General features: G+C 38.2%; 15 protein-coding genes across 28 annotated transcripts; 8 read left to right on the plus strand and 7 right to left on the minus strand.

The window, feature by feature from the left end:
- Positions 1–15,467: 15,467 nt before the first annotated feature.
- LOC123875935 (protein spitz-like) lies at positions 15,468–17,907 on the minus strand. The gene has a single exon (XM_045922048.1). It carries the CDS (start codon positions 17,463–17,465, stop codon positions 16,818–16,820), a length of 648 nt encoding a protein of 215 aa, XP_045778004.1. The 5' UTR covers positions 17,466–17,907; the 3' UTR covers positions 15,468–16,817.
- A 1,568-nt stretch (positions 17,908–19,475) lies between these two features.
- On the plus strand, positions 19,476–25,592 carry LOC123875919 (general transcription factor IIH subunit 4). The gene is made up of 11 exons (XM_045922016.1): positions 19,476–19,778; positions 19,868–19,972; positions 20,627–20,758; positions 20,995–21,180; positions 21,418–21,490; positions 21,565–21,672; positions 21,955–22,038; positions 22,534–22,724; positions 23,175–23,289; positions 23,924–24,064; positions 24,705–25,592. The coding sequence occupies exons 1-11, from the start codon at positions 19,627–19,629 to the stop codon at positions 24,846–24,848; spliced, it is 1,431 nt and encodes a 476-aa protein (XP_045777972.1). The 5' UTR covers positions 19,476–19,626; the 3' UTR covers positions 24,849–25,592.
- Positions 25,593–26,401: 809 nt separating this feature from the next.
- On the minus strand, positions 26,402–39,836 carry LOC123875909 (cleavage and polyadenylation specificity factor 73). The gene is made up of 16 exons (XM_045922002.1): positions 39,646–39,836; positions 38,840–38,903; positions 38,383–38,480; positions 37,939–38,067; positions 37,619–37,796; positions 37,268–37,357; positions 36,582–36,732; positions 35,756–35,931; positions 30,786–30,915; positions 30,502–30,677; positions 29,846–29,986; positions 29,233–29,341; positions 28,595–28,779; positions 27,706–27,831; positions 27,256–27,378; positions 26,402–26,868 (listed from the first exon to the last, which is right to left on the minus strand). Exons 1-16 carry the CDS (start codon positions 39,717–39,719, stop codon positions 26,749–26,751), a joined length of 2,070 nt encoding a protein of 689 aa, XP_045777958.1. The 5' UTR covers positions 39,720–39,836; the 3' UTR covers positions 26,402–26,748.
- LOC123875917 (delta(24)-sterol reductase-like) lies at positions 31,358–35,206 on the plus strand. Of its 5 annotated transcripts, none has more exons than XM_045922011.1 (4): positions 31,358–31,534; positions 32,308–32,682; positions 33,275–33,542; positions 33,996–35,206. In XM_045922011.1, exons 2-4 carry the CDS (start codon positions 32,494–32,496, stop codon positions 35,141–35,143), a joined length of 1,605 nt encoding a protein of 534 aa, XP_045777967.1. In that variant the 5' UTR covers positions 31,358–31,534; positions 32,308–32,493; the 3' UTR covers positions 35,144–35,206. The 5 variants fall into 5 exon arrangements, with proteins under 5 accessions (XP_045777967.1, XP_045777965.1, XP_045777970.1 ...); XM_045922009.1 differs by having other exon boundaries at positions 32,481–32,682; XM_045922014.1 differs by having other exon boundaries at positions 31,433–31,480; positions 32,481–32,682.
- Positions 39,837–39,934: 98 nt separating the features above from the next.
- On the plus strand, positions 39,935–47,618 carry LOC123875906 (protein KRI1 homolog). Its single transcript, XM_045921999.1, has 11 exons — positions 39,935–40,198; positions 40,335–40,538; positions 40,821–40,948; positions 41,351–41,499; positions 41,679–41,823; positions 42,938–43,147; positions 43,573–43,708; positions 44,278–44,369; positions 45,167–45,448; positions 45,919–46,088; positions 46,357–47,618. Exons 1-11 carry the CDS (start codon positions 40,084–40,086, stop codon positions 47,480–47,482), a joined length of 2,757 nt encoding a protein of 918 aa, XP_045777955.1. The 5' UTR covers positions 39,935–40,083; the 3' UTR covers positions 47,483–47,618.
- Positions 47,619–49,112: 1,494 nt separating this feature from the next.
- On the plus strand, positions 49,113–52,149 carry LOC123875936 (40S ribosomal protein S9). The gene is made up of 4 exons (XM_045922049.1): positions 49,113–49,201; positions 49,927–50,158; positions 50,780–50,966; positions 51,942–52,149. Exons 2-4 carry the CDS (start codon positions 49,936–49,938, stop codon positions 52,114–52,116), a joined length of 585 nt encoding a protein of 194 aa, XP_045778005.1. The 5' UTR covers positions 49,113–49,201; positions 49,927–49,935; the 3' UTR covers positions 52,117–52,149.
- Positions 52,150–65,748: 13,599 nt separating this feature from the next.
- LOC123875934 (pyroglutamyl-peptidase 1) lies at positions 65,749–67,582 on the minus strand. The gene is made up of 3 exons (XM_045922047.1): positions 67,199–67,582; positions 66,469–66,704; positions 65,749–66,091 (listed from the first exon to the last, which is right to left on the minus strand). The coding sequence occupies exons 1-3, from the start codon at positions 67,418–67,420 to the stop codon at positions 65,881–65,883; spliced, it is 669 nt and encodes a 222-aa protein (XP_045778003.1). The 5' UTR covers positions 67,421–67,582; the 3' UTR covers positions 65,749–65,880.
- A 234-nt stretch (positions 67,583–67,816) lies between these two features.
- Positions 67,817–73,180, plus strand: LOC123875913 (dnaJ homolog subfamily C member 2). Its single transcript, XM_045922006.1, has 3 exons — positions 67,817–68,966; positions 69,416–70,195; positions 71,509–73,180. The coding sequence occupies exons 1-3, from the start codon at positions 68,097–68,099 to the stop codon at positions 71,719–71,721; spliced, it is 1,863 nt and encodes a 620-aa protein (XP_045777962.1). The 5' UTR covers positions 67,817–68,096; the 3' UTR covers positions 71,722–73,180.
- A 7,335-nt stretch (positions 73,181–80,515) lies between these two features.
- LOC123875815 lies at positions 80,516–82,153 on the minus strand. The gene is made up of 2 exons (XM_045921860.1): positions 81,236–82,153; positions 80,516–80,683 (listed from the first exon to the last, which is right to left on the minus strand). The coding sequence occupies exons 1-2, from the start codon at positions 82,151–82,153 to the stop codon at positions 80,516–80,518; spliced, it is 1,086 nt and encodes a 361-aa protein (XP_045777816.1).
- Positions 82,154–83,238: 1,085 nt separating this feature from the next.
- On the minus strand, positions 83,239–86,004 carry LOC123875920. Its single transcript, XM_045922017.1, has one exon. It carries the CDS (start codon positions 85,608–85,610, stop codon positions 84,324–84,326), a length of 1,287 nt encoding a protein of 428 aa, XP_045777973.1. The 5' UTR covers positions 85,611–86,004; the 3' UTR covers positions 83,239–84,323.
- A 258-nt stretch (positions 86,005–86,262) lies between these two features.
- Positions 86,263–87,747, minus strand: LOC123875929. Its single transcript, XM_045922036.1, has one exon. The coding sequence runs from the start codon at positions 87,575–87,577 to the stop codon at positions 86,624–86,626; it is 954 nt and encodes a 317-aa protein (XP_045777992.1). The 5' UTR covers positions 87,578–87,747; the 3' UTR covers positions 86,263–86,623.
- A 3,350-nt stretch (positions 87,748–91,097) lies between these two features.
- LOC123875915 lies at positions 91,098–93,572 on the plus strand. The gene is made up of 2 exons (XM_045922007.1): positions 91,098–91,543; positions 91,630–93,572. Exons 1-2 carry the CDS (start codon positions 91,415–91,417, stop codon positions 93,211–93,213), a joined length of 1,713 nt encoding a protein of 570 aa, XP_045777963.1. The 5' UTR covers positions 91,098–91,414; the 3' UTR covers positions 93,214–93,572.
- A 1,838-nt stretch (positions 93,573–95,410) lies between these two features.
- Positions 95,411–102,653, minus strand: LOC123875931 (glutathione S-transferase 1-like). Of its 5 annotated transcripts, none has more exons than XM_045922041.1 (7): positions 102,632–102,653; positions 97,722–97,860; positions 97,235–97,293; positions 96,769–96,910; positions 95,963–96,156; positions 95,660–95,757; positions 95,411–95,577 (listed from the first exon to the last, which is right to left on the minus strand). In XM_045922041.1, the coding sequence occupies exons 1-7, from the start codon at positions 102,643–102,645 to the stop codon at positions 95,486–95,488; spliced, it is 738 nt and encodes a 245-aa protein (XP_045777997.1). In that variant the 5' UTR covers positions 102,646–102,653; the 3' UTR covers positions 95,411–95,485. The 5 variants fall into 5 exon arrangements, with proteins under 5 accessions (XP_045777997.1, XP_045777996.1, XP_045777995.1 ...); XM_045922040.1 differs by lacking the exon at positions 102,632–102,653 and adding an exon at positions 98,347–98,652; XM_045922039.1 differs by lacking the exon at positions 102,632–102,653 and adding an exon at positions 98,189–98,319.
- Positions 98,800–100,928, plus strand: LOC123875932 (glutathione S-transferase E14-like). Of its 3 annotated transcripts, none has more exons than XM_045922044.1 (5): positions 98,819–99,035; positions 99,566–99,719; positions 100,099–100,296; positions 100,461–100,580; positions 100,688–100,928. In XM_045922044.1, exons 1-5 carry the CDS (start codon positions 98,956–98,958, stop codon positions 100,880–100,882), a joined length of 747 nt encoding a protein of 248 aa, XP_045778000.1. In that variant the 5' UTR covers positions 98,819–98,955; the 3' UTR covers positions 100,883–100,928. The 3 variants fall into 3 exon arrangements, with proteins under 3 accessions (XP_045778002.1, XP_045778000.1, XP_045778001.1); XM_045922045.1 differs by lacking the exon at positions 98,819–99,035 and adding an exon at positions 99,042–99,200; XM_045922046.1 differs by lacking the exon at positions 100,461–100,580 and having other exon boundaries at positions 98,800–99,035.
- Positions 101,905–133,742, plus strand: LOC123875904 (epidermal growth factor receptor substrate 15-like 1). 4 transcript variants are annotated; one of them, XR_006798223.1, is made up of 19 exons: positions 101,905–101,985; positions 102,425–102,469; positions 104,316–104,450; positions 110,946–111,044; positions 111,860–112,018; positions 112,455–112,565; positions 113,180–113,416; positions 113,988–114,166; positions 114,608–114,764; positions 123,291–123,317; positions 123,609–123,770; positions 124,584–124,673; positions 124,944–125,141; positions 125,400–125,570; positions 126,301–126,444; positions 126,948–127,037; positions 127,392–127,562; positions 131,884–133,390; positions 133,422–133,742. XR_006798223.1 is itself a non-coding variant. In XM_045921996.1 (18 exons), exons 1-18 carry the CDS (start codon positions 101,959–101,961, stop codon positions 132,718–132,720), a joined length of 3,039 nt encoding a protein of 1,012 aa, XP_045777952.1. In that variant the 5' UTR covers positions 101,905–101,958; the 3' UTR covers positions 132,721–133,742. The 4 variants fall into 4 exon arrangements, 3 of the variants coding, with proteins under 3 accessions (XP_045777952.1, XP_045777953.1, XP_045777954.1); XM_045921996.1 differs by having other exon boundaries at positions 131,884–133,742; XM_045921997.1 differs by lacking the exon at positions 123,291–123,317 and having other exon boundaries at positions 131,884–133,742.
- The last annotated feature ends 8,411 nt before the right edge of the window (positions 133,743–142,153 follow it).

The raw sequence follows: 142,153 nt of genomic DNA on the forward strand, positions 1-142,153 counted from the left end.
ATGTTTGATGAATCTCTTTATTTTGATTCAAATAATGTATAATGTTCCGAAGTACTCTCTCCCCCTTACAAGTAAATACGTACCTACTCTAAAAAATGCCGTAAAGGAATCACATTATCTCGTTAGGCAAAGTAGATAATGTCCTAGAAAAATGAGCTAAAATATTATTTCCTTCGCAGCAACTGAGTCACAGCCCAGTCTAGATGTAATTCCTCAGCTATGTGACAATGTGGGCCCTAATTGGGCACAGCACCGAGGTATATCCGATCTGTACGATACAGTCACGCGATACTGCCACTGGTCTCTCTATATACGCAATGTTTATTACAAAATATACCTCCATAGTAATTTAGCTCCAAGGAAGACCAGCGCTGTGCCTGCGTTCCTGACAGAGTGCAGTCCATTTTAATACCACACACCACGCGTCTCATCTTATTTCGAACTAGTAGATATTATGTTATCTCTGTGGTACCTACCAAATGAACATTTTTTCTTTATTTCTTTCTAGCTGTTGTAGAATCGTTGCTGCTTGGCACTTGGCAGACGCATTCTGGAGTGCAAGCGCAGTGTTGGACGACGTCCAGCCCACTGGACTGATGATCTTAAAAAGGAAGCGGAAAATGAGTAGCTGAGGAAAGCGGAATACCGTGTGTGGTGACGTGCTCTCGACAAAGCCTATGTTCATTGTTCAGCCGTGGACAAACAGGCTGATTGATTGATTGGTTTAGATCCTGTCTGCTACTTCGTCCTTGTAAAATGACTGCCATCGCACAGCTTTCTAATTTCTCCTCGGAAAAGATTTTTTTCAGGATAAAAGTAAGTAATGTCTGTGTTAAAAATGCAAGCTTTTTCTGTATAAAATGACTGTGCTTTTGCTTGTAATCATTACTGTAAAATAATGATGATGTATTGATGAGCTCCGAAGGTTTTCACAAGACATGATGAGCATTAGGAAAGTCTTTCTTATTGTACCTAAGTACAAAAAAAATATGTGGATAAGATTACCTATTTCTTTATAATAATTGTATAACGTAAGTATACCTACCTAAAGTTTGCACTAGGAGTCGATACGACAATAATGCAACGGGTTTCCTATAAAATAATAAGGCACCATAAATAAATCTTTAAACGTAGTGTTTACAAGCTTTAGTGTGAGGCCCTGCCTCCTGATGAAGTGAAAACTGTGTTTCAGGAGGCAGTGTCTTCCCAGAATATTATACAACCTCGAACAGAATAGAATCATTTATCTTCTTCAGCTCTCTAAAATGATCTAGCAATAACAAGCTGTTACATCGCAGAAAATTCCTTCAACACATACTTAGCAGGAAAGTTGGAAAGGAAACAATTGGTAAGATCTGAGGCCATCTGAGATGCTATGTGCAGTTAGCGGTGACGCGGCGTGGGAACGTAGATCTGATGCGAGGCTCCAAGCTGTCTAGATTGGATGCTGAATTATATGCTGACGTAGTCGTAAGTATCAGACATCGGGAGAGTAAGTTTTTTCTTAAGTAGGTACCTATAGTTCGCGACAGGTCGCTTGGCGGCACGGCTTTGGTACGGTAACTAGCCACAGCCGTAGCCTCTCACCAAAAAAAAATTTTATCATTGTTTGTCTGTTTATCTTAGTTTATATACAGTGTCACCCTAGTTCTAATTGTTAAGCTGTGGATGATAACATACCTATTTTACCGATTTTATATGAAGTTTAAATAAAACATAATGTGTTTTTATTTAATATTTTATTGGGTATCAATATTTGGTTGATGCGCGTCATATAATACGTCCATTCATTACCCCATGTGGGTAGACGAGCAGTTATGTGGCCGTAAAACGCGGCGGTTACGTCACTTGGTCCTCACTCCTCACTCCGCAGCCTCCCAAATCACTCGATGGTAACGTAAACGCTTATCTCTAGAAGGCAGCGATATAAATATACGACTAGACGGGACTCTTTATAGTGACAACATGTACCAACGAACCATGGAATTCTCTGACTCAATATCATCATCCATCGCCGACTCACTACTGAGCACAGGTCTCTTCTCAGTATGAGAAGGGTTTGACCATGGTCTACCACGCTGGCCAAGTGCGGATTGGCAGACATCAGACACCTTTGAAAACATTGTAGAAAAAAAATAATTGAGAATTCTCAGGCATGCAGGTTTCCTCATAATGTTTTCCTTCACTGCTAAAGCAAGTTATATTTAAATTCGGAGGTTTTAAACACACATAACCCCAAAAACTTAGAGGTGCATGCTGGGGATCGAATCCCGGACTGCCCGAATAGGAGGCCCAGACGTTTTAACCGCTAGGCTTCCCCATTTGGTATATCACTTTCACTACCCATAGTATAAATTGGGAAAGTGTGTTTGTTTGTTGGTTTAGTCCTTCAATCATGTCGCACGGAGAAACGAAGCGACGTAATTTTTTTACATGGCTATAGATATGGAGAGTGACATACTCGTAGGCTACTTATTATCCATGAAAATCAAAGAGATACCACAGGATTTTTTTATACTAAAACGCACCCTGACGAAGTCGCGAGCATCAGCTAGTTTATCAATGTACCTTGAACATCAAAGGCGAAGCACAAGACGATGAAACATTAGCACAAATATTTAGTGTCATCAACTGAAGCGGAATGGCTGAAACAAGGTTAATACCACATTAATACGCTCGTTCCAGACAGGTCACAGTCGGCAAACAACAATTTACGAGCTGGAATGATATTGTCTGGGCTGGAACTGTAAACAGATTTGCTAAATCACATACCTATAATATAATATTACTTATCTTTACAACACAAACAAAATATATCTTCATTCACAATGGGATGGGGGTAAAAGGCGATCCGAATCCGTGAAAATACGTTCCGCAGTAGTCATTACTCATTAGAACTATTTGTATGGTAGCTTACGCACCAGCTCCGACTTATGGCATACTCGTAGATATTATGTCAAACTTGTCCACTGATTAGCTTGGATTTGGATGCCTAGCCTCTAGGTTAGCTTGCTTCCTTCTTAGAATGTATCATCACCTAAGTACTATCAAGTATGAAGTCAGATTGCAGTCAAGGGGCTTGTAGTAAAAAAAACACTTGTTCCTAAGGAGGCTGTCATCAAAAAAACTCTTCTTACATGGACAATTTCGCTGATGACTTTCAAGTTCGACAACTCATCTGGACCAATTAGTTTTTTATAGCAACGCATGCTGGATGATGCCACTCGGCTGAACAATGGCGTGATGGCGGACAGGTGTCACGTGCGCGAGGATTTTTTCCACCCTTCCTTGAGATCGCATTTGGGGACCTAAAAACTGCTACGGACAGACGCACGGTAGAGTTTTTTCTTTCTTTTTATATATATAACTGACTGACTGATTTATCTAAATATATAAAAGAAAAAGCTGACTGATTGACTGACTGACTGATCTATCAACGCACGCTCAAACTACTGGATGGAGCCGATATCCGATAAGAAAGAATTTTCAAAAAATTCAATCCTTAAGGGGGTAAAATAGTGGTTTGAAATTTGGGAAATTTGTGTAGAAACCTAAAGACCACAGTTAGAAATGGGAGACACCGGCATCAATTCCCGGGCAATTTATAATTTCTAAATGAACGCTGGTCTAAACGTCTGATTGGAGGCTTCGGTCGTAGCTAATTACCACCCCATTGGCAAAGCCGTGCCGCCAAGTGATTAAGCGTTCCGGTACGATGCCGTGTAGAAACCTAAGCGGTATGGATTTAATAAAAACTGCTGTACTCCCTCCAGATTAGCCCGCTTCCATCTTCTGCATCATCACTTACCACGAAGTGAGATTGCAGTCAAGGGCTGTATCTTAATTACCATTGCGCCAGGGAGGTCGTCGTTGTATAAAATAACATGTCAACAAAACCGCACTTGCAATATCAGCATGATCTATATTGGTGCTAGTCGCACGTGCCGCCATCTGGCGCAGGAAGAGGCACTCGAGCGCGCAGGGCTTCGCCACTCCACGCCGATCGACAGCCTGGCGGGCTAAACGAGCCGCGGGGGCTGGCGAAAAATGCGCACAACTGCAAAAACTAACTTTCCAGACATTAATCTTCTAAAATGCAATAATTTGTAATATACAACACGTCAATGCTGTCGTGGAGGCGATGGCTATTGGAACCGGAAAGTCTTTGAGTGGAGACCTTGTATAAGCAAGCGTAGTGTGGGATGCCTTCCAGCACGATGGACTGACTATATATAGAGGCTGACGGGTAGTGGCTGAATGAGAAAGCCTAAGGACCGGTTGTGGTGGTGAACTTTTCTAAGAGCTTAAATAATTCTTGAGTTCTAAATATGACAATGATAGAGTAGTTAAAATGCTCCTTATGCTGTAGTTGGGATTACGATTGAGCGAAAAACTTGGAAATGGGTATTTTTGGTGGATTGCTTAGTCTACAACACCGTCGCAATGTTGCCCGGTCGGTTTTCTGTTGGTATTTTGGAGAGTGTGCTCAGGGACTCCACAGTATTGTTCCACCTTCACCGTTTCTCATCTACCTCAGAACAACATGAAATCGTGTGTGACATCCTTATATGGTCGACATCCGTTTTGCTCGACGTTTCTGATACGAACCGCTAAGGTTCGGAACGTACTGGTGTCCGCGTTTCCTTCCTCACATAATTCAAATACCTTCAAAGCAAGAGTGAGTAGGATTTGACGTCAATCAATTAATGTAAGGTCATAATTAGGCCTAAGTTGGAGCGCGCTTGCCTAGAAGGCAGAAGCTGCCTCTTCACTCTTCTTTTTAGCTTAGGGCAAAAGGAATTATTTATGTTTAAACTCAAAATTGGCCAAAGTTGGCTTAACTGCGTTTAACTGCGCAGCAGCTCGGCAGCGGGCACAGGTGCTGCACGAAAAACTGACGCGACTGGTTTGTGCACTTCGAGATATTGTTGCGGGATCGATCGCCGCATTGTATCGGCTATTTGTACGCGTGCTTGCCACTCCTACAGGATCAAGGTACATTCTAGAGCTAAGTCCTGTGCGTGAAGTAAAAACTTATACATAATTTGAACTCCCTACCTACTATGACATAGAGGAACCTAACGTAGCAAATTGATCAAAAGTCTTCAAGATTTTTGTGGTTCTTTTTAAGATCCTAATAAAGATCTTAAAAACGGTGGTCTAAGACAACAAGATCCCGGGCACGCACCTCGGACTTGGGAGTTACATTCTAAGCAATTAATTAATATCACTTGCTTTAAGGCTGAATGAAAACATTGAGACGAAATTTGCATGCCCGAGAGTTCTCCATAATGTTCTCAAAGCTGTGTGAAGTCTGCCAATCCGCACTTGGGCAGCGTTGTAGACTATGACCGAATTCTCATTCTGAGAGGAGACTCGTGTTTAATAGTGAGCCATGGATAGTTTGATGACGATGAAAGGTCTTACGATATTATGTTTTCTGAGATTAAACTCAAGATTTTCGTCATTTCTTATAGGTGGCCAGCCATAATATAAGCTTAATAATAAATTAATTAACTGAATCTACTGTAAATTATAAGGATTGCAAGAATTCGTAGAAGAAATCGAAGTATAGTTGTAAATGTTTGAGTCTTAGTAAGCTTCAGTATTTTTCAATGTGCCTACTATGAGCACAGAACATCTTAGCACTATAAAGGAAGATACAGTTTACTCAATTGTGGATAAAGTATACCTATAAACAATAGTGGCTGAATGTCTCACGAAAGTGGAGCATCCAAATGACCCATTTGTCATGCAAACCCGCCGCCGCCGTTTGTGTGCTAATGATGAAATCATGCCGAAAATTAACCAACTACAATAATTCAATAAAACATCCGCAAACCAGCACTTCTGGTTAAAGCGGCGGCAGACGTGCCAACAAGTCATGCCTCACCCTTTTTTTATAATAGGTGTTGAATGGAGTCGTAGGTTAAGCATTCACTAAGCTAAGTTCAAAAAAATTTACTTGAGGTCCAAGGCGGTTAAATGGTGACCCTGCACCGGAAAACGCAGCGAGAAGAGCCCCATCTAGGTGACCAGACCAATCTTAATCGAGTGGATAAGAGCTGTGGTACTTGGAAATTCTTTCAATGTTTACATGCCCAGCCGTAGATATCTAAGCGATTGCGACGAGGCGACTGAATAATGAGTTGGATCAACTTGCCACTTAAACAACAGACGTACGTAAAAGCTGACTGATAGCATTGGAAGTTGGCATGTCTGTAGATGCTACAGTAGCCAACATAATGGATTCTCCGGTTGGGTTTCACCAAGCGACTATCACCGCTGGGTTTAGCGTAACACGGTGCACTATGGCTTTACCTGTTATGGCTTAGAATGTTCGCCACTGGGCCACGACTATCTATGTGCCTCTGAAACATTAAATGGATTTTGATACTTAGATGTTTCCTAACAGACAGATGAAGAAACAAGGCTCCTTCCATAAGAAAACGAGGAAGGTAGCTGTCAAAGAGGATTAGATACGTATTTTCAAGCTTGCCACAACACTTATGTGGCATCCACAACACTAGCAATTTCATTTTACTCCCTAATGATGCGCAAGCAAGAATTTATTCCGGCTACTTTTTCCATCTTTATGAGTTGCAAGAACCCATGCCTATTGATAGCCTCGTATACGTGTGGAAATGCATCAGCTAATCTGTAGGATTTGGATATTGTTTGCTGTCAAAGTTTAGTGTTTGGAGGACGGCCTATAGGCACTTTAGGTCGTCCTCCGATGAAGCAGGTGATACTTTGTGGAAGTCCATTACTCACACGTAAGTGTGTAGAGTGAGTTTCAGCTTATTTGTGTGGTCTAATGTTATAGTAATACACTTTGCTTGCTTGTTTGTTTTGACTTTTGCCTGCAGTAGCAAGAGGGCAGGCGGTGAATAGCGCGTATTTCACATTGTTCACCATACAGATTTTTCTGGCTTAGCAGATTTTAGCAAATGGAGCTTGTTGTTCCTTCTGTGCCGCTTCTGTAAGCAGGTCGTGGCCCCGCGGTTGCCGGTGATGTAGTAGGAAGATTTTCGCGCAGCATAATGACAAAGTGGGCCGGACACGTAGGCATGTTAATTGGACGCAATGGCCACTGCGCGAGCGCCATAAAGGAAGCGGTGTGGGCCGAGCGACGCTGCGTCTCTACCCGCCACCAGCCTGACGGAGCTGTGGAGCTGTAGCCTGCTTGTTTGTTTTCTGTTCCGTCATATCTACTAAACAAAGTTTTATTATTATAATCATAATCAACACATCGTCGGCTCATTAGTGAGTACGAGTGTCGCCTGATAATGAGAAGGGCTTGGCCATAGTCTATCACGCACAGGCTGGACGTCTAATGCGGATTGGCAGACTTGACTTGAATATTATAGAGAACTCTCAGGCATGCAGGCTTCCTCACTGTTTCCCTTCACCGTTAAAACAAGTGACATTTGTGTGCTTAAAACGCACATAACTCCGAAAAGTTAGAGGTGCGTGCCTGGGACTCTGCCTACCTACCTATGCAAAAAAATCTCTGTTAAAACTTAGAGTCTAAACCTCCCTCGGTTTAGGAGGTCAAGTAATGCTGGTGGCAGGCGACACTCGATGTGTTCATTCACGGTTCCGCCGCAGACCTCATCAAATACTTAATGTTTTATTTCCTACGTTTTGTTCGAATAATGGAGACGAAACGTTTCGATTGTCTGCCGACGTACCTAATTTGTGCAAATTAATTCACTTTGCTTATCTTATTTGGTTAAGGAATTAACATAGATGCACCACTCACCTATTTAAAATACTGTTTCTTGACTTATATCACCACCACCAGCGGCAAATTTTACTCAATTCGAGGCTCTGGTGATGGTGTTATAATTATAATACTGTTATAATATAGCCAGACACAAATGGTGGTCTAAAAAACTTTTTTCTTCTTTTTCTCACACCAACAACTTGCAACAATTACGACTATAACTTATGCGAATTCACTGCAGTATGGTTGTCCATTACAGGTGCACTTAGGAAACTTTGATCAACTTTCAACTTTCGTGAACTTCATCAACTTTGATGAAATCGCTCAACTAGAAACCTGGACCAACTCGTTGACACAAACACGCGGACGAAACCGAGAGCAAAGTTAAGTCTTATGATTATTATTAGCTTATTTGTTTTATAATGTAATTTTACTTAATTTTATCGTCGTCGTCAACTGCCATTGCTAGACATAGGTATTATGGATAGGTACTAAATTACTAACTAAAGAGCGAACCTTATTTCGCACGCATTCAACATTATTTTGTATCCAAAAAACCGAAGTCTGTGACAAATTTTTCGTCGAATTTTGCTTCAAGCATATTATTTATAGGATTTTTTTATAAGAAAGACAGCTACTAGATGAATATAAATTATATCTTACTATGCGGTCTAAACTCTAAGTAACAAGAGCCGGGAAAGTTAAAAATAGGTACATTGCCTGCATCGGCTTCGATTTTCGAACCTTTAACTTCTTATGTTCCATCGCGTTCACTCCTCTCAGCCTAAGAACAGTTATTTAAATCTCTAAAATTGGATTTACCTAAATGTTAATTGCAACCAATTTAACCTATTTTTTGGGTTGCATTTAGTAAGTATAATCTGAGGCGGTTCTGCTTGGCTTCCCTCGAAGCATGTCGAGTATTTGTTGGCCGTCCGTCGTTCCTCGTTACACAATGTTAGGTAATTTACCACATTGCTGCCGATCACAACATTAACAAAAAAATATGACGTAGCGCTGGATTATTCATATTCTTTTTTTATCTCCGCTTTTCAACACATTAACCTAATTATTTTATGTGAGTAGAGATGAATTACAACTAGGATTATACGATTGCGTATGTGATAGTACATTATTTATCATTGAATAACTACGTATTATAAGTGGGTATAGATATTTCAAGTTTGCATTATACTTACATAGATTTTACCTGTTATAATATGATGAAAGTGTTGTGAAACTCAAGAAAAACACTTATTACAAGACAGTAGAATCTGCTTCGATCTGATGGTAAAGTCACAGGTAGTCTTGATTTTGCAATAAGTTTTCAATTCCAAATATTAAAGCAGTTAGTAAATTAGATTAGCGCGATAAATAGGGCAATATTTGGCTTAATTAATAAATCTTTTTAATTTTATTCATAGTCGGGTTAAGTTTTGAACTTTATAAAATTTATTATAGCAATAAACAGCTACTTTTCAAAGTATATTATGCCGTAAACTTTTTAATCCCTATTCGACGCGTCGACATCCTGCCCGATTCCAACAAAACGCTCCTCCTTCATAACTATAGCTGTTAGTTTAGAATTGAACTCCGAAAAGGGCTTTAATCTACATCGCGCGTCTATTTCGGTCGTTGTCCATCCATCGGGATCTCGTGTTCGGGTATTTCTGGCGGGGCGCGGCAGGTTTTCGGGGAATGTCAACAAACAACGGGCACTCATTCAATGAACTCTATGCATGCTACGCCGGTGGCGGACCGGTCTGAGGGTACCTATTCATAAAAATGCAGCGGGATCTTCAATGGACTGCCGAGTGTAGAGCGTGGTAGAGCGCCGAGAGACGAACGTACTGTTTTCTTGGTCCTTTGTGTTTTGTAGGGATTTTGGATGAGATTGGAACGGTCAGTTTGAGAAAACTAAAGACTATATTACTTATATTATGTAAAGACCTTATTTTTGCGTAGATTATATCTATTGAATTTAGGAAAATATCACCTTGATATGGATGTCAAATGAAAGGGACAGATGGGTTTTGTCTGATTTTTGATTCCATGGAACCCTTGCGTTTCTTAGCTGTTACCAGAAGTTACCCTGTTTGTTACCAGACATAAAACAATTCCGACAAAAAAATAAAGATAACAAAATCAAATAAAATACAAAATAGGCTATAGATCGATTTAGAGTCATTTTATGAGCAAACTAGGTAATGTCTGCGACTTCGTCCGGGTGGATTTAGATTTTCAAAATCCCGTGGGTACTCCGATTTTCCGGGATAAAAAGCCTATGTCACTCTCCAGGTCTTTAACTGTACCCATGCAAAGAATCACGTAAACCTTAAACCAACGAACCAATAAACAAGAAAACTTTCGCATTTATAATGGGTAGTGGCGTTGCTTCTGGATAGAGACTAAAGTACCTTTCTTTGTAATGGTGAGAGAATGATTAATATTGGTTTATCAGGCGTTTATCGATTACAAACAAAAAACAGATCTTTCCTCTTTATAATATTACTGTAAAGATAAAAAAACAGTAAGAGTAGTAGAGGATTTTTTCGCATCCAATTTTGTTTAGTTTCTCTACACATTCCTACTCTTTTCGCCTTACTGGTTGATTCAAAAAGATATAGCCAAGTACCTAGTTATACTTCCTGACCTAGTTTGGGCCTGTAAGTTATTATTTTATCAAAATAGAACCATAGATTAAGTATAAAATGTAAAGCCCTACATTGGATTGCATAGAGATTAATACGATAGATTTGTACGCTTTCATTTGCGTGTGACTCGCATAGATTACTGTCACGTGCGACTCGTATCAGACCGTGATTTTCCCCTGTTTTTTTTTTGTAAGAAATAAATAAAATCTACCTACTCAATTAATGAGAAATATAAAGGGTTACTAGGAAACATGTCACGATCACTTTAAATGGGTTAAAGGGTTATAAGACGATACACTTTGCATAAGCACTTTAGGGGTCGTTTGATAGCTAAGTCCTTTATCCTTTATCGGGATCATGACATACATATTTCCTTGTAACCCTGTATAAACACATACCTACCTTTATTACTTAGTTATTGTATTCTACTTGTTTTAACTTTTTACCAATCGGCGAAAGTTTGTGTGTATATAGTTATGTGTGTATGTTTATTATTGTTACTCTTTCACGCAAAAACTACATTTGGCTGAAAAGAACGGAGGTAGATTATACCCCGGATTACTACACATAGACAACTTTTTATCCCGAAAAATTAAAGAGTTCCTACGGGAATTACTTATAAAAATCTATATCCATGCAAACGAAGTCGCGGGCATCAGCATTTCATATATTAAAAGCCGTGATAGTTTTGTGGTTAAGACGTCCGCCACCTATTCGGGAGGTCGGGGATTCGATCCCGGGCATGCACCTCATAACTTTTCGGAGTTAATATGTATGTGCGTTTTAAGCAATTAAATATCACTTGCTTTAACGGTGGAGGAAAATAGTGAGGAAACCTGCATGCTAGTTCTCAATGTATTTGTGAAGTCTTCCAATCCGCACTTTGCTAGCGTGGCAGACTACAGCCTAAAACACACTACAGACTACAGCCTGGGTTGTTGATGATGATGATAAAATAGAACAATTGAATTTTGAAAACAAACAAAATTGGTACCTACTAAGTAGGTATACATTTATCCAAGATTGTCTAGAGACAATTACCTGTTTTGATTTACCAAAAGAGATGAATTAACTCTTGACCATTCATAAAAGTGTGTGATAATTTAATAAACGTTATCTATAAACTGATTTAAATAACCAATGCTATTGCACAAGATACCGAAACCTGTAGGCGGCAGGTCGAGTCGGTAAGTGACGTGGACGGTTTACCCAACCACTCATTAAAATATTTGCACAACTTTGATTTTATTGATAGAAACATTCTACCTATGTACCCACAAGCGTACCTAAGACGATATGAAAGCGGTGATAGCCTCCTAAGTCCTTATTCAAGGATCTGGGACCTGGGGTTCGATTAAAGGCATGCACCTATGATATTTTACCTACCTACCTGCCTATGTGTTGTATGTGTTTTTTCTGTACTAAGTTTGTGGTGTACAATAAAAGTATATTCATTCATTCATTCATATTTTCCTTCACCGTAAAAAGACTACGGAACCCTAAAACTCACAGTACTTAAAAGTTCGAAGAATTAGAGGCGAATCGAATTGCGGATCCTCCGAATAGGAAGCCGAAGGTCTGAACCACTAAGCCATCACAGCTTTTTAGGGTTCATACCCGAAGAGTGCCAACGAGACTCCATTACTAAGCCTCCGCTGTATGTCCGTCTATCTCTCAGCGGGTTGTATCTCGTGAACCGTAATAGCCAGTGAGTTGAAATTTTGACAGAATGTGTATTTCTATTGCCGCTATAACAACAAATAACAAAAATTTCAATATAGCCGCCGTGGAAATTAAAAAAAAAATATATGTTGTGCGATGGTACGGAACCTTTCGTGTGCGAGTCCGGCTCGCACTTGACCAGTTTTTATATTATAATAACGCACTAATCATTTCTTGTGATGACAAGTGTAAATGGTTTAGGAGCTACGATGCCGCAGACAGTTACACAGATACACACGTCAAACTTATAACACTCCTCTGCTTGGGTCGGGGGATAAAAACATGTTTCAATAACGTAGTTACTAGGTAACTACTTACTAACTACACAGTTATCTACTACTTCAATACCTATTTCTAATTAGCAAAAGGAATCTTTCGGTCTTTATTTCAAAAGCAGGTCAAGATTAAAATGATTATCGAAGAATCTGTATTGGTACGTAAGTTTTGGTATGATAGCCTAGTCGCTAGAAAGCGTACATTGTTATTTGTTACCTATCTTGTAGAGTTACTTGTCTTGTTGATCTGTTGAGGTCGACTGTTCAAATCCTGGAGAGGAAACTTTTTGAAATCTTAAAAAGTTAAAACCCATCGCCGCGGCCCGGTATTTAGCACAGGCCTCTTAAAATGAGAGGAGTATTAGGCCATAGTCCACTGCGCTGATCAAGTGCAGATTGGCAGAGTTCACACACCTTTGGAAATATTATGGAGACTCTCAGGCATATAGGTGATATTTAAATATAAAGCTCCGAAAAGTTAGGTGTGCACAAAGGATCGAATCCCAGACCTTGCCGATGTCTTAACCGCTAGGCTATCACCACTTTGAAATAAATAGTTGTTTGATTTGTCCTTCAGTCACGCCGCAACGCAACGATCGACGTGATTTTAGGGTTCCGTACCTAAAAGGAAGAAACGAATCTTTAAAGGATCACTTTGTTGTCTGTCTGTCCGTCTGTCGTGTCTGTCTAGAAAACCTGAAGGGTACTTCCTGTTGACCTAGAATCATGAAATTTGGCAAGCAGGTAGGTCTTATAGCACAAGTAAAGGAAAAATTTGTTTGTGATTTGTGGTTACATCACTAAAAAAAATTAACACACAAAAAAAATTTTAATGTGTTCATGAACAAATAATTATTTTCAATTTTCAAAGTAAGGTAACCATACAAAGTGATTAAGGTATCATATGGAAGGGCTTACCTGTACTTTCTAAAACAGATTTTTATTTATTTCTATGCATAATAGTTTTTGATTTATCGTGCAAAATGTCGGGAAAAATACCCGAGTACGGAACCCTCGGTGCGTGAGCCCGATTCGCACTTGGCCGGTTTTTTTTTAAAAACCAAAGCAAAATATAAGTATGGACTTGTGAGTGATTGTAACTTTTAAAGACATTAATAAATAGTAGTTTCGTAGGAATCTCTTTCTTTCGAATACGATACAATCTTTGATCAGAAGTGGGATGAAAGGTTTTTTCAGTATTTGTAAAGTACACTGTACAGTAACGTGATTATCGCCCAGCGAGGCCCAGCTATTTATTTCGGTAAGTTTCACCAGCAGAGAACAAATATTTGTCTCGAAGCTTCGATAAACTGTACAATTCAATGCATCTTTGTCCATTCACGGCACATATTATGGCGCGAAGGTAGGTGGAGGTGCTCGGCCGAACCGAATCAAATACATTTTTTTAAGGATTTAGTTTCGTATAATTTTCTTTTAACAAATAATGATCAATAGAAAACTGTATAATTAACAATGTAGCGTCTTAACAGGTATTTCAAAATTATTAGCGATGTAGGTAATATTTTACATAATATACTTTGGAATGTTCATATAGACGATCTCATTTGAACCGACACGAGGACTTAGACATACATCAGAAACAACTGCATACTTGGGTACTGACAGGTCGGGCGATATAGTCAGTTAGTTAAAATTGCCATATGGTCTGGGATAAAACCAAAAGCGAAAATTGTATGTCTATGGATAAAACAGATCCGACTTGTCAGTTTCCAAATATCACTGAAATGGACATACACAAGTACGCTGGAAGAGGTGTACCTTACAATATGACAGTTATTTTTAACAGGCTACAAAAAAGGAGGAACATTTTGTGTGAAATGGTCTTTATGTAGACAAATATCAATAACATTAAGGTAGAGACTAGAGATCTATAGAGCGCCCTTATACTTTAGTCATACTTAAGACACTTTTAAAACGAGACGAGGCGTTAGATCGCTGGCATAATTCTGTCTCGTATTTTAACTGAAACTTAAGTCTGAGCAAATAAATTTAAAGCTAAAATGCTCTATAAATATCGTCTTAGTGCCGAGTACGCTCACAAGACGCTCACTGCTGCTATCAGCGCCAAAATGTCGAAATGGTTGCTTCAAAAACAGATCGGCAATCGCAGGTCCAGCGTACTTGTATGAGTAAGAGGTCAGTACCAAACATGCATTCGAAGACACAGTTTAGAAACGAATTTGCAATTTTTTTGTGTCGCCCTGCAGTGCGAGCGCGGGAACGTAATGACAGGTAACAGAGCAGACAGGAGACAGAGCGAGACACACGCTGAGATCTATAGAGCGAACTTTGACCTTTGCTCAGAATTAAGACAGTTAAAACGAGACAGCGCTACATTGCTGACCTAAATCCTTCTTGTTTTAGCTGAAACTTAAGTCTGAGATCTATAGAGCGTACTTTGACTTTGCTCAGACTTAAGTTTCAGTTAAAACGAGACAGATTTATCTCAACGATATAACGCTGTCTCGTTTTAACTGTGCATTAAGTCTGAGCAAAGTTCAAGTTCACTCTATAGATCTCAGCCTTAAGTCTGAGCTAAGTACGTTCTATAGAACTCAGCTACAAGTTGTGTCAGAAAGGGAAACAGAAGCGGCGCTCGCACTGCGGGGGTTACAGTTTACACCATCCAATGTTTTACGATTTTTACAATAGGCGAGATTCACAATGAGACTACAATAGGGAATACGATAGCGAGGCCGTGCTTAGCAAGGTTTAGAGCAACCGTTAATGGTTATTAGGCATGAATCTATGGATACCTACCTATGGATAGAGCACTCCTAATACCTAAACAAACACCTACTTAATATCTATATCCCACTTCGACAGCCGAGTGAGAGCGAGAGGTGAGAGCGAGGGGTCCAGCTTGTCAGAAGGGTACGACATGTGCCTTCCTATCTTCGATCTTATTTTCATCCCTTTTTCAAAGAGATTAATTAATTAGGAATGGTTAGTTATTTTCAATTTTTTTTACAGCTCAAAGAAATCAACAAGGCAAATCCAACTAAATACCCACAGTTCAAAATTCAGCAGTTAACTGTTTTTTTTTTTTAAATATGTTATATAATACTATATAAGGCGCAGCAGCATCCTGTTTTGTAAACTTTTCTATCTTTTTAGGGTTTTGTGCATAGGATTTGCCACATAATTATCTGGCAATGCTGGGATCAGAACTCTTGCTCGAATTTGTAGTCAAAGTGAGATAGAGATAAGTAAATAGTGCTTCAATTGGTATTAGAAGTGCCTGATCCACCTTTATCATACATTCATGGTATTAGGCGAGTTGGATGCGGCTGATCATGAGTTTAACTAAACAAAGCAGTCAATAAATAAACTTCATAAATATCTAATAAATACCTACACGGGCTATATTTACAAGAAGCCTTCGATGAGGGCACGTCTCAGCCTTTAAATGAATATAATACAGCGCTATCCCACCGGGATATCCAGGTATAAATTAAAAAATAAAGTAAAGCTGCCGGCTTAACACTCGTATTACAAATAATACTGATCCGCTGATGGAATGTGCTGCGGCTAGGAACTGCGCCACGCGGCTCTGCAGCCAATTCATCACATTCATTATACAACTATAGTACAACACCACGCCGGGTGGGCCCGCCCCGGCACAATATACACATGTACACCCGCCCGCCCCGCCTGCACCCCAGCCGTACCGGCCGGTGCAGGCGAGCCGGCCCAGCGGCCCTACAGACCTTTAAACATTTGCTACAGTACAAACAATAACATGCAGTGGAACCAGAGGCACCGCCGCCGCCGCGCCCTTCCCGCACTGTGACACCCACAAACCTCTCCCTCAATATGTGAAGTCCAATAAGAACCATCACACCACAATTTGACAGCGAGACAGCATGGGAGGAACGCGGCTGCTGCACTGCGACATAGTGCCAACAATACTGCCTGCCTATATCTAACAAGCAGTTTACTCCAAAAATAGTTTGAGTTATCTGCATAAATGTGGGAATTTAGAAAAACAGATGTTTCTAAAAGTTTGCTCTGTTGGACCAAATTAAAATCTAATTAAAAACTGGTTCTACATAGCATTATTTTTTAGAAACATGAATTATTAAAAATTCCCACATATTTTTTGGGGTAACTCGGAAATACTTTATGCAGTTAAATGCTTTTTGGATATAGGATGGCAGAATATACAACATAACAGCTCTACTTTGAAGCGAGTAGCATAAGTGTAGGGTCGTCGCTAACCTCACAAGTCCAATACACTGAATACCAACAAAATAATACAGATTACATTTCACAAACACCGAGGAGAGGACTGGAATTTAACAAACGCAACACTCCCGAACGGCTCGGATCCATATGTACAAAGAATTCCTTCCAATAAATTATGAGCTCCGTAAATTAATTATCACATAGATTGAACAACCCCGGGTCCACAGGCTAGCTGTACGCGCACAGCGCGTCGGGCGCGCACAGGCGCGCCGAGCCGCGCGGCGCCACGGCCACCAGCTGCACGGGGCCCGGCAGCGGCGGCGGCGCCTTGCCGCGCCGCAGCCGCAGCCACGCGCCCACGCACACCAGGATGGCCAGGAACACGGCCACCGTGGCGCCGCCCGCGATGGACGCCGTCTCCATGAGCAGCTGGCGGCTCGTCAGCACGTACGAGTCGTCCAGGTCCTTGAACTCGCAGCGCGGGCCCACGAAGCCGCTGCGGCACTCGCAGTTGTAGATGGGGCTGTCGGAGATCACCACGGTGAAGCACGCGCCGCCGTTGAGGCAGTAGTACTCCGAGTAGTCGGGCTCGCACTTGAACGTGGGGAAGGTGACGTTGAGGCGCGGCTGCGGCGGCCGCGGGCGCGCCGGCCGCGCGGGCCGCTTGCTGATGCTGCTGCTGCAGGCGCCCGCCGGCGGCCACGCGCCGCACAGCACGGCCAGCCACCACCACGCTACCACGCAGCGCATCGTCCGCTCCGTCCGACCGGGAGGCGCGAGCGACACCACTTTGACATTGGACGGTGACTTAGACGAAATCCGAGAGGCGATGACATGACCGCTTTCGAATTTCGAACTCGAACCCTTCGCTCGCATCCGCGTCGACGGGCCGCCCAGACATGTTTCCTGTGTCAACTTTTTTTACGTCGACGATCACTCGCTCATGACGGAGGCGCGGTTTCTACGAGCGCCCGAGATATCGCATCGATCCCTCGACGAGCATGTCGCAAGTTTGAACACTGAACTGCTGCGTACACTTTGTTCGTGGCTTATGATCACAAACACACAATGTCCCGTTCGAGATGATACACACAAAATGGTGCTAAGCAAAACAAAATAGCACTGCGCTCGGCGAGTTGTCTATGCGCGACTGACGGAAGGCGTCTACTGCATCCGCCATCTGCCGACGAGAATGAATGCCGTGAACTGGCCGCGTCGCTCTGTGTGCGCGCCGTGTTTGTATTTGGAGTTATACTAGTGTGCGTTAAATGCTAACATGTGTGTGTACACTTTTTTCTTTTGTATGGGACAAAAGAGATTAAAAAAATCCCATTGGTGTAGGCTTTTATACGGGCACTATGTATTTCATGTCTTCAAACTGCATTTTGAACCTTATTAAAATGAAGAAATGAATACAAATTATCTAAGTTAAATAATTTTATAAATCCACTCTCGGAATCATATGTATACCTATTTTCCAAATTGGATTTATAATTATTAGTAGTTTTTTTTTCCGTATTGTATGAATTCTAAAAATAAATGTTTTGTTTAGCAAATTATATTAAACTAACTAGATGATAATATCATGATACCCGCGACTTCATCTGCGTGGATGTAGGGTTTTTAATCCTGCAGGAACTTTTTCCGGGATAAAAAATATAAGCAATCTTCAGATCTCCATTCGACAGCTGAATCCAGTAGTTTTAGCGTGAATAAGTAACAAATATACCAACACACATACAAACTTTCGCCTTATTGATATTTATGATACTGTGTTAAGTAATCATGTGATAATATTTTGTTAATTTACCTACCTACGTAAAAATAAATATGTTAAATTACATAGTTAACTACGTAATCTTTCGAGGGTCGATCTAAAATATATTTAAAGGACTTGGGTAATAAAGTGCATAGTTACTTGAATTTGGCTTAAACAACTACCTAGTACTCGGAGAATACTTTTTATCAACTAACCATTCATCATTGTTTTCTAAATCTGTACGGGGCTCTATCTTTCAACCCTAAAGCCTCACTAAGGTTATTCATCTGTGGCAAAAATACATATTTGATTCGAGAACCCAGAGCTAAAAATCCAATTAAAAACTCTATGATCAATGTTGTCAATGTCAATGAGATGTCAATTGTCAATATAACAAGTAGAGATGGGTTGGGATTCGGTTGGGTCAAAGTACAACTACAATAAATACTAGGGCTTAAAGTATTTGAAAGTATTTTGATCTTTAGTATTGAACAGTTATGACACAGAATCTTCCAAGAAAAAATGTTAGTACTCAGTAGGTATACTGTTAAGATGTGTTTTTTTATTCCCGATAGAATTGATTTTCAAAGTGAAAGAAGGACAAGCATCATGCTTCCGCCTGCTCGTTTGATCGCTATTTTTTTTAAATGCAATGTATGAGTCGAAGGGGGCCTCCTCCGTTTCCCGCATGCGTCAAATAGACCCATACTGGTATTGTTAGATGCGGGTGGTTCGTCTCGCCTCATACGAACTGCTATGGAAATTACGTAAAGTCAATTAAATCAATGTATGGCAATACTAAAATGACAGTAACAACATTCTTCAATAATTCACCGATGAATTGGTGGCACTATACTTATTTTTACGAACAGGTATGTATACTTTGAAGCTCAACCGGGCGATTCAGAACACTTGATTCAGTAAGTTATCGCTCGATAAGATGTATTTTTCAATGAAAAGTACATACTTCTTATCGAACGATAACGTACCGAATCGAGAGTTCTGAATCGCGCGGCTGATCAGGTATAAATACCTGGTCGAGTAAAATACGCCCATCCCTAAATGACAAGTCACGACATGACATTATTTCAATTTATTTCACTTGTCAGTTGTCATTGTCATTTTTTTCTAGTCAGTGTCTCTCTCATCTCGTTACAAAAAAAATTGTATTTTCATTTTGTTTTCATTCATTACTTGTTTTTTTTCTGTATTGCGAAATTATTTGAAACAAAATTCACAGCTTAATAATTAAACTCATGATTTTGCAACACGTCCATCATGTCAGAGTCGTCTAAATCTTCAAAGTCTTCGAACTTAAACCCTTCGCCGACTCTTCAGTGCAAAGATCTCCACGAATATTTAAAAAGTCGCTCGGCTCAGTTTTTGGAAACTCTGTACAATTATCCTACTATATGCCTTGCAGTTTACCGGTAAGAATGTAAACCTGTATAGTTATTGTAACTGGAATGTTATTATAGGTTAGGTTTAACGGTATGCATCGTAATTGTATTTTTTGTAGGGAGCTTCCAGAGTTAGCACGACACTTTGTAATAAGGCTTCTGTTTGTGGAGCAGCCGGTGCCACAAGCTGTAGTGGCTTCGTGGGTCTCACAGACACATGCTAAGTATGAACTTTTATAGCTAAATGTACAAAATAAGAGTAGCCATACATACTACTTGAGTGTTTGATTATTGAATAATGAATCACTGTAAAAATAGCTAGACAAATGCTCTAGTAGTTTACAATTCAAGTGCAGCTCCTAAGAGAGGGATAACTGCACTAGACTAATTAGAGGGATAACCGCTACTACTCGTAGCGGTTGCAACTGCTCAAAAGGTCTAATGCATGACAATAAAAAAAATATAAGTAGTTTCAACTATAGTTATGTGATAATTAGTAATTACAGCTTACATGCTAAAGGAGCTGTTCAAATGTCCGTATCTCCAAGTTCCAACATATAAATATATAAAAGAAAAAGGTGACTGACTGACTGATCTATCAACTCACAGTTGAGGTGAAATTTTGCTTGAAGATAGCTATTATAAGGCAGATATCTGCTAAGAATGGATTTTTGAAAATTCAAATCCTAAGGGGGTAACATAGGGGTTTGAACTTTGTGTAGTCCATGCAAATGATAAAACAATAATTTTACAGTCAACCTCAATCCATTGACCAACCTATTAAATCTTTCAATATATGATTAAACTACAAAGTTAGGGGAAAATTACAAGTTCTTGTACCTTTTTCTTTGTCTCAATCAGTTAAAACAATCTTCCAGGGAACAAAGCAAGGCATGTGAAGCATTATCAGAGTTGTTTGTGTGGCAGGAGGCACCCATACCCGGGGGACTGCCCGGATGGATGCTCTCACAGTCCTTCAAGAAGAATCTCAAGGTGGCTTTGCTGGGAGGGTGAGTTAGATTAGTAATATGATTAGGGTAAGCCTGCACTGTGAAATTTCATCGCTTTCTTTTATGGAAATTACTTGTAGACTAGGTAAACATAGTAATTCATTTATTTAACTATGCACATATTTGTAATAAGCTCTTAGAAGACATTGGAAATGTCTCAATAAGTTCAAACTTTTTATAAAAAGCAAACTTATTAAAAATTCTATTACAAATTACAATATAAAGGACTGTTACAGAGGTCGTCCATGGAGCATGTCATCCTCTCTAGAGCCAGATGGCAAAGCGCGAGACGTAGCGTTCCTGGACGCATATGCGCTGGAGAGATGGGAGTGTGTGCTGCACTATATGGTGGGGTCCGCACAGACTGAGGGCATCAGTGCTGATGCTGTGAGGATTCTGCTGCATGCTGGGCTTATGACCAGGTTGTTACCTCTATATTCATCATCATCTCAGCTCATTGCCGGCTCACTACTGAGTATGAGTTTCCTGTCAGAATGAAGAATTTGAATCATAGTTCACCACACGACTCAAAATTAAAAAGAACTCATAAGGCATGCAAAAAGAAACATAAATATAACTTCTGTCCAAAAAAAAATCTGAGTTACATTAAAGTGACCTATATAAAAGAAAAATTGTTGACATAATCTTCTTTTTTTCAGAGATGCAGAAGATGGCTCAGCAGTAATAACTAGGGCTGGTTTCCAGTTTTTACTGCTCAGTACTGCTAAACAGGTAGAATATTTTTTTCACATTTTAATATTCTGATTTGGGATAAGAAAAATACTATACACATATATTTTATGTAGGTGTGGCTGTTCCTTCAACATTACTTGCACACTGCAGAGAAAAGAAGTCTGAGCGCAGCTGAGTGTCTAGCATTTCTATACCAGCTCAGCTTCAGTACTTTAGGAAAGGTAACTTAATGTTAATAAATTTATTCAAATTAATTTATATATTTTTACTAGCTGACGCCCGCGACTTCGTCCACGTGGATTCAGGTTTTCAAAATCCCATAGGAACTCTTTGATTTTTCAGGATAAAAGTAGCATATGTGTTAATCTAGGGTATAATCTAACTCCATTCCGAATTTCAGCCAAATCCGTTTAGTAGTTTTTGTGTGAAAGAGTAACAAACACACACATACATACACACCTTTATAATATTAAGTGTGATGCATGACTTATTTACTTTTGCAGGATTACAGCACAGAAGGCATGAGCAACAATATGTTGGTGTTTTTGCAACATTTGAGGGAGTTTGGTCTTGTTTACCAGAGAAAGGTAAGAAGTTGTCATTGCTTGTTCATTAAATTGTAGTAAAACTTTAACTCATTTATTTCACCAAATAAAATGTTATTTAATTATTAGTGAAAATAAAACCCAAAAAGCGAGTTGAAGTGTAGTGAAGTAGAACGCGAAATTATTATAATGCATTTACATAATAAAATTTAGAAATTTAGCATAAACTGAGATTCTCTGACACATGTTTCTTTTTTCTTATAGGAAATAAATTGGCTAGCCGAGGTAACAAACGCTGCGCGAGTCCATCTCGCAATTAGCTGGCTTTTTTGTTTAATGTTTTATTTTTATTTTTACAAGCTAGCCCACGACTGTAATCTCACTTGGTGGTACGTGATGATGATGCAGTCTAATATGAAAGCGGGCTAACCTGGAAAAGGTTTTACCCCTACCCCTTTGGTTTCTACACAGTGTCGCATCGGAAAACTAATTCAACAAGATAAAAGATTCTTCAGGTATTTTAATTTCATTTTGCAGCGCAAAGCGGGCCGCTTTTACCCCACGCGACTCGCCCTCAACATTACCTGCGTGAAGGACGGCATCGCGCCGCTGGACACCACCACCACTAGTGGGTACATCATCGTAGAAACCAATTATCGAGTATACGCGTACACACAGAGCAGTTTACAGGTGGCCTTATTGGGACTCTTCACCGAACTGATATACAGGTAATGATAATGACAATTTGGGTCGCTTTTAGCCCATGCTCAACAAGATTTTAGATATAAGTAAAAAATAAAACTTTTGATCTATGCCAATAAACTATACTCTAGGGGTTTTAAATGTTTCAATCCAGTAGACGCACAACGCCAAAAACGCGGAATGCCAAACATTTTGATTTTGGAATTTTACGTTTTTGGTATTTTGCTCGTTTGATAATCGCATAAGTAATCTTTAATTATCGCAAAACGTCACAATATTCATTTAGGCATTTAGTGATTCTGCGTACCGTTTTTGGCGTTGTGCATCCAAATATTTTAACTTATCGAGGTGTTTTATATTAACACCTCGATAAGCATGGTCGCCTCAAAATTTTGCGCCTATTTGGTGGCCCCAGACAGCACCGTAAAGAACCTACTAGAATATTGAGGACAGCATTATTTTGCCTGGTTTGGCAGGTTCCCAAACGTGGTAGTGGGGGTGTTGACTCGGGAGTCGGTGCGCGCGGCGCTGCGGGGAGGCATCTCGGCGCAGCAGATCATACGGTACCTCGAGCAGCACTCGCATCCGCAGGTATAATATATATAATATATTTATAATAATAATATATATAATATAATAATAAAATATAATATATATAATATATAACACGCAACACTAGCTTATTCCCGCAACTTCCTCCGCGTGCTCTACACTAATTTCATACCCCTATTATATCCCCTTATAGGGGTTGAATTTTCAAAAATTCTTCAAGGTTTCTTCCAACGCTGCGCTTTTCGGTGCGGGTCGCAATTCAAGTCTTGGGATCCCAACATCTATCGGTTTTTCGAAATATGTGCCCTGCATATTGGCCACTTCTCTGTGGCTCTGAGCTTTCTTATGAAGCCCATAGTTAGCGACCATGTCTCGGATCCGTATTTCATCACTGGCAACACACACTGTTGGAAGACTTTGGTCTTCAAGCAATGTGGAATTTTGGACGAGAATATATCTCAGAAGTTTAAATTAAGCTATACTAGCTGACCCGGCGAACTTTGTTCCGCCTTAGAGGCAATAAATGAGCAGATTTTGGATTTTATTAAGTTCAAGTTTTTATTATGATGGATGGATATTTGTTTGTTACTCTTTCACGCAAAAACTACTGGACGGATTTGGCTGAAATTTGGAATGGAGATAGATTATACCCTGGATAATTGTCTCTGTTTAGATGCTGAAATCAGACACGGCCGGCGTCAGGACAGCCTCAGTGCTTCCGCCCACAGTCGTAGACCAGATCCAGCTGTGGGAGAGCGAGCGAAACCGGTTCACTTACACTGAGGGGGTTGTGTACAACCAGTTCCTGTCGCAGGTATTTATGGCTAAATTACTGGCATAACGCTTGTTTTTTTGATTCATAGACTAGCACTTGGCTGCAATTAGACCTTCTAGCAAGTGATGATGCAGCCTAAGATGGAGCGTGCTTGCCTAGATGCCTATTCACTCTTGACTTGAATCTACATATTAAAATTGGAGGGGAAAACTGATGATGCTTCCATATCCTAGTGGTTTGAAATAAAAATAATGAGCAATTCGTTTCATATGTGTCCGTAGAATTTCAACTTCGTACGGGTGCAGACTTTGACGATATTAATTGAGAAGGTTCATGCGGTTGAGGTGCGGTGTTACTCAGTTATGCGCTAAAACACGCAGACTTCACACACGCCAGAACATGAAGAACTCTCAGGCATGCAGGTTTCCTCACGATGGTTTCCTTCACCGTTAAAACAAGTGATATTCAATTGCTTAAAACGCACATAACCGTAAGACCTATTCCACATATTAATGCGCCTTACTTACAACCTTGAACGGGAAGCTGGAAGAAATATCTGTTTATAGATAACCGTTTGCAATGTAACTTAATTATTATAACTTCGTAACTACAATTTTGGTACATGAAAAATAAATAAATAATTGAAAATACATATAAATGTAAGGTAATGTATTTGCAGGCGGAGTTCGCAGTGCTGCGCGACTACGCGAAGGGCGCGGGCGTGCTGACGTGGCACAGCGAGCGGGCGCGGACCATGGTGGTGACGCGCGCCTCGCACGACGACGTCAAGCGGTTCTGGAAGCGATACTCCAAGGCTTCCTAACCTGTCTCACCTCTATCAGAGTGAACTACAGTGATAGTGATATGTCAAATATTAGGCTATGGTGACGCGAAATCATAGAAAAATAGGGATGTCATATGTACAAACATTATTTGACTCCTGCCAGTGACGTCGACGCCTCGACGTTTTGTTAGCAACTCCCATTACGTCGGATCGGTAGATTAGCAAGAAACCGGACACCTGACAGAGGTGTTCGCATTACACCGGATCCCACAAGAAAATCAGACAGTCAAGTACTCACCCAAAGTACGGAGACCTTGCAGCATTGGAAGTGTAGACTGCATAGGTGAACAGACATGGAACGAGCTGCAGGGAGCCGGCGCGGGCGATAGGTTAGTGAAGAGTATGAATTATGATGCAACGCTCTAGCCATTCAAATTATTATTGAAAGATGATGGTCTACTGAGATCATCTTCACTCCATTCCGCTTTAGTGGACAGCCAACCTAAGCTGTACTAACGTATTACGGCTTGCCTTAATAATATATTATAGTTGTGATTATGCTGACATTAAGAATATTAATTAAATTAAATTAAATTTTAATGTTAAGATTAAGTAAAGTAAGACTGTAAAAATAATGTAAATACATTTTGTTTATAATTTGGAGTTTCATTTCGTAACTCAGTAATGTCCGCGTAGATTTAGGTTTTTAAAAAATCGCGTGTAGAATTTGATTTTTAAGATAAAAAGTAGCCTGTGTCTCCGGGATGAAAGCTCTTTTTCTAGCAAATTTTCTAAAAATCGGTTAAGCGGGGGATTTTAGGGTACCTACTATGACACCGTCCGCGTGGATTTAGGTTTTTAAAAATCTTTCTAGAATTCTTTGATTTTCTGGGGTAAAAAGTCTGTCCTTCCCCGGAATGTAAGCGAACTCTGTACGACATTTCATGACCGTGAAAAGCCAGTTGACAGAGTGACAGACACAATTTCGCACTTATAATAGTATAGATAGCACAGTTACGGAACTAAGAATCCGATCTTTGATTTCTGGCAGGAAATAAGTTTTATGTTTCACATTCAGGATATAATAAAATAACAGAAATGCATAAGTTATCAATTTAATTATTTCATTTAACTTACATAATTAATATTTACACTTTTGAATTAGTTTATACAAAATGTGTATCAGTACCATTTCATTAAAATCACTAGGGTCAATTTACATTGACAGACAGTAGAATCAAAGCATTAATCAAGAATTTTACAAAATAAAATAATGTTGAGCACTATTCGCTTCAATTTATTCTGCGTCGATGTAAATCGACCCTTAGCATGTAATAGTGTATAATGCGTACCAAATGAGAACTCGCTCGCCATTTTAACTTTTATGTCAACTGTAATGAAAAAAGTACGATTTTAGTCCTTATTTAAAATAAGGTGAACCGTGATATTATGATAGTTAAAATGGCGCGTGAGTTTTCATTTTGTACCGACTATAGAGCTCTTGTGCCGTAGAAAAATTAAAATAATATTTTATTTTCGTTAAAATAAAGTGACACATTCGTCCTACCTTGGTCTGGTTTGTTGATTTTTTATCTCCCACATGAATTATTCCGACATTGATATTTAATAAAGTGTGTCACTTGAAATTAAAATGATGGTCTATTAACTAACAATTTAATACTTTACGCCTTTATACATTTAATCCTTAGAAACCATAGTAATTTTTTTTTTTGTGGAAACCGTTTTTTAATCTTTGGCAAGTAATTAAAAAAGTTTCCAAAAATTAGGCTGTACATATTTCGCTTTGTGGCTTTTCGTTATTGGTTTCAGTATATTCTCGGATTGGGCTGTGCTTAGTACACAAAATGCTTTAAATCACATCGCATTACTCCACTCCTTTCCGCTCCGCGTCCCGGCGCGGGGGTGGAGGGGAAGGTTGTCAGGAGGTGAGCGGGGTGGGGGGCGGCGGAGGCTTCACCGGCGCAAGCGCAGCGTATAGCTTGCTGAGGGCTGAGTATACTGTCCGTTCTAACCCTTCGTCCTCTGTGCATTTCACTTCCTGGAAACAAAGGACTCTACATTATTACACATCATCCATACTTCCATACTAATACTATAAATGCCAGTGCCTGTCTGTCTGCTAGCTTTTCACGCCCCAAAAGTTTAACTGATTTTGATGAAATTGGGTACAGAGTTACCTCACATCCCGGGGATGGACATAGGTTACTTTTATCCCGGGAAATCAAAGAGTTCCCACTCTGCGCGGATCCCCCACTGGATTCTTAAAGACCCTTCCGTTTAATCAATTTATATGTGTTGTACAGAGCACCACCACACCATTCCACGCGGGATAAGGTCTTGTACAGTGGATAAGGCTAGCTTTAAGTTTTATTGTAACATTTTCGATTTCTCATTAAGATTCAATGACAATATTGAAGAATATTACCATAGCGAGAAGGTCGATGTACGCGCGTTTCCCGTCCACCTCCACGTGGAGTTTGTCTCCCTTGAACATCTTTGGTACGGAGTCTTCGCCGAACATCTCCTGCAGCATCTCGATTACGCACTCCTGACCAAAAAAGTTCAAAAAATTAAAATTGAAATTTCTTTATTGCGAATCAGTCATTGTGCATACATGGTTCCCAACGAGTCACGCCAAATGATGTAATAGTGTGACTCGTTGGGAATTACAATGGATAAAAAAGTTGCAACGAATAACACTGTGACACAATTGGATGGTGATGATAGACTAATTATAAATCAATGAATTCGTTTATAATTCTTTTCCTGTTTTCTGATATAATAAAAAAAGAGGAGGTATGGAAATAAGTAATGGGTTGGATAAAAATAATTCGAGATTAGTCGTGAGGCCAGTCGTCCAACTGTGGCACCTCACCTTGAAGTGCATGCGGTCCAGCTTGGGCGCTAGCGGCAGGTGCGAGGGCGCGGGCAGCGAAGACGCGGCCAGCACCGCCGCCACCACCGCGTCCGCGTACATGTCCGACACCGGCGCCGCCTGCCACTGTAACATACAGATATTCATTTTTCGAAAAAAAAAACCGGCCAAGTGTGAGCCAGACTCGCGCACTGAGAGTTCCGTACTCGGGTATTTTTTCCGACATTTTCCACAATAAAAAAAAATCTGTTTTAGAATGTACAGGTAAATCCCTTTCTTATGATACCCCACTTGGTATGGTTATCTTACTTTGAAAATTGCTTACTGCTCTGGATCGTACGCGCATACAATCCAGGACGCTGATTTTTCAGCTGTGACCCGGGTCACGTCATAGTCAATAGAGCTATGAAAGAGGTAACAACCCTCAGCAATAAAAAAAACATTCAAGGAGAAAACAGACAATTTTGTTAATTTTACAAATATGTATAACTAGATGGCGTTATATTACTTAAAATTGCGGTACCATGCCACTAGCGCGCGTCTATGACTTCATGCAGCAACTTGTATGGAGCAAATCGTCGTCAACCGATAGAAATTTTTGAACAGATGCATGTATTAATTTTATGAAGGCATCTAAGGCTACTTTATAACAATTTTCGTAGGGATCTCTAATTTTTTGAAATAAAATATAGCCTCTGTCAACATAATTATTTTGGGTGTATGAAATACCTATTTCATTTATATAACTCACAGCTTACAAACTACTTTATGAATTGTCGTTTTCAATATTTGTTGTTTAAATACAATATAATCTATACTACCCTTGGGATTAAAAAAAAAGAAATGTACACATGAATGAATGGATGTTATATGTATGTATATCTCTAACCTCGAGTGTCACAATAGGTAAGTCTAGTATAAGGTCTAGACACCCATACAGCCTCCAGCGCGAGTCCGTCAGGAACTCGACAGGTCCGGCCAAACGAAGGACGGCGTGACGTAACAACGCTGCGGAACCTCCGTACGACACCGACACTCGCTGCGACACTTCCGACTGAGAAAGCTCCGTGTATTCTAAAAAAAAAAAATATCAAAGGCCAAAGTAGTTTCGTTAGCAAAATAATCACACTATAAGATTATAAAGGTGAAAGTTTGTGTGTATGTATGTACGCTTGTTACTCCTTCACGCAAAAACTACTGGACGGATTTGGCTGAAATTTGGAGTGGAGATAGATAATATCCTGGATTAGCACATAGGCTACTTTTTATCCCGCAAAATCAAATAGTTCCCACGGGATTTCGAAAACCTAAAACCACACGGAGCAAAGTCGCGGGCATCATCATTCTAAAATGTTCACTTTACATTAGGTCTGTAAATAAATAAATCGTAAAAAAATAATACAGCTTTTTGTGAGTTTTATATTAACAATTCCTCAATATTCAAATCCCTAAAACCAGCCAAAGATTGGTCAGGTTTACCTAAATAGAAAAAATTGATTTCTCGAAAGAAATGAAGTGAATACTCACTGTTGAGATCTGAAGGTGCTAAGATGTGATAGTTGAAATTCCTCTTCACCAGGATACCTTGTAATTCTTTGCCGGGTTCGGGCGGCTCCATCGCTAGTGACCCCATCACCTATGGAAGTACCGCCAAAGATTTAAAGAAGGAGTTGGTACTTTACTCTGTTCACACGTAAAAAAGCGTTGACATGTGAACATATACTTGGGAATACATTTGTTCTATTTGGACGCTTTTTAAAAGACGTTAAAAAAGTTCTCGCTTAAATGAGGCCTAGGGCGTCTGGCTACCATGACAATAAGTGTCTGGCAATGCATGACGTGATTTCTATTACTATTGCGAAGGAAATATAAATGTAGTATCCTGTAACTTTGCAATTAGGTGTTGTAAGGTCTACATTTCCTGAGGATGCTCCGGTGTCGGGGCGAAACGTGCTTGGGTGTTGGGATTTGCTGCGTGGTGGTGGTCAGTTTGGCTTGCTTGGTGGCTGACTTTTCCTGCATGTTTATCAGTGCGAGGGCGGGCAGTGCATGTCGCATGCTGCATGTTGCACCATACAGATTTCTTTGGTTTGGCGGATTGTAGCAAACTAAGCTTTTGGCTCTCTCTCTATATCCTCACCTTGGCAGTCTTGTCTCCACGGAAGGTGAGGCACAGCTGCTGAGTGTTACGGGGCGTGTGTATGGCCAGCTTGCCGCGATGTTCCCGCTGTAACGCCGCCTTCAGACGAGACATTTCGTTCTGTTCCCCGTGCACTAACACCTGTCAAGAAACCGAGATGCTAATAAATATGTAAGTTTATAAGTTTGTCTTATTGAAAAGGTGATATATTTGGTTTAAATTGTATTTAGACACAAATTGTCATGTAGTATTTGGTAATAGTATTAAACCGCCATTGCGCCGCCTCAAATACTTCTTCCCAAGAATGTGCAGCAAAAACTAGCGCAGTATCATCTGCATATGACATAATTTGACATTCTCTTAGTCGCAAACGAGTAAGAAAATCAATATAAACAAGAAAAAGAGTGGGCCCCAGTATGCTACCTTGTGGCACCCCATGTGTTACCAGCAGATCATTACTAGTAAAAGAATCTACTCTAGCACATTGAAATGAAAGGTAGTCATTAAATAGTATCAGCTGAAGGCCTCTGATATCGATGCATTCAAGCTTACAAGTAAGACAGAGATACAGTGTCAAAGGACTTAGCCAAGTCTAAAAGATACACATGTTTTGGCCAGAGTATCTTCCACGCACTAGCCTGCACAGTACCACTCACCACATGCGGCGGCTTCAATATGTTGATGAACTCTGACGTCTGCTGGTAGTCCGTGTGCGCAGAGAACGAGATGTAGTCCACCGACATGCGCAGCGGCAGCTTCTGCCCCGACATCGACGTGATCTCCTCCGGCTCCGACAGAATCGTCTTAGCCAGAGTACCTTCCACGCAGTAGCCTGCAAAGGTGAAACCAAAATTCAGTAATACTGGTTTGAGATTCATTGTACTATTGTACGGAATTCTTCATGTGTAGTACTCGCGCTTACCCGATTTTGCTAACTTACCCGCAATAATGACGCCGTTTTTTGGGTCCGTGCACCACGACTCGAACAGCTCCCGAGACAGCCCCGACTGCATCATGCCGGGGGACGCCATGATCACACAGGGGCCGATGTCCTCAAAGTGGTCGATACCCTGGAAATTAGTAGAAATCCTTCAAATCGCAAACCATTTTATCTCATCACTAATATTTTAGAGAGCCTGTGAGGACCAGAATAATATATTAAAGCTTAAGGGTGTCTGGCAATGCATGACGTAAATAATAAATAAATAGCAAAGATATAAATAAATTAGATTTTATACATTGACGAAAGATTTCATACACCTTTGTTAGCTGTTATCTGCCAAAACCACGATGATCCAAACTTAGCTGATCCTACCTGTGTTGGGGACAATGCGCATAGACACTTTCATCTTCTAAGAAATAACGAAGTCTGACCCTCTTAGTCCATTGAGTTCTGAGTACGCTCACTGCGCTATCGGTGCCAAAATGGCGATAATCAATTTGCTTCAAAAACAGATCGGCAACAGCAAGCCCAGCGTACTTGTATCAGGTCAGCGTTCAAGTTGAGTAGATCAACTTTTTAAAGATCGAATGATATTATAATATGTAGAACTACAATCATACATATAAGTAGTTTATCCTTGACATTGCGTCCGAAGCAGGCGAATCTCTGAATACATCTAAATTCTAATCAAGGTCAACTTAAATTTTAGCAGTCGGTATTTTATTTCACGCTGTATTTATCAACTGGTACCTATAATAGTTATAGCTTTTTTGCCTATAGTTCGTAATTAGTTGAAGTTTGTTTCATTTAAGTCGCTTATCGTTGTTTGCTGATTAACATTGTAGTAGCCGGTGCGACATGCAACGCATACCAGCTGTTCGATATTAAAATTATCTCCAGTTATCAATTGAATTTTTCGTGTCTCAATAGTGATTATTTAATCAATGTTTCGCAGTGTCAATGCCAAGGTTTAGTGATTATTATTGGGAATGTTTTTGAGGTTATAACTTATAAAGGCAACCAGTTTCAAGTAGGTACCTAAGTCAGGGTTTATTTATCAACTAAAGTGCAAACTTTCTGATAGTATGTAGGTATCATGTGGTACTTATGCCCAAAACTATTGGTCAGAAGTCAGAAAGCATATATTTTGTTAATGTTTTTTATTTTTCCACTATTTTCAGTTAAAAATATTTCTTAATTGGACTTCTACGTTTCTAAAACACTTTTAGGGGCTATTATGAAAAGCTTAAGCCACAAGGGAAGATATTAGGGGAGAAAAAGCTAACATTTTGATTTCACATTATTTCAGAAGACCAAAAAAATACCTTATAGGTACTTTATTCCCAAGTTACAAATATACAGTCACATTGAAATCGATTTTTTAACACGATATGTTTGCGTTCGACATTATTTATCATGCTTAATAGAAAGCAATGAGATTCAGTTGACCTAGGATGGAGCGCGCCCTAGAGGATCTTATTCACTCTTGCCTTGAAGGTATTCATGTAATATGTTGCAGGAAACACCGACGCCAGAAGGGCATCCTATACCAGTGGTATTCAGAAACGTTGGCCAAAAATATTTTGATGTCAACCACATAACAATGCCACCGCTCACATCATCCTTATTTGGTTGGGGACGGTGAAAGAGAAACAATAAAAGAAAGGAAGAATAAAAAACGATACTTTTCAGATTGTCCACAACCATGTTACCCGGTTGGGTCAGGAAACGGTTAATCCAATGGTTAGAAGACCACCGAGAGTTCGTTGTGTGCGCATTCTGTTTGCCAGCGAGTTTCTTGTTCACTCTACTTCTGCAATTGCGAGCTTTTGTACGAAGACTAAACAGTGACCCTCAACGGCATGACAGTGCGGTGCGGGAAATACAATCAAACGTGAGTGTTCTTGAGATAATGTGATCCTTTCATACTATTTCTTAGCTTTTTCTATATTTCAGTTACGTAGATGCTTAACAATGTTAACGTAGGCGTTAGGCTTTCAGAATTTGATGGATATAGTTAGAAATTCTGTAGACAGGGCACTACTATCATTCCAACACTTCTAAACTTAATCATAACTACTAGGTACTTTGCCTAGAGGATATAGTGCTTAAAGTTGGGTAAAATAGTATATGAATTGATTGGTCAAATCAAGAAATCATTACAGATTACAGTGTCGATTTTCAATCGTTATATTTTTAAAGTGCTGGTCGATTATCTACTGGGAAGCAGTTTCCGCGATTTGTGGAAGTATTGCAGACTAAGATTTGCAGAAATCAGTTTTTTGCGCTTGCAACAAGTCATCTTCTGCAATTTTTTTATATTAAAAACTTCCCGAAATCAACATTGCAATTGACCTAACAATGGCAGCTACTTTTCTAAGAAATCTTGCCAGTGGAGGGTAGACTCTTGGTCTAGATTTGCTATCAGCAGATATGTTCAATAACTTGACCACATTTCATACTTATATTATGACACTTTTTTCAAGGTCCAAAAATGGAACAAACTACCTCCAAAAGACCGTCGCCTTCTGTGCACATCTCGGCCCAACTGGCTGTCTCTAAGCACCACATTCTTCGAGAAGCACCTTCACCACCAAGTTGCAATACCACTATATGACATATTGGAGCTGGATGAAAAAGCAATGACTGTTCGGGTGGAACCCATGGTGACTATAGGGGACATAACGGAGTATTTGATACCTAGAGGGTACTCCTTGGCTGTTACTATTGAATTGGTTGATGCTACGTTGGGAGGTATATATTTGATGCATGAAAATATTTATTTATTATTTATTTATTTATTTAATTAGAACGGACCTTTTAAGTCCAATTACACTAATTAAATTAAGTTACACAATAAAAATAAATTTGTCAAAGTAATTAGAATTTGTAAGTTCCATAATAAAGTAAAAATATGACAAGTATTTAATTATGTTGGACTCATAATCAAATACTTAGAAATATCGTTCACGGCAACTTTTTGTAGAGATACAGCCGTGCGTTTCTTAAATGCTTGCGAATAGATACTGCGCGGGAAATAAAAGGTTCCCAATCACCCACTGCGCAGGCCAAGATTTCCTTTCTTGACGTCAACTGAGTTCCACACAGTGCCATAAAACAAATCTATTTTAGCGTGTGATCCTAGCGTAAATTTAATTTCTGAAGAAAGGTATCTATTCATTGAATATCAACCATTTTCTGTTACAGGTCTTGCCTTCGGAACTGGTATGTCAACACATTCGCACAAAGCGGGGCTTTATCATGAAACCATTACAAGCTATGAAGTAGTTCTTGGCGATGGTTCCCTGGTTACCGCTGCAGCAAACAATGAGCACTCCGACCTCTACAAAGCTCTACCCTGGTGCCATGGCAGCTTAGGGTTCCTAGTAGCTTTGACCTTGAAAATAGTCAAAATAAAACCGTACATAAAAATCAAGTATATCCCAGTCGAAGGGCAGAAGAACTACTGTGATATGCTAAGAAATGTTTCAGGGGCTAACCAAGCTGAACCAACCTACCATCCGGACTATATAGAAGGGACTATATTTAGCAAAGATAAAGCGGTTATTATGACTGGTGATTACTCAGACTATGACAGAAAAATCACGGTAAATTATTGCTCAAGATGGTATAAACCCTGGTTTTATAAACATGTTGAATTTATACTAGAAAAGGGAGAAAAAATTGAATTAATTCCTTTAAGAGACTATTTGTTAAGGCATAACAGACCTATCTTCTGGGTTGTAGAAGACATGATAAGTTTTGGGAATGATCCGATTTTCAGAACATTATTCGGCTGGCTTCTTCCCCCTAAACCAGCATTTCTTAAATTCACGACCACCCCTGGTGTCCGGGCGTACACTTTTACCAAACAAGTGTTCCAAGATATTGTCCTACCTCTACAAGAATTAGAGAAACAGATTGCAGTTGCGAGCGAATTGTTCGAGAAATTTCCTCTACTAGTTTACCCGTGCAAAATAATTGATCACGGTCCAATGTCGGGTCAGTTGCGTCGACCTCAAGGGAAGTACATCGTTCCTCAAACGAACTACGCAATGTATAACGATTTAGGAGTTTACGGCGTCCCTGGGAAGGTAAAAGAGAAGAAACCGTACAATCCAGTTGACGCAATGAGAAAGATGGAGAAGTTTACACGCGATGTTGGCGGTTATTCATTTTTGTACGCGGATATTTTCATGACAAGGGAAGAATTTGAGGAAATGTTCGATTTAACTCTGTATGAGGTTGTGAGGAAGAAATATAAAGCGGAAGGCGCGTTCCCGCATCTGTATGATAAAGTTAAACCTGAGATTGATGTGTTCGCGATAGGCGAAGAGAATGCTATACAAGCGTAGTGATTGTATAAAATTGGTACAGTAAATAAATCGACTCGTATTTTTTGGAACCTCATAACCTTATTTGAGCGTAAAAATTTTTTTTTCTAACTCGGCTACAATAGTACCACTTTTATAAGTGACGCCGATGTACCTGTGCAGAAATAATGTTTTTGAATGTCGCGAAAATATCTCAGCTAATCATAACGCTTATAAAAGTGATAGTACAATACTTTAGAAGCAATTTTTTTTAAATCAAATGATCAATAAACAATTTGTCATCAAATTTATTCTTGACATCCAAAAAAGATTGACCCAATTTGAGTTTAAAAATTTGAGTTCAATCAACGATTGCAGTGAAGTGCTAATTAATTCTTCAAAACAATTCAAAAAAAAAGAAATTCCGTCAGTCCATGTGTCAATCCAACTTCTACATAGTGGGCTAGTCTCCGTTCTAATCACAACGGAGACTTGGACAGAACCAAATTTAGGTTATTATTATTTCTTACAAAGTAGCACCACAGCGTAGAGATACATATACGACTCAGACCTTTATAAACCAAAATCAATCGTTTGGGTACGTAGGTGCTCGCATCGTCTTACTGTAATTATTTACACTGTGGTAGCACTAACCTTCAGGTTGGATATATGGCGGAACACGAAGGGATTGTTGACGGCGATCTGGCGGCGGATGCGGTCGTTCATGGCATTCACGTAGGTCTGATACACCGCCATGCACTTCTTAGCGAGTGACGATGCGTAGTAAATCGGGATATCTTGGAGCTCCGGATGGAATGACCAGTATTCATCTAGAAGGGAATCATCAATTTAAAGACTGAGATTTGAGAGGCACTTTGACTTTGCTCAGAATTAAATTTCAGTTAACTGACTAGTTTTTAACCCCCGACCCAAAAAGAGGGGTGTTATAAGTTTGACGTGTGTATCTGTGTATCTATCTATGGCATCATAGCGCCGAAACGAATGAACCGATATTAATTTAGTTTTTTTGTTTGAAAGGTAGCTTGATCGAGAGTGTTCTTAGCTATAATCCAAAAAAATTGGTTTGGCCATTTAAAAGTTATCAGCTCTTTTCTAGTTTTCTTGTAGAAAAGAAGGTTAACTAACCGTTAGGTTCATAATATTATGTCAATTGACAAATGTAAAGCTGTCAAGATGGACGTTGCCTGATACATAAAATATATTTATTTGAAAATGATGTTTTGGAAAACTTAGATACTTTGGATCGTAGGCGCGGTATAGCTATAATCCAAGAAAATCAGTTCAGCCGTTTGAAAGTTATCAGCTCTTTTCTAGTTACTGTAATCTTCACTTGTCGGGGGTGTTATAAATTTTTAATTTACACTTAGTTCTGAGCCAAGTCCAAGCACTGCTCTATAGATTTCAGCTTTTCCTTGTTCTGTTTTTTCAGTTACCAAACCACTAATAAATATATTTGTACCCAAAATCAGCAGCAACTCCTGCGCACGTCCCAAAGCGAACACGGGAATGAGGCATCGTCCTCCGCGCTGTACGATGTCGCTCACGAGCCCCGTGAACCGACTCTCGCGCTCCTCGCGTTTTTCGTGGATGTGGGTGCCGTATGTTGATTCCTGAACAAATAAAACTATACCGTTTAGACCGTATATTATCAAAATTATCCGCCGGAAAAGTTGCAAATCTACTGCCTGCCCTTCAGACTGTCAGAACGCGCCGGATGCAAATTAGACATTCGAGTCGGATCGGAACAAGATGATGCATGCTGTTTTCATCATGTCATGTGCATGCATTTCAGCGGGGAGGGGCAACGCACGCACAACAGACGGAAACGTTTAAATGCGGAAACCAGCCCAGAGAGAAGAAAGAAAAGTGCATGCATGGATGCATGGTGGAGCGACATTATGCTCCTTGAAGAAGATGCGTCCAATGTCCATCGCAGACTGCGTAAATGGCAAAAGAATTTGGGGAGTGTTGGCCTAGTACTCAACTGAACTAAGACAGACCATCTGACTTGATGGCCCCTCTAGTTTCTCTGAAATTGCTTTAGATGGCGTCGCTCTTCATGTTGGGCCGACCTCCATTGTGGGATAAGGACAGGAAGAAGGAGATATATTTTTGTAAGAATTTATTAAATTACAAAATACTTACAGTAATAAGAACGTCTGGATGTACAGTGGGGATTTCAGCCGCCATTAAATGTCGATCTTCTTGTCTTGAGAAATCACCCGTATACAGTACCTTAGGACAAAACATATACCCTTGACTCTTTGATTTTCCTGGATAAAAAGTAGCCGATGTCCATCTCTAAGATGTAAGCTAACTTTGTACTTTTCAATCAAAATTGGTTAAACCATTAGGCAGTGATAAGGTAGCAGACAGACAGACAAAGACTTTAACATTTATAATATTATATGGAGTATGAACTATGAATATCACTCATGATAGTTTAAACGTTAAAATTGTTTTATTGATTGATATCCTTATCAATGAAAAAATTACCTTAACACCAGCTATCTCAATCATAAACATAGCTGCTCCCAGCACATGGCCAGCGTTGTACGCCCAGAAGCGAACTCCACGGACGTCCTTCTCCTCATGGAAGTTGATGGTCTCTATCCGGTCCATGGAACCTTCCAGATCCGACTCTGTGTAGAGCATTTGCTCTGTTGATATGTTGCTGCAATGAGAAGGTGGAAGCTAGTTAGCACAAAGTGTGACATGAAGTCATAGTTAGCCCGCCAAGTGAGATTGCATGTTAAGGGTAAGATAAATGCTTTGTGCAATTCTATTTATAAATTGGTTAGACATAATATACTCACCTAACTTTAATATAATCTGACACCAGCCACCTGTAAATGGCTTTAGTGGCGTGGGTCATGAACACTCTACCCTTGAAAGAGGTCTTTGTTAGGAACCATGGCAGAGCACCACTGTGGTCCAAGTGGAAACTGAAAAAACAACCAACATGTTATTATTCAGTTACATCTAAAAAACAAATGCTTAAAATAGTCAAATAAAAAAAAAAAAGTTTATTTAAGTTAAAAATATGGTTACATACATGGTGAATATGAATATAAAGTTTGTCATATTTTACCAATTCTGATGTACACATATTTATCAAATTATTAATTAAAATTCAAACTAATAATAATTAAGAATCAATCTAAGGAAATAAATCCATCCATTGACTAATAATAATTAACAAAAAAACTAATATCTATTCCATACTTACTACTACAGAAGTAATACTAGAAATAGCTTACTGTGAGATTAATAGTAAATCCACTTCATCAGCCTCTATTAAGTCCACAAAGGGTAAGGCATCCATTCCAGATAGTCCAGGGTGGATTCCACAGTCCAACTGGAAAGAAATGAATGTTTCTTTTCAGTTTTCTTAATGTCATGTAAGACAACTTGGACTTGGACTCTACTATACAGTGTAGACAAATTATTCATCACAATCAATCCATTGCCGGCTCACTACAGAGCATGGGTAAGAAGAAGCATATCAGAATAAGAAGGATTTTGGCCGTACTTGAAGTGCAGATTGTCAGCCGAAAACATTATGGAGAACTCTGACCCAAATGATATTTAAGTGCTTTTAAATTACATATAACTCTGGAAGTAAAAGATGTGCACCCAGGATTGAACCTCAGATGTCCTGAAATTAGGTTAAAATCTTAACCACCTGGCTATCATGGGTTGTGTTGGCAAACTAACCATTATTTTCTTCCCTTTGAACTCTAACATGATGCAAGACCTGCCCACTTCTTGACCAGCCCCTCTGCAACAATAGTAAGTTATGATGTAACAGGTAACTTAGTATTATTTAAGATATACATATTTGGGATAAAAAGATAATTATGTGTCTAATTCTGACATAAACATTACACAATCTCTAAATTAAAATAAATTTACAGATCTAAATTTCATGCTATCATTTTCCACAAGGAAAATTATAAGAGGTAACAATAAATTAAGAGACGTCATTTTAGTTTGATTTAGAGATTATGTATATGTATAACTAAATTAGGCACAATCTAGCATATTTTGTAATGGGTTCCATTTTAACAATAGACTATTCAAGCACTAATTACATATAGTATTGCTTATTGTGAAGCATGCCATGTGCGATGTACCGTCATAACTATGCTATGGGAATATTCAATGAGCGGACCAACAAATCCCTTACTTAGCAACACATTTTGCACTACCGCTTGTGATGATCAGCAGATGTTCAAGGGCAGCAGTAATCATTTAACATCAGATGACTAGCTGCTCGTTTGCACCTAATATCTAATACATATTATATTAACTAAAGTACAGAAATGAGTAGGTAATTGGAATTGTTTCTCAAGCAAAATCTGTTAACATTTAGTAGTTCCAAAAATAACGAAATTATTACATTAAACCGTTATTTTTATACTAAGTCTTATGTATCTGTTCTTTGTTATCGTATAAATACAAGCAAAAATAAGAGCCGTGGAATTTCATGCTATAAAATAGAGAAAACACAAGTTATTTACAATGGTCTGATTGTGAGTTGATCACTCTCCTCCAGAGGCGTAGGGTCAGTCCCCTTCCTTGGATTAGTCGTCATATCATTAATATTTGATTACACTTTCTTAAATAACAATCAACACATTTGTTTTATCAGTATTTTACAAGCAAAACTATTTTTTGAAATCAACACGCACACGCTTTCCTCCCGGCAAGTCACCCAGTACCCACAGACAATAGATTGCTGTCATCTGTCAATCACTAATGTCAAATTCATGTCAAAAGTAACGTTTTGTTTTTTCTTACTGACGTCACATTGACACATGATTTTTTTAGGTTGTTTTTGTGTTTACTGAAAAATGAAAATTAAACGCAGGTGCCGTGCTTTGAAGTTTTCAATTTATTTACAATATTTTGTCACAACTTAATATCTAATGGTGAGCTTAAGGAACAATTTATAAAACATGTCTAAAAAGAAACTCTTTGATGAAGACTCGGAGGAGGAATTGGCGATCAAAACTGAGAACGCGTATGCCAAAAAGTACGATGCTTGGCGAGAAAAAGAAGAATTGCACAAATGTAAGTGGTTCTTTATCCTATTTCATTGATTTTCAAGCCTTTTAATGCTCATTAGATCCCTTTTTTCTTTCGTACCCATAAATATAGGTAAACAAACCTTTGTCAATCATAGTTCATAACAGCATTGAATTCACAGTGGAACAAAAATATGGCTCAAAAGCTTTGAACTCAGATGCCTCTTCATCGTCTGATAGTGAGGATGAGAGTGATGAGCCAGTGGAGGTCTCAGAGGAGGTGGAGAAGCAATTCCTGAAGACCTTGGCACTGTTGAAGACCAAGGACCCACGGATATATGACCCTAACTATAAGTTCTTTGATGAACAACTTGAAAAGGAAAAAGGTAACAATACACAATGGTATTCTGTTTTTACTTGTTCATTTGATTATGTTGAAAAAGATGTTTTTAAATAAAGCTTATAAAAATATAGTATACTTCGTAATCCTGGGGATCTCTGTGATTTTTCAGGATAAAAATATGCTATGTCTATCCCTGGGATTCCATATATCAAATTTTGACAGAATCCGTCAAACAGTGGTCTAAAAAGCTAGTATGACAGACAGACAGCCAGACAGTGTCACATTTATATGCCCTATTTTTTCATAATATGTTGTTGGTTTACAGAGAAGGAACCAGAAACTAAAAAGTTGACATTTGGTGACAGTGATGATGAAGATGATGATGATCCAAACATTTTCAGCATTGAGAAGAAAGCTGAGATTGACCAGCCAGATGACAAAAAAAGTGCTAAAGTAAGGCAAGAGTTGAATCATATGTTTTCTCAATACTTTCATTACCATTTGAATATTTAATTTTACCAAAATAAACTAAAACCCACCTATTAGAAAGTATTTTTAGAAATTCCATCCCTGGAATAAATAGAGATGAAAGTTTGTATGAAAGTCCATCATTTTTCAAATTTCAAGTTATATATTCTATTAGAATTGGTGTCTCAGCTTATGGGCAAAGTGATAAAGTATGTGTTTCAGGAATTTTGAAACATCCACCTCACCGATTTTCAAAATTTCTACTCAAGGCGGGCCAGCTAGTTTGATTAAAAATCTTTCTACATCTCTTTCATAGCATGATGGTAGACTGGTATGCGACCGCGACATGCTAACTTACTTACACAGTTAACTTTGCATGGCTTTCAGGAAGACAAACTAAAAGAATACCTCACTGGGAAAGCAGAGCATGTAGATCAAGAACTAGAGAGTGACCTGGCTCCGCTGCGGGCTCTGTGGTCAGACCCCAAGATTAATGATGGAGAAGCTTTCCTTAGGGACTATATACTGAATAAAAGGTAAGGCCAAGCTTTTACTTAAATTCATACATATATTGTACATGTGAAATTGTAGCTGTGTCTCTGTCTGATAGCTTTTCACTGCCTGTTTAACTTATTTAGACAAAAGATATTGCTTCCATTCTAGAAAAGGACTAGGAGGATTTAAAGTAGTAAAATAATAATTCTTATATTTGCAGGTATTTAGAAGATGGTGATATAGGTGAAGCAGAAGACAAGATCAGAGATGATGCAGATCTGGAGGAAGATGAGAAACAAGTGGAGGAGCAGGGCAAGTTCGAGCGTGCTTACAACTTCCGCTTTGAGGAGCCTGATGATGAGTATGTGAGTATCTAACTAGAAGGAGACCTGGTGAAACTGAAGACGAGATCAGAGATGATGCAGATCTGGAGGAAGATGAGAAGCAAGTGGAGGAGCAGGGCAAGTTTGAGCGTGCTTACAACTTCCGCTTTGAGGAGCCTGATGATGAGTATGTGAGTATCTAACTAGAAGGAGACCTGGTGAAACTGAAGACGAGATCAGAGATGATGCAGATCTGGAGGAAGATGAGAAGCAAGTGGAGGAGCAGGGCAAGTTTGAGCGTGCTTACAACTTCCGCTTTGAGGAGCCTGATGATGAGTATGTGAGTATCTAACTAGAAGGAGACCTGGTGAAACTGAAGACGAGATCAGAGATGATGCAGATCTGGAGGAAGATGAGAAGCAAGTGGAGGAGCAGGGCAAGTTCGAGCGTGCTTACAACTTCCGCTTTGAGGAGCCTGATGATGAGTATGTGAGTATCTAACTAGAAGGAGACCTGGTGAAACTGAAGACGAGATCAGAGATGATGCAGATCTGGAGGAAGATGAGAAGCAAGTGGAGGAGCAGGGCAAGTTCGAGCGTGCTTACAACTTCCGCTTTGAGGAGCCTGATGATGAGTATGTGAGTATCTAACTAGAAGGAGACCTGGTGAAACTGAAGACGAGATCAGAGATGATGCAGATCTGGAGGAAGATGAGAAACAAGTGGAGGAGCAGGGCAAGTTTGAGCGTGCTTACAACTTCCGCTTTGAGGAGCCTGATGATGAGTATGTGAGTATCTAACTAGAAGGAGACCTGGTGAAACTGAAGACGAGATCAGAGATGATGCAGATCTGGAGGAAGATGAGAAGCAAGTGGAGGAGCAAGGAATTTATAATTTCTAATTTGTCTCTGGTCTGGTCTGGTGGGAGGCTTCGGCCATGGCTAGCTACCATTCCGCAGGCAAACAGCCAATGTCATGCCACTGAGTGATTTAGCTTTCCGGTATGATGCCGCGTAGAAACCGATCGGGGCTACGACTTTTATGAAACTTCCATACCCCTTCCAAGTTGGCCCTCTTCCATCATCACTTACCGCCAGGCGAGATCACAATCTAGGGCTAACTTGTATCGGAATAATAAAAAATATACTCTTTTTCAGCTAAAACGTTTCCCGCGCACTATGAACTATATCCGCCCCAAGGACGACCGGCGCTCGCGCAAGCGCGCGGAACTTCGGACCAGAAAGGAAGAGGAGAAGAAGCAGAAAATGGAGGAGATAGCCCGGATGAAGGCGCTCAAGCTGAAGGAGATCCAGGAGAAGATCGCTAAGATCAAGGAGGTCACTGGCAACCAAGATCTGGCGTTTCAGGTGAGCTTCTGATTCCAATCCCCCTACGTCAACTGATGCCTCCCCAGGTCCGTCGAATTCTAAAGCTCATGACGAACCAACCCTCCTAACCCTTTGACCACCAACTTTTCCACTTAAAAAAATTAAAAAAGGCTAGTGCTTGTCTGCAATCACACCACACAGGAGATGATGCAGCCTAGCGTGGCGCAGGCCTTCCCAGAATATAAAAAATATTAGCAACATATTAGGCACATACACTTATGTGTATTATTTCATACCTGGGTGTATTGTATCCTAATAAAACCTTCCTGAAAGTATGTAAATCATGAAATCAAAATTGATTTATTAGTCTATGAGATTATCTGGGTTATATAATATACATACATATAGATCAAATACATAACTTCTTTTTTCGAAGTAGGTTTAAACACTATGTTGAATCCCAGGAAGCGGACATAGAAGGAGATTTCGACCCGGAGGAGCATGACAGACGCATGAAAGCACTGTTTGATGAACAATACTACGGGGAGGCGGATGACCAGAAACCGGTGTTCCCCGACTTGGATGAAGAACTGGAAATTGGTGAGATGCCTCTCTCTTTGCGACATATTTCTCATTGCTGAGGATCATGACGCTTTCATAGAATATACTATTATTAGTATATTCTATAAGAATATACTACTAATGTTATTAGTGCGAAAGTGTGTTTGTTGGTTTGTCCTTCAATCACGCCGCAATGCAACGGATCGACGTGGTTTTTTTGCATGGATATAATTAACGAAATAGCTAGGCCTGTCACTCCATCCTTGTGGATTTAGGTTTGAAAACTCCCGTAGGAATTCTCGGAATAAAAATCAGTTTATATTTAGGATGCAAACTATCTCTATATAAAATAGGTGAAGCCCGCGACTTCATCCTTGTGGATTTAGGTTTTGAAAAAATTCCGTGTGCACTCTTTGATTTTCCAGGACCAAAAGTAGCCTATGTCCTTCACCGGGATGCAAGCTATCTCTGTACTAAATGTTACAAAATCGGTTAAATTGATGAGGTGTGAAAAGATAGCAGACAGACAGACACTTTCGCCATAATATTAGTATGGACTACCACATTTTTAGGATAAGCTGATAACATTGATTTTTATAACATTTCAGAAAATTGGGAAAAATACGATCACCAGGAGTTCAGTAAAGAAAACAAAGATGTGGATGAAGATGATCCTCATTGCGAAGATGAAAATTTTAATGTAAGACTTAAGGCTGAGATCTAGGCTAGACTTTGCCAGACTTTGACATCTGAGCAAAGTCAATTAATTAGGTGTGCAGAGCAGCAGTAACTGTATTTCTTAATATTGCTGGGTGGTGGTGGAAGGCAGTCCAAATTAAAATTCACTTGTTTTAAACACACTTTAATTAACACGTCCAGACAACGCGGCGGTCAGTGAGAGAAGAGAGAGGCTGAGGGTTCACGTTGTGTGAACCCCTAACAATATTGCCATTTTTTAATACTATTTTAATATTGCACGCAACATTAGGTTTCAATATTCAATCTATCTGTAATTTATAGATAAGTAACTTAGCAAATGTTGTCATTTGACAAAAAGATCATACTATACTATATACTACATAATATTTTTACTATCACCATTTTTGAAACTTGATTACTCAATTAAACATTGAAAGTTAAAACCCAACATAAGTAAATTAAAACAAGAGCAAGGATATTATTACATTTCCATACATTATTTTAATCAAGTTATTGCTGGATTTTCAAGCGCTAAATAACGTTTATCTGAGGAATAATTAATTACAAATTTTGACAGTTTCAGTATTGAAAATCTGCCAAATGTCAAATAATAACTTTAAAAGTCAGTAATTTGACGATTGGAAAAAATCGGCCCTTAGTACATACTACATAATATTCTATTGAACATCTAGTTAATAATAATCAAAGTAAATTCCAGCTGAAATGTTACAATAGTCATGCCTGTTCTTAGTTGAAAACAGTATATTATTAATATTAGTATGCAAAAATATTTCACAGATGGACGCAGACTACGACCCGAAGCAAGCAAAACTGAACCTGCTAGAAGAGTTAAAACGCAACATGGGCAAAAAGCGCCGGAACCGAAAACGCAAATCCAAATTGGCCCAACTTCTGTCGGACGATAAACCCAAGTTTGTGCCCGACTTGCAGAAGAAGTACTCAGAGTTCATGGAGGAATATTATAAGATGGACTGTGAAGATGTCATTGGAGGGGATCTGCCAACTCGGTTCAAGTATAGGGACGTTGTTCCTAATGACTTTGGATTAACTATTGAAGAGGTAATTTATCTTTTTTTAACTCCCAAGTTAGACTGCAATCCCATCTGGGGACTGATGATTTAGTTTAAGATAATAGCTGAGTAATTTTGAAGGAGTATGTCAGTTTTCATTAAACCCATATTTCTTATCTGCTTCTATCAGGTTTGGAAAAAATCAGATTTATAAAATATTATAGGTATACCTTTTTGGACATACAGGATTTGGGTACCCACTTGAAACAAATACAGACATATCGCTATCATCAGAGCGAGAGATTGGACCCCAGTCTCGCTCTCTCTCGGCAGTCGAAGTGGGACAGCGATAATTAGGAATTCTTCATAGTCCTCACCACAAGTTCAATGATATCGAATGAGTCAATTCAATTTAATTAAACTACCTTCATTCTTCAAAAAATAAATTATTTTAATAAATCATTTCTAAAACTTCATAATCAATTTCTGAAAAAATTAATTTTTTTATTTTGCTTGTAGATCCTTCTAGCAGACGACAGAGAATTAACGCAATGGGTGCCTCTGAAGAAGATTGTCAAGTATCGGCCGGAGAATGTGGAGAGAGGGGATGTGAAGACGTACTCACAGAAGGCGGCCGACGAGAGGTTGAAGAAGAAGATTTTGCCCAGTCTGTTTAAGGATTTACCAGAGTAAGTTGTTATAGGAAATGATTGAAGGAAACGAGTTACATTTAAAAATTACAAAAAACACGACTGTCCTGCCAAAAATGAACTTTTATATTAAAAATGGCGCCATATAGATTTTTTTTCAAAAAATTATAGCCAGTATCACTCACTCAGAATGCTGTAAGGATTCTAATGATATCCCATACATCCAAATAGATGCCCTATTCTTTGATGACAATATTATATTTGTAATTTTTAATAATATTGATAAAAATTCTATGTCTAATTACAGAGAACCAGAAATAGTAGTGCCACCAGAAGAAATTAACAAAAAAAGGAAGAATAAGAAGAAAAAGAAAAATAAGGAACAAGATAATCCAGACAAAACAGATACTAACATTATTGGTGAAGACAGCACTGCTAATCAAGACATTGAAGAAAGTGATACTATGAATGGAAATGAACAAGTATCCAAGAAAAAGATTAAAACTAAATATGGTATTAATAAAGAAGGTAATGATAAGGAAACTGTGGAGTATTCTGTAAATTATATTAATACAACAGAAGACAATATTGAGAAACCTAAGAAAAAGAAGAAACGAAAACATAATAGCTACTCAGAAAATGTCTTCGCAGAGTTAGATAGTGGCAAAATCAACCAAAATTACATAGAAGGTGGAAATACACGAAGAATAGGAGAAGAAGAGTCTGTAAATAGTGAAGTTAGCAACGGTTTAAATAAAAAAATCAACAAAGAACTTAACAAAAGTAAAGGATTTGAAGAAAATAAAACGCATAAAGAATCAAGTATTACTAATGAAGTCAACAAAATGAAATCAAAACATAAAAAACAACGAAAAGAATCTGATAATAGTGAAATTAGTAACACTTCAGATATAATCAATAAAAATAATACACAATTTAATAAAAAGAAAAAGGCCAAAAACTCTTTCGCAGTTGATACTGTAACCAATGAAGCTCCGACTAGAGTCACAGACGAAAAAGGTCATGGACAAAAAGAAGGTAAAAAGAAAAATAAACACGAAAATTCTTTCGTTGTTGAAACATTAAATGAACAGAATGGTCAACGTAATCTAATTAATAAACAACAAGTTAAAAACAATGAAGCGAAAGATGCTGATAAAAAGAAAAATAATTTGAAACGTAAATTAGAATCTATTTTAAACACCAACATTCCCAAAAAGAAACAGAAGAAAAATAAAAATAAGCAAGAAAATAATTCGCAAGTTAACATAAGTAAAAGAGATAGTAAGAATAAGTTTAAGAGGAAAAATAAAATGTCCAGTACAAAAGAAAAGTCAAATAATCCTTTGAGCAATTTATCTGATGAAAGACTCAAAGCTTACGGTTTGAATCCGAAAAAGTATCGAAGCTTCTTAAAATACAAGAAATTTTAAATTATTTTGTACTGAACTCACAGTACCTATAAAAAATTGTTGATTATATTGATTAAATTAATAATTACCTTAATTATATCGTCAGAGTTATGTATTTATATATTTCTTATTAAATAAAATGAAAACAATCTTTTTAGTTCATTTATTATTGAAAAAAAAAAACTAGATTCCTAAGTCAATTGTGATTATAATAATATGTATGGATTATGGAAGTAAATTATGTGAATTATTATGGCTATCTATACTAATAAATAAAATTGGAGTGTCTGTCTGTAATTTCGAAATAACTACCGCATATTAAGATTATATGGTTATTTGAACGATATTATAACTGAATCACACGTTTTTAAAATTTTTGTGTCTATCTGTCTGTCTGTCTGTCTGTTTGAAAAGGCTAATCTTGGGAACGGCTGAACCGATTTTGACGGGATTTTCACAGACAAGTAGAGAATTGACCAGGGAGTAACATAGGCTACTTTTTTAACTGACTTTCAAAAAGGGAGTTGTGTTTTTCTACCTATGTACGCCGAAATCCCCGAGATTTCTGAACCGATTTGCGTCATTTCTTTTTTAATCGATAGAGGAACTTTGCGACATTGTTTCATAAAAAATTTGGAGTCCAACTCCTCAATCCTGATGCTGCAGGGGATCTGACTAATCCACGCGGGCGAAGCTGCGGGCATCAGCTAGTAATCAATAAAATGTAGCTATTGCCCACAACGTCTATGTGGATTTAGATTTTTAACAGGGCTCTCTCCGTCACTCGTTTCCACTCGTTTCATACAATCGTAGTTCCAATTTCATTTGAATAATAAGCAACCAAAGTCCATGAAATTTTGCAGACATATTCTAGAAACTAAAATCTGTGTCTGTGGTGTTTTAGATTTTTCTGAAAATATGTAGTTTTAAAATTACAGGGGCTCAAAGATTTGTATGAAAATTTTTAGACCGCGTAACTTTGAAACCGAGTATTTTAACAGAAATCTGGAAAACCACAGACATAGATATTAGTTTCTAGAATATGTCTGCAAAATTTCATGGACTTTGGTTGCTTAATATTCAAATGAAATTGGAACTACGATTGTATGAAACGAGTGGAAACGAGTGACGGAGAGAGCCCTCTTAAAGTTCTTTCATTTTAGTGCATTCTATAGTGATGAACTTTTTCATACATAGCAAGCATAGCATAATAATAATATGACATTCCTGACTTTTGGATTCACAATATTGCCATGCAATATTGATATTGACTATGGTATTCGGTTAGTACTCGGATTTATGGATCAATCTCAATTTATCATTATTTATTTCTCAAGTTGAGGAAACGCATCATTATTATGCTTAAGATATCAGTGGAGCTGTAGAGAAGTTCAGCGATTCAGAACACTCGATTCGGTAAGTTATCGTTCGGTAAAATGTATTTTTCGTGAAAAATACATTAACTTATCGAATCGAGTTTTTTGAATCGCGCCGCCCCGGCAGATAAGATTTTTTAATTATCGAATATTTGAAATTGAGTACAGTGCACAAACGGTCAAGTGATACGTTTTAGTAGTTGGCTACACTGCTAAATAGGAAGTGAGAATGAATTTATTGTGATGAAAGACCATAGACAACGTAAAAGACAGGTGACATTGATGTGTTTGACGCTTGAAATCAAGCTGTCATGTTTTCTATTCTGCCATTTTGTTCTTTTTCGGCGAGCGGCGTTGATTGCAGGTGTGTGATTATTTTATAATTTCGTATTTCCTATTGCACTTAAATATAAAATACATTGTATTCAGAGGGTATCTATTTATATGTTAATGAATAAAGCAAAATATTAACCCAATAAGTTCTTTTATCACAGGATGGAAACCGATTTCAAAACATAACCTCGTTAAGTTTAACCGATGTATTTTTAATTTTAGTTTATTTTGTGGTTTAACGACATGCTAATGTAGATAACTGGTACCTACATAGACATACCAAGATTAACTTGATGAGATGAGTTTCGTTATCCACATGAAACCTACTTACTATAAATTTTGTTTTATGCCTTAATGTAGACCCTCTGCCTCTATATAGGTTGAAGGTTGGGAAACAAGGCGACAGTAATGCCACGTGCTACGATTCCCAAGCGTATTTAATCCAGGTGTCTTTATTCTTGTCCCGGTGCCTGGTATTTGACGTTTGCAACGGCTAGTGGCGACATACTCCCCCAACAAAATACAAATCTACCAAACTATATGTTTGGTTAGATGTTACTATCTATGCTTCTACACGCTCAATACCTATTTATCACGATATGTATTTGAATTGTCACGATGAAATTATTATATTCGATGGATATGGTACATGATGTACCTGAAACTGCATTAGCTCTTTTCAAATCTTAAAAGTAAAAATTATTTTGTGAGCACCATTTGTTGCTTGAAATAAACTTATATTTATGTATTTACTAGCTCGTCATCATGGTTAACAACCGGGTGCCCTCGGTCTTCTCAAAGACCTATGTCACCCCTCGCCGTCCCTTCGAGAAGGCTCGTTTGGACCAGGAGTTGAAGATCATTGGAGAATATGGGCTGAGGAACAAGCGTGAAGTGTGGAGGGTCAAATACACCCTGGCCAGGATCCGCAAGGCTGCCCGTGAGCTTCTAACCCTGGAGGAGAAGGACCCTAAAAGGCTTTTTGAAGGTAATGACTTTGAGGATAACATATTTTCTCATCTGCACTGGTTTTAGAATTGAGCTTGTTGCCATATCTGTACTTAAACTAATATCTAATATTATGAATGCAAGTCTGTCCGTCAGTTACTCTTCAACAGTCCAGGCTTATAGTTAGATACAGAGATAGCTTGCCTCTCTGAAATGAGCATAGGCTAGTTTTTATTCTGGAAAATAAAAGATTCCCAACGGATTCTCAAAAAGAAATCCAGGAGGACTTAGTCGCAGGCATCATTTTATAGAACCTTTAAGTGCAGCTATGTGATGTTGGGCTGTGGTATGTTTGAATTCTGGAAACTTGATTGCTATTTAGGCTGCCATTATGCCAGTAGGTTCCATTAGCCTTCCTTTTCTAACCAGGCTGGCTCTGGACAAATCCAATCTGAACTAAATCTAATATTGTAGCTATTTAATTTGAGATTGTGGAGGTCCCACAGAATTAGCCCCTATATACACTTAAATGATGAAAAAAAATCTGGCAAACCTCTTGGCAGAACAGCCCTGTTGAAAAATATTTTACTGATGATCATAACTATTGGACCTTATACAACTTTTGTTGTATCATCACTAACATAACTATACTACCTCCTAGGTAATGCGCTGTTGCGTCGTTTAGTGAGGATCGGCGTGCTAGATGAGAAGCAGATGAAGCTTGATTACGTTCTGGGTCTCAAGATTGAGGATTTCTTAGAACGTCGCCTGCAGACTCAGGTCTTCAAGGCTGGTCTCGCTAAGTCCATCCATCATGCCCGTATCCTGATCAGACAGAGGCATATCCGGTAACTATTCCATGTATTTGTCAATTTATAATAGGTGTGCCATTTTTGAAGTAAGACTTTCTTAGGGATGTCTTAAGAGTATTTGAGATATTTTTTTGGATACGTAACGTTTGGTAACGTTTGGGTTTCAAATAGCCACCAAACAGAACATCTGTTTTGAGCCTGCCATCTTTATTTGAGATGTTTTAAAGTAACAACTATTTGAGATGATTTTAACCTTCTGAATTACAACTAATGTCCAATGTGATTTTCAAGAAATAGCATGGCGTGCGAAAGAATGATTGAACATACTAGCTTGGGACATAAATTTCAATCATTTATATTCATATAGGGCTGACTTTCAAGTATTAATTGACTTAACTGAAATAAGTATTTTTCCTATACAAAAGTTATTCTGCAGTTATTAAAAAATCGGTCATTATTGGTATTATTTGTAAGCACATTTGATAATAATGATCAAATACAGGTAACGGCGCGGCAGCTCACTCGTCCGCTGCTGACTTTACTGATTTATTCCCAAAGACCACTTGATCGTCAAACCTGTTTTGAGATCAATGTCTTGAAATTTATAAGCTCTTTATGAGTGATGCTCAGGTAATGTATTGCAATTTGCATTCCAATTTAAAAACTAAAGATGATGCACTATAAGATGTCCTTCCCCAGGATGTACCAGCTATCTCTGTAAAAAATCAAGATAAACTATTAGACAGACAGACACACTTTCACATTTATATTTTATATTCTGATGCCCACGACTTCGTCCGCGTGGACTTAGGTTTTTCAAAATCCCGTTGGAACTTGATTTTCCAGAATAAAAAGTAGCCTATGTGTTAATCCATGAATTTTAGTCAAAATCCGTTCAGTAGTTTTTGCGTGAAAGAGTCATACACATGCACAACAAACTTTCACCTTTCTAATATTAGTGTGAAGTGTGATGGGCAAAAGGTCTCTAAATGTGTTGTGGTTGTATTCCAGCGTCCGCAAGCAAGTGGTGAACATCCCGTCGTTCATCGTGCGCCTGGACTCGGGCAAGCACATCGACTTCTCGCTCAAGTCGCCGTTCGGCGGCGGCCGGCCCGGCCGCGTCAAGCGCAAGAACCTGCGCAAGGGCCAGGGCGCCGGCGCCGCCAACGACGAGGAGGAGGATTAGACACCAATCATATAATAAACTATCATTTTACATACCGACATTATTTTATTTCGTAAAGGTAGATCCACATCAATGTGCGTGCGCACGAGCCGTGCATCCAACATGAAAACGTTGATCTAAGGGCCGGCGCACATATGGCGGAGCGCAGCGCAGAGCATTTTTTACAGTCGAAAGTATTATCGACATTGCCCTCATTGAAATAATATCCAAAATCAATTATGCATCCGCGCGTGCTCGCGAATTCACTGCTAGAAATTCGCGTAATGTGTTACGCGATTAGAAAACTTCGCGGGCATGCTCTGCGCTGCGCTCCGACATATGTGCGCCGGCCCTTAGAATCATAGTGGTAGGCCGGGCCGATATAGCCAGCCGACAGGGATGACGGGAATTTTCCTCACATGCTAGGAATAAAAGGTTACGAAACCGATCAAGTGCGAGTCGGAGTCGCACACGAAGGGTTCCGTGCCATCGTACAAAATCTAATTTGCAAAGCGGCCATTTAGAAATTTTTGTTTTTAGCGGCAACAGAAACTGAAATTTTCAGATCGATACCTGTTACGGTTCATGAGGTACAGCCCGCTGACAGCGGAAGCTAAGTAATAGAGCCCCGTTGGCGACACATCGGGCAAGGAGCCCTAAAAATTTGACACTGAAGAAACAAAACTTGATATGTGCTTATTTAAAATTTTCATTTTATATAATTCAACATTTTAAACAGTAACACAATACACTGTACAATTGAATATATAATCCTATATTTTGATTGACTAAAATTCCGCTAACATAATATAGTAATGAAGAACAATTAAACCACCAAAACTGCACCAGTAGAAATAATGCCCTGGTAAAAATTCTTTGGAATGTACTTACATATAATAACAATTATTATAAACATATTTTAATAACAACAGTATAATTTCTTACAAATCAAAAGCAAGGCCTAAATATTAATTTTTGATACATCAATTTGATTAAAAATCTGAATAAGACATTCTTATAGCTATACTCATCGATGTATAAGGATAAGCCATTCCCATATAAATCCGTTTACAAAAATGAGCCTATAAAAAAATAAATATTACGTCATTGAACTCGTCAGTGAATTTGACGCGAGCGTCAACTCTCTATTATTAAAAAGATCAAGGATGGAATGGAGCTGTTTTGTGCAATATTTCGTCAATTTTTTTTTGCGTTAAAAATATTATTAGTGCAGATATTATGAGCATGTAATGAATCTAACAAAGAATTTTCACAAATAATATGTTATAGTATAAACCATAACCAAAAAAACTTCTGTAGTACGGAACCCTCTATCAATGCGGCAGCTTCGCCGTTGCGGATGCGGATGCCCGCAAAATCGCTAAAATATAGCTACGTCATATCATATACATATAAAATACACACATCGTTAAATAGTTAAACACATACATAAACATACATAGTTAAGTACATAAAAAATACATATAAGCATGTATACACTCAAATATACATATATAGTTTTCGCGAGTTGCAACATCCGCATCCGCGTGACTATCCGCATTGATCATTATTATTGTAGATGCAGATGTGGATGCCCAAATCAATGCGTAACCTTCACAATTGCGGGTCAGGATGCGAATATCTGAAACATCGCTAGTCTACTAGTACAAATATACATACATAGTAAAACAGTTAATTATATACAAACATACATAGTGTTGCAGAAGTATAGGGATAGGTTTGAATAATAGACACTTTCCAATTTCACTTCACTGTATTTTTGAGAATAGTTTTCTCTTACAATTATTATTTCTCAATACCCGTCTTTCTTCGATACCTTCGCTATTTATATCAGTTTGACAGACATATTTTTAACGTAGGTAGGTACTAGTTTTCGGAAAGCTATTTGACAAATTACCACAGAGGTAAAAACATGGTGATGTAATAGACAATTAACGTAACAATTATATCAGCTAAATGTAAAATACGACACAATATGTATTGATCTAAATAGTTAATAACTAAATGTGATTTATAATCCATTCCCGCCAATTATTTATAAATAATAATAATTAATCTGATATAGGTCTAGATGTCTATGACTCATGATATAAGGCAGCATCTTGAGGTAGTTGTTAACACTCGGCCATCCTGGAAAGGCCGTGCCCCACGGCCCGCAGATAACATCCCGGCTTTCGCATCATTGGCCACCTGGCAAAAGAAAAACACCGAACAGTAATATGCACTTAAGAGGTTACCTAAAAAAAAACGCTTGGTCAATCTGTTTCGCCACCAAGTGACCAACATTAAAAGGCTAAATAATAATAGTGTCTCACTTAGTCAACCATGATCAAGTAGACATGTAAGAGTAGGATAACTAGCTCCAATAAAACTCGCGCCATTGTTATTATTCATCACAGTTTATTATCAAACTTTTAACCATCTTTAATATTACTTTTATCCAAATAAACCTTTACAAATACTTTTGAATCATCAAATGAATCTACCACTGGTTCGGAACGCCTTTCCTGCCGAGAAGAACCAGCAAGAAACTCAGCGGTTGCTCTTTTCAAAGATTTGATTTACAATAAGATTCGATTTACAATATTTTAACCGAAATTACATTTAACCGTCAAACTTAAACGAACAAATTTGAAAGAAGTTAAGAAACTCAACATTTAAACCAAAGTTACAATTAACTGTCAAACTAAACGGAATAAATTAAAAAGGTAGACAAATTTAACGTGTTATCACTTCGACTGTCGATAATAGAATGCCGCTCCGCTGGACCGCTTCGCTTTTAAATACTATCGTGGCGGTGGGGTTCGGAAACGTCGACGACGTACGATGCGTCATTGAGGATTCTACTCGTCATTCGATCTATGAATTACGTGTCTCATTATTGCGCCGATACGGCCATACTGATCATAGGCGCGTCCCTGCGCCTACTCTCGTCCTTTTTCTCTGCAATAAAGTGCATAAATTAGTAAACCAACATCACACACACATAAACCCTTATAATTTCGAAATCAAAAATGGTTCCTCAACACTCTTATCACGTTAAGAATCTCATAGCCTCAGGGCCTCGACACCCATATTAGCTTTCACGTTAACTCATAGCCTTCACGTAAACACATTTCAATTATCTTGGAACACATAAGTGATAACGTCAGAACCTCATAGCCTCAGCGCTAATTTTGGTTCAGCCTCAGAGCCTCGGCGCTCATTTTAGCCTTGACGTTGACACATGAATTACAAGACAATTGAAAACACATAAGTGATCATCAGAACCTCATAGCCTCAGCGCTAATTTCGGTTCAGTAACCATTTTTTTTGCTTTTTTTTTTTTTTTTTTTTTCACATTTCAATTATCTTAAAGCACAAATGACGTTACAACCTCATAGCCTCAGCGCTAATTTTGGTTCACACATCAAATGGACTTCAAGGATAATTGAAACCCCAAGTGATGACGCCAGAACCTCATAACCTCAGCGTTAATTTTGGTTCAGCCTCAGAGCCTCAGCGCTCATTTTGGCCTTGACGTTTACACCTTCGGAAAGATAGTAAAAAGTGATGACGGCGGAACCTCAAGCCTCAGCGCTAATATTGGTTCAGCCTCAGAGCCTCAGCGCTCATATTGGCCTTGCCGTTTACACTTAAATAATGGAAAAGTACTTAACTTATAAAAGCACGTCAGTCTGCGCGTCAAATCCTCACTTTGCCGTACTATTACGTTTACTCATAGCCGATACGGCCACATTACTTTGTACTTCAAATTTTGGTACGCTTTCCAAACGTTCGTTAATCGTGGCAAACTTTTCTTCTGGTCCCATTGGTTTACTTCGATGAAGTTCACGTCTATTGTTCAGTAATATTCATATTCAGAGGATATTCTTACTTCAGCTTTTACGTTAACATTTTATACAATATTATTATCAGTTTTTTTTTTTTTTTCTTTCTTTCTTTTTTTTTTTTTGCATTGTTTATCTTTTTGTTTGTTTTTTTTTTTTTTTTTTTTGCGGTATTACCCTTTTTTTTTTTAAATATTTATCCTCTTTTTTTTTTTATCATTACTATCCCATTGTTTTTTTTTTTTTTTTGTATCATTGTTTGATAAATAAAAAACCCCAACTCTACCTAGACCGGCTCTTCCACCCCTATACCGGTCCCAAACCGACCATCTAGCCTAGCTACCACAACTAGTACTATGACCTCAACCAACGGAAACCACATAAGGTAACCACAACTCTAAAACCTACAGTAAGTACGACAGACCGTGTCTACTGAGAAGTGTCTCTGACCAGAGCCGCAGAATAATGAATCGGTTTTGATATATACAACACCCAGCGTTACGAATTCATAAAACACCACGGGATTCTATAACTAGATCTGATATGTGTCACCGACCTGTAGAACTCTGATTATAATAACAACAAGTAACTGGGCGACGGTACCCTACACTAGATTGGCTCCATCGTAACTACTATCTCAACCGTCTAATCAACATTTCTAACCAACAATATCCACACGTATGTAAATTCACATTATCTGTACAAATTGGAACGAACTCACCAATTACAACTGCAACTTAAAATCACTTTCACAGTACTGACTCAAGAAGTCCTTTCACTACTTCACTCTGTCGAAACACCACACGTAATGAATGCCGCTCTGCCGCTGGTTAGCGTGTCTACCCCAAAAATCTCCCTACCACTTCACGCCATTTTATCATGAAAATACCCGCGCCACTTGCTATTGGTCGATTCAAACATATCACAAGACTGCCAACATAAAAAATGATATTGCCAATATTGTTAAAGTTGCCACTTGAAAATAATATTGACTATGGACAAACACGATTTACTCAAAACTTTGAATAATTATGGAATTATTAAACAGTAAATTTAATCGAATCACGACAATTGTAATGTTATTATCTGTTCGTATTTGGTTGGTACCAAAAATTTGTAACAATAAGAAGAGAAAAAGTGGATTCGCAAACACATCTCTTTATGAGGTCTGTACTATTTGGTAGATAATAGGAACACATGAAAGCACTTAAATTATAAAATCGATTGGGCGAATTTCATAATTTGAGAACATGTTCGGCCATTCTGCCCATGACAACCTTTTCTCGTCAGTAGACCTCAGATATGCCGTGATTAAGTCAGTACTTTCATCTCTTTTAGGATCGCTTTATGGTGTGATTTGATGTATTCCACTGAAGGTTTGATTAGACATTTTTAGCTTTCTCGTAGAGCTTGAGCTTGATCTTAATATGGGATGGTGTTATTAAAACTGATTTAAATTGTCTGTCAATCGTCCAAGTAAATTACTTAGTAGAAAATTCTTTACAATAATGGCCTTCTTAATGAACCAAACTTATGAACATTCAACAAATTTATGACTACAAGACTCGTATCTTGGTTGAAAAATGAAACCTTAAAAATTTATTCACTACTATCATTTAAGACAAAAAGGAAACTGGGATACCGGTTCTACGTATCGTTGATATTTGGCATTGGCACGCACAACACACGGAAACGTTTAAGTGCGAAACTTGTAATTAGAATAAGTCTGAACCGAACGAGAAACTCGAAAGAAATGGCCAATACGAAGATGTTCCAGTAAGTCTTTAAGATAGCTTGGATTCGGGCTCCAAATACCTAATCGAGCAATCCATGTACCCACAAATGTTTAATCCGCCAAATGCGGCAGTGGTCTGAGAAACACGCGGAACAACTATTAAAATATCAACTTAAAAAAAAAAATTAAAAATCTCTGAGATTAAATCCTACAAAAGATATTCATAACCAACGGCCAAGAAAGACAATTTAGTTTTCTCAACAACACTTCCTAACGGAGCCAATACTTTTAACGGAAATGGAAAATGATCAGCAAATCACCAAAGCCGTTGAGTCACCTCGCACAGACCCGTCAGCTCACCACAGAGTTTGTCAAAGTTATTCGATAAACCTGTATTACGAAGAAAACAACCGATTCTATATGACACAACATCCAGTCAGTAGCTTGGTCCTTGGTAATAGTATTCCACCATAAAACAGAAAACGTTGAAAAGAAGGAACACTGCCGATCAGTGTCTCCCACCATAAAACAAGCCCTTGATCTAGTACGGTATTAAGGATCACTTAAAAAAAACAAAAATACTATGCTATTATGACCTCTCAAAGTGACTGCTGTGAAATTTAAGAATATTCAACGGTTCGCCATTAACAGCGAAATCTACGAATAATCAAAAACGATTTTGAAGACAAAAAAAAAACGGAACTATCCAGAAACACAACAGGAGTCCGATAAATTGCTTAAACCCGTCTACTATCATCTTGGGACCACGAAATAGTAAAGTAAATGTTTTCAAAGAAATACACCTGTGAAGCTTTACAAAACCCCACTTCTGATGTAAGAGTAGGATAACTAGCTCCAATAAAACTCGCGCCATTGTTATTATTCATCACAGTTTATTATCAAACTTTTAACCATCTTTAATATTACTTTTATCCAAATAAACCTTTACAAATACTTTTGAATCATCAAATGAATCTACCACTGGTTCGGAACGCCTTTCCTGCCGAGAAGAACCAGCAAGAAACTCAGCGGTTGCTCTTTTCAAAGATTTGATTTACAATAAGATTCGATTTACAATATTTTAACCGAAATTACATTTAACCGTCAAACTTAAACGAACAAATTTGAAAGAAGTTAAGAAACTCAACATTTAAACCAAAGTTACAATTAACTGTCAAACTAAACCGAATAAATTAAAAAGGTAGACAAATTCAACGTGTTATCACTTCGACTGTCGATAATAGAATGCCGCTCCGCTGGACCGCTTCGCTTTTAAATACTATCGTGGCGGTGGGGTTCGGAAACGTCGACGACGTACGATGCGTCATTGAGGATTCTACTCGTCATTCGATCTATGAATTACGTGTCTCATTATTGCGCCGATAGACATTCATAATTTAAATTAGAAATATGTACATATGATATAATATTCAATAGATTCATTTTAGTTATTACCTACTTCATATTAAAATTGTTATTGATTTTCTTCTTTTTTTTTAATGATTTGCTATAAGATTTAGGTATTAAATAAAAATAACTTTTGATTACCAGTGGGTATGTGATTAACATTGACAAAATATAAGTAACAGATTTCGTTGTAGCTTCCTACTATCCAAAATTGTAGGTACTTAAATGACTATCAAGATAAGTTCTATACAGCTGACGTCATGACTCATGAGACAACTTTATTAAGAAGTTAAAATTGGTTTAGAATTATGATTGGCTCAGCACTTATTAGTTGCTTATTGTGGTGCACGGGAAAAGTTAGGTATCAAATTGTGACATCTTGCAGGTTTCGGTGGTATCTTTCGAGGTCGCTAACATAATACTATTATTATGTTAGTAACTAGGTAAGTAACTGACTTTCGATGCTTTAGCGTTTTCTATTATAAAGATGAATTTGCCACGGGGATGACACCTATAAACCTGGAAAGCAAAACAGTGTCCATATTTATACGAAATTTCATTTCTAGCCCTTTTTCTTTTAATCCGTACTAAACGTTTATTGAATTTTATACTCATTTTTCTCTAATGTATATGTAATTTTCAATTACTTGATATTTTTATAATTATACCTAGATATTAAAAGGTCGGCAGAGGGTTTTGTTTTAGCAGAGTTTATTTTTGGTACTTTCAAATTATGTTGTACATACGTAGCACATATACCTATATTTTTCCCATTCTGAATAAATCATGCAGCATAAATTTTTATCATTGAAAGGTCACACAGATATTATAATAGGTATACAATAAGTAGTAAATAGACTAGATAAGTAAATAGACTCGTGGCGTAGGTCACTCAGACTCGTTCCACAGGTCACACAGACTCGTTGCTTGGGTCACACAGGCTCATTATGTAGGTCTTATAGACCATTTGTGCAGGTATCCCAGATTATTTGCGTAGGAGACAGAGTGCGTCGAATAAGTAGCTCATTCAGATTCGTTGCATAGGTCATGCAGTCTTCTTTGTGATTTCGTACGGACTATTCATAGGAAGATCTCACAGACATATTCTAGGGGTATGCCACAAAGTAGGTACAGACATTGTACTTAAAATGCATTTTTTTTTTTTACTCAAAAGGTGAATTTCTATGAGGAATAAGGAACAAAATAAAGCATAAGTACAAGGGAACAAATCTTATTTCCACAAGAAACAGAAACAGGGTTGATACAAAACAAGGCATCTAGGAGAGCAATTTCGAAAATGAAAGAATGTCTTTTAGCACTTATCCGCACTATTTGAGAATTTATAAATTTACCGAGGTTGGAGATAGTTGGCAAATATTATCATGTCTCAGTTTATTATATTAGATACCAGAATGCAAACTAAAGGAATTTCTTATTTTATAAAACAATATTACTCCATTAATGGGCCATCCATGTCAAAAGTTAATTAGTAATTAATTAGGGCATATAGAGCTTTAGACATAAGTTTTAAAAAAATATTTTATTTTATTCATGACTTTTGTATTTTTGAAACATACTATATTTACTCAAGACAACCATACTGTTGGTCCGACGACATCACCAAGCTTGCGGGGAAAACTTGAAGGAAGCTCACCCAGCCTTCAGAAGAATGGCGTGTACGTGAGGAGACCTACTTATGTCTAACAATGGATAAATAAGGGCTAACAAGAAGAGGAAGTTATTTACTGTAATGCTTATCAACGGTAGTGAAAACAAAGTAAAGTAGTCTTGACTCTTGAGTCTACTAGCCTCTTTTACTACATTATCTATTGTTGTATTTTATCAATCTTCACTCAAACATTCAGATAGAGAAGTCACTCAGATGTTTCGTTACGGAAGTCACGCAGACGTTTCATTAGGGAAGTCATTCAGACATTCAGATAGGGAAGTCACTCAGATGTTTCGTTACGGAAATCACGCAGACGTTTCATTAGGGAAGTCATTCAGACATTCAGATAGGGAAGTCACTCAGATGTTTCGTTACGGAAATCACGCAGACGTTTCATTAGGGAAGTCATTCAGACATCCAGATAGGAAAGTCACTCAGATGTTTCGTTACGGAAGTCACACAGACGTTCCGTTAGGGAAGTCACTAAGACATTCAGATAGGGAAGTCACTCAGATGTTTCGTTACGGAAGTCACACAGACGTTCCGTTAGGGAAGTCACTCAGACATTCAGATAGGGAAGTCACTCAGATGTTTCGTTACGGAAGTCACACAGACGTTCCGTTAGGGAAGTCACTCAGACATTCAGATAGGGAAGTCACTCAGATGTTTCGTTACGGAAGTCACACAGACGTTCCGTTAGGGAAGTCACTCAGACATTCAGATAGGGAAGTCACTTATTTCTTTAAGTGAAGATACTCAGAAATATCTTTAGCGAAGACATTCAGACATTATCTTGATGTTAATCAGCATTTACTGTTTTAGTAATATCATAAGATTTTCTTTCGATTCAAAATTAATAACCGTTGTTTTTAGTAGGTTATCGATATACGATATTATCTAGGTTATATATTCTATAATCGGTGTATTTATAGTATTATGTATTTTATTTAATCTATTAATAGCACTTAAAAAAATGTTTCTGCATATAAAGATAAAGACAAAGAAATCTCATAAAGAATCTTAAAGTAAGCGCTGCCAGCTTAATTTTCTGCATCAGACTTTCATCAATTGCATTAATTGTCGTCAGTTTAGTAATTTTGTATTTGTTAATTTTAATATGTGATTGTGAAATAATAATTAATACTCGTATTTATTTAGTTTTATCGTTCTTCTTGCTAACTACCCACCATAATATTAAGTTTACTTGGCACAATAAATGGCAAACGTTGTGTACACTTATCGTTGATATTCATATCAGTGTATGTTATAGTGCGTAAGTATTTAATAAATGTAGAATATGTATATTTTAATTGTTTCTTATTAAATAAATCAATACTTAAGTTAAATTTTATGCTTGGACGTTACGACGTCCTAGCTCGTTTACGGCAAAATAAGGCCATAATGTCACAATCGCAATCACCTCTAATTGGTCGACGCTCACTCATTCCCGGCTATGTCAATGCATTGTTGAGATAAGAATACCAATCACAGCAATTGAGATTGTAATAATGATTGATACAGTCTTTCAGCAATCGAACAAATTGTCTTCCTATAATTTGTAAAATAAAATAAAATAAATCTATCATACTGTTACTTATAAACTTTTGACCTTTACATAATCCTATTATTGAATTCTATGTACTATACTAGCCAATAGTTAACGTAGTTTGGTACAATAGTCTCTTTTGTATAAGTACCCATTTTTATTACATATGATTTGTCAAAAACAAATAAAATAAAACTAGTAGGTAGCTCAGTTTGTTGTAGGCTCTACTCAGACCTAGCCTAGGCGCGTTTGGAATCCTCGCTTAGTTTTGAATTTAAGCAATTAATTTGTTTTTAACTATGAAAATAGTAGGTAAGTATACATTTATCTAAAAAAAGTTCAGTACATACTGGCACTATCAAAAATTAAGTTTCCGATATAGGTTAATCTGGCTCTATTTTTTTGGTCTTTCTGGTTAGGTATCATCTAGTAATCTCTATTATAATTAATTTTATAAATTTAATTATGTATGTAAGATTATTTGGCTGGAAGTATTGCTGTTTTTCTTACTTTCATTGGGTTTGTCATACAGTCTTTAATTTGCATAATTCACACAGACTTATTTATATAGATATTTGGCGAGTCATTCACCCGTTAGCATGAATAGGTCACACAGTCACTAAAGTTAGCTAAGGATTAAATTATTAACATATTATCCTCACATTTCAAAGTACCATGATGAACTGATGGCCATCGCTAGTTGCGGTTTATCCTAACAAAACAGAGTAATTCCATTTAGACATGAGCCTTTAATTTTTGGACTAGTACAGAGTCTGCTACATCACCTACGTTCATAAGTTGTATACCTACATATTTCAATGCGGTTAAGACCTCCAGAAATGAAATAGCTTAAATTATTTTGTCACAAGTTAGAATGTTACTTACTATTAGGAACTACTCATTTATTTCAATTGTAAAAGATGTTATGGAAGAGCGGGGCCGTCTGCCACAAGTACTAGTAGCAAATCTAGGCACTTACTGGGATGGTCCTAATTTCTATGTGTTCTCTGTAAAATTATTTTAACGAAATAAATATTTTTGTATTTTGTATTTGTATATAACTACTTTATTAATCAGCACACTGAGCTATGGCGGTAGAGGCGGTTGTCAGAATTTTTGTGATTCAATTCATTCCACAGGATTAGCGGTGTTTGAAGTACCTACTTAAAACGCGTATACAGGTTATTTAATTTGTAAATAATAATCTCACAAAAAAAAAAAGGATTTGATGATAGTTTGACAAAATCGATATTTCTCTCATTCAATGCCATACGATCTGTTGCTAAGTGAATTGTATGTATGCGCACCCAAAACCTCCTTTATGATGAAAACTTTAGATACTTATTATGGTATTATCAAATCATTTGAAAAATTAACTTCCAGTATCAATGTGGGCAGGCAAATATTCTATCTTCACTAATGTTAATATTTTGAGAGGCATTTGCATATGCTCAGAAAATTGATGGTTAGAGTGAATATACCTAAAACGACTCACCGGGTGCGGGTATGCTCGACTTTGTTGCTATGGCGACACAGGAGGACGAGTGGCGGCTGGCACGATGCGACGAGTGGCAGCTGGCACGGCGCGGCGAGTGGCAGCTGGCACGGCGCGGCGAGTGGCGGTTGGCACGGTGCGGCGAGTGGCAGCTAGCACGGTGCGGCGTGTGGTGGCTAGCCCGTCAGTAGATTACAGCTGCGCTTCTTGTCCCCGCGTGGCGAAGACGTAGTAAAGTTTTATTCCCCTTTTCTTCATCTTGAAGCCTGCGCCGAAGTAGTAGATTCTTCTACAATTTTTCGATGATGATAAGTAGGTACCCTCAATAAAGTAAGTAGGGCTTGTGGTATTGGTAGACCGTAATTTTGCTCGTAGGTATTTCAACTTCAAGTCCTCTGATATTATAATACACAGGACAGTCCTCGGGTCGCATCTTGAAGATGAGTTTGCGTCGATATAGGCCCATGATGTTATTTTCTAAGAGAGGCGTGGTGTCTTCAGAAGAGAAGAAAAAAAAAAAATTTTCTTTTCACGTTCTTCAATGTTCTGCTCTCTTCTCTTCTTGTGATCCCACTTCTGACTGTTGCAGAAGTATAGGGATAGGTTTGAATAATAGACACTTTCCAATTTCACTTCACTGTATTTTTGAGAATAGTTTTCTCTTACAATTATTATTTCTCAATACCCGTCTTTCTTCGATACCTTCGCTATTTATATCAGTTTGACAGACATATTTTTAACGTAGGTAGGTACTAGTTTTCGGAAAGCTATTTGACAAATTACCACAGAGGTAAAAACATGGTGATGTAATAGACAATTAACGTAACAATTATATCAGCTAAATGTAAAATACGACACAATATGTATTGATCTAAATAGTTAATAACTAAATGTGATTTATAATCCATTCCCGCCAATTATTTATAAATAATAATAATTAATCTGATATAGGTCTAGATGTCTATGACTCATGATATAAGGCAGCATCTTGAGGTAGTTGTTAACACTAGTTAAATACTTACAAACATACAATCATAGTTAAATATATTCATGATCATAAGTAGTCTGTCATACGCGAATAAAAAGTTTTACTTCAAAAAAAATAACACGACTCCATTCTTTCTGTATTCCAATTGTAGGATATTTTTGCGGCAAATATTTAATCATAGCAAAATTAAAAATATACCCAGCTTATACGTTAAATTAATGAGAAAACGATATACTTACGAGTGAAATGTTATTCTATCTTTTTTTTGATGGATTTCCGTACGGTTTTTGCAAGATTTGACCGCACATGACGGCATTTTCGACAGTCAAAAACACGTGCGATACGATAAAGCGTGTGCGGCCGACTGATGCGTGATGCAGAGACTTTTGCCAATTCTCTTTAACTTGTGAGCGCATTTTTTTTCTTCGAAGGGCCCATCCATATACATCGATGGCTATACTATGCTATAATTATAGCTATAATGCGCTATATAGGTATATCGCATAACTGAGTAGGCTCCTGCGGTAGTGGTGTGGTTGATGCGGGAGGGTGACAGTTGTCACTTGTCACAGGTTGACGAATGTCTGAGCTCTCGCGTGACGTCACACCCCTCCCGCACCGCTCCTCTACCGCAGACACCTACTCAGTTATGCCTTATGCCTTTAATAAAATCCATCTATACCTACTTTATGGCTTTCATGTCTATTAGCATGGATGGAAGTATTGTTTACTTGATTCTCCCTTCTAACTGCACCTAAAATTATACTATAAAATCGAGTTAATTATAATACATTCTTTAATTATTTTGCTTAAGTTTTAAGTACAGTACCAGAACCTCCATTGCATGTTTGACATACAAAATTCTTCTAATATTCAAGATCCCTGTCGGCCCCCATACCCAATGGACAAAAAATAATGTCCTTATGAAAAAATATAAAAAACAGTATAGCAACTCATGCATATCTATATAATATTTTTGTATATTTGAATTGATCACTGGATCAATTTGTCCAACAGAATCAGTTGTTGCAATGGCGGTTCTGTTCTATAAAATGATTGTGCGTCGGTTGCTCCATTTACGTAATTAGTATGGCTTATTCCAAGGAACATTTGTTTTGCATCTTTTCTGTAACTTCGCTGGCAGAATCATTTGCAGATACCTGTTCTAAACATAACTCCAATATCCTCTCCAGGGCTTTGGCAGACTGGTCCGAAGAGTAAATATCCATATCTGGCACATGAACGAAAAGTGTTCTAGTGTTGTCTACACTGAGGGATGTATAGTAAATGTACTCACAGAGGTACCTGAAATAGAGAAATTAAAACATCAGCAAATCCATACTCATACTATTCAGACATTAAAGTACAGAAATAAATCTTATCCTGGTTTTTAAGGTTACCCAAAGGGTAAAAAAATTGTGCCCTATTAATGTCACACAGCTGTGTCTGTCTGTGTGTGTGTCATAGATCTCTAGCTCGCAGACAAAATGAGATACAAAGATACAATTTTAGTACTTGGTGTAGAACATTGACCCAAAACTGAATATTGAGTTAGAATTTCAATTAATTATTTTTCAGGGTTGTCCCATACTTACATGAAAAAGAAGCTGGAAAAATGAGCTTGTCAGGTAGAAAATGAATATATTTTTTTATATTAAAAAATACAGAATTTTTTTACATACCTTCCAGCATCTCTGGAAGTGATAGCACTTGTGTCCATCTGTGGCTTATCATTGTAGTCTTTGCATATTTTCTCCACATCTAGTTTAGTGTGTATTCTGATGGCTCCATCTGCAGTACACGATTGGTTGGCAGGGCATTTGTCAAAGTAGTCAAGTTTTTGGTACCCTTTCCTGTGGGCTTGAGTCTCTAGCGTTATGTGGTGCGCTATCTTGGATACACCGACATGGATCATCAGCTAAAACATTAAAAAAGTCATTTATTACAAAAGTCTACAACCTATTTGAGGAGGCTTTACCACTAAAATAATATGCCCTGATTGTTACCCAAAATAGTTATTTAATTTAAACCAAAGAACATTGTAAGTCAATAATCTAATATGGCACATCTGCTTGACCAAATGTGGTACAGTAGCTTGCATCCTGAAGCTACTCAGAAAATCAAAGAATTCCCATTCTATTTCACTTAGATAATAGATCAAGTTGGGTGGATACGGCTGTAGTTTAAAAATTTGAACAAACACCACCAGCAGAAACAACAAATTCCATCTAAGTAAATGCCTGGTAGCAACAATAATGTGATAGGAAAATAAAATAAGTACGCTAATCTTTTATTTGGAAACCTTTTAAATGTAATCCCGGAAGCTCAAACTGGAGTAAAAAATTATAAATATTCGAGATCCCAAGAAGTCGTTAAAAAACCAGATAAGAGCTGCTTATTCTAGGTACTTACCTTGGGAGTGTGTGTTTCCCAAAGTGCTGGAACAAACTCGTCCACGTTCTCATAGGTGACGGGAATCTCCAGCTGCACCAATTCTATATTATGCTTATTCTCTATTTCCTCTTTATTCATAGATCTCACAGCTTCCCAGCTTGCATTCACTGGATGATTCAAAAACGGCCCAAAACCTGTCACTAGTACTATCGGTTTAAAAAGAGAATCTACGTCGTTCATTATTTTGTTAATATCTTCAATATGTAAACGCTTGTAAATAACTAATAGAAGTGGATTTTGTAATTTTGTCTAGGACTAGAGTGCACTGTGCAGCTTGTTTTAGAATCGAAATTGGCAATTTTGAATTTGTTTTATTTTGACAGTAGGTACCTACCTATCTTAGTCAGCTGATTTTGTTTGTAATGTTGGTAGCACGAATAATTTTCGTTTTCTCCACAACTCGTAACCTGTTTTTTGTTCTGACTCGTAACTTTACAACTCGTATGACCAAAATTCATTCACTCATTTCATCTTCGATCTATGGAATATTTATCACAAACATAGACAAAAAAGATTATAATTTCCTATATATCTATGAGTTTTTTCACTTAGTTTTCATTGGTTGGCGATTTTGACGTTTGCATTGGCCATTTGACATTTCAATTTTCATATTTTTCGGAGATTGATGCTCCTGAGAAATAATTCAATGGCGCGTTCTACAATTATTTACAAATTATAATGAATTCTCACAGTTATTTCTCATTTTTGTTTAAACAATAGTGCAATTTTGTTTATTTATTTAAATATTACTAATAAAGTTTTCATTATCAGCAACGTGAACTTGACATATTGGCTGTTTACCTTTCTTTTAGGTTATGTTAGTAAGGAATTCTTTATTGAATAAATCGTTTAAACGATGACCGAGGGGGAACCTGGGAACAACTGTCGAGTTGTAGCAATACCATGCTCGTTCGTGAAGCGGAAAGTGGAATGTGCCGGAGGCGCGTTCTTGAAATATTACAATGTGAAGTGTCACGGGGAAGATACATCTCTGCTCGCATCCAAGTCGAAAGATAAGGCTGAAGGAGTAATCTTCGAGGATGACGTGGATTACCTCCGGAGTTTGGACCCCAAAGAATGGAAGAAGCAGGACCACTATGCTGTGTTAGGTATAAAAAATTTGCGTTACAAAGCTACAGATGATGATATCAAACGCGCGTATCGACAAAAAGTACTCAAACACCATCCCGATAAGCGCAAAGCGCAAGGAGAAGAGGTACGTAGCGATGACGACTACTTCACATGTATAACTAAAGCTTATGAAATTCTTGGTACACCTAAAAGTAGAAGATCATATGATTCCGTTGACCCGGAAGTCGATGATTCTATTCCGTCTACGAGCGAGATAAAGAAAGATGGGTTCTTCAAAATGTTTGGCAAATGTTTTGAGATCAATGCGCGTTGGTCGGAGAGGAAGAATGTGCCTTTACTCGGAGATGAGGACAGCCCTCGTGAGTTTGTAGAGAAGTTCTATTCGTTTTGGTATGAGTTTGATTCCTGGCGTGAGTTCTCTTATTTGGACGAAGAGGAGAAAGAGAAAGGGTCTGATAGGGAGGAGAGGAGATGGATAGAGAAACAGAATAAGGTAGCTCGGGCTAAGCTAAAGAAGGAAGAGATGGCCAGAGTGAGGAGCTTAGTTGACCTAGCATATGCCAATGATCCCAGGATACAGAGGTTCAAGCAAGAGGATAAGGATAAGAAGTTGGCTGCAAAGAGGGCCAGACAGGTAATAATAAGTCTTAATATAACCAATGTAAAAGCATGTTTGAATAAAAAAGCTTCTGGGGTTTCTTAAATAGGAGTGATTTTTCTTTGTTCATGAAAACAACAATACCTAAGCTCTTGTTTTTTTACTATTTATGCCTACACTCTGCCTGTGAGATTGTGCCTTAGTCCTGACTGAGTATGACACCTACCTAAATTATACTTCTATAGTGTACTAATCCTTTCAACAGCAACAGGTATGCATAGTTTATGATTTATAACTACATTTGTGTAGCTTTAGACTACTAAACTAATTTCCCAGGATAAAAATTATCATAATTATGACTCAATCTTCACAAGCTATCTCTGTGCCAAATTGTGTCAAGACTAGTTCAACTGTGAAAAAGTGAGACATAAACACATTATCATTTACAATATCACTGCTTACATACTCTTTTCTCTAAATTACAGGATGCAGTCCAAGCTAAAAAAGCAGAAGAAGAGAGACTGATAAAGGAAGCTCAGCTCGCCAAACAGAAGGCAGACGAAGCTGAAAGGGCAAGACTGGAGGTTGCCCGCGCTGAACGGGAGATACAGAAGAAAAATCTGCGCAAAGAACGAAAATCGCTCCGAGATGTATGCAAAGCTAACAATTACTATGCCACAGATGAAAATGAAACTGTCGCCCACATGGCTGCTGTCGAAAAAATATGCGAAATGCTTAAACTAAATGAATTTCAGGATTTAATTAAAGACTTGGAAAGCAACGGACGCGATGCATTCATCAAAGCTGTGAAAGAATCAGAGGAAAAGTTGGAAGCGGAACGTAGGGCTTTGTTTGAAACTAAAAAGGCAGAGGAACAGAAAGCTAAGAAAACTGCAGCCTTGAAAGCTCCAATAGAATGGTCGGTGGAAATGACTCAACTACTAATCAAAGCTGTAAATTTATTTCCTGCGGGGACAAACCAGCGTTGGGACGTAGTCGCTAACTTCTTAAACCAACACGGTACATTCACGGATGATAGGCGTTTCAATGCTAAAGAAGTTTTAAACAAAGCGAAGGATTTACAAAGCTCAGATTTCTCTAAGAGCAGTCTCAAGAAAGCGGCGAATGAGGAAGCCTTTGACCAATTTGAGAAAGACAAGAAGAAAGTAGTGAATGTAGTTGACGACAGCGGCATATCACAGAATGATGTAGTGCCCAAGCTAGTGAATGGTACAGCTAAGCCCAAAATCAATGGTGATATCAAGGTATTATATTAGTTTCTATAATTCTATGAACTGGCTAACCTGTCCAATGGTGAAGGAAAACATCATAAGGACATAAGGAAACTTGCATGGCTGAGAGTTCTTAAATTTCTTGGTGGTGTGTGAAGTCTGCCAATCTGCACTTTTACAGTGTGGTGGACTATGCATATACCCTACCTAAAAGTATGCTCAGTAGTTATTTACAAAATTTTTGTTTCTACATATGTATTTTGAAATGCATTAAAAAACAAGACAAGCATTAAAAAACTCAATCAATTGTTTAAATCATTGTGCGATGCTTGCTTTAACTCCAACATACAAAAAACATTTTTTACTTTGGAAGTCTATTTTTTGAAAATTTCTATAGGCTTAGATTTTTACATAGATTTTTATTTAAGCTCGCGACTCCTGCAGTCCATCTCAAGAAAGTGACAGTGTTATTTGTGGGAATGAGCATAATCTATACTTTTTTTTTTACTATGAATGCAAAAGTGTGTCTGTCTGTCTGCTAGCTTTTTACGGCCCATCCGTTTAATCGATATTGATGAAGTTTGCTGCATAGGTTGCTTGATCCTGGGGACAGACAGGCTACTTGTCCCAGAAAATCAATGAATCTCTACGGAAGTCCTTAAATACCTAAATCCACGCAGACGAAGTCGCAGGAATCATCTAGTTCCCACAATTTTTTTTAAAAACCTAAATGCACGTGGGCGAAGTCGCAATTTTTTAAATAAAATACCTTTGGTGAATAAAGTTTTGAAATGAGCAACTGTGAAATGTTACACTAGATGGCGCTAGGAGAAAATTTTGTCGCGCGTTTGTTTGATGCCCTAGACATCACATAAGCCATGTGGTTTGAGTTATCGTTCCTCACGATTAAGTTTTCCTTCACCGAATGGTTTATACCATACAATTTTTTAAAACGCTAGGTATGCAAGTCGCATACTTAAGCGTTCAAAAGTAATTCATATTCCATACTAATATTATAAGTGCGAAAGTGTGTCTGTCTGTCTCCTAGCTAGTTTTTCATGGCCCGATTGTTTAACCGATTTTGAAGAAATTTGGTACAGTGTTAGCTTACATCTCGAAGAAGGACATAGAAAAGAGTTAAAGAGTTCCCACAGGATTCTTTAAGGTCCATCCGTTCAACCAATTCATATGAAATTTTGTACAGAGGTATTTTGCGTCCTGGAAATTGATATAGACAATTATTTATCTCGGAAAATCAATGAGTTCCCAGGGGGAAAACCTAAATCCACATTGCACAATAAATTGTAAAAAAAAGATATTATGTAATGTTAAACTTTTTTGTCTAGGAAAAGGAATCCAAAGAGGACCGGCCTTGGACTAAAACCGAACAGGAACTTCTAGAGCAAGCCATCAAAACGTTCCCGGCGAGCACCCCCGAGCGCTGGGACAAGATCGCGGCCTGTATACCCAACCGCAGCAAGAAGGCCTGCATGAAGCGGTACAAGGAGCTGGTCGAGCTGGTCAAGGCCAAGAAACAAGCTGCGAACATCGTCAAATAAATATTGCTCTATTATAACATAAGCCGCACTTAACATCATGAACAAACCGGTTTTAGTTTATCTATATGGGGTATTATCATCATCTAAATGGGGTATTTATCATCATCTATATTGCAATATTGGGTTCATATAATCTATCGTGATAATATAAACCGAACCAAACGCTCAACAAATATCGTGATTAATATTGAGTGTGTGTCATGCCCCTATTTACGCGCGCGATAGACAAAATTTTCGGACATAAAAGTTGCTCGTATTGCATTTTAAGAAAATGTAACTAGAAACATTATTGAGTCCTTCGCGGTATTTCGAAATAATTCGCTATGATTTGATTTTGAATGATATGTTTACGCGATATTCATTTTCTGACGACATAATTTCAAATATTGTATAGAAGCAAGTGTTACTTTGCGGAAATCCATGATATATAAAGAATTAATATGCTATAATCTGCTAAATGAAGCTTGTGATTCTTTGTATGACATAATTTCACCTCTAAAACCACTATAATGTAAAAGCCAAATGCAGCAAGAAGGGCTTCATGAAGCGAACAACAAATTTTCGTGGATGTACTGAGATTTTTTATGATAAATATCGTGACTTTTGTGTTTTTTTTTTAATTCACTGAACGAAAAGCTCTACAAATATCCTGATAAATATTGACCGTATTTTTTGTACAATTATACGAATTCACGAGTATCTATGGTCTATACTGATTCTGTGACATTGAATCGTAAAAAAAATATATTTTGACGCCATACTTGTGACTTGCAACTCTCAATTAAAGACAAAGAAAATCAATTTTTTGTAATCATAAAATACTAGGGGAAAATTATAGTTGAAATAATGTTGTTTCTACTTCATACAGAAATTATGACACGGCGTCGATTCTGATGTCTTTCTCTAAACTAAATTTAGAGTATCTGCATCTTTTTCTTTTTAATATTGCTAAAAAAGGACGCAAGACGAATTTTATAAAATTACTTAAAATTTTACTGCACACTATCCTAAAGATTGGCATCTAAATTCACGAAGTTTGACAATTATAAATTAAAATAAGTTTGTCTGTCCTTTTCTTTTTACATTGACAAGAAAAAGAGCGAATACTGCAAGATTTACTTGCTATCAGACTTAGTAACATTGTGGGTATAATTCTGTTGTATACAATCTCTAAGTAAATGTTAGAGCTATCTTGTTCCGTTGGGACCATGAAAGGAATAGCAATACATTTAGACCTGTCATCTTAGTTTAGCTTTCTGTGCAACAGAATAAGCCACACTTTGTACAAGCGTCTTTAAACAAAATATATATTTTTTTAATTTGTCAACTTTGATTCATCCAAACAAATATAGTTTTATTATATGCAGTAAGAAATCATACGTCATATTTATAATATTGTAATCAAAATTTTTCTATATAATATTACAGCAAATAAATGAAGTTTGAAGTTAGTTCCTCAGTTAATTTTTTTTTTCAGTTTAAAAACTGTAAAATCTTTGATAACACTTACAATATGCAAATTCCCTGCATGTTTAAATGAAATAAATATTTCCACTTATCTTCTTGTTCTTGAAATTCTTTTATTATCAGGATCCTAAGGACCTAAGGCGGAAGTCCATGATATACAAAGAATCATTGATTCTTTGTAAATACTTATAAATGGCTAATGTATGACTCAATTTAACCAGTGTTTTTTAATACCTAGGGCCGAAATTTTTGTTATCTTCATGTTTTATTAGATTCCTTAAAATCAAAATTTTCTGTTATTATTTGTATATAGATTTTCGGACTAAAAGTTGATTGAATAAGTAAATTTTTGTAAAAAAATATTTGAACACAATTGCACCTGCCTTATACCTAAATAAAAATAAATATAATGTTATAAATAAATACATTTAAGTAGTCCATTGTATTATGATACTTATGTAAACTAGAATTAATAATTTAAAAACAATCCATAGTATGTTTTATAAATAACATATCGCCAATTTTTACCCGACTATAAAAATGTTCGTTACAAAGATGTATCATGTATTTTAGCTTTAGCTTGTATTTTCTTTAATTTGTTTTTTGTTGTATCTCGCAAACTATTACGTAAATCGATTTATAAATTATGACGTCATGGCAAAATCCAATATGGCGGACAAGAAAACTGAGGGATAAAGTAGTAGTCGGATTTTAGTTCTTTATCATAATGAGTATTTATTCATCCGAGATCATAATTTGATAAAAATTAATTATAGTTTTAAAAAATTGTAAATCCGCTTTTATGAGTAGCAAACTAAAATGTTACCAAAAGGATACGCTGAGACAAGCAAGCACTAACTCGATGGACTTAGGGTCAGCGCGCATCTGGCGAGGCGTAGCGCAGAGCATTTTACACTGCCAAACCATTAACCACTAGCATTAAAATAATATTGAAAATCAATTGAGACTACTATCCCCAAAAGTAAGAGGGAATTTCCGATTATTATTGGTTGGATCAAGTTACTTTTGATATTATTTAATGTAGAAAAGTAATGGTGAAGGAAACCTCATGCCTCGGAGTTTTCATAATGTTCTCAAAGGTGTGTTAAGTCCACCAATCCGCACTTGGTCAGCGTGGTGGACTATTGCTTAAACTCTTCTTATTCTGAGAGGGAGACTCGTGCTTAGTAGTGAGTCGGCAATGAGTTGATCACGATGATGAAAACTTTGGCAGTGAAAATGCTCTACGCTGCATCTCGCCAATTACAGTCAAAGGCCGTAAGTCGTTTAGCACCTTAATGATAACATTCGCGTGGCACGGTTATGCACATGCGTTAGGTGTGTGGCGTGTTTATAGAAAAAGGTCATAACTGCGACAGGTTTTTGATGCAACTGTTTCGCGGAATTGCTACTCGAATTCTGAGGCCGACCGTACCAATGCGCTGGCTCCTAATATTGAAGAGTTCTTGTTACCTGCCATCCATCATGTCAGTTCAATGGTACCATGTTATTGTAATTTCTTCTAAGTTGTATAACTTTGCAATTGATAGTGAGTGAAGAGTAAGTTAGAGATTCCCTTACATTGTTACAAAATATTACAGACAACACTAATATAAAGTGTGTAATAAAGTCTATAGACAATTTAATGACCCTAAATATTCAGTTGTACCATCCAGAGCCGGATTTACCATGAAGGTTAATAGGTAAATAAGTAGGCAACATGCCTATGGGCCCGGCGCTTTTTAGGGGTTCTAAGGCGAAATTTAAAATGAATGAATGAATAATTCATTTTTAAACACATTTTTTTGCAATACCTTTATTACCTGTGAACGATAAAGCGTAGAAATATTCCATACGCTCCATTATAGCGTACGCTCCATTATAGCGTACCTAAATCTCTGCCGTGGTGGGCATGTGCTCTAGCGCGCATGTCTTCTATTCAAATTGTAGCTCCGTAACTGTCGTTTTGAATCAGCCAATCACGGCCAGTGTCGTATGACACAGCATGAACTAATCAATAGCCTGTTCCGATTTACGCTAATTTAATTGGTTAAGGGACATGAGACGGGTCTGCCCGCGAAATTCAATTTTTTTTATTTTATAAACTAATACGACAACGGAGGCTTATGGCATTTTAATTGCACCAATGGCAGTATCATCCTCACAGGTTTATACCTCCAGTTTAAGAAATTAGCTCTAGTATCGACTAATTTGTGAGTTATAGTAGATACTAGCTAATTTCTCAAACTGGACAATTTCTCAAGTAAAGATTTTTTTATAAATCTATGAGGATGATACTGCTATTGGCGCAATTAAAGTGCCATAAGCTTACTTTGTTGCATTAGTTAACAAATTGCGAAAAACCACATTAAATTTGAATTTCGCAAGCAGACCCGTCGCATCCACCTTTGACAGACGTGAATTTGTGGTCCCTGTTTTCGAATGACAATATTTGTTAGAAACACAGTTTCAATGCTTTGTCGTTCACTGTTTGTTACTTAATCAAAAAATTAGGAGTTCGAATGTTTGCATTGCCTAAGGTCTGTCTGTACACGGTGTTATCCGACTCTGGTACCATTCTGTATGTAATGTATTTAGCTTAGCATTGTGTTCGTGTGTTCCCTTATATCTCGGCAACAATTTACGCATAACTGATTATTGTAATAGTAGAACTCGACTCATATTTTTGTATTGTATTTATTTTTATTTTATGTGAAGAATGAATATAGTCAATTGGAGATTTCATGTTTGTTTTTTATTTTACTTTTGGATACCACCTTCTGTGTTTTATAGGTATATTACAATATCACTAGTGAGATTGTAATATCACGGCTTTGGAAATGTACCTGCGACAGATATACCGTTTCACTGAGACGAGCGGGTTGCGAAGGGTGACATTTGACGTAAAATCAAGGAATCATACGTCACTGTCCTTCTCATTCGTGAGACCCGTGCTCGGTAGTGGGCCGGTGATGGCTTGAGATGATACAATCTGGAACAGTCGACTCTTGATGCTTGACAATAATGAAATTAGGAAAAGAATAGCTGTACTCAGTGTACACAATTTCGTAGGTCTAACAATTGAATGCTTATTAGGAGCACTAATAAGCATTCAACTGTTAGACTTGGCCATTAGCCACTTTTTATGAAGATCTACTTACTCCCTATAGGTATTCGTATTAGATGATACCTAGGTGACTGCAATTTGCGTGGAGTTAGGGTTCTAATTAAAAATCCCCTTGGGAACTCTGATTTTTCGAGATAAAAATATCGTAAACAGGAGGCTATCCAGCCTCTGGGTTGCAAAATAAGTATCTCTGTACCAAATAAATGACACCAGCAACTTAGGTTTTTAAAAATCCCGTGGGAACTATTTTTAGAAAAAAAAATTGGTAGCTTTTAGGTAACCAAATGGCCGTCCCCGATAATGGATGTCTCTGTACCTAAGTACCTGCCTTTCATTAGAATTGGTTATATGAATGAACCGTGAAAATGTAACAGACAGACACACTTGCGTATTTATCATCCGCACTAATATTATAAACGCGAAAGTGTGTTCGTCTGTCTGCTAGCTTTCACAGCTCAACAGTGTAACCGATTTTGATGAAAGGTACAGAGTTAGCTTACATCCCGGGGACGGACACAGGCTACTTTCATTCTGGAAAATCAAAGATTTCCCACGGGATTTTAAAAATCCTAAATCCACGCGGGCCTACGATATTAAATAAATAAATATTTATTAGGAAGTAGGTATGGATGTGTTGCCAACTCACAAATAGTCTTTATAATATTTCCATACAAATTAGGTACGTACCTAATTAAAATAACTTGATTTGGTCAAGTATTTTTTGCGACCCGAAGGCCGTAGTAGTGCATCCATTCGAGTACTAGTAGGTATGTGCATACCTACTCTTATCTACAAGGCCACAAGTTCCGATCCTGGTAAAGGTACATTATTATACTAAGCGGTGATAGCCTAATTGTCTTCGGCTATTCGGGGGATCAGGGGTTCGATTCCAGCCACGCATCTCTAACTTTTCAGAGATAAATGCGTTTTAAGAAATTAAATATTACTTGCTTTAACGGCGAAGGAATACGTCGTGAGGCAACCTGCACACTTGAGAGTTCTTCATAATGTTCCCAGGTGTTTGAAGTCTGCCAATCTGCACTGGGCCAGCGAGGCGGACTATTTTACCCTTCCAAGGGCTTTGGCCCTTCTTACTCTGAGAGAGCTGTTCTCAGTAGTGAGCTGGCAATGGGTTGATCATGATGATATGGTAGGTATTAGAATAAAACTAATTGTTTTGTAATATAATTATTTATTAATCAAAAATAAAATCAATCATCATTGTTCGAGTTTGGTTCGGTTTCATTATTTAAGGCACGCTTAAGGCCATACGTTGCATTTAAAGCTAATCATTGCTTACAGTCATTTATTATTATCATTTATCATTAGGTATAATTGTAAAATGAATGTTTCAAGTATGGACACAATAGTCTCTATTGCTGAGACTCCGAAACAGACTGCTACTGCCTAAAGGTGCCCACGCAGTCGAACTGAACTGCAGCTGAACTGCGCGTCGCGTCAGCGCCCCGCACGATATTCTTCGAGTGCGTGGGCACCTTAACTCTAATACATAAACGTAGCAACCACCTAGGGAAACGTATCGTACACCCTGACGAAGCTACTCTAATTCCAGTCAGAAAAATGCTGTACCTGGTACGAGTATTGACACGGAACTGTAAAATCCGGTGTTTGACAACTAGTCAAATCAGTATCTTTTTATCAAACGTCAAAACACGCGTCTAGTATGCAGCTTGTATGAAATACTGGCAGGTGACGTCACAATGATTCAACTGCGTTTTTTAAAATTAATCGATAATAAAAGGCAGTAGCGTACTTCAGTTTCTAGTATGTCCTACAAATCTATATATTATGCTCTACAACTAGTGACGCAATTCAGTTTGAATTCGTTTTAGCTCCAAACACATTATTTTACAATCAAAACTTTACAGAGAATCTTACAGAATAATATAAGGCTAGGGACAAATACATGAAGATTCCGTGAATGAAAAAATTTTCTCTTCAACATTTCAAGATGTCGCATTGAATCAGAATTTTACTAGATTTGTCTCAAGCCTTATGCCTCAATCCAAAACAGGTGCAAAATTCCGGCCGACAATATTAGTTAGTATTTACCTAGATAGTCCCGAATTTTAAGTCGGTAATCATAAAAGATATAGGTATTATATCAGATTTATTAATTTATATTTTACTACCTTTTCCCGCGACCTCCTGCGCATAATTTGTAGCCTATAGCACTCAGGTACCTAGGTATAATGTATCTGTAGGCGTAGGTATCTATCAGTGAAAGTATTTTCGGCATCAGGTCATTAGTTGCGGAGATTATGCCCTACATCCAAACTTTACCTCTTTATAATAATTAGTTTAGACAACTTACACAACACATTACAACTTGCATTGCTGAAATTCTGATCGAAATTTCGCTTGTTTGGAAAAGATTTAAATGATTGATATTACAAAACTAAAAATTCGAGAGAGCTATAATTATTATATTTGAGTATCTTCTTCTTCTTCTTCTTCTCTCTGGGCTGGTTTCCGCACTTAAACGTTTCCGTCTGTTGTGCGTACGTTGCCCCTCCCCGCCGAAGTCTTCACTCCAGCCATCCAAGCTCGCTCCAGAAGCCAAGTAGACCGCCCAGGTTGCCGAGGGCTTCATGAAGTGAGGTTGGGGATCCCAGATGGCGTTCTCGATGTTCTGCCACGCTTGCACACTCCAGGAGCACGTGCGTCGGTGTTTCATCGACCTCCATGCAGGCCCTGCACAGAGGACTGTCGGTAACACCTATAACGAAAAGGTGTTTGTTTAGTGGGCTATGCCCTGTTATGAGTCCCACCACCTTCCTAAGTTTACCTTTGTCCAGGCGGAGTAGTTTGTTAGTTTGTCGTATATCTATGTTAGGGAAAGCCTCTTTGGCTTGCCTGCAGTCAGTTGCGTTTGCCCATAGATGAGAATGCTCTTTAAGTGTTAGTTCGTGTAACCAAGTTTTATACTCACTGAAGGGTATGGGTACCATAGGCTCTGGCCCTGTCACCTTCAGCGTCGTAGCCTTGCGTGCTAATGCGTCCGCTGCCTCGTTTCCCTGGTCCCCATCATGTCCTTTGACCCACCGTAGGGTGATGTCATTCGACATGGCGAGTGTTTCCAGAGCCTTGTGGCAGTCTTGTATGAGTTCAGAGGTTGTTGAAAATCTAGCCAAGGCTTTAAGAACAGCTTGGCTATCCGAGTTAATGTTTATCTTAAAATTTGTTACCTGTCGGTTTGCCATTGCTATGGCTGCAGTTGTAATGCCTACACACTCTGCTTGGAAGACAGAGTTGTCCTTACCGAGTGCGTGACTTATTCTCATGTTTAGTTCTTGGCAGTAGGCCCCTGCTCCTGTGCCAGTTTTTGTTTTGGATCCGTCGGTGTACACTTCTATTGCATCTTGTGTTGGCTTCGGATCTATGTTTATCTCTGGATTTATTCTATATGGTTTGTCCAGTATGTATTTTTTCCTGGTTCTATCGCATTTCCACTCCAGGCGTGGTTCTTTTGTTATGCTTTGCACTAGAATTTTAGTGTGCCTTGTGTTCTGTTCTTTCCATAGACCTGAGGTTTTCAGTCTCAAGGCTGCGAGCGTTGCTTCTTCTCTGACTTGTAAATACAGGGGCGGGATCCCCAGTATAATTTCAAGTGCTGTTGTAGGTGTGGTACTCATGCAGCCTGTAATGGCGAGGCATGCTTGTCGTTGGAATTTCTGTAATTCATGCTGGGCGGTCGTAAGAAGAGTTCTCGGCCACCATATCAAGGCAGCATATGTTAATGAGCTTCTTACTACCGTTAGGTATAACCATTTCATTATCTTTGGTTTGAGCCCCCATTTTTTCCCCAGCATGCGTTTGCATTGGTTTAGTATCGTAAGCGATTTATTAATTTTATCTTCTGTATGCCTTTTCCAGCTGAGCTTGCTGTCAAGAGTCACACCAAGGTACTTTACCTCAGTGGATAGTCTAAGGCTTGTGTTGAACAAAGTTGGTGGTTTGGTTAGCTCTATTTTCCTTTTGTTTGTGAACAGAATCATCTCTGTTTTCTTTGGATTTACAGTAAGTTCATTTTCATTGCACCATCTTTCGATTAAGCGCAATGCCCGTTGCATGACTTCATATAGTGTATTCTCTAGTTTGCCACTGATTAAGATGGTGAGATCATCAGCATAACCAATGGTGTAAAAACCGCTTGTATTTAGTTTGTTTATCAAGTCGTCAACTACAAGGTTCCACAAGATTGGTGATAGGACACCTCCTTGAGGGCAGCCTCTCGCTACTATGCCTTTTGTGACTCCATTGATGTCTAGTTGTATGATTCTTAGTTCTAATAATGCTCTTATCCAGCTGCGTATAGTTCCTGGCGCCTTGTATCGTCCCAAGGCTCTGTCAATGCTATCAAAGGTTGTCTTGTCGAAAGCTCCTTCGATATCAATGAAGACACCCAGTGTTGATAGTTTGTTTTCTAGGTTGTGCTCAATTTTGCCAACAACGGAATGCAGAGCGGTTTCCGTTGATTTGCCAGTGCTGTAAGCATGTTGATGTGAGTGTAGGGGTATATGTCTTAAGGACCCAATCCCTGAGAGACCGATCAACCAGTCTTTCGAGAGTTTTCAATAGAAATGATGTAAGGCTGATAGGCCTGAAGGACTTTGGCAAAGTATAGTCACTCTTTCCAGGTTTTGGTAGAAAGACCACCTTTACTTCTCTCCAGGCTGTTGGGATATATTTATATGCTAAACAGGCCTTGTATATTATTTCCAGCCATGGTGTAAGTTGAGGTTTTCCCCATTGTAGAAGTGCAGGGAAAATGTTGTCGGTCCCCCCTGATTTAAAAGGGTGAAAGGTGTCAATAGCCCAGCTGATTCTATCTTGCGTGACTGTGTTGTTGGCAAGATCCCAATCCTCGTCTGTGGGATGGTTTCCTATGTTGTGTACCCAGTCTGTTGAATCTACAATTCTACAGCCAGGGAAATGCGTTTCAATAAGCGTTTCGCTTATCTCTTTGTCATCCTTGGTGTACGTTCCGTCAGCTTTCTTCAGCGAACCGAGTGTGCGAGTGTTGTCGTCTGCTAGAATCTTACGTATGCGAGCTGCAGTGTCGTTCGACTCTATGCTTGTACAAAACTTTTGCCACGAGGTTTGTTCCTTTTCTCGGACGCGTTTGTTGTACTTGTATTGGGCTTCCTTGTAGTTGTCCCAATCTTGTTCTTGTCTGGTGTTTTTTGCTCTGTTGAAAAGATGTCTGAGGTTTCTCCTCATTCTTTCCAGATCAGGGCCCCACCAGCTGTTTTTTGACGGTCGGTTTGTGTTGATTTTCTTCAGGGGGCAAGCTTGTTCATAACTTGTCTTAATGTACTCCGTTAGTTTGTTAACGTTTTCTTCGATGTTGTTGATGTCATCGATGTCTTTAGGTTTTTTTGTACCTATCCGTTGCGTTAGCAAGGTTTTGTACATTATCCTGTTGGTTTTCCTTGGGTTTCTCCTTGGTGCGTGTTGGGTTATCATCAGATCTAGCTCATAGCATATCCGCCTGTGGTCGGAGAGCGAAGGCTCGTCGCTGACGTGCCAGTTCTTTACTTGGTCTGCAGCTCTGGTTGACGCTAAGGTTAGATCGATTATGGTTTGGTACCTACTCGACACGAAGGTCGGTTCAGTGCCTTTGTTAGTGATTGTTAGGTTGGTTGTTAGTAGAAAATCTATGAGATTCTCACCTCTTTTGTTGTTGGCTGTGCATCCCCACAGGTTGTGATGTGCGTTGCTATCGACAGAGATAATTAGATCTATGTCGTTGTCCTCACAGTGTGTTGTGAGGTCTACTAGTTCTCTTGTAGGTATTCGGCCTTCTATGGGCATGTAGAGTGAGGCTACGACCAGTGGCTTTGGTGGTAGTCCCACGCCCTGTTGTATTCCGTTTTTTATTTTGACTGCTGTCAGATCTCTGGAACAGTATTGTGTTAGTAATGACGCTGTAATACATATATTTGAGTATAAGATAAATCTAAATTAAGTACTTAAGTATATAAAAATAATATTTCAAAGTGGAAAAAAGAGCACCAACTAAATAATTTTTACTTAACCCTTATTATTTTTGTAAACTTAAATCAATTCTTGAGAAGAAAAAAACAAAAAGTTCTACTGCTTGGAATACTTTGTGTTAACAAGGTTAACTTTATAATATCAGTCTTAGTTTTATAATTTTTAAAATACAATAAATCAAAAAAAAAACTCATAAAAATGATATTCTATGGGATTTCTTAAAATTGACAATTTTGTCAAAACAAAATATCTTTCCACAAAAAAAATTACAAAACATTTTTGTGCAAAACAATTATAAGGTCACATATTAAAAAAAATACTCCAAAATCTAATTTAAAATTCAAATACAATCAGTGACTCACAAACAGAAACATTCTTGGTTCAAATGAAACTGAATTATAATTTAACACACTTTTGAAAGTTAAAAGACCCATGTAATTGGCATAAAAAGAAAGTTCCAACTGAATGAAGTAATTATGCATACAAATTAAATTACCTTACTCTTCAATTTTAATAAAAGATCAAACATCGAAAAAGAGCTCTATATTGAGAGCAAAAGAAATCACAAATTGGGAATGTTATGGAAAATAGTTAAAACTAAAAACTAAACAGGCCTATACTGCCTATACCTTACAATAATTGTATACTTAAGTTGCAAAAAAATAAATGGCTCATTGGTTTAAATTCTGCAGGTACTTACTACAGAGTAGGTACTTAAATAAAGTATAAATAAATTCTTAAGAAATAAATTGAAAAATATTCGAGTTACATTAATATAAAAAAGGCTGGGTACACAAGTTATATTTAAGTGTAAAGTTATAGATTCAAGTCATTTTCAAATGAAACTAATTCAATATTCAATTTTTACAAAACAATGCTTTTAACTGGTTATTTATTCTGTGAATATTGGAATCTATTATTTTAAATCTAATCTTAGTCACACCCTGTAGACAAATGACTATATTAGACATACATGAGTAGTAAAAGTGTATACAAAGCCTTTCTTTTACCACAAAATGTTGGGAGTTATTGAACTTTCATCATTAATTGAACATTAAAAGTTGATATGTATCTTAGTCACTCCCTGTAGCTACATAACTATTAGACATACAATAGTAAAAGTCTGTACAATGCCTTTCTTTCACCACAAATGTCAGGAGTTATTGAACTTTCATCATTTTATTGAACATTAAAAATTGATATACATAATTGTAATCACACCCTGTAGCTAATGACTATCAGACATACAATAATAAAAGTCTTTACAAAACCTTTCTATTACCACGAATGTGGGGAGTTATTGAACTTTCCTCATTAATTGAACATTAAAAGTTTATTATTGTAGAAAAAAAACAATCATCTTTAAACAAAGAGAAAGCAAGAGACATTGAACTTTACTGTGAAAAGAAAAAGGTTGATTGTCCATCAGCAGGGAGGCACCCAGTGTTTATTCAGATGGTAAATTCTAAGAACAACTGTGCCATTACCAAGTGAGTGATTAGTGATTACTAATTAACTGTTTACTGTCTTAGTGGACAACGGAACTGTTATCTTAGGGATGTGGCTTATTCTTGGGACATTCTCTAAGGCTTTGTTCACACTTCTGTCCTATCTAAAAAGCTGTTTACAGTAAAAAATAGTTTAAAAGCTATCCCCAAAAATATGGAAAAGGAAAACTGCCTCTAAAAAAAGTTTGCTACATAGGATTTTTCATATAATTTATAAAACTATAACCAAAACCATGTTATTATGTGCCAAAGAATGATTGATGTCTCTCACATAGACTATCTACTTGTACTTTGCACTATGCAAAGCAATGAATATCATTCTAACACTAAACACCTTGCTCCTATGTAGTAATATAATTCACTCAAAAAATATTTTTAGCAGTTTTGTTACAGCTTTTTAGACAAAGAACTTTGACAGGGCTAAGATACAATAAAATGAGGTATACATTCCTGACACTGCTGAACTATTCTGTGGCCCTTTACTGTATCTTGCATCCCCTTCTTTTCTTTTGCATATCAGCTTGCTTACTCTTTTTCTTAGCCAGCCCCTCAGCTGTTATGTCTGATATGACTGACAACCGTTTTGATGGATCTTGTCTTTCATAGCCCTGCTGTGGTGTAGAATGGTCAGGAGGGTATGTGGAGCTGTATAAGTTGTTGTTTTCACTGACACTGTGTGGCATTGACGTGTTAGGGCTGTTTGGACAGTCAGTCAGTACATTGTCTGTAGGATAATGTGACGCTGGCCTAATGCTCACTGGGTCTGGGAATCGTGGCTTCTTTCCAGTTGAAGGCGGTGGTGGGGGATGTCTATGGTGAATTGAGCTGTTCTGCTTCTCGGTATCAAAAGATTTGGAATGCTTGTGAGATATATTCAAATTAGATCGGGATGTGCCAGGTTCTTGAGGGTAGTATTGTTTGGATATTTCTTTGGATAATAGTGCACTGTTTTTAGACTGGATATGCTCGCGTTCGAATGGTTCAACATAATTCAAATCAGAGTCAACTGATTTGCAGAGACGTAATCCATCTCTAGGCCCCATTCCTTCACGAATCATGTCTCGTGGGTTGCTGTAAGCATCACATAGAGTAGCCTGAGGAGGATCCGGTAGAGGCATTTGCTGGAGCCTTTGCTGCTTTTTGAGTAGAGCTTTCTGTTTTGCCTTTTCCTTGGCCCGTTGCAGTTTTTTGTACTCTCGTTGCTGGAGTAGTCTGGCGAGCTCCCCGTCCTGGGCTTCCACCGCACATTTCATGTCAGCAAGTAAGCCATCTTCACCTTGAACTTCGTGGCTGAGTGCACGGGCTAACCTGGCATCTCTTTCTTCTTGCTCTAGACGCAACCTCATCTCCTCAATCTCAGCTGCAGACAATCCTAGCTCTTCAGGGTTTATGTCAGGTGGTGGGAATGCTTTGGATGAGCATGGTTGAGGTATGGGCGGTGGTTCTGGGTTGTGTTTGTAGCGCTGCCTGCGAAGGTTGATTTCCGCCATTTCCCTCGCGATCTCCGCGTCGATGTCCGCCTGTCGCCTGCGCGCCAGCTCTCGCAACTGGACTTCGTGCTCTATATCGCGTTGCTCATTCAACGCCAAAGGGAAGTCTTCCCGGATCTGCTGGTTACGGTACCTGTTCTCGCAGAGATGAGACGAGATCTCGCGGTCCTGCAAGTGATGCGCCAGCGCACCGTCCGTGCGCACTAGCCACTGCTCCCGTAAGTCGGTCACATGCCCGATTTTGGGCATCGTATCACTCGTTTTTACACCCGACATTGATATTCTATATCATAATCATTGTTTTACACAAATCCAATATTGAACGGGGCTGAACGCGTGCTGCGTAGAAACTAGATAATCACCACGAACTAAAAATTATGTTGAAACTTAAAACACGGGTGTTATCATCGAATACCTTTCACAATAAGTAGAAAACTTTCTTCGCGACACGTGAGAATAAGCATGCACTTTTTACGATTCACAGCGATCTATCTCTGTGTGAACAATAGCTTTGATAATCTACATAATTAATTACTGAACTTGCACCTTGCTATGCTACGCCACTCGAACCAACACAAAATATCCCTCCTCCTCACAACAAATTCAAGAATTCCAATTAATTTTGACATCAATGGCCATGACAGGTGAATTCCTCAAAGTGATGGGCCAATTACTAACAAGCCCAAATCGATTTTAAAATCGATTCAAACTTAAACGAAATAGTTTCAATAGTAAATCTGACCAAAGAGTATGTAATCACATTTCGATGGTCCTGTGCCATAGACAACAAAATTCATCTTCTGTGCGTTCCATGGTTCCGTGCTGTTTCGTCCGCGGTTCGCGGAGCTCCCCAGAAACCCCAAAATTCCTAATCAATCGGAATCGGTGTATAGTGAGTAGGGCATGCAGGTACCTTGTGCAGTGCTCTTCGTTGCCGGCGAATATCGGGCCCGATTCTTCTTGCTTCTTGCTTGAGGCACTTTAGTGTGTTTTGTGGGTGTGGTGGAATGTGGTATTTATTGCACTCTAACCGAAATTAAATTAACTATGCCGAGAAAGGGCGGCGAGCCGCGGCCGATCCAACCGAAAACCGATGAATGAATTTGACAGTGACACTGTCACCTGTCAGACGACAAAACGACAACGTGACTTTGACAGCTGGAGTTGCCGCTTAAATAATAATTACCAAACATTCCCCCGCCCAAGCAGTCTTCAACTGCTTCCGAAAACCTAATAAAAACTAACAACTATTTAAGCCTAAACCAAACCGAAAATAAACCTAATTAAAGCTAATCTAAGGGCAAACGAGACAATTTGGAGATTGCCCGTTGCAAAACTGTACCCTGCGCTACCCGTACATCTGCGAGCCTGACCACGCCGTCCTTCCCAGGATACAACGCTACTATCCGACCGCGGCGCCATTGAAGAGGTGGCGCATTGTCCTCTTTTAGTAAAACTAAATCCCCAACTTTAGGTGGGACAGCTGGGTCAGTCCACTTCAATCGCTGTTGTAGGGTGTGAAGATATTCCAAATGCCACCGATGCCAAATTCTTTGAGATAGTTGCTGTAGCAACTGAAAGCGAGATAATTTATACGTCTTTTCATCCTGAAAGGGGTACTCTGGAAGCGCTGTTAGCGGTTGTCCGATAAGAAAATGACCTGGGGTCAGAACCTCTAGGTCATTTGGGTCCGAAGACAGAGGGCACAAAGGCCGTGAGTTCAAGACTGCTTCGATTTTGCAGAAAACCGTACTAAGTTCCTCGAAGGTCAAAGTTGTTTCCCCAATAGTACGTTTTAAATGCGTCTTGGCCGACTTTACGGCCGCCTCAAATAAACCGCCCCACGACGGGCACGCGGGAGGATCGAAGAGCCAGGTTATACCGCGCCGAGCTAAATCATGACCGATTTGTGATTGATTTTGTTCCAAAAATTTGAAAACTTCCTTTAAATATCTGTCACTGCTCTTATAATTTGACCCACAATCTGACCTAATGATCGCTGGAAAACCGCGTCGCGAGGTCATGCGAGAGAGACAGGCGATGAAGGCCTCCGAAGACAAATCCGAAACTAATTCTAAATGGACGGACTTAGTGGCCAGGCATACAAATACGCACAAATAGGCCTTGGTGACCTTTGGATTCCGCAACTTATGAGACTTTACATAAAATGGACCTGCGAAGTCGGTTCCCACGCCTTGAAAGGGTCTAGCCGCTAAAACGCGGTCTTTAGGCAGATCTCCCATCAAGGGTTGGGTTGTGAGTCCCTTTAATTTGTAGCACGAAATGCATTTGAATGTGATTTTTCTTACCGCTCTTCTGGCCGAGAGAATCCAATAGTCCCGTTGTAATATGGCTAAAAGAGCGTTTGGGCCTACATGTGAATTTTTCAAATGCGAATCCGAAATTAACAGATCAATAAAAAGTCCCGATTTAGGAAGCAACAATGGATGTCTGGCTTCATAAGGTAAGTCCGAATGTTGAAGGCGTCCTCCAACACGAAGGAGTCCGTCCGAGTCAATGAAGGGGTTGAGACGTTTCAAATGCCCCTTCAAGGTTTGGCCTTTCCGAACTTTCTCAATCTCTGCACCGAAACTATCCCTCTGCACAAGAGAGATCCACGTTAGCAACGCGTGCTTCCTATCCTGTGTTGTTAAATAAGGCGTAGTATTCCGATTATTCTTCCGACCGCAATTAAAAATGAATCTCCGAATCCACGCGGTAACCGAAATAAGCCGATCTAAGGAGCTATAACGCTCCACGAGGAAACCGAAATCTGGGAGTGGTTCTGAATTTGTAGCAACCGAACACCGAATCCCAGGTAAATCCGCAGGTGATACCTGATTAGCCTTTGATGCAGGCCAAACCGATTCCGAATAAGTTAGCCATCGCGGACCCCACCACAATGGATGAGATACCAGACCCGAAGCTGTTAGGCCCCGTGAAGCACAGTCGGCAGGGTTCAATTCGCCCGGAATATGTCGCCACGTGATTGGCACTGTAGAATTTTGTATCTGTGAAACTCGATTAGCCTCAAATACTTGAAGAGTATGAGGTGAAGTTTTAAGCCAAGCTAAAACTATAGAACTATCAGTCCAACTGAATACCTCGTGAACATCGATGGTCCTTTGCAAACAAAGGCAAACATGATGCAGAAGCTTAAGTAGAAGCACGGCTCCGCACAACTCCAATTTAGGAATCGTCAGACGTGTTCTGATTGGGGCGACCTTACTTTTGGCCATTACTAAATGAACCGAAACATTATCTGTGTCATCCACGGCGCGTAAATATACAACAGCTGCGTAACCAGCCTCCGATGCATCTGAAAAACCGTGCATAGTAATATTTTTTACCGCTGGTGGGAGCATACATCGCGAAATCCGAACATCTTCAATCCGAGCGAGGTCAATTTTAAAATTAATCCAATCTCGTTCTAAATCCCCAGTAATAGGTTCATCCCAAGTAAAACCCGAAAGCCACAGACGTTGCAAAAAACATTTAGCCCGAAATAAAACAGGAGTGATCCACCCGCTTGGATCATACATGCGAGCAATTGTCGACAGTATTTTCCGTTTAGTAACCGAATGTCCATGAGTTAAATCCGTCCGAAAAGAAAAAACATCCTCTACAGGATTGTATTGTACCCCCAAAACCGAAGTTAAACTTTGCATGTCTGGGTTATCAAACAGATGAGGCACCTGTTGATGATCGTCAGGCAAGTCCCGAAGTAAAACAGGATCGTTCGAGATCCATTTCCGTAATTCATATCCTCCTGATTGCATGAGCCGAATTAACTCTTGTTGCAGTTCAAGAGCTTCCGATTGTGAGCGGCATCCCGACAGAATATCATCAACATAAATGTCGTTCTCTAAAACCGAAGCCGCCCGAGGATACCGATCACGTTCCCGATCAGCCAACTCTAAAAGCGTCCGAATCGCAATGTAAGGACTAGATTTTAACCCGTATGTGTTGGTTCCAAGTTCATAGGTAAGAAGGGGCTCATCTGGAGACTCTCTCCAAAATATGAGCTGGTACCTTCTGTCCAATTTATCAATAAGCGTCTGCCGAAACATCATCCTAATATCCGTCACAAAGACAACTTGATGGCGTCTGAAGTTCATCAAAATCTCCGAAATATCCCTTTGTAATTTAGGGCCCGAATGTAAACACTGGTTTAAAGAAACCCCCGAATTTGTGACGCAACTACCGTCAAAAACAACGCGTACTTTCGCATTTTCGTCTGAATCCTTAAAAACCGCATGATGTGGTATAACAAAATATTCTTGTCCGCCTTTAAAATCAAAATCCGAAACCGACATGTGACCGAGATCCAAATATTCACGCATAAAATTAATATACTTCTCTCGTAAGACCGAATTTTTCATAAGTTTCCGTTCCAAAGCCAAAAATCTTTTTTCCGCAATAGTTTTCGAGTCACCTAACAAGGGTCTGTTAGGTAAAAATGGCAACTTCGTGACAAACCGACCATTTTCCAACCGATACGTATTATCTTTATAAAACTGTTCACACTCTAGATCAAGTGGAGCAGACCGAGAGGATGTTTCTGGAGGTTCCTCAACCTCCCAGAACCTTTGAAGAGTGTCCGAAACCGAAATACCAACGACTTCCGAATCATCAATCAACTCAGATTGTTTAGTGAGTTCTACAGGACCAAGTAGAACATAACCGAAAATAGTGTTATAAGCCGTAAGACCGATAGAATTTAAAATTATTTTATCTCCTCCCATAAGAGATCCTAAAACATCCGAACCGAGCAGCAGTTCCACTGGCGATGACTGGTGAAAGTGGGGATCTGCTAAACTTAAGCCGGTGGCTAGGTCTTTCACCGAATCATCCAAGGTCACCGTAGGTAATTTTCCTATAACCGTTTGCATACACAAAACAGGAGTAGTAATTTTAGGAAATCTTTTATTTATCGGAGAAAATGTCACCGAAGACCGACCGATTATAGTTGAGGTTGTTTCAATACCTCCAACACCCATGATCCGTTCGCTACACGGATCTAAACATATGCCCAACCTGCCCACTAAATCTGTACTAATTAAAGACCCCTGAGATCCACTGTCAAGTAAGGCTCTGGTCGAAACCCCCATTTCCGAATTTATTTCTGAATTAAAATAGACTTTGACTATAACAGTGGGTAAGAGTACAGTTAGTAAAGGGCAAGTGGGCGCCGAATCCTAGCGTCTGGTAGGTGAATAGAGGAGAGCACGATCGTCATCTCGCCTACCACTCTCATTCCGCTCGTCATAACGCCCGTACCCAGGCTTATCACTACGATTTACATTACGTGAGTCATCTCGCTGCTCCTCACGTCGTCGTGGAGGAGATGAGGTACGTTGAACGGGTGAAAGATCGCGAGGTGACTTGACCCTTCCGACGTTAGATTGCTGCCGAAAGCCCCCGCCCGTGCGAGGGGCTGACCGCTCGGCCGAGCTCCGATTATTATTACTGTTATGTCGCTGGTGCATCCCCGACCGATTAAAACATAGCATCGGGTGATGCTTAGTGCTTCCACAGCTGCAATGAAGCTCCCGGCGGCAATCGCGGTAGCTGTGGTTCCCCAGACAGTGGAAACATAGACGTTCCTTGTCAACAAAATCTTTCCGTGCAAAAGGCGACATGGATTTAAACTCCGGACAAATTGTTAAGCTCGAATGTTTCGAATCCCCACAGCACATACACGGCTGCTTTACTTCAGCAGCGGCATAATGAACCGATCTGCGAGCGGGCTTCGCTTGCCTCGAATTGAGGCATGGAATCAACATTTGGGTTAAGTGCCAAAAAAATCAAAGTTGGAATTTTGCCTGTCAAATGTGCTACATTAGTTAGCCATTCCGTTACAAAGGTGCAAAGTGCCCAGTAAAATTTATTGTAGTTTTGAGAGTTTTTGGTAGATGGCGTTACGAGTAAGTGCCAAATGTTGTTTCTTTACAAATGGGTCGTGCGTGTATCCGATCATAGAAATGTCAATGTCAAAATTGTCAAAATAACATTCGTTGATTCGTTCAATGGTCATTTCATGGGCGTTATTGTTTCTTTGAAATAATTTGCATCTCAAAATGGACGATAACACAAAACAAAGAACAAAAAATAAAACTATAATAAGAAAATCGTTGAAGGTACAGGGAAAAAGTTATATGAACAGGAAAGGAAAAGTGATACCGGCGAAAATGCCACCGACTATGGAGGTTAGTATCTCAGTAACCATGTAGTTTATTATTGTTTCATTTTGAGTTGATTTTACAACAACGCTAAATAAATATTTATGTTACAGAAAATATGCAAATGTAAAAATCAGTGCCACAAATTAGATCATGACATGAAGTTGAGTTTATTTGAAAAGTTCTACCGTGAAGACTTAAAAACACAGAGAACGTATTTGATGGGTTTGCTTCAATTGCATAATATTAAGCGTCGTCGACATGGTAATTATACCGTACCATCTGATAGCAGACGACAAACGACCATTACATATGTTGTGCCTAAAGGTGATGGTACACTAATACCAGTATGCAAGAAAACATTTTCAGACATTTTTGCAATTACTAAAAAAGAAATAGAGACATTGATAAACAAAAAAAAACATGGTGATACGTCTTTTCGTGATAATAGAACTTCACATAAAAGTTTAAAGTATACGGAAGAGGATGTGCTTAGAGTTAAAGAACATATTAATATGTTCCCCAGGGATGAAAGCCATTACACAAGAGCAAAAAGCACAAAAGAATACCTTAGCCCTGATTTAAACATACATAGATGTTATAAAGCCTTTAATGAACTGCACCCTGGTAAACAAGTAACATATAAATTTTACAGAAAAGTATTTCGGAGATATTTTCCTGATTTAAAGTTCAAGAGGCCCAGAACAGATACGTGTAAAGTTTGTGATCGCTTATCTGCAGTAGTGCGATCTCAAAATGCACAAAGTCGGTCCGCAAAAGCTACTTTGGAATTACATCATCGAAAAGCTGAATCATCTCGGCAGATTATGGCCACAGATAGGGAGCAATCTCAACTGCCAGGCAGCAATACTATGACAATAGCCATTGATCTTCAGCAGGTGCTGTTTGTACCTACATTAACACACTCAGAAATGTTCTACAAACGCCAGCTTAGCTGTTATAACTTGTGCATCAATGTAGCTGATATTGGGAACTCTTACATGTGTCTTTGGCACGAAGGAATCTGTAGCAGAGGAGGCAATGAAATAGCATCATGCCTTTTGAGTTTTGTAAATAAAAGAAATACAAACAAAGACCATCTGATAATTTGGTGCGATAACTGTGCCGGCCAAAATAAAAACAGAATGATTCTGTTCCTATTGATGTTTTTAGTAGCAAATGGTCACTTCCAATCAATCGAACAAAAATTTCTTATAACAGGCCACAGTTTCTTACAGTGCGACAGGGATTTCGGAATTATAGAAAAAAGAAAAAAGGTTATGAAAAGTTATGTTCCTGAAGACCTAAAAAAAGTGATTACCGGTGCGAAAAATACATCACAACCTTTCCAAGTTCTTGATATGACAAGTGAATGTTTTTTCAACTTCCAAGCTGCTGCAGATGACATAATTGTGACAAAAAAGTTGAATATTTCAACAGCATCAAGGTTGCTAGTAACGAAAGATAAGCCAGGTGAAGTTCTCATAAAACAAAATTTCACAGACATAGAACCATGGAAGGTAGTTAATGTTTTCAAAAGAGGAAAATCTATTTCAGATTTAAAAAATGTGGAGTTACATAGACTTTTGACTCACAACACAATAAGCAAAGAAAAAATGAGGGATCTAGAAAGTATGATCGAATACTTGCCAGACAACTGCCAAGAATTCTACAGGAATTTGTGTGCTGATCATTAAAAAAAAACCTGGAAAAATTGCATTTATTAATTAAAACAAACATAAACAAAAAAAATTCTAATATGGCACTTAGCCCCAATGATAATAAAACTGTATTGGCACTTAAGTCCTTATAAATTACAAAAACCTTGCATTTTGACCCATTTCTAAATTAGTTTTTAAATAATGTCTTTTTTGAAATAAATGTTTTTTAAATTAGTATACTTAACAGGTGTGTGAATAAACAGTATTATTTGTAATCATTTGCACATAATAATGTGTCTTAATAAATGTTGATCCATAATAAATACAGTTTTATTTTATTTATCATCAAAATGTATTTTGGCACTTAGCCCAAATGTTGATTCCATGCCTCAATTGTTATAGTCATTATGCTGATTTGTTGATTCCAAATTCGCGCACTCGATTAAGCGGCATTCCGTTTCTAAAAATTCAACTAAGTCCGAATATTTAGGTATGGTATCCGATTCGCAACCAAATTTTTGTTCAAAACGAGATTTAAGTGACGCTGGTAATTTTGATAGACATATGTGTAAAAGTATAAACGACCATTCCGAAACAGGAAAACCGAGACGCTCTAATTGATTAACCGCCATAATCAGTGGATTTAAAAATTGTGACCGAAGACCGCTAAGCCGACCCGAAATAGTAGGTAATTTTAAAATTTGGTCAACGTGTACGTCACCTAAACGCCGAGTGTTCTGATACCGTTTCATTAAAAGATCACGGGCAATACTATATCCTTCATCCGCAATCTTGAGGTGTTGGACCAATCCACGGGGTTCACCGGATAAACACGACATCAAGTATGCCAGTTTCTGTGCCGGTGACAAATCTGAACGTTTATCGACCAGACTATCAAATAGATTGTTAAACCCCACCCATTGGTCCATCTCCCCAGCAAAGGACGGAAGCCGAAGGGCTGGCAAACGTGACAGCAGCGCGTCCAGATCGGCGACCTCCGATCTAGCATTTACCGTAGAACTGCTAGAATTCGCAGGAGCCTCTTCTAACTTAATCGACATTAGTCTATCAAAAGCTTCTAAAGCACGTGCATAATCTGCGCGGGCTCCCAGAACTATTTCCCTCTCAGCTGGAACACCCTCATCCACCAACTCAAGGATGCGCTGATATGAGTTTTCCAAATTCATGAACTCCGAATTCACAGTCAGAAGTCGTACTGATAAGCGCCTTGAATGGTCAGGCCTATCTATAAGGTCCGCGCTGTCCAACAACCATTGTAGCTTAACCCTAAACTGGGACCAATTCGCTCTGACAGACATCTTTAATGCATAAAAAAATCCAAGAAAAACCGAAAAGAAAAACCGAAAATCCGTAAAATACCGAAATAATTAAAAAATTACCGAAATAATAAAATACCGAAATAATGAAATACGTAAAACACCGAAATAATTAAAACATAACCGAATTAATAAAATACCACATTCAAATCATTTACGATTTCCAAAAATCACCAAGAACCCATGTGTCGGCCTCAACAAAATCAGTACGTGAGTAGCCGCCTTACAATATAGGTACGTTAGGTGCCACCTTAACGTGCCTACGTAATCAACACCCGATAATTTTATTTTTACCGAGAGGTAGGTAGATAGAAAAACTTTTGAAACTCGTATTATAACCAAAAAATATCGTGTTTTAATCACGAAAAAGACCGAAAACCACGCTCTGCTACCAAATGTTTCGTCCGCGGTTCGCGGAGCTCCCCAGAAACCCCAAAATTCCTAATCAATCGGAATCGGTGTATAGTGAGTAGGGCATGCAGGTACCTTGTGCAGTGCTCTTCGTTGCCGGCGAATATCGGGCCCGATTCTTCTTGCTTCTTGCTTGAGGCACTTTAGTGTGTTTTGTGGGTGTGGTGGAATGTGGTATTTATTGCACTCTAACCGAAATTAAATTAACTATGCCGAGAAAGGGCGGCGAGCCGCGGCCGATCCAACCGAAAACCGATGAATGAATTTGACAGTGACACTGTCACCTGTCAGACGACAAAACGACAACGTGACTTTGACAGCTGGAGTTGCCGCTTAAATAATAATTACCAAACACGTGCACGTATGCTGGCTGCTCCCATTTTGATGCGGTTTATGCTGACATCTTACGTGTAGGCTTTAGCGGTGGCTTTCAACTCAAATTAATTCTTAATCATTTTCTAAATTTTAAGTAAAACACATTTAACTAGTCCACAAAATATTTTATTTTAAACATAAAATAAGATAGGAAATTAAGTAGATGAATGATTTGAAAGTATTACCTACGTTTCAGCCAACTTGCCACCTGTTGATCGTCTCGTCAGTGAAGATCGCGGGCGTTTATTTTCTTTTGAGTCAAGTACATTACCAGTATCTGGACAAATACAAAACCTGGTTATGAAATGTTTCATTCACATAATATCTTATTGCATATAAAAGTTTCGGTGATCTCATACCAATTCTTTTAGTGAATTCATTAAGCCCTTTGAGATTTCCTGTCGTGTAAAAAGGTTCTTTAGACATTCGGAACATCCAGCTTAATAAAACAGGAAACCTGAAAAAAATTGATCTAGATCATCTACCGGTGGCTCCGCAGATCTTCATCACTGGCACCGTTAACGTAGTCTAAGAATGTGGAACTATGGTTTCCTATTTCAAGGATCATAGCGTTGTCTAAGCCTTAAAAATCGACAAGCAAGTGAATTTAGTCGGTCAAACATATAATAATATTATATTTTAAAATAGGGTAGACTGTTTACTTGTTTTTATCCACCGGTATTAAAACGTGCAGTGTGCTGACGGTAGCCATGATAGCGATATCCCCAAGGGTCATGTTGGCACCACTGAACCACGAACGGCCTTTCAGCATCGTCTCCAGCTCTCGATACGCATTTTCTACCTCTTTTATTTGCTGGTGCATTACGAATCGGCTGTTTTCGTATAAAATTGGGTACTGAAAAATAGAGTCTTAATCATGCATTTTATTTATTGATGGATGTTTTGGCCAAATCCTTGTTGAGATAAGATTAGCTGACTCACCCACCCTCTGGCTACTTGGGTGGAATATCTCAAAATCCTATCTTAGTGAGTTTATTTTATAGATACAGATCAAAGACTAGTAAACCAGGATAACATGAACGAAAAATCTCTTAGTGTGGTTGGAGCTGGTTGTCTTATAATTATTATATCAGTTAGGTAGTCAATTTAACCTTTCAAATTCAAGTATCTTTACCTATTTAATACGAGTCACTTGTAAACTGTAGCACTTATGCTATGTTGAGACTCAAGATTCTACCATCCACCGGTCCGAAAGCAGTTCTTAAGTATACACGAAGGACTTTGCTTAGCACTCATTGGATTGATGTGGGTAGATGAGAACTCATCTAGCGTATTATGGAAGGCCAACGAATGTTTGTTAAAGCCGATTCCTTTGTTGGCATCCGTTGGAATGGTTATTAAGCTCAAAACCCCTATTAATAGAAATAATAGAAAGGAGTCATGACCCTCAGTAATGAGGAATACTACTAAGAGAGATTTCTTAAAATAATTGAAGCACTATACTCACAGCACAAGAGCGATAATGTGGATAAAGTATCCCGCTATCATAGTGCAACAGTTGGTCAACTATCGCGCGACCGGCTGGATTAGTGGGTAGTAATTTTTCACAATCGCAATAACGTGAAGCTATGTAAGTGTTTATAGCGTGACTGCAACAAAAAGAAGATAAATGCAACTAGTAACAGTGATGGGCAAGCATCTTGAAAAATGCACAGTGCCTACTCGATTTGTAAGTCTTTTTGACGGGTCGAAGGGGGCACGACGCGAAGGGAGTTCTATCACGCGGGTGGACGCGCTTGGTTGAACAGTTGACCCTTGCGTTGAATTGCACCACTTCACCACTCTTTGTTAAAGATGTTTGTTGTTAATTTTTTTTAGTTAGTTATATGATATTCAAAATAATATACCATTGAAAAAAAAAAACATTATTTTGATTTTTCATTTTTTAAAAAATATCACGAACTAGAAATTACCTATCGCATAATATAAACTCTCCGTCCTTCAAAATCGGTAAAGTTTGACGTGGATTCATCTGAAACAAACTGATTTTGTAATATACATATTATGAGAAATATATCAAATGCTTATCTTATTTTCCTAAGGTACCTAACAATAGCCTTTTTATGATTATGAATCCATGAGCTCTTATCTCTCACCATCCGCAGCTTCACTATCGTGAGAGTTTAATGAAATTCGGCCTTATTCCTTGATATTATTAAGGAAACCTCTGTGCAATTTCAGCTCGGAACAAGGCTGGGAGTTGATGAGTTGGCCAGTGAGTCAGGACTTTCGTTTTTATGAGATGAATAAAGAAATAACAAAAATGTTTTGAACATTTTTACGATTTAAAAATTAAATCGCCGAAAAATTATTTTTCTGGTTGGGCTGGTGTACGATTTCCACAGGGTGCAATAGCTTCATTATACATTAAATAATTATTTAATTCGTATAACTACGAACTGCAATAAGATCGGGAGCCTGATGCTCAGCCTTGTCCATGTTGACATCGACTTCTGTGAGGGTGACGTTCATAGCATCGAGGCCCATCATGACGGCGCGGCACGCCGGGCTGGTGTCCGACTTCCACAGCGTGCAGTGGCTTCATTATACATAAAATGATATGTTAGCGTTCTGTATACTCTATGCGGTGCACGAGTCCAGAGCAAAGTGGAGATGTTTGGAGATGTGTTGAGCAGATCAATCAGATTATTGACAGACTATGCTTTTGCCCGCGACTTCGTCCGTTTGGACTACATAAGTTTCAAACTCCTTTTTTACCCCAATAGGAAACAGAAATTGCAAAAAACCAAATTAAATTTGAATTTCGCGGTTAGACCCGTTTAATTCACCTTAAGTACCTTTAAAAACACGTTGCAAAGTATAACTTTTAATATTTTTAATCCAGTAAAAGTTTATTACGTTTTTACCAAAATTTAAAGGAAGAGACATCAATTCTGATTTGACGGAAATATGGAGCCATCGATGTATTGGACCAATCAGCATGAACGGAGAGATCAGCATGAAAGGAGAGATAGCTGGACTGCCCTCAATTCTCCCTTAAAAAATGAACCTTATTATAACTTACAATAGCGACGTGGATAAGTTTTTAGCACCAAAGTTTCCCATTATCAACACATATTCTGGATTTTTGATAAAAGTTTCCACATTTTTTTATGAGACTTGCCACGGATTACTGTCATTCACTTCCACGTCAAACTTTAGTTATTTCTAATAATGGAGAACGGAATTTTTGCTCAAAAAATGACAGAAATCTCAATCACATGGCCATAAATTTTAAGGTCTCCTAGCCATGACTGTATTATTAACAGCAAACTTCTATCATACTTCTGTCTTTGATTAGGTAGGTATGCTTCTATCGTGCAATCATAGTGATATCTTAAGGGAGCCACGTTGCTCTAAATTAAAATAGTTATTAAACAAGGAGGTCATATCACCCGGCAAAAAAAAACAAATGTTTTTAACTGGACCTCACTGGCTTAGGCACCCTATTTATAACTATGTATGAACTTGGTCCTCTATAACTCTAAATAATTCAGTCCCTGGCAGATGGAATGAAATTGATTATTAATGTATTGAAATAAAGTCAGCTCTCAAGTTTCAAGTTGCGACCTCCATTTGCTTGTTGTTATCGTGACTTCAAACACCTAGGTAGGTAACTATCTTGTTTCCAATAATGCTGATGTTACGTTTAATTCATAAAAGTGCAAGTAAACAGTTTTCAAGATCTTATAAGTATTATTGCAGCATGGCTGAGTAAGTGTTTCCGGTTATTATATTACATTTCTTTGTTAATTAATAATATTTTTGTTGAAATATAACTCGATGAAATATCAATACCTAATCTTGTTACTGATTTGCTTTGTCTGGATTGAATCAAAATAAAGAAAAGCTATAAAATATTCAGTATGATTTCCTTAGGTACCTATATATTTTGTGGATTTATTCTTAGTTCTGCAGCACATAAGTAGGCAACCTAACTTTGTTTCTTGAGCATTTTCAAAAAAAAAAAAAATACACCTTAGGGAAGCGTGCTTGTCAACTGAGTGGTACCAGTGTTCAGTGGAGTAAATCTGAAAATGATTATTGATACAAAGATCACGATGACTTCTGATAAAACCATAAAACACATCTGTTGAAGATTTCCCTTCTTTATTTCAATGGCCAGGCACCCTTATTTATCATAACAACTCATAACTGGCAGCATATTAGGATATTATCTATGACTGACAGTGTGAACTGAGGCAAGTGTAGGATTTTTTTATTATAAACTTTTTTTGAAACAGGACTGCGCGGATGAATATTCCGATAGTTTATGGCGATGAAATATCTCCGCCAGTGAGATTTGTTACGATGACAGCATCTATTTTAGGAATCGATTTAGATTTTCACAAAATCGATTTATTTAAAAATGAAAATAGAAGCGAATCTTTTATGAAGGTAGGCCTAAATTATAATTGTATTCAAAATAGTTTAAGTGTAAAATTTCTAAATAAATTAATTAAAAATTGTTGTTCCTATAAAAATTCAAATTAAATATTGCATTGCGTTTTTTAATCTCATTCACTACTAATATCATAAATGGGAAAGTGTGTTTGTTTGTTGGTTTGCCTTTCAATCACGCCACAACAAGGCATTAGATTGACGTAATATCTTACATGGGTTTAGTTAAAGACATAGATTACTTTTTAATCCTGAGATTTTTAAAAACATAAATCCATGTGGACGAATTCACTTGCATGATCTAGTATTCTATATTTAAGATCTAAATGATTCTATACTTAAATAAAACATGGAATGTTTTATTTTTATTTTTCAGATAAATCCTCTACAGAAAGTACCAGCAATGGTGGTTGGGGATATTACAATATGTGATAGTCATGCTATTGCTACCTATCTTTGCCAGATTGGTAACGATACTCGTCTCTACCCGGATGAATCACTCCTCAGAGCCAAAATCAATCAAATTTTATTTTTTAATTCTAGTACTTTGTTTCGGATTGATAGTGAAATATTCGTACGTATTATGTAATTTTAACCATCGTCATCTTATGGTTGTGCTTTCTTAGAAATCAAGTTATTGTAATTAGGTACACTTGCTAAAATATCAATGCCACGAAATAATATTATATCTAACTATACATAATTAAATTATTTAAAAATAAAATTACATGTTTACAGACAGCATATTTTTCTCATCAATGGCCTGTAAATGACAATAAAATAGAAGAATGGCTATCGGCTCTTGACTATTTAGAATATCAATTAAATATAAATAATAATTGGCTAGCCGGCGCCAAGGTAAATATATTGTCTTGCAGATAAATATTAACTTATCACATACAGTTACTGAAAACAATATGAAATTATTGTAAGCTTATATATATATATATATACTTAATTTTCAGATGCACCTATGCGACATATGTGCAGTGCCGGTGGTTACATCAATGTTACAACTGGTGCCATTAACAGAAAGACATCCTAAAGTAGCACAATGGACAAAGAAGTTCGAAGACTATCCATTTTATGAAATAAATAAAAGAGGCTTAGAGGCTTTGCGAAACTGTATTGATGTGATGAACCATGTTTACAATAATTAGCAGATAATTAATGATTGTTAATAAATTGAAAACAAATTATAAAATAGTGCTAGATCTCTCCAATTTCATCACCTTTTCAATCTCCTTTTCATAATGTATTGGTAATTTATAAAGACTAAGATAAATAACTTGCTAGTTATAAATTATTTAATATTGAAAAGTCAACATCTGCGTCCTGCAACTGCTAAGCGATAAAGCAAAGTTCCCAGCCAATGAAATCATTTGTTTCACTTTTTCCCATTTAGGCTCTCTTGACTCTTCCTAGAGTTTGGCTAATGAAAGATGACACTCTGCTTTTTTCCAAACTTTTTAGTGGGCAACCCTAAAACGTCGATCGACGTCAGCCATGACAATTGAATTTTGATACTTGGTTTAAATTCGTAAAAGATATTAATATTAATTATTATGTTTTCTAAAACCATGTCTCTTATTATCACATAGCTTTTATTATATTACGATTGTAAGCTATATGATATTACATTATTGGTTATGATCTTAAGACAAAAAATGTTTTCTTTGACAATAAAACAGGAAGATTTATCAGGGACATCAAAGTGTCTGGGAATCGAATTCCCAACCACTTGACGAGTTTTTAAAAACTTAGAGGTTTGTAAAACCGGATATATATGTGAAAATATTTCTATGTTCTAAATAATTAACATTAAAAAAATTAAATAATTGGAAGTATCAAATTAAGTTATTCACATTTTTCACTATAAGTTTGGGGATGCCCTCAGTTTTTTTTTTTTAAATTTGCTGGGCGATTTCAGTCTCATCTTTCACTAGCCAGACTCTAGAAGTCCCTTTAGAACCTTCCCTTCCATTATTAGGTACATTATCTTGAACATATTATAGACCAGCCATAAAAACTTAATTACTTTTGGCTACAGTTACAGTATAAATTAAGTTTTTAATTTTAAAATTACATTTGTGGGAATCGATATTAAATCGATTTATCGATTATTAAGAGAGTTCGTATCTCACATCATGACTATGTCACATCACTACGCCGACTGATATGTCAAATCTCAATTGTCTATGGACCCTATTGATTGGTCGACGAGGAGATGTAAAAAATGGCTGCCTTGCCTTCTCCTACTCAGGTAGAATTAACGCAAATTAAATTACTAGTGTAGTGATTATTAAACTGTTTTGCGGTCTCAAATGATGTTTAATAAGTTATCTACAGTTTAGTGAGGTTTGGTTAATAGAAAAGAATTTGGAACAGTACTATATTCGGCATCGAAGTGTGCGAACTCTAGACGGATTACGCTGTTACTAAAACTAATAATTTCCATAGTTTTATCCTATTACTATTAAAGTTCAGCAGTTATGACAATAGTGTAGTGATTATTGGTGGTGTTAATTCGAGTTGCAGCCCCCTAGTTGCTCAGATATTCAGTAAATCGGTTTACATTTTGCGCGAACATTGAATGTCAAGAACACTATAATATGTCACACCCATATAACGAATGAAAATAGTTGTGTTAAATAGAATTATATCGTGAACTCGTTCTCAAAATGTGGATTGAACCATTGCAGGTGGCAGGGACCCACAGTTCTATATACGAAGCTTACTATCACCAAGTGAGTATGTTCTACTGTCCTGCATAGGACTTACTTTGATGTTTTTAATTGAGTAGGTACTGTGTTATTCTCTTTTATATTTTAAAATACAAGGAACAAAGGTTTTTTCTTGCTGTACTATAGATATGAAGGTTATCATAAAATCAATAATTAAGTTCTTACAAGATTTGTACCATTGTCTGGATGGTTTTATGTCTAGTAATTTTAACCAACTTCTGAAATTTAAATATAAATTATAAACTTATACTTATCTATTAAGTATAAGTTTATCCATTTATCTACACAAGTTAATTAACATAATACTGCTAATGTGGCTAATTCTGTTGGACACAATCTTCAGGTCTAAACCTTGTACTCTCCTTTTTCACAGAGAGTATTATGAAAATGTTAGCAATATATTTAGACCTATTATTTTAGTATAGCTTAAAAATTTACAACAGAATTAGCCACAATAGATACTTAACAAAAGTGTATGATAGATATGAACATTTTTAAAAATTGTTATGTATTAATTTAAGATAATATTTGTTAAGGACTTACTTGTAACAGTATCACTTACTTTTTAATTTGTAAGCACTACTTATGTGGTGCCCATTTTTGGGGCATAATGAAATCTTAACTATTTCAACTAGAGTAAGCAGGGCCTTTATGCCTCTAATGCTTGCTTGCACTCTTTGTTTTCTCAAGATAAAACTTTCTACATCCATCTCCAGAATGCAAGCTCTGTGAAAAAATTATTTCAAATCGGTTCACCTTGAAAGGTAACAGACAGACAGACAAATTTTTATGGTTATTATTTATGATATTAGTAGAGATAGTATAGATTTCCTGGAAGTTTTTTAGGGAAATATATTTTTAACCAACTTGAAAAAAAGTAGGAGGTTCTCAATTTGACTATATGTTTTTTTATCAGTACAGAGATGTCTCTGTGAGAATCAACCTCCAACAATTTTATCTTATTACTTATCTGTATCTTGTTTGTTACATTTCAATTCTTGTAGTAACTGTGTGTATTTATCATTTATCATTGATAAGAATCTACTCTGTTCACATCTTTTGTGAGAAAATGGATGGAAGTTCTTTAGTTAATCATATTCAATGACAAGTCCAAGTAAAATCTAAATCTTGTATTTAAAAAAGGTAATAGACCAATGTTTATTTTTTAAATGAACATTAAGATAAAATTAAAATTAATTAAACATTATTATAAAGGGCACAAGGACTATGAAGCACACTAAGGGTTAGATCAATAGAGCTCACTCTGACTTTGCTTAGACTGAGAGCAGAGTTAAAACTTAAATTAAAACTAGACAAACATATCTCTCACATAAATCCATCTCGTTTTTACTCAAGTCTAAGCAAAGTCAAAATGCGCTCTATAAGTCTCAGTCTAAGTGTAATTTATGTAGAGCTCAAAAATCTTTACTCAAAGATCAAGTTAGATACTTATTTAGAACTGTCAAAAATTTCTTTAGCTTCACCACTTTGTACAACACACCTGAAAAATACATTATGTTTAAATGGTTAGATGTTTAGGGTTCCATACCTGGAGGGTGCCACTGGAATCCTATTACTAATCCTCAGTCCGCCTGTCTGTCAGTTGGTTGTATCTCGAGAACTGTAGGCAGAGAATTGAAATTTTCACAAAATGTGTATTTCTATTGCAGCTATAACAACAAATAATAAAAATTTCAAAATAGCCACCATGAAAATTAAAAAAATTAAAAAGTATACAATTGTATTTCTCATACAAATTCATGTGTGACCCCGATTGACACTTAGCTGGTTTTGTGATACTTTCTCCTTATATGATTATTAACAGCTATGAATCATTCATATATTCCAGGTGGACCCAAATGGCACCGGCGCGATCCAGGCGCTGGACGCGGCGCGCTTCCTCAAGAAGTCGCGCCTTAGCGATGTGGTGCTCAGCAAGATATGGGACCTGTCCGACCCCACCGGCAAGGGCTATCTGGACAAAGTGAGTTCATTTCAAGCAACACATACCTGAGACTTCATCCGAACCTCATAGGAACTCTTTAATTTTCTGGGATAAAAAATCTGTCAGTCTTTGACTATAACCAATCATGCAAAAAATTATGTCAACCCATTGCTCCATTGTGGTGTGATTGAAAATGAAACCAAGAAACAAACACCCTTTTGCATTTATAATATGGGTTGAGATGAAGTTTCTTAAGAGTGCTCTCCATGGGCGCTCCATGTTGAGTGTGAGAGCATGCTCTTGCAATCAATATTTACAAGCAGAACATCAACAGCAAGATGCGGGAAGTGTGAACAATGTGAATCCAAGTTTAGTATTACACGCGTCCGCATTGATTACACGATTTGCAAACCCCTATTTTACCCCCTTAGGGATGGAATTTTCAAAAATCCTCTCTTAGCAGATATCTACGTCATATAGTAGCTAACGGCACGCCAAATTTTAGCCCAATCCGTCCAGTAGTTTAAGCTGTTGCATTGATAGATCAGTCAGTCAGACAGCTTTTCCTTTTATACAGATTATTTAGATTATACTTTCTTACCTACTAGACTTTTTATCTACTAAATCATCTAATAAATGTAGGCATAGAATTATTAAGAGTAAGGACCTATAAAACCTATAATGTTAGTCTTCTAAGGCAAAAGCCGCCGGGGGGGCGGGTAGTAAACATTTTACTGCCGTATCCATCAAATTACGAAGTTATTACGCAATGGCCTATACAAGAAACATCACTTTTCAACTAGAATATTTACATCTTAGAAATATTGAAATAGCTGACGCTCGCGACGTCCGGGAATACATAACTTTTATAAAACTTCCATGAGACCTCTTTGACTGTCTGGGATAAAAGCTAAAACTACTACCCGCGAACTGCCGATATATAGCGATAGATATAGTATAAAAAATCGTTTTTCTGTCGCTCTATGTATTTCAACACTATACTTTATTTATATTTATGAACTCGGATTTTTTTCCTCTTTCATTTGAAATCCCCTCAAAAGAAAAAAAAAATTGGGGACACCCACTTTTTTGGATGTACCTAATATCCGTCAGATCGATTTTTTTCGTATAAAATGTAACCTATGTCACCCGGATCATAATAACGAATCTATTAAAACCTCATTCATCAAAATCGGCTCAGTAATTTAGGTAATACGGTGGAACACACATAAATACAAACCTACCTACATAGACTGCTAAAATCATAACCCTTCATTTGGCTTTGCTGTAGTCTGGTAAAAAGTATCCTATGTACTTTGGCGTACAAGCTATCTCTGCACACCGCACACAATGGCACACCGCTTGCGTAAAGCGTGGACGTATGCGTAACCCGGTGTGTTAGGGGTTTACGCAATTGTCATGTGTACGCAATTGGTGTGAATCGGCTTTAAAACTGGAGGAAAATACTGATGCCGGAAGGGCATTCCATATTCTAGCGGGAAATAAAATCACGCGCCCATCGCTATCGCACGCAGCTGTATGACGATTTAGATTTTAATCTGGCTTGTTTCGCAGTCTTCACTCACCATAAACGGCGTAAAAGTTGTAGGCAATATGAAAAGAACCCTCGTTTAATGAGGACTAAGGGCACTCGAGACTGCTCGCGTGTGGGCTGAGGGCTCACTCACACAATAGGGGTTAGGGTCATACTCACCATGCTAGACTATACCTATTTCTATAGTTCTTTATATCCTAGCAGGATTTTTACTAAGATTACCTACGCTGCTGGCGGGATGAAATAGTTGAAAATCGCTTGCGTAATTCGTATTTGAGATTCTCAGCGTTCTGAGTTCACGAAAGCTGCGACTTTGTTAGAAAAACCAATTTTGAAATGTTAAATGGTCAATCTCTAAAAACGCTAATTCTCAGTCGTGATTTTAAAAAAAAACTCGAGTTGGCCGGTTTAAACCAGGCAAGTGCGTGTCGTGGTGTCGGGCCATGTAGGGTTCTGTAGTTGCCCGTCACAATATTACATAGTTGACAAATTTCTATTTACCACCACTTTGTTTATGTAATTAATAGGGCTCTCTCCGTCATTTACTCCATACAATCGTAGCCCCAATTTCATTTGAATGTTAAGCAACCAAAGTTCATAAAATTTTGCAGACATATTCTAGAAGCTAATATCTGTGCCTGTGGTGTTTTAGATTTTTCTAAAAATATGTAGTTTTAAAATTACAGGGGCTCAAAGATTTGTATGTGAATTTTTTGGACCGCGTAATTTTGAAACCGAATATTTTAACGGGAATCTGGAAAACCACAGGAAAAAATATTAGTTCCTGGAACGTTTCTACAAAATTCCATTAAGTATGATTGGTTAGTATTCCAATGAGAGATGAACTACGTCTGTACGGAGCGAGTGACAGAGAGACCCCTCTATGTCAAATTACAGATTTCTAGTACTAAGAGTCTCCGAGCTAAGCCGCGGACGGACAGCCAGACGGACATGGCGAAACTAAAAGGGCTCCTTTTATTGAATACGGAATCGTAAAAAGGCATCAATATCTTGATACATCACGCTAATATTATAAAGGCGAAAGTTTGTGTGTATGTATGTGTGTGTATGTTTGTTACTCCTTCACCCAAAAACTACTGGACGAATTTGCCTGAAATTAAGAATGGAGATAGATTATACCCTGGATTAGCACATAGGCTACTTTTTATTCCGTAAAATTATGGAGTTCCTACGGGATTATTAAAAACCCTATATCCACGCGAATGAAGTCGCGGGCATCAGCTAGCTAACTCATTAAACCTAAATCTGGCAATCTGACACGATCGCTCCTTATGTTACCAAGCCTTTATGAGGGTGTAAGGGTACTCGAGACTGCTCGCATGCGGGCTCCCTCTACTACACAATAGGGGTTAGGGTCACACTTAGTGCGCTAGACGCTAGGATTTTAATTAAAGCTATACTTAATACATTATTATTAAGCTTGATTATGCCCCATTCAATAAACTGCGTAAAGTATAAAACATCAGTTCACTTAACAGAGAAGTTACATAGGTAGTATAGTACCTATAGGTATATGTCGTATATCGTTTGTACTAATTACTAAGTATGGTAACGATATACAATTATGGTATGCTAATGAGTCGCAAGGCACTTTGGAGATAATATAAAACCGTGGATTGTCCATTTAACAGACATAGTATAAGAGTAGTTACACATAATATTCTTTTTGTAAAAAACACTGAATATTATGCTATGGTTCTCACAACTTCTGTTGCAAGTGTGCCTTGACCGTAAGGGCAAAGCGCATACAGACGGAGTGTCGAAGTGCTGTCTTTTTTTTATCAACTTATGCTAAAAGCTTCATGCTACAAGTGTAAATTAAAAATTTTCAACACCCCCGACAAATCATTTTCAAATAAATAATTATGTATATCTAGGCAACGTCCATCTTGACAGCTTGACATTTGTCAATTGACACTTGAATATTATGAACCTAAGGGTTATCTAACCTTCTTTTCTACAAGAAAACTAGAAAATAGCTGATAACTTTTAAACGGCTGAACCAATTTTTTTGGATCATAGCTAAGAACACTCTCGATCAAGCCACCTTTCAAACAAAAAAAAGTAAATTAAAATCGGTTCATTCGTTTAGGCGCTACGATGCCACAGACAGATACACAGATACACAGATACACAGATACACACGTCAAACTTATAACACCCCTCTTTTTGGGTCGGGGGTTAAAAATAAATAAAAGTTAATCTGTTCTTATCAAAAAAGACGCGCGCTTCGCCTCCACACGGTTCTGCGGGTGTGCGTCGTACTTAAGTCGTCCTATTTTTTTTCTATTTAATATATTTTCGGGTTTATAGTCACATGCTAAGTTAGGCCGAATGTGAAATTGGGCTGTCGCCCAAAATGTATGTTTAATGCGGCCGTTGTGATACTTTGCTTGTTCTAACCTAATTTTATTTTTCGGAGAGCGCATCAAGTTGAGAGTCTGGTCGCCAATTTATTTTAGGCGCTTTTAATACGAATATAAACCGGCCAAGTGCGAGTCCAGGTCCGCACCCAGGGTTCCGTACTCGGGTATTTTTTCCAACATTTTGCACGATAAATCAAAAACTATTATGCGTTTAAATAAAAAATCTGTTTTAGAATGAACAGGTAAAGCCCTCTTATATAATTCCCTACTTGGTATAGTTAACTTACTTTGAAAATTGACAACAATAATTATTATTTGTTCATGAACACATATTTATTTTATTTTGTGATGTAACCACAAATTTACGGTTTTCGGTTTTGCCCCTTTTTCGAGGCGGCCATTTAGAAATTTTTATTATTTCTTGTTATAGCGGCAATAAAAAGACACATTCTGTGAAAATTTCATCCCTCTACTATTGATTTTCTATTACGGTTCACGAGATACAGCCCGCTGACAGACATACGGACGGACTTACAGACAGTGGAGGCTAATTACCTAATAGGGTCTCGTTGGCATCTTTGGGGTACGGAACCCTAATAAATGTAGCGTTACCGCGTAGCCATTCGGCCCGGCTGTATTCCAATATCGACTCGAAGCCCATTGGAAGGGCCCTCGACTCCCGTTTTATGAATAGTTTCCTTATTGTGTGGAAAATTACGGGTAGCAACCTAGTTTACTAAGGACTTCTCTTTATGTTGTAACCTTTTGTCAGCCCGAGTACAATCGGAACCCGAAATTCAATTAGATTCCCCCAGACTCCAGTCTAATTTTGTTTCTTAGAGTTCTGTACCTCAAAAAGAAAAAATAACCCTTAAAGGATCACCTTATTGTCTGTTTGTCTGTCCGTCTGTCGAGTCTGTCAAGAAAACCTATAGGGTACTTCCCGTTGACCTAGAATCATGAAAGGGAGGTTTTAGATCTTATAGCACAAGTAAAGGAAACAATTCTAAAACCGTGAATTTGTGGTTACATCACGAAAAAAATTAAAATTTGTTCACGAAAAAATTAATTTACTAAATCACATAAACTTGCAGTGTTCTATATAAAAGTAGTAGTAGTAGAGTAAGGTGCCTGAATTGGTATAATCTTACAGAATAAAAATGTATACGTACCAACAGTAATATGGTGTCGACAAATACCCTATTACAGACTCATTTAATCATTTATCACCAATTTATCGTCCAAAGCGCAAGGCACATCGATAGACTCGAGTCGTCTTTCTTGACAGCAAGCCAAACCAAACCAATTTGGCTATACCAATTTGAACTGTATGCCAATGTACATAAAATTGTAGTATCTATCAAATGATGCGACTTAACTCCATTCCATCTGTTTGCGTTGGCCCTTAGCCTTGAAGGCTTCGTGTCTGTCAAGCTGCCACTCGGCATCTATAAAATGAATAATTAATTAGGTAATTGTTGCGAGTGATAGTGGAAGTTTGTGTTAGGTACATAATACATTATTGAATCGGTCCACAGTGGCACTAGTGCGTGGTGCGAGCGCAGTGAGCGCGTAACTTTTGTCAAGTACACTGATGGGATGTAATAATGTTTCATCTCTCCAGATACAATCTATGATTTTAGTTATTGCCTCAATTTTGAAGGCTTCGAGTAATCTTGCAGTAGTCACTATCAAATGAATGAATAATTCATTATTGCAAGTGATAAAAATGGATATTTAAGTGAAACGTTTATAAATAATACGCTGTACACTACTGACTCAGTTCGCACTGGTTGGCTGCATCTATGTGCAGTATTGTACATAGTGTACAGTGCATGTTGCGAGCGGAGCGAGATCAAATTTTAAAGTAATACACCTATTATAACGTAATACACGTGGTCATGAAATTCAAGATAACCTAAACTCTTTATTCCAAGTTATTTGCCTTTATTAGAAATTAAAAAGCCTTCAAGGCTTTCAGCAATCCTCGAGTAGTCACTCTATCAAATGAATGAATAATTAATTATTGCGAGTGATAATGGAAGTATGTGTGTGATAATACGTTTTATATTATTGACTCAGTCCACAGCGGTTGGCGGAGGATGTGTGCCGTGTTTGGTTACGTGGTGATAGCAGTTATCAGTATGTCTGGTTCACGAATCAAACATTAGTTTAGTAAAAAGTGTGAGTTTTCGAAAATATTTTATCATCCTCATCGTAGAAAATGACGTAGCTTTGTACGTGACGTAAAATCAAAGAAAAATAGAGCTACTTTAGGGCTACCTGCGTCAAATTTAGGAACATTTGACGCCTGCCTGATAGGGAACTTCTAGTTCCCTATTCAAGAAACCAAAAGCTTTATTTGCTATGATCCGCTAAACCAGACAAATCTGTATTGTGCAACATACAGCATGCGACAGGCACTGCCCGCCCTCCCACTGCTAAACTTTCAGGAAAAGCCCGTCACCAAACAAGCAATACACACCACCACCACAAAGATGTAAACCTTGCTTGGTATGACCAATTGCAAAGAACACTTTGCGATTGGGCATAATATAGAGAAGATAATGAAGTTGGTCTGTCTGTTTGCAGGCGGGTCTGTTCGTGGCGCTGAAGCTGGTTGCGCTGGCGCAGGCCGGCAAGGACATCAACATGAGCAACATACACTCCGAGACCCCGCCGCCCAAAGTAGTGAGTTGATTGATCGATTGAAGTAACATAGCATATCGTCGCTGAGCATTAAAATTCCGCTATGTGGAAAATCACAAGTTTTCAGGAGACTTTTAAATTTTTTGATAAAAATAAGCTTTACTTTTAGGTCAATAAAAAAAATAGCTAAAAAGATTATCTCTTGAACTTAGCACACATGATAAAGAACGGGTTTCTACATGTACACATTTCTTTTAAAACCAAACAAAATGACATCAAGAACAAAAATCTAAAAAATATAGGTAGCGGATTTTGGATGCGCAGCGACGATATGTAAAGAAATACACGCTATCAAAGATAAACTGCTTCATTCGTCCTTCCAATAAGCAGTGGAAAAAATCACAAGATCTAAATCGATGAGAAAACTCTAAGTTCTTAAAAATAACTAGAGGCTAGAGCCCTTTAAAGCACTATTTATCCCTAAGCTTTAATTGCCTCTTGATTTAGTACACTCTTGACTCGAGTCGCGGGTTGCAGACATGGAGACTTCATTATCGCATGAAAATCGATCCATTTTTGGCTTAGCGCCAATATGATAGTGTTTTATTTGCAAACTCGAATTGTACTGCCATAATTTATATCAGCAGGACTATTCACGAAACTATTAGACATCTTTTAGGCTTTCGGTATTCGTGCAATGGAAACTGAAATTCATGACAGGCAAAATTATCTTTGCTGTGCAATTATATTTGCCCCGCACTTATTACTCATTAAAGAAAACACCACTTTTGGGTGCACTTAAAAGCGAACCGAGTTGTCCTTTTCGAATAGATGGGATAAAAACTATATGTTTCCAGGGTGAGTTGCCCAAAGTACCGCCGCCTTCAGCCACGCCAGCCACCGCTCCCGCTCTGGCTCCACTGAGCGACTGGAGCGTCAAGCCAGCGGAACGTGATAAGTACAGCCAGCTCTTCGACTCTCTGCAGCCCAGCAATGGACTCATTCCCGGGAACAAGGTCAGTGCTGTGGGCTTCTAGAAAAAGCTTAAAACATTCCTTTTATTGCGAGATAGGTTTGCGCTTGACGACAATCATGCTTGATAAAAAGCAATGATGCCTATTCAGTATTCACTCTTGCCTTGAAGACTCATACGTGAAACATGGGCAAATTATTATTAGTTGTAGAGTCATCATCATCAACCCATCGTCAGCTCACTACTCCTCTCAGAATGAGAAGGGTTTAGGCCAAAGTCTACCACACTAGTCAAGACACTGGATCGAAGCGAATAGAACGCGAACGTCTTAGTCACTAAGCTATCACGGCTCTTTATAGTCAGTTAGTCAATAAATTTTAGTTTCATTGATCATATTATTTCAAAAATTTTATTGGTTAACGACAAAAGTTTGGAATCCTTAACGAAATTAATAGGGAATGATTGAATACCAATTTCAGGTGAAAGGTGTGTTGATGGAATCAAAGCTCCCCTTGGAGACCCTGGGCAAGATCTGGGACTTGGCCGATCAAGACAAAGACGGCATGCTCGACAGGCACGAGTTCATTGTGGTAAGTGCGAACAGCAATATGGTCAACCACTATTGCAAAAAAAAAAATCTTTATTTTTATGATGATAGTTCGCGTTATATTGTGCTCACTGATTCTAAAGTAAATCCAATTGTCTGAGCAAGGACTGAGGGTGGTTATTTCTCCTTCTAAACGTACTTATGTAAAAATCATAGGTTTTACCTTTTAATCAAGAATAATAGTGCATCTTAACCGATCACATTGTATAAATTACATGACTAGAAGAAAAAAGCAAGTATTTTCGTAAATTACACCAGTGAGTTTGTCCTAGTGGCCAATGTCTTCAACCGATAGACATCCTCAGACATTGGTGTCTTGTAAAAACGCGGCATATGGAGTATATGCTGCGTTCTTCTACTGCTTGTACAGTTAAAGGCCGCAAGTTGTGTAGCACCTTAATAATCATATTCGCGTGGCACGGTTATACACATGCGTTAGGTGTGTGAGGCGTGTTTATAGAAAAAGGTCATAAGTGCGACAGGTTTTTGATGCAATAATTTCGTGGAATCGCTACTCGAATTCTGAGGCTGACCGTACCTGGCTCCAAGTCTATTTGATGTCCTACGAACAATAAACAGATGAAATGGTTTCCGCAGGCAATGCACTTAGTATATAAAGCGCTAGAAAAGCACGCTGTCCCCACGACGCTACCGCCGGAGTTGCGCGCGCGGCCCGCGCGGCCGCCGTCGCGCCCGCCGTCGCGCCCGCCGTCGCGTCCGCCGTCGCGCCCGCCGTCGCCGCAGCCGCGCGCGCCGCCGCCGCGCCCCGTGCCGCCGCCGCAGCAGCCACAGTCCAACGCCTCGCTGCTGGAGGGGCTACTGGATTTATCTAGCGTGAGTTATCATTATCAACTAATAAACGTCCACTGCTGGAAATAGATGCCTTGTAGGGACTTACACACGCTAGGGTCTTGCGCCGCCGCCATCCAGCGGCTCGCTGCGACTTGTTTGATGTCGTCTATCCATTTAGTGGAGGTCCTTCAACGCTGCGCTTTCCGGTGCGAGGTCGCCATTCCGGCACCTTGGGACCCCAACATCTATCGGTTTTTGAACTATGTGCCTTGATCATTGCCACTTCAGCTTCGCCACCAGCTAAGGTGTGTTCTCTTCTGGTTCTCCTATGGATCTCATTTCCAACCCACACCCCACAATGTTTTTCTTCCATAAAGCGAGACATATTTAATTGCTAACAACGCACATAAGTCCCCGGGCCCGGGATTGAATCCCTACAACCATCCAACCCGATAGGCAGAGGTCATAGTTACCGCTTCTAAAAATAAGGTATAAATAATGGTCATGAAATCGGAATGTTTCGATCCCTGATCATGAGGTGGCACTTTAATCTCTAGGTTTTCTATAAAGAGATGCCTGTCAAATTGTCAAAATGTGAGGTATCTGTCCGCAGCCGCCCTCCCCGATGCCCCCGCCGGTGCAGTCGTCGTGGATGTCGGCGGCGGACCGCGCGCGCTACGACTCGCAGTTCACGGCCGCCGACACGGACATGGACGGCTTCGTGTCCGGCGCCGAGATCCGCGACGTGTTCCTCAACAGCGGCCTGCCGCAGGGCACGCTGGCGCAGATCTGGTGAGTGTCTAGAGCCCTATACCAGGGTCAACCAGACTGAGCTAAAAGATCCTGAATCTTTAGTTGAAGACCATGAAAAGTGAACATTTTACACCAAACAGCACTAGATAAAAACTGAGACTGGTGTTTGCAAGGCTGACAAAAAGCCTTAAAAGACTAATTTATTTTAAGACCTCAAAAATCAAAGGTATGACAAAATATTAGGCTTTAGTGACGTGAAATCAAATAAAAATGGGGCTACTTTATCATTCCTCCCTGTGTTGGGGACAATACGCTGAGAAACTTTCAGCTTTCATAAAATAATGAAGGTCCGGCACACGCTGGCTCTCTCGATATACATATAGGTACTGTGTTTTGTTGCATAAAAAGCAGGCTTTATACTACTATTACTAGTTACTACTCTATCCACACAATGGGAATGTATTTTCTGTCATTTCCCAGGGCACTCTGTGACACAGAGAGCGCGGGCAAGTTATCGAGGGACCAATTCGCGGCAGCCATGTGCTTAGTGCAGCGCGCCTTGCGCGGCATACCTCCCCCGGCGTCTTTGCCGCCAGAATTGCTCGCCAAACCCAGTACGCAGCCACCACCGCCACCGGTAAGTGGTCACCGAAATAATGTACTTTTATTCCATTTCATGTTCCATGACACGGCTCTGTCAGTTGGATGTTAACTAGCCACGGCACAAGCCTCCCACAGGCCAGACCAGAAACAATTAAGGAATTACAAATTTCCAAATTGCCCTTGTTGGGACGCGAACCCGAGATCTCCCACTTATAAGACCACTGCGCTAGAGAGGACTATATAGGATCATGAAAGACAGGTTGCCATGTGAGAACAGTAAATCAAATAGAGTGATACAATTTTATTATACTGGTTTGAGAATTTTGTACGATGTTACGGAACCCTTCGCGTGCGAGTCCAATTCGCACTTGATCGGTTTTTTTAATTTCTTGAGGATAAAATATAACAATCCCCAATAAAATTTGTGTGATTCTTTTTGTAATTTGTTCCCTTCTACAATATTTAATGTGAAGTAAAATGTAAGAAAACTATTAATCAAAACAGGATCTCCGTTGTCAGTAAAGCAATAAATGTATGTGTATGAGCAGGAGTAAGGTATAAATATCAATTTCCAAAAAAAATATGTAATTGTATTTGTTCTGTTCTACAATATTTAATGTCAAGTAAAAGCTAAGTAAACCTTATTAATCAACGTAAGATTTCCGTTGTCGATAACGCAGTAAGTGCCTTGTGTATTTTAGCAGCAAAATTAAGACAATTACAACAGCAACTAATAAGGAGCGGTTTCTGTATATTTCCTCTGCGCTCTTCGATATCTCCAGCTTCACCACTCCCGCCAGGATGTCGTCTTGCCAGCAACTTGTAAAAGAAAACGAAATCGTATAGGTATAGCGCATAACTGGGTAGGCTCCTACGGTAGTTGAGCGGTGGGCGGGTGACAGTTGTCACCAGTAGACGAATTACTGAGCTCTGAGCTGAAATCAAACCTACTGACATTAGTGATGATACAACCTAAGGGCCGGCGCACATATGGCGGAGCGCGGAGGAGCGCAGCGCAGAGCATGCCTGCGAAGTTTTTCTAATCGCGTGACACATTACGCGAATTTGTACCAGAGAATGCGCGAGCACGCGCGGGACTGCGCGCGGATGCGCGAGTATCCGCAAGGATGCACAATTGATTTTAGATATTATTTTAATGTCGATAATACTTTGACTGTGAAAAATGCTCTGCGCTTCGCTCCGCCATATGGCGCCGGCCCTAAGGCGCCATCTCCACGGAAAAGAGTATCGCGACGATAGTCTCGCCGTGCCACCAAATCTGATACAAACTCTATGGGCCTATCTCCACACGGCGATACTATCGCGGCGATACGACGAGTGACTCTGGATGAGTATAACGTCGCGGATCCGTATCCGCGAGACTAGGCAATATATTCTTTGCGATAAATTCACGTCCGATCACTGAACGCATGGAACAAAGTCAAAGTTAAAGTTTGGGTACTATTGTACACTTTCTGATTGTAAAACAATGATGTAGTTAGTGGTGATAATTAATTACTTTAACTTAAAACTAAAGCTATAGTGGCCGGCAAACAACTTGGACCTGAAGTAGCGTGGTGGGAGAAAGTTGACGAATCCGAGAAGCGAAAGTCGACGTATCAAATAATCGCGTGCAACCGCGCCGACTGATCGACCAATCGCGTGCACCTGCCATTCGTCAGCCAATCATGTCAACGCTCAAGTTGTTTGCCGGGCACTATACGAGGGTTTACAACGTTACTGACATCACTGTACGTCAAACTTTCACTGTTAACTTTCACTGCCGGCACTGATGTGTGCGGAGAGGCCACCCTACACACCTATACATATGAGCGTCAGCATATTCCACGTGGTTGTACACAATATGGTCCCTAGCGTTCAGATGTACTCTGCCGCCCGTTGTTGCATCCAGTTGTCGCGGCACCAGTAGTTTTTTGTCGATCCGCCATGTTGCTGGGATGTCGCGAAGAATCGTTCTGAAAAAATTAGAGCCTCGATAGCTCAACGGTTAAGAAGCGGACTGAATTCCGAAAGGTCGGCGGTTCAAAACCCACCCCTTGCACTATTGTCGTACCCACTCCTGGCACAAGCTTTACGCTTAATTGGAGGGGAAAGGAGAATATTAGTTATGCTAATCATGACTAATATTTTAAAAAAATCCGATTGTTATAATTACCTACGTTGATTGTAGAAATTTTAAAATAGCAAATGTAGCATTAAAATAAATATTAATAATACAGGTGCTAGATTCATTTGACGATTCAAAATCAATTTGCAATAGTTTATTGGAATAATTTTTTCTTTAGATTCTAGGTTTTAGCAAAATATCAATTCTTGGTGACAAATGATTTCAAACTAAATTATGTCCGTGACTGCGTTCGCGTGGATTTAGTTTTGTTTGTATCCCGTAGGAACTATTTTTTCCGGGATATAAAGTTGCCTATGTCCTTCTCCGGGTCTATACCAAATTTCATGAAAATTGGTTAAACGATTGAAAAGCTAGCAGACAGACAAACACACAGACATACTTTCGCATTTATAATATTAAGTATGGAAGTATGTATGGATTTACCCTGGACATCGAATAAAAATCTTATCTCCCGGCAGAACAAACATCGTTTCTCTAGCGATCTGAGGAGGCTGTACAGGTTTGTCCTGGCATAGCGAGTAGATTCCCGCACTGTTGTTGGCTCGCTCTAGGATGTCCCCATCGTCCGACCGAATCTCGAATATACCATTTTTACAAGGCACCTTAAAATAAGTTGAATTTTTGAAAATCAGTAAAGGGCAGAATTTCCAAGAATCCTGAAACTCGCATTTCTTTTTTGCTCAAAAGCCCAAATACCTAGATATAACTTGAAAAATGATGGACTTTCATACAAACTCTCATCCCAATTTAAGAGTTCGGACTGCTATTTGTGGAGTTCAGGTTCGATCCTGGGCACGCATTTTTGCCTTTTTGGAGTTATATGTGTTTTAAGTAATGAAAAAATATAAATATAACTGGCTTTAACGATGAAGGAAGACATCATGAGGAAACCTACATGCCTGAAAGTTCTCTATAATGTTCTCAAAGTTGTGTTAAGTCAGCAATCCGCCAATCTTGCCAGTGAAGTATATCCTTATTCTGTAAGTAGACCTGTTCTCAGTAGTGGGCCGTCGGTGGTTGAGATGATAAAGATGAAGATAATGGTGACGCATACTTTACACAATCCAATCATTACTTCGTTATATCTCTCTTGTAATCCTGGTTGATTTCTTAAAGATGTTGGCAACATTTGCGATCGGCAAGGAATACCTTTCGGATAGACTGGAAACATTTATAGTTAGTGATATAAAAAGTTTGGCCTGATACTAGAGTTTTGCAAATTGTTATTATTTATTTATCAAAGGTTATCAATTTAAATGTACTTTGTAATTGCATAAGGTGTGCAGAAAAACTTGTGTTAAATTGATTTCAATGTATTCAGTATGCGAAAAATGAGATAAGGGTTTTAGAACTGTAGTGCATAGAAGTGTTTTACTTTATTTGCGTTCTTTGTGGGTGATTCTCAGGCCAGGACGCGTTTGAAACCCTTGTAGCTTTAGTTTTAAGTTTACGTAATTAATTTTAACATTGTCTTACAAATTCAACAAATTGACAATCAAAAATTGTACAAGGTACCTACTTTGAATAAATGCTTTGAGTTTATTAATATTTACCGTGAAACAGTGTTAATATTTCATCATTCAAAGTGTTATTTAGGTTCCCAGTTTTGTTTGACCTCTAAAATAAAAAATAAATGGTAAGATATTTATCATTTATTAATCTTTATCAAAATACTGTTGAATCCCAATGATGTACATAGGTATTACTTTCCATATTATAAATGCAACTATGTGTTTGTTGGTTTATCCTTCAATCACGTCGCAATGAAGCATAGTTAAACACCTGAAGAGTGGCATGGGGGTACTTTTATTCCGAAAAATCAAAGAATTCCCACGGGATTTAAAAAGGCTAAATCCCACACATCCAGTCATGAGCATCATTTAGTACAGGTACAGTAACCGGTAGGAAAGATTGCACATCTAACTTTAGAAAGAGATAACGGTTTCGTAGAGCGTTGTCTCGGTCGTTGAGACTGACGAAGCGTCACATAGACACGAGTGACAGAGACGATGCTCTAAGACTCCGAAATCTCTTTCTAAAAGGAGATCATTATTTTTGGGCCTTTTCTGAAAGTGCCGGCCAACGAAAAAAAATGGTACGGATCGTTAGAACTAGCCATTTGGAGTAATAGTTAATATGGCAGAAAAGTTGTAGGATTGCTCTGAATCAAGTTATACAAGGTCAAAGATTCGTCATTTTCATACATTTTATTGATTTCTAAAAGTGCTGGGAAACATAAAATAATGTTAGATATTGCTAGAACTAATGATTTGAAGCAATTGTCATTATGCCGCGAAGGCTGTGGGGCCATTATATGTCGTGTTATACAAGTTATACAAAAAATGAATATACTTTGTATAATTAATTGTAACTGATTTTATGATTTTGTTACTGTTCTGATTGTTTCATACGAATTTGAATACACGTACAATTATTTTGACTCCCACGAAGTGCTGGATCAGCTGCAATGTAGACAAAATTCGTTTATACATACCTGGATTGTATGCGGCCTTGTAATACTAGGTGATCTCATCCAGCCATCTCCCAAATTTCTGCCACTGGGAATTGGGATATCTCCGGCGAGCTCTGTGATGAATGCACCATTTGGTTATACGTACTGTTCACCATAGTAACTATACGGGCTTGCTTCAGTCGATAGCTGCCCAAAGCAACCTGCGTCAATTCTTCTGGAACGTGAATCTAGGAAAGTCATTAAACGGAGGATGTCGAATTCCATAGCCTGGAAATGAGCTCTTCTTCTATTATAATTACATATTGTTTGTGATAACAAGTTCTGCTGAACTGTTTTGCTCATTGACCAGTTCATGGATTTTGTCAAGGAAATCACGTCTGTAGTACACGTTTCTTTTGTCATTGTCTATCAGAACATGATAGCTGTTTAGCGATGTTACCGCGATCCTGAAATAATCGATCACGTTACTTAATGCCCGGTCGCTCTGATCAATCCTGAGTAAACGAAAATCTCTTTTAAAGCAATTGTTCATCACTTCCACCATCCAGCGGCAAATGTAACAAGCTTAGATTTATTGGTTTGGTCAGTAATTAGCTGGGTTTCATTTAAATGTTTTGTTTCTAGTATTTGTGTCACATAACTGCATGCCTCAAGAAAGAAAGGCTATCTATAAAGGGCATGTACAGACAGATACAGGCATGTACAATGTATATATCTTCAGAAAAGCACTATTTACTTTTTTCAGTGAAAATCATACCCTAACCGCAAGTTCCGAAACCACTAAAAGCCTTTATATTTGTTGCGATGGAACAATAATCTACACGCTGCAGCAACTTCCAATGCCCAGATTTTAAATGATACCTTAAATGATACAGAAGATTTTTACTGGATTTTTATCTTAGTCCATGGTTTTAGAGATACCATAAACAATCTTGAGGTAATCTTTCTTTCTTGGGGTGTGCGGTTATGTGGCACAAATGCCAGTAACAAAACATCAGTATAAAACCCAGCTAACTACTGACCAAGCCAATAAAATCTAGACTTTTTACCATTTGCTGCTGGATAATGTAAATGATTAACGACAGCTTTGGAAGATTTTTGTTTACTCAGGGTTATTCAGGATTTGTAATCGGACATTAAGTAACATCATCGATTATTTCAGGATTTTGTCAGCATTGCTGAAAGGCTATCATGTTCTGATAGACAACAACGTGCATGCACGTGATTTTCTTGACGTAATCCATGAACGGCCAATGAGCAAAACAGTTTAGCAGAACTTGTTATCACAAACAATATGTAATTATAATAGAAGAAGAGCTCATTTCCAGGCTATGGAATTCGACATCCTCCGTTTAATGACTTTCCTAGATTCACGTTCCAGAAGAATTGATGCAGGTTGCTTTGGGCAGCTATCGACTGAAGCAAGCCCGTAGTTACTATGGTGAACAGTACGTATAACCAAATGGTGCATTCATCACAGAGCTCGCCGGAGATATCCCAATTCCCAGTGGCAGAAGTTTGGGAGATGGCTGGATAAGATCACCTAGTATTACAAGGCCGCATACAATCCAGGTATGTATAAACGAATTTTGTCCACATTGCAGCTGATCCAGCACTTCGTGGGAGTCAAAATAATTGTACGTGTATTCAAATTCGTATAAAACAATCAGAACAGTAACAAAATCATAAAATCAGTTACAATTAATTATACAAAGTATATTCATTTTTTGTATAACTTGTATAACACGACATATAATGGCCCCACAGCCTTCGCGTCATAATGATAATTGCTTCAAATCATTAGTTCTAGCAATATGTAACATTATTTTATGTTTCCCTGCACTTTTAGAAATCAATAAAATGTATGAAAATGACGAATCTTCGACCTTGTATAACTTGGTTCAGAGCAATCCTACAACTTTTCTGCCATATTAACTATTACTCCAAATGGCTAGTTCTAACGATCCGTACCATTTTTTTTCGTTGGCCGGCACTTTCAGAAAAGGCCCAAAAATGTATGGAGCTAGAATGATCTCCTTTCCTGCCGGATACTGTACATATTATTATGCTTCCCTCAATCATGCGTCTATATACCTACGTAAGAACGATATAATATTCACCTTATAGTCAATAAGTGATACATAGCATATACCATAACGACGTCGTCTCCCCACCTTATCGCATCTACTACATTCACTCCACGGGTTCCAAGACGTGAAAATAACCAAACTATTGTTTAATGTTTCAGGGGGTAATGGATATGGCCCGTGCGAAGATAATTGTTTAACCTGGGATAAAGTTAAATTAGTATAACTGTTGAAATCTTCTGAACTAAGGTAGAGGTAAGGTAGAAGGAATCTATAGATTGCTCTTTGACTTTGCTTAGACTTAAGGTTCGTTAAAACGAGACAGATTTATGGCAGCGGTATATCGCTGTCTTTTTTTAACAGTGTCTGAAGTCTGAGCAAAGTCAAACTGCGCCTAAGTATACTCTATCTCAGCCTATCATATCTCAGCCTAAGTTAGTATAGAGCTCTCTCTGTTACGTTATCCCATATAAATGATAGAGCCAAAAAATTTCAGTGGGCGTTAACCCTTTTTAGTCAACAACCAATCACAAGCATGTTTTCAAAAAATGTTCGAAATTCAATCCAAAAATATTTTCAAAAACATTCGAAATTCAGTTAGAAAACATAGTTTTATTTGTGTTATAGGGACTTCTTATGTCGTGGGCTTGCGCAACCGTGTCCCAGGGGCTTCTTCCACTTGTTTAATGGTACCCAACTAATGAGGGTATATCAAAATTGCGTTTTATGATGCGAGGTCCAAAACACTTACAACAGTATACTTCTCTTCATCCGTCACTTCCAACAGCACTAAACCTCCATAGCTGTTCCCTAGCTTACACTGATACACGCCTTCGTCTCCTAGTCTTGTATAGTATAAAGTCAGTTCATCATTGATGACTGCAGTTTCCTTCTCATCCATAACATTGAACGTCAAGTTATTGATCGACTGAAAATTTGAACTTGTGAACTAGGAAAACACATAATATAACTAGATAATGATAGTTTTTTGACCTGGCCTATTACTATGAGCACAACATTAATTAGTATGGTACGCACCCCTAGATCAAACCTGCTTCAAATATAAATAAAACCGGCCAAGTGCGAGTTTGACGTTCACACGAAGGGATCCGTACCATTGTATAAGATTTTTTCCTTTACTTGTGCTATAAGACCTACATACCAAATTTCATGATTCTAAGTCAAAGGGAAGTACCCTCTAGGTTTTCTTGACAGCCACGATAGACAGACAACAAAGTGATCCTATAAGGGTTCTGTTTTCCTTTTGAGTTACGGAACCCTAAAAATTAAGTTTACCTCAGCATACGTCCAAACGACTTGCATTTTGCCAATCGGCGAAGCGCACAAATGGCAAGGCAATCTCACAACTGATCCTACATACGCTCTCACAATCATGTTTGGTATTCTTCCGGACTCTGCCTTTTTGGTCTTTCGGGATAGACAGTTGTAATAGTTAGACCAGAGCTGAGTCTGGCTTATTTTATTAGTGCAGGGTTCTGTATTGTTTCTAACTGGTATTTCGTACATCTGCCTGTTCTTCTCTTTAGGATACTTAGGATTTTCGAATATCATGTCATAATAATCACAGTTTATCAAATTGAGTGTAACAGAAAGAATAAAACTTAAAACTAACCAATTCATCGTATAAGTAGTAGAAGAATTGATTTTACGCTTGCGATTTCTGATTAAGGAATATAATATTCTGTAACGAGAGTTTCTGATTGTGAAATAATAATATTATTCTTGTATTTAAATTAAGAATGCCATCTGTCTGAATAATATTTTTAAATTTTTACATGAAATAGTTTTTATCTTGTATTATTTTTTCCGTTTCCTGCAATCCTAAAACAGGACAAACTAATTCTTGATGCGCCCATGGTAAGTTTCAAACATTAGCTTGCTACACACTATAGTTTTTTGAGAGTTCAGTAGCAAGTTTGCACTGATGACAGCTCAAACATTTCCACTACATTATGATAGATACATTACCTTAAAAGGTAGGTTAGGATTTTAACAGGAATTTGTAGCGACTTGGTTTTGATGTCATCGTTCGCTTATTTTCTGTAGTTGATTATCTTCATGTCTTTAAGGACGCTCTCGGCTCTATCGCTGTGCCTTGCGCCTTACGCTTAAAGGCAACACGTGGTAAATTCTTGTTTTTGTCATCAGAAACCGGAGCCCATCAGCCTGGGCCCTCAGCCGACTCCGGAGATGGAGGCGATAGCGCGGGAAGTGGACGCGCTGGCTCGCGAGCGCCTGGCGCTGGAGGCCGAGCTGGCCGCCAAGCAGAGGGAGGTCACCGTCAAAACGGGCGAAGCGGACAGTCTGCAGGTGACTATACAGCGTCAGCCCACTACGGAAATGGAAGCGATACACATAGGGAAACACAGCGTCTTCGCCAGCAAAGACGAAAGCTCCATTTTTCACGTCGCTCAGACGTGGATTCCTACCACAGCCTCGGCGAAATATGGGCTAGTCAGGTTCAATAAACTCATGTCCGAAATCCGAACGTCATCTTAAGCCAAGGTCCGAGTATCACAGGAGTTGTTCTTAAAAAGATATTGCATTTGAACTTTTCAAGCTGTGAGGCTCACTCTCTAGCAGAGCTTCTGCACTTGCCCAATCCTCCGGCTGTCAGCCCCATTGGACTTACGCACTAATGTGTATTTAACATTTGAAGGCTGTGTGAAAGGACCTCAAAGTCCTGGCCTGCCGGTCTGCACAAATAAAACCAGCCTCGTAACCGAACCTTTAAGTACAAGACCGATTTTTAAGAATAACAGCCGCTTGTCTGCAAGTTCGATCATCATTTGAACAATGGAAAGAGGTCACAACCCTCACCGTGCAGTGCAGAGAGCGATGAAACATTTAGGGGTTTCTGACCATCGTTTGCACTATAGTACTATTGGTACTGTTTCTGTTGGCAAATAAATTTCAGTATTCGCATCCTCTTCTTACTAACGTAATACGAGAAGGACAGACACAGTTTGACAGTTTTAGAGCTGTCAAACCTCAGCTAATCAGTAATCTGATTTCAACTTGTACCTGATACATTAATCCTGAATTTAACTCGGACTAAGAAGATAATTCCCTAAGATTTTTCTTACAAAATTCCATAAATGTTTAATTTTGTGATTGTTTCAGAGCGAATTGGATACTTTAACGGCTACATTAAAACAGTTAGAAAACCAAAAAGGTGAAGCGCAGAAAAGGTTAAACGATTTAAAAACACAAGTGAGTACAAAGATATGATTTGAATTTTAAATCTGTGTGATGTCATGACAGCTCAAGAACCTAAACAAAATGGCGGCCAGCGTTTTCGCGCGAATATACAAGATTGAAATGAAATGCATTTTTATCGCACTTATTAATAAAATAAAATTTGTAGATTACATCGATTTGTAAATTTGGTAGTTTATTATCACCTTAAGATCCAATTAAGACATTTTTCGAAGAAGGCTAAAATACGCTATTTGTTACAAAAGCATGTAAAAAAAATTGTAGGTGGACAAACTACGATCTCAAGTGTCGGCGCAAGAGGCGGCCGCGGCGGAAACAGAGGCCGAGGTGGCAGCGAGGCGCGCGGCCGCCAACACCTTGAAGGAGAAGGAGCGCGCGCTGCAGGCCGAGGCGGCGGACGCCGAGGCCGAGGCGGAGGCGCTCACCGCGCAGCTCAGCAAAACCGTCCTCGCTGTCAGCCAGGTGAGCTTCACACCAATCGCCAACCGATAGACCTTTACTGCTGGACATAGGTCTCTTGTAGAGACTTCAACACGCCATCCAGCGGCTTCCTGCGCCTCGTTTGATCTTTATTCCCTCACTTTCAATTGACTTGATAAAAGTATCAGGCTAGCATAAAATACAGGTAACTCAATGTTGACGCCTTTACTGTGCAAATCATAAATTTCGCTACTGTCGTCTCCTAACGCCTGATTTTTTAACCATAACATTTGTTCTCAGGCGAAAATCAAAATTAGTCACCTAGAAGAACAATACCAGTCGTTAACGTCGGCAGTGGAACAGCTGACGGCGGGCGGCGCCGCTGCAGCAGGGGTGCTGACGCTGCAGCCGCTGCACACCGAGCAGCACTTACAGCAACTAGTTAGGGGCAGCACACCCAATGATGCCGTCGTAAGTTGCAGCATCATCCCAGAACCAGGCATTTTTGATGTGAAGATTTCTATCAGACTTTGCTAGCTCGACTGAGATAGGGTTTTGGAGTATTGCCTAAGGCAGAGGAAATAAGAGCCCCGTTCACGGCAGCGACAACTTGCTGGTTGTTAGTCAGGTAGTTAAAACCGTAGAGATTAAAATAGTGCCGTTTCCACAGATGAAGGAAATAACGTTATCTGTGCGTGTCACCCTTTCCCTCTAACCGCACCTCACCCCTAGAGAGACCTAGTCATGACTTGATTGCTAGATATACAAGATTTCTTAGTCAAAAACGGCAAAGGGAGAATTCAAATAGATGTTTTGAATTTCCCCTATTTTTCCCAAAAGAAAACATTTTATTATACAAACTTTTGAAACATTTAAAATTATTATAAAGTAAAGTGGGACATAACGTTGTTAATTTTCAAATTTTTTAGTATCTTACATAGTTTATTCACGCACGAAGTTGCTTCAAAATTTTATCTAAAATAGCGATTTTTCAAGGGTCATAACTTTTAAAATAAATATTATTTGACTAAATTTATTATTTTAGGACATAGATAATGGAGAAATAAATCGATATATGGCTTAGTTATAGATCTAGAATAACATATAATAGAAAAAAATATGCAGATACTCTAAATTTAGTTCAGAGAAAAACATGAGATTCGACGCCAGTACCAAAGTAAATTAAATGTCCATTGCGCAGGATGACGACTCGTTCTCAAAGAACGAGTTTGGAGCGATGAATGGAGGCAGTGGGTTCGCCTCAGACCCCTTCAAGGACGCGGCGTTCTCAAACCTCCCAAGCAATGACCCCTTCGCGCCCGCGGGGAGCACGCATTCCGCTAAGGTATGTGAAACACGACCCCTTTACTGCAGCTCTGCAAAGCTTTCAGATAGGGTTTAGTTGTACTAGAATGAAAAAGTCATAGTAAATATATGGAAAGACTTTTTAATTACTGTCCCAATTTTTTTTTCTAAATTACTCAAAGATCCCATAAAACACGATGAAAAAATTTCGAAAAGATTTTGTCAATACGCATTATGCGTGGTTACAGAAAGTAGAAATTAATCAGAAATGTGGCTTCAATCATTCCTTTTTATTTAGACGCATGCGTGTGTATATCAAATCTTTGAAAAGAGCAACCGCTGAGTTTTTTGCGGGTTCTACTCAATAGGAAAGGCATTCCGAACCAGTGGTAGATGCTCTTGACGATTCAAAAGTACTTGTAAAAGACTAATTGAATAAAAATATTTTGAATTTGAATTTATACGTATAGCATGTGAGTGAGACGGAACGATGGCGCCACTTCGTTCCGATGAGTTTCTTTATAGGCACGCGTTTTATTTCAGGATGCGTTCGGCAACGACGCGTTCGCATCGAACGCGGACCCTTTTGCCGGAGACGCCTTCACGCCCGCCGAGCCCGCCAAACCCGCCGATGTGAGTTGTTGTATAAAGTCGCTTCCCGCCCTCTACGTCTGTCCCTCTGTACGCTTAGATCTTTTAAACTACGCGGCAGATTTTAATATGGTTTTCATCAATGGATAGAGTAATTCAAGAGAAAGGTTTGTGCATATAGTTAATTTGTTGGAATATGACGATAATTGTTTAAGATGTCGGAAAAATCAAACCGACATATCTTTGATCGAAAATGCTGCTTTATTCTTTTGAAATGTAACATAATATGTCAACAACGTGCTAATTTTTACACAAACAAAATTGTACTCTAAAACAACTGAAATGAAATTCAATTTTCACTGTTTGCGCTTTGCCCTAATAAGAATCATAACACAGGGCGCGTGGGAAGCGGATCCCTTCGCAGTGCTACACGCGCCCACGAGGAACTCCGTGGGCGCGGCGAGCGCGGGTGGCGTGGGCGCGGGCAGCGCGGGCAACGTGGGCGCCAAGCGGCACAAGACGCCGCCGCCGCGCCCCGCCCCGCCGCGCCCCAACCCGCCGCATAAGGTACCTGTCCATGCTTACTAGCCTAGTTCTAAGTTCATTTATGAGCGAAGCGAGGTCTCCGAGTCTACTTGGATCTACTTACTATACACATTCAAATGTCTTGATTGAAGTATCTTACATTTACACAGTTTTCAGAATAAGTGTAGGAGGGTAAAGTCCTCCATTTTTAATATGGATATTGGGTACCTTGAAGTCAAGAGTGAATTGGCATCTTCTAGGCAAGCGCGCTCCATCTTAGGCTGCACCATCGCTTGCTAGCAAGTCTGGTTGCAGCCAAGCGCTTAGTCTGTAGATTAAAAATAAATAAATGAGGAACTTGTCGCCGCACAGATGTAAGCTACTAACTACTACCACTTATATAAGATACGCCGATGTACCTGTGCAGAAACCTTATTTTTGAATGGCGCGAAAATATCTCTGCCATTAAAACTAGCCTTATCCAATTACTACACAAACCATACTCGCGTGGAATGATGCCAAGAATACTGGCTGCATTTCCGCGCTGGACAGCCAGGCTGATCCGTTGCTAAAAAATGAGCCAGCCCTTCTGAGGCGCTTCACGCCCAATGAGGCGTGAGCATTGATGTCATAAAATGTAAATAATTAATATTAACATTTCAGCTTTGAACTATTAATTTACAGACCGACATGCACATATACAAATATTATACCCAGGTAAACTAAGAGACTTCGCTTCGCTTAGTCGAAAATATAGTTTTCTTAATTATTCGTAATCTTTGAATATTCCATAAGACTTTATAGATTTTGATTCTTGGAAAAACCTATTTTTAATTAAACCCTAATTACTGTCCCACTGTTGGGCAAAGCTATGAATATTGCACGAAGAATAAATAGGTATATGGAACATCAAAATTCTAATAGATTTTTGGTCTATATGACATTATTACTTCAGGATTTCTTTTGATTTGTGCAATTTTCTTCATGATGTTTTCTAAATATATTAAAATTAGAGTCAATTACTTCAATATTTAAGTTAATGTATTTTTAAGGTGTTTTTGATTAAAAATAAATAATTTTTATTTTTTTGTTAACCAAAGTTGTTTTCAGATTATTTTCTATTTACCCCCTGTATCCGAACTAGTACATAGCGGCATGACGCGAGTAGCCGGCGTATGCGACATTGGTACTGATTCTGAGCGCAACCAAATTTTAGAGTATTCGCATCTTTTTCTTACCAATGTAATAAGAAAAGGACATAAACTTAATTTAATTTAGAACTTTCAAACCTTGAGCCTTTAAGTTTTAGGCGATGCCGTGTAGAAACCAAGGGAGTATGGCAGATTTAATGAAATCTGCCATACTCATTGCAGGTTAGTCCGCTTCCATCTTAGACTGCATCATCAGTTACCACAAGGTGAGATTGCAGTCAAGGGCTAACTTGTATCTGAATAAAAAAAAGAAAAAAAAGGTGCCAGTCGTGAGACTATCGTTTTTTGTAGAGTGCACTAAAATTTAAAGTTTTCACCTTCCGTCCTTTTTTAGCAATATTAATAAGAAAAAGATGCAGATACTCGGCTCACTGTTTAGAGAAAAACATCAGAATCGACGCCATTATAAAGCTAAATGATTTTTTTTTTAATTTTTAACGCTGCAGAGAAAGTAAAACTAAATGTATGTAAACGTTGTACTGTATGTTATTTACTGATTAGATTTAGAATGCACGTCTTTTTTTTTAAATTAGAGAATGGCATTTTGGTGAACAATAGATTTTTTTTTCGAAAATTTCCTGCCATTTGTGGACGTGCTTTTTATAGTGGTTAGTTTTGTTTTTGGTTTTATTTTTACTTTCTCTGTTGCGCATAATGCCATTCTCATATTTTTTGAACGCACAAGATTTTGAAAGTAACATAACTTTGGATAAAGACTAAAACTTTAATTTTACATTTCTCCGAAAAGCTGGCCCAACCAGGTCCACCAAAGCGGAGATGGACAGAGTTATGTTGAACGGACCAATCAGATTATTGATAGATAACATATTATTTTTTCACCTTATTTACCTATATTATGTTTAATTTGTCTGCCAAACAATATCTCAGCCCATTTCCGCTTTAGTGGATACTCGGCCTTAAAGTGTACAAGTTGTTCATCTCATAAATGGATATTATATTGGAAAATAAAGAAATACCTTATTAATTTTGTCTGAAACTTTGGATACTTTCAAAATATAAATAAAACTCAAATCAAATAATGATTATTCGGTATTATTTTAAAATTTTCTGCCATGCGTACAAAATTTTATGTTTTTTTTTAAACTTCCAAAAAGAGAAGGTTCTCAATTCGGTGCGTTTTTTTTGAAAATTTTGAATTGAGTTTTAGCCAAGCTTCATTTAGCGCTGCTTTTTGGGACAAGTATTTAATTTGCATTACTTATAAACGTATTATTTGTCACTTTTCATTTCTTACATTGTTTTCTATTATTTATGCTTGCATGCTACATTAGGGTATTTAGTGGTAATGAAACTATATATTCTTAGTTTAGTTGAATCCATACTAGTATAAAAAATGCTACAGAGTCTTGTCTGTCTGTCTGTCACTTTTTCACGGCCCATCCTTAACCGATTTTGACGAAAGGTTACTTTTATCCCGGAAAATCAAAGAATTTCCATGGCTTCACGCAGTTGAAGTCGAGACGGGAAATAAAGATGTTAGTTTAAGCTTGAAAAGAAACTATATGAAGATAGCTCTTCATATAGTTAAAATAATAATTATATGTGGTGGTAGTTTTGCTTGCTAGTATGAAGACGAATAGGTGTAGTTCATGAGAAAATAATGGGACTTTTGGAGATGTAGCGCTTGACTGAGACGGCTCGTGGGACGAGGCGAAAGCGACGTTGAATTCCTTGATTTTTAGGGTTCCGTACCCGACGGGTGCCAACGGGGCCCTATTAATAAGCCTCCGATGTCCGTCCATCCATCCGTTCGTTTGTATCTCGTGAACTGTAATAACTAGAGAGTAGAAATTTTAACAGAATATGTATTTCTATTGCCGCTATAACGACAAATAATAAAAAAAATTAAATAGCCGCTATGAAAATTAAAAAATAAATAAAAAGTGTTATTTCTTGTACGATGGTACGAAACTCTTCGTGTGCGAGTCAGGCTCGCACTTGACCGGTTTTTTATATCAACTGTCACCCGCAAACCGCATCCTACCTCACGAGCCGTCTCAGTGAAACGGTAGGTATACCTATAGTTGCAGTTTGATATCTGGCTCGAAGGACCAATCATAACCATAGTATAATTTGGATATGAGCTGTAGTATTTTTTCATTTATTAAATTAGTTGAAGGGAGTAGACAAAGTATAAAACCGTGATAGCCTAGTGGTTAACACGTCCGCCTCCTACTCGGATTGAGGGTTCTATGCCGGGCCTCCTCGAGAGCTATGTGCGTTTTAAGCAATTAAATATTACTTGCTTTAATGGTGAAGGAAAACATCCCGAGGAAACGTGCATGACGAAAAGCTGTTCATAATGGCAGCCTATGCGTGTCCATAGTCTGCCAGCGTGGCAGACTATGGCCTAAACCCATTCTCATTCTGTGAGGAGACCCGTGTTCAGTAGTGGGCCGGCGATGGGTTAATCAAGATGATGATGAGACCAAGTATGATAGAAACAATTTTAGAAGATGGCCAGTTGGTTTTTGTTTAGAAAGTGCGTAATATTAGTTTTGACTAGGGTTATAAAATGTAGAACGCTTGTGGTTTATGTTGGTGTTAATGGTGCTTTACATAATAGACTTGCATGATGTCCTTTTATTACTTATTTATTTTTATTTCTTATCATTTGGTTTGATATTTATATATATATTTTTTTTCATTTTCACTGAATACCTAATACTTCTGTGTAAATAATACTTCTAATATCACTTTTAATTACATAACTTGACGCTAGTAAAAATACGAAACTTTAACCTAATCACCACCAAACTTGGTAAAAACACCAGTACTTTTGTCATACAATACTGTTATTTTTGTTCCAATTTCTAGTTAAACTGACCTTTTTTTTGTGAAAGAGTTTGTTATTTTCTGTAAAACTCAACTTATTATGAAAGAGCTTGTTTTGTCCTGTAAAACTCTGAAAGCACAATACAATTTTTACTAGTGTCTAGTGATATCTAATCTTCTTAAATAATTGTTCATTATTTCATTACACTGTCCACTAACATATTATATGCTAACACGCTCGTGCTTGTCCCCACATTGCAGCGCTAAGCGGACGCGGCGGCGGCTCTCGTGCGTCCCCACCCCCCACCCCCCTCACGCGACCCTCCCCCGCTCACTCACACTTTGTGTTCGCCCAGAACCTCCGCAAACCCGCCCTCGACTTCACCGAGGACCCCTTCAAAGACTACAGATACGAGGACCCGTTCAACATCGAAGATCCCTTCTCTGACGTCACCGACTCGAAAAAAATCGACCCCTTCGCGAGATCGACGTCGGCCGCCGGTTTCGCGACCGAAGACTTCTTCACCCCCTCCTCGACCATCAACGGCCTCGCCAAGCCCGACCGAGCCAGCGGCAGAGTGTCCGCCCCGCCCGGCCCCTACGACCCCTTCACCGCCGCCAGGGCCAACAACAACGACACCTGGGCCGCCTGGCCCGCGGACAACTGGGCCATGGAGGACGCCTGGGCCAAACCCGCGGAAGACGCCTGGGCCGACAGCTCCAAAGCTTCCACCGCGACCAAAACATCCAACACGTCCAAAACCAGCTTCGCCAGCGACTGGAAGACCGACAACTGGGCCAACAAAACCGACAACACTTGGTCCAGCAAAACAGACAATAATTGGGCGACGGATTGGGACACGAATGCCAATACGACGAATAATAATAAAAACCTCAACGAAACCTGGCCGACGAATACCTTACCGAGCAAAAAGGAGAAATCTCCGAAACCGGTAAAATACGCGAGGTCTTTAGTCCATACAATAGGAGGTATTGGAAGAACGAGACACAATAAGGATAAAAAGGCTAAACCCGTTGAAGCGAAGAGCTCAGAAGTGATTCCCTCGGAAGAGCAGCAGTGGGCGTGGGCCGCGGCAGAGTCCAAGCGCTTGAACGAGGAAGCGGAAGCCAGACGAAGGCAGGAAGACGCAGAATTGCAGCTAGCTTTAGCCATATCGCGACAAGAGAAGTGACATAAAATTTCTCTGTTCTCGATCAAAAGACAGAACCGCACTTAATGTGTATTTAAAGGATGGAAAGAGTATGGATATCTGTCACGTGTGAATTGGTAAGAGGACCATATTGGCGTGGACGACGAATCTTGCCTTAGGAATGCTCGAACTTTTGCACTAAATTATAATTTTTATCGTTTCATTCTGTATAGCCTAGCATGACCGCCTGTAGAAAGCTGTCGCGGATGTATTTACGGATTTTGTCGTAGAATCGAAAAAAAAACATATTTCATATGAGCCGGTCTGCAAATGGCAATATCTAAAGAAATGTAACTCTCATACTGAGGCTTTAAAGGAACCATAACACATGTGCTATTAAACACTCACACGCAACGCATTGATGCTGAGAGTGTGTGAGTGTTATTAATGTAATTGTACATTGAGAATTTTCATTGTTTCAAGATCATATTGGCATTGGTGATATATTTTTGATAAGCTTGACTGAAGTGCCATTTTTAAGCTTAATTTACATTTCCTTAATATTGTTGTGCGTAGGAGTAGATACTATTACCAACTCTCGTGATGAATATTTCGTGGCGGTTATGCTTTGGGGATTTATAATTGACAAATTCTTTTGTTTGAAGCAAATAATTTTAGTAATTTGAAAATAATCCGCTAGTCATTTGGAAGTGTTGCAGGAATACAGGCGTTGGAGAACAAAGCAATAGGTGTCGAGCGTTATTGATTTAATTTTAATAATTAATTATTATTTGCAAGAATGGCCTAATCTTTGTAATATAATAGATTTATGTACAGGTTTTAGTTTTATTGTTTACTAAATATGTACCTAGACCTACTATTTGTTCAAGATTTGTTTGTGAATTTTCACCAATTTTCAGTATAAGTACAGATGTACTATTTCACGAATACCGTTGTGGCTATGTTTGTGTGAGTACACATTGTTATAGTGCGGTTGACACTCAGAAGATCTAACGGGCGGTACTTTGACTTTGCTCAGACGTTAAAACGAGACAGATTTATGTCAGCGATATAACGGTGTCTCGTTTTAACAGTGTCTTAAGTATGAGCAAAGTCAAAGTTCGCTCTATAGATTTAGCCTTCAGATTCGACCGCGACGCGATTAACGTTAAGGTACGCTTACACGGACATTTTAAATTCCGCAATCCGGTGTTTAAAAACTAGTCAAATCAGTATCTTTTTTATCAAACGTCAAAACACGCGCTTAGTATGCAACCTTCTATAAAATACTGGCATGTGACGTCACAACTACATAAAAAAATTGCTCATGTAACCGCACCATTTACGCACACAGATGCGTTAACGGTCATCGTGAAATAGAACCACTGTATCAAGAAATACGAATTAAAGACTCGAAATAATATTTCGAAAATGTTACATAGGTAGTCTATTTTAATAAAGGTTTTCTGTTATGTTACGAGTATTGATGGGTATGGTATGTAGATTTTGGAAAGATGTCGACTAGTATACCAAGAATGAAGAAGAATTTAAATAAATAAAATATACCTAAAAATTCATATTGCTATTTGCTAAGTACGAAATAATGAATATGTTGAAAAATATGAATGAATGGATGATATAATATTAGTTAATCCCAGTTTTAATATAGTTTTAATAAAACAGCTGCAAAAAAATATTATAAAAATATTTTCATGTTATTGTAGTACAATTTTTTTTTTGTTTAGTCTGATTATCTCTTTATTAGTGACAATTTAAATGAAAGCATTTCTCAAGGAATCAAGTTTAAATTATATTTATGTGTAAAGTAATAGATATAGTTAATTCTGAAAAAAAATGCTGCTTTTTGCTAATAAATTAGGGCGTGGTCACACTAGGCGTATCCTTTGCTGCGGATTCTATATACACGATTGCCGAAAAAAAAAGACTATAAGGTTTTTGAATACATGTATGTGGGTTTCTTTATTCCACTATAACTTCTAAATGACTGAACAGATTTCGATGTATGGGGTATCATTAGAATCCTTACTACCCAAATGATACTGGCTATAAATTTGAAAATATTCTATATGGCGACTGTAGGGCACCATTTTCAAATGTGAAAAAAATACATTTCTTCAATTATTTGTTCATTTATAAAAACATGAACGGACATGTTATGTTACACATTTTAAAACTGTTTGTTCGAATACTTTTGCATTACCTTGGATTTTCGGAGGTTCGGATATCAATATCCGAATTTGGTCCGAGTTTTTTATATCTGTATTTTCACGAATTCGGATCCTAAGCTAAGAGTGGTTACGCACTCATCGTGCGTAACCACTCTTAGCTAGTGAAAAATCAACCGCAAGCTATTTACCTACGCCTGGTGACACCACATCCTAATATTTGTGTATACTCATACCCTTTTTACCACCGAATGTTATGAAAAAGCATACTTAATCACCATTTCCTAATATATTGTATGTAAAGGGTACGCACCACGATATAGTATGGTTTGAATGACAATATTTCGCCCTCTTTTACCGTTGTATACATTATATTAAGTCTAAACCACGAAATAAGTCTACATCATTTCATGCTTGTATACAGCGTGTCCCATAAATAATGGATCAAACTTAAGCGGAAGATACATCACCTAATTATCTAAAACTAATTTGATCAGTTTAAAAAAAAACCAAAGGGTGACCAAGTTTTTGTGTTTTTTTTAGTTTGTCCATTTTTTCTATCCTAAATCAGTTTTTTTAACGCTGTAGCTGTAATAAATAATATTTTTTAGATCTGATTTTTGTTAAATATTGTTTATTAGTTTACCCATGTATTATGAAAACTATTTTAGTAAATAATGTTTTATTTGTTTCGGAAAAAATGTTTGAATCGAATAAATAATTTTCTTTGATTAAGACAACCCAAATTAAAAACAATCTCCTGTAAAAAAAATGTATGACACCGAAGTGTACCATTATTTTAAAAACTTGTACACTTATCAAGGTTTGCAAATTGGTATAAAACTTGCATCTGCTCCTTGTCGTTACAAAGATGCTGCCAAAAATCAGGAGGTGCTGAATTATCAAAATTAAAAAAAATTTAAAAGTGTGCACATTCTAATTATCTTACTTTAAAATGTTTTATAATGTCTGTTTTCTTACCTAAATCACTAAAGCAAGCATTTTTAACCGACTTCCAAAAAAGGAGGAGGTTCTCAATTCGTCGGGATCTTTTTTTTTTATTTTTTATGTATGTTCCCCGATTACTCAAAGACCCCTGGACCGATTTGGAAATATTTTTTTTTGTTTGAAAGGGTATACTGTGCAGGTGGTCCCATATAAATTTGGTGAAGATCTGATGAATATCTTCGGAGATGGAGAACAGAACTCCTCAATGGATAAGAGCAAATTGCTCGCGATCACTGTAATAGCTTAGTAAACAGTAGGGTTTTAACTGGGCATAGCATATTATAGTACAGTGGGGCCACTAAAAATTGTGAAATTGAGCTTCACTCTTGGATTTCTAATTTTGTTTTAATATGCTCGCTCGACTTCATACCTAGGTACATTACATGTGTAGCTAAACAAAAATTATTTTCTACTTTTTAGTGTTTTTGGTTTTTGAAGTCAGTTTTATTTTTCTTTTGAAATTTTTTTATTTCACAATTTTTAGTGGCCCCACTGTACTATAATATGCTATGCCCAGTTAAAACCCTACTGTTTACTAAGCTATTACAGTGATCGCGAGCAATTTGCTCTTATCCATTGAGGAGTTCTGTTCTCCATCTCCGAAGATATTCATCAGATCTTCACCAAATTTATATGGAACCACCTGCACAGTATACCCTTTCAAACAAAAAAAAATATTTCCAAATCGGTCCAGGGGTCTTTGAGTAATCGGGGAACATACATAAAAAATAAAAAAAAAAGATCCCGACGAATTGAGAACCTCCTCCTTTTTTGGAAGTCGGTTAAAAATGCTTGCTTTAGTGATTTAGGTAAGAAAACAGACATTATAAAACATTTTAAAGTAAGATAATTAGAATGTGCACACTTTTAAATTTTTTTTAATTTTGATAATTCAGCACCTCCCTTAGATTTTTGGCAGCATCTTTGTAACGACAAGGAGCAGATGCAAGTTTTATACCAATTTGCAAACCTTGATAAGTGTACAAGTTTTTAAAATAATGGTACACTTCGGTGTCATACATTTTTTTTACAGGAGATTGTTTTTAATTTGGGTTGTCTTAATCAAAGAAAATTATTTATTCGATTCAAACATTTTTTCCGAAACAAATAAAACATTATTTACTAAAATGGTTTTCATAATACATGGGTAAACTAATAAACAATATTTAACAAAAATCAGATCTAAAAAATATTATTTATTACAGCTACAGCGTTAAAAAAACTGATTTAGGATAGAAAAAATGGACAAACTAAAAAAAACACAAAAACTTGGTCACCCTTTGGTTTTTTTTTAAACTGATCAAATTAGTTTTAGATAATTAGGTGATGTATCTTCCGCTTAAGTTTGATCCATTATTTATGGGACACGCTGTATAAAGTTATAGATTACAATATTAAATTCTAAGTACAGGCATAACGCATAACTGAGTAGGTGTCTGCGGTAGTGGAGCGGTGCGGGAGGGGTGCGATGACGTGACGCGAGAGCTCAGTGATTTGTCAACTCTCCCGCACCGCTCCACTACCGCAGGAGCCTACCCAGTTATGCGCTATACCTATAATTGTGTATTTGAATGTCAAACGTTTTCTTGGACTGTATTTGTGTCTGGTGCCTTCAAGACTTCTTCAGTACTTATAATAACCTAACTTCCAGAGTTCTCGTATCTGTGTTTTAGCATCGAACGACGTTCCCCACGAACGTGAACCTTATTACGTGTTAAGTAAAGACGATAATAAGATATCAAGTCGGATATGCTAAGTATCTTCAATTATTATAATCAGAGTTGTGTAAGCATGGCGTCTCTAAATTATACTATTTCTATAATACGTTCTATATGTTTATACGCAACGTCCACCGCATACGAAGCTAAGCTAGTAATCGCTTATCAACCGATGGACGTCCACTGCTGGACGTAGCTGTGTTATAGCGACTTCCACACGTCACGGTCTTGCGCCGCTGTAATCCAGCGGCTTTCTGCGACTAACTGGCCCAACCCAACCAACTTCATTCAGCAAATATTTTCACACGGCGTCTCTCAGTTATCTTAGAGTTTTTCTACATGATCAAATTAGAAATAAGATCGGTAGAAATGTGAACCAGAGTAACCGACATAGCTCAATGGGTTGCGAAGCTGAAGTGGGCAGGGCACATAGTTCGATAAACCGATAGGCGTTTGGGTCCACTAGGTTGACAGATGACATCTTACGAATCGCAGGGAGCCGCTGGATTCAGGCAGCGCAAGACCATGGCGTGTGGAAGTTTTAAAGAGCCCTATGTCCAGCAGTGGGCGTCTATCTATCTCGCGGTGGATGCGGCACTTGTCAACTCGTTTTCATACCAAATTGGTAGTTGTTAGCTTTAGCTACGTAGTCTAGCGTCGGGCGACACTCGCTTGCGAGCGCACGGGCCGCGAGCCGCCTCCGTACAATAACTACTTTAGTATGCACGCTTGCAGAGACGAACACTACCATTTTTGAGACGACTTCAAAATAATCTGATTAAAAAATAATCGAGTTCAGTGCTTTGTATGTATCATGTATGGTTAAAAAGTCTCCTGTTTATCCTCCTATCTCATTGATCGGGAGTGATTTGATTCGTGGAAGAGATACGTCCTTACTTTAAATAGGATCATACTGATGGTACATAGCAAAAAATACGGATTGAAAATATAACATCGGCTCTTTCAAAAAGCTTGTTATTTATGTTAAATCTGAACTTGCGTAAACAGTACAAATAGTTCAAACATCATTAAAGAGAAACAACACATTGAATTCGATTATTTTTTTCAACTCCATTATCGCGATGGCAACACTAAAATTTCTATAGTGCATACATTTTGAGGACGCACTCGTCACATTTGCTCTGTGTCAAGTGTCCTGTCAAAAGTACGATTCTAGTCCTTAATCTAAAGGTAAACCGTATGACATTCGGTCAATGTAACAAATATGGCGAGTGCGTTCCCAAAATGTATTCATTATACCTACATGTATTGTATTTATTAAAAAAAATAACTTGTCTCCGCAAGCCCTAGTTGTTTAGGTAAGTGATTATTGTAAATGTAAACTTAATGATGTAATAATACTATTAATACCAACGTGTTTATGGGTAATATCCTAAAGTTGTTATCTCTTTCTTAGGCGCTGTTGTTTGTGGCTCCTCGGTCCGCGTGGACGCCATTTTTTGTCATTTCTCGTGGTGTTGCCAGTGAAATTGTGTTATAGTGCGTACATTTTGGGAACTCACCATAATTGCTCTATATGTCAGCTGTCATTTCAAATTACGATTTTAATCCTTATTTTAAGAGTGAACTGTACCTTTGACATGACAGTTGACACAGCAAATATGGTAAGCGAGTGCTCAAAATTTACACATTATATATTCTTTGTATTTACACCGTCAAAGATTATATTAGTAGTTAGTTATTATTTTATGTTTAAATGATGTGTAATTTTAAAAATAAATAATTTTTATTTTTAATTGTGTGTAAAAAAATAATGTGTGTTGTATATTTCTTAGCTATGTGTATTGAAGAAAAAAATCCTCAGTCAATTTGTATATTTGTTTTTCCTGATTAGATATTATGATATTTATGTTAGTTAATATTTATAATTATAATTAACACTTCCAATGTCCGCGTGGCCCGAGCGACCCGTGTCTGTTATCAGAAAATATATATTATTACGTACCTTCAATGATAGCGGATTAATATAATAATATTGATACATGAGTTCTCGGCGTTGACTTGTATATGTGTATTTAAAGCTATAAATAAAGTAAATTTGATAAAATTACATTAAGTGACGCTTGGGGATCCATTCATTACGCCAAAATGGATTTGACATAATTGCATAATGTTGCCACATTTGTTCAAGGTCAGTCTTTTTCGATACGACACCTTACAGACAAAGAGCGTTCTATAGATCTCAGCCATAAAGTCCACATTTGAATGGCCAATAGTGAGTTTTGATTGAAGCGTTGCCGTGTCGAAGAATGATGACTTTGATTTTGTCTTTGATTACGACGACACATACGAGCGTTGAAGCTCAAAATATGCCACAACCGCGGGGTTCGTCGTGCAAAGGCTTATAGATTTACGGTACGCGTAGTATAAATAATATAACTATACAAATAATAATATGAATAAAATATAACTTAACTAGATTGGGCTTTATAGATTTGTTTACGAGAAAATAATTTTTGAACGTTTGTAAGAGCTTTTTAATGATCATATTGCGTTTTGACGTGATGAAGGGGTCCTGAAGGCCGGTAGTGACGGTGCGCGGGGTTCGTATCGAGAGCTCCTCGAATAGAACTGGCGAAGCTGTGCTGCACATGCCCCGCATGTTCAAACCGTTACATTCGTATTGGGGCAAACACAACACGCGTACGGGCGTTCAGTGTGCTTTAAGAGAACATTTGATAGAATTTGAGTATCGAAACAATAACGAACCTAAGCATATCAAAATGAACCTAAAGGGCTTTGATTTATAGTCCAAAATTAAGTACCACGCTAAAGCGTTTTGTATTTGCCTCGATTTGAATGTAAAGGGAACTTTGAACATGCGAGGGATCTATAGTACACGCCTCGCCAGTTCTTTATGAGGCGATATTGAATAAGAGTGGAGCATGCTTCTCTTTCGCACACACTGTACTCGAGTAAGACAGCAATATAGTTTTTGTAACGCTATTATATTATCAGTATTATTCGGGACCGCGCGCCTAGTGTAGTAAAAAGAATTATCTATTCGTATTGGAGGGTTTTCACAGACTAAACGTGAAAGGTAGACAGGAAACGAACTTTAAAAAAATGAGACTAGCCAATTTCATACAAAAGAATACGCCCTACACGTTTACGCGATTCTTGTCTACCTTTTTACATAAGTCTGTGTTTGAATTATAAAAAAACGGTACGGAGTTGATTTGGAACGGCTAGGCTTTTTTGCTCGTATACCTACTTTCTATGCACGGAAAGAAGTTAATGTAGCGCTCTCTCTTTTACGTAGTGCGATATAAATGACACAGACGAAAATCTCAGTGGGCGTTAACCATTTTGAGTCACCAACCAATCACAAACGAAACTATGTTTACGAATTGAATTTCGAATCTTTTTAGAAAACAATATGTTTGTGATTGGTTGGATGTCTCAAAATGGTTAACACCCACTAAGATTTTTGTCTCTGTCATTTGTATGGGATAACGTAACAGAAAGAGCGCTATAGGTACTAATTTCTTTCGTGGATAGAGTATAGTGGCTGTAATTGTTTGACGCAACTAACCGGTGTTGCCAGGAACAACCCGTTGTGGTAGCTATAGGGATTCCAATATATCCGTATATAAATATAAATTATTGAATCGTAAGCGAAAATATTACTTATTTCTGCTGGTCGCATATTTATCATCACAAAATTAGTTAAAATTAATTCGTTGTTGTATTAATGTAATAATAATAATTATTATAGTTAACGCATTTATTGAAGTTTTATATTTTGAATAGTTTATTGTACTAATCGAACACGTTCGTCGCTTTTGATATGCAACGAACATCGTTAATATAACTCTCGAATATCATTCCAGTATATTTATTTACCTCAATATTTACGTCTCCAATGTTATTTTGAATACCTGTAACCGGTATAGACGTCCGTTTTTAGATCACTATGAGATGAAAATTTACATATTAAAGGTCCAATAAAATTAATTGTGGCGTGACGGAATATTTGTCAATTTGAATATTCGAATAGTTGTTATTCAAAGTACATACGCGTTATCCACTATTGTGAATAGTTACTTATTCATAGGCATGGGTGATGCGTTTAAGTTTGAATAAAATGGCAATAAAGATTTCATTGCGATCACTGCAATGGTTGAATGTATGGTGTATTGCAATTAAGGTGTCAATTCGGTTTTACGAAAATCTCTCAATTAAATTAAATTGATAGGTTTAAAAATACACAATATTTTCCTGCGAAAAAATAGCACTGATTTTTGGCTTATCAATTTAGTTAAGTTCAGGGATTTGCATGCAATAAGGTGCATATTTGCCTGTACACAAGATTACTAAGTCTCGTGTAAGCCAATGCGAAAGATCCGCCGAATAATTTTAAATTGGCAACTATTTAGTTCAATTTTTTTTCGACATCCTATGAAATAATCGTAGGATTCGTAAGGTACCATCGAAGTACAATGTTTCATATCAAATGCTGCGCGCATTCGGGAAATTGTAACGAATATAAACATTATCAATCCTCGTGATCTAGCGTTGTATTTAAATATTATAGTATCT

The sequence above is a fragment of the Maniola jurtina genome, chromosome 20, assembly GCF_905333055.1.
Source record: "Maniola jurtina chromosome 20, ilManJurt1.1, whole genome shotgun sequence".
In the NCBI taxonomy this organism is placed as follows: Eukaryota; Metazoa; Arthropoda; class Insecta; order Lepidoptera; family Nymphalidae; genus Maniola; species Maniola jurtina.

Coding starts and splice junctions, on each gene's coding strand:
- LOC123875920 (XM_045922017.1), bottom strand. CDS start 85,610: ATGTCGGGTGTAAAAACGAGTGATACGATGCCCAAAATCGGGCATGTG.
- LOC123875906 (XM_045921999.1), top strand. CDS start 40,084: ATGTCTAAAAAGAAACTCTTTGATGAAGACTCGGAGGAGGAATTGGCG. Junction 40,199..40,334: donor AAAAGAAGAATTGCACAAAT/GTAAGTGGTTCT, acceptor TTGAATTCACAG/TGGAACAAAAATATGGCTCA. Junction 41,500..41,678: donor GACTATATACTGAATAAAAG/GTAAGGCCAAGC, acceptor TTATATTTGCAG/GTATTTAGAAGATGGTGATA.
- LOC123875917 (XM_045922011.1), top strand. CDS start 32,494: ATGTTACCCGGTTGGGTCAGGAAACGGTTAATCCAATGGTTAGAAGAC. Junction 32,683..33,274: donor TGCGGGAAATACAATCAAAC/GTGAGTGTTCTT, acceptor ACTTTTTTCAAG/GTCCAAAAATGGAACAAACT. Junction 33,543..33,995: donor GGTTGATGCTACGTTGGGAG/GTATATATTTGA, acceptor TTTCTGTTACAG/GTCTTGCCTTCGGAACTGGT.
- LOC123875919 (XM_045922016.1), top strand. CDS start 19,627: ATGTCAGAGTCGTCTAAATCTTCAAAGTCTTCGAACTTAAACCCTTCG. Junction 21,491..21,564: donor TGCTCAGTACTGCTAAACAG/GTAGAATATTTT, acceptor TATTTTATGTAG/GTGTGGCTGTTCCTTCAACA. Junction 21,673..21,954: donor GCTTCAGTACTTTAGGAAAG/GTAACTTAATGT, acceptor TTACTTTTGCAG/GATTACAGCACAGAAGGCAT.
- LOC123875935 (XM_045922048.1), bottom strand. CDS start 17,465: ATGCGAGCGAAGGGTTCGAGTTCGAAATTCGAAAGCGGTCATGTCATC.
- LOC123875904 (XM_045921996.1), top strand. CDS start 101,959: ATGGCTGCCTTGCCTTCTCCTACTCAG. Junction 102,470..104,315: donor ACGAAGCTTACTATCACCAA/GTGAGTATGTTC, acceptor CATATATTCCAG/GTGGACCCAAATGGCACCGG. Junction 123,771..124,583: donor GCGAAGCGGACAGTCTGCAG/GTGACTATACAG, acceptor TGATTGTTTCAG/AGCGAATTGGATACTTTAAC.
- LOC123875909 (XM_045922002.1), bottom strand. CDS start 39,719: ATGACGACTAATCCAAGGAAGGGGACTGACCCTACGCCTCTGGAGGAG. Junction 38,068..38,382: donor GATTTACTATTAATCTCACA/GTAAGCTATTTC, acceptor TTGTTTTTTCAG/TTTCCACTTGGACCACAGTG. Junction 35,932..36,581: donor GGAGTTGCTGCTGATTTTGG/GTACAAATATAT, acceptor ATTCCCTTCTAG/ATGAATACTGGTCATTCCAT.
- LOC123875931 (XM_045922039.1), bottom strand. CDS start 98,241: ATGGCTCCATATTTCCGTCAAATCAGAATTGATGTCTCTTCCTTTAAA. Junction 96,911..97,234: donor GAGTTTATATTATGCGATAG/GTAATTTCTAGT, acceptor TTTTTGTTGCAG/TCACGCTATAAACACTTACA. Junction 95,578..95,659: donor TGAATTCACTAAAAGAATTG/GTATGAGATCAC, acceptor GTATTTGTCCAG/ATACTGGTAATGTACTTGAC.
- LOC123875932 (XM_045922044.1), top strand. CDS start 98,956: ATGCTGATGTTACGTTTAATTCATAAAAGTGCAAGTAAACAGTTTTCA. Junction 99,720..100,098: donor GAAGCGAATCTTTTATGAAG/GTAGGCCTAAAT, acceptor TTTATTTTTCAG/ATAAATCCTCTACAGAAAGT. Junction 100,297..100,460: donor GGATTGATAGTGAAATATTC/GTACGTATTATG, acceptor ACATGTTTACAG/ACAGCATATTTTTCTCATCA.
- LOC123875815 (XM_045921860.1), bottom strand. CDS start 82,153: ATGCCCATAGAAGGCCGAATACCTACAAGAGAACTAGTAGACCTCACA. Junction 80,684..81,235: donor TTGTAGATTCAACAGACTGG/GTACACAACATA, acceptor TAGCATTGACAG/AGCCTTGGGACGATACAAGG.
- LOC123875934 (XM_045922047.1), bottom strand. CDS start 67,420: ATGAACGACGTAGATTCTCTTTTTAAACCGATAGTACTAGTGACAGGT. Junction 66,705..67,198: donor GGGAAACACACACTCCCAAG/GTAAGTACCTAG, acceptor TTAATGTTTTAG/CTGATGATCCATGTCGGTGT. Junction 66,092..66,468: donor ACTTCCAGAGATGCTGGAAG/GTATGTAAAAAA, acceptor TCTCTATTTCAG/GTACCTCTGTGAGTACATTT.
- LOC123875929 (XM_045922036.1), bottom strand. CDS start 87,577: ATGGGAGATCTGCCTAAAGACCGCGTTTTAGCGGCTAGACCCTTTCAA.
- LOC123875915 (XM_045922007.1), top strand. CDS start 91,415: ATGGACGATAACACAAAACAAAGAACAAAAAATAAAACTATAATAAGA. Junction 91,544..91,629: donor AAATGCCACCGACTATGGAG/GTTAGTATCTCA, acceptor TTTATGTTACAG/AAAATATGCAAATGTAAAAA.
- LOC123875936 (XM_045922049.1), top strand. CDS start 49,936: ATGGTTAACAACCGGGTGCCCTCGGTCTTCTCAAAGACCTATGTCACC. Junction 50,159..50,779: donor CCCTAAAAGGCTTTTTGAAG/GTAATGACTTTG, acceptor ACTACCTCCTAG/GTAATGCGCTGTTGCGTCGT. Junction 50,967..51,941: donor ATCAGACAGAGGCATATCCG/GTAACTATTCCA, acceptor GTTGTATTCCAG/CGTCCGCAAGCAAGTGGTGA.
- LOC123875913 (XM_045922006.1), top strand. CDS start 68,097: ATGACCGAGGGGGAACCTGGGAACAACTGTCGAGTTGTAGCAATACCA. Junction 68,967..69,415: donor CTGCAAAGAGGGCCAGACAG/GTAATAATAAGT, acceptor TCTAAATTACAG/GATGCAGTCCAAGCTAAAAA. Junction 70,196..71,508: donor AAATCAATGGTGATATCAAG/GTATTATATTAG, acceptor TTTTTTGTCTAG/GAAAAGGAATCCAAAGAGGA.